A 144,179-nucleotide genomic window follows, 5' to 3' on the forward strand; every position below is an offset into this window, starting at 1 on the left:
ACATAGCAAGAGCAATGGGGGATGATGTAATCCATCTATCCCAGAATCTGACTAAAATCTGATATGATATCATTGAAACGGTTCAAGCAGGTGCATTGTCTCCCTATTGATGGCATCATTCTAACAAGATTTGCAGTTGCCAGGAGCAATCTGTCTAACGGCAAATGTTTGATAAGAGAATGACGGCACAAACAGCACAAACCATCATTCTGTTATCCAACTTTGCACCTGCACTGTTTATCAAGTAAATGTGTTTCTGTAAAATTTCTGTGGAAATTGTTTGATGCACTCATTGTGCATAGAGTTGTGTGGTTTGTTTACCTTTGCAGTCATTGGTTTTTGTTTGACATACATTTTAAAGTGAAAGATCTGAGTGTGTCTGTGAACTGGCGTTGTTAGCATCCCTTAGTTTCATATGGATGGATCTGAGTTCAGCCAGCAAGTTGGTTCAGCCAGCAAGCAGACACTAGCTAGCTAGCAAATTTTCGTGCACATTACGATTTTCATAAACACACCTTAGATAGATGTATAATTAGGAAAAAAATGTCAATATTAGCTACAGATTTATCGTTTTTGGTAAGACTAACTCGGACTCTTTTGAGGATGAAAGGGGGTTCAGTGGACGATGTCACCTTGGTAACATTTTCTACTGTTAGGACAGCATATTGTAGCCTAACACTTTGGTAGCTATCCCTGATTGTTTGCGAGTTATCACACAAGGCCTTGATTCCCCAGAGCCTTTGTAGCATTGAATCAATTGAGTTGTATTTTGCGGCTAGTCTACTGTTTCTGTGACAGCATGTGCGTAATGATGCGCCCTATCTGTAATTTAGTGCATTATTATTGGGTAAACATAATAAGCAGCCTCAATTGCCTATTTGCAGCCATAGGAGGTAAAATCTCTCTAGGAGCTGATCTGTCGTCAGTATTGTGGAATAATTCTAATGCCAATGTATTGAATGGAGAAAGCTGATACAAGAGCAGTGCTGCTTTTATTTGGATCCTATCAGTATCGACACATGGTCTAACAACGCACTTAGAGAACGCCCTCTCTGCGTGTTTGTTTGGAAAACACTAAACAGGTTTTAAAGAAAGGTTCATCTGGTACGATCGTCGTAATGCTTAAAGGCCCAGTGCAGTCAAAAACATGATTTGTATATATTTCCACACCATGAAGTTGGAATAATACTCTGAAATTATTCTGGTACCCTTTAATGTTAGTGCTGTTTGAAAAGATTGCCTGAAGTGTCTGTCTATTTGGGTGGGATGGAGTTTTGGTCTGCCTGGTGACATCACCAGGCGGTGACCACTCCCGGACAGTCCTTGCAGAATTCTTGCTTGAGACATTGCTCTTTGCTAAGAAGCTATGTTTTTGTTTCTTTTTGACCATTTTAACTGAAAACAATCACATTAGGATACTTAATTGATACCCAGAAATGATTTAATATTGAGATTTTAAAAAAAATGGCTGCATTGGACCTTTAAGTTACATCACAGCTGGGAAACAAGGCCCTGATCTGAGACATTAACGTTAAGTTCATTTCTGCGTCATGTTTTGCTCTTCATCTCCAGATTGAGGACTTGCCAATGTTTTGACAAACTCAGCAGTTATTTGTGTCCATATGAAAGACACGTTTGAAACTTGCCTCTCTGCTGCTAATGTAGGAGTGAGAAGCTTCTACAAAACTGTCTATTACTGAAGCTTTTCTATGAAATAATGTGTTTTCCTTTGGAGGAACAATATTTGTTAAGTAAATCGTGCAAAAGCTAATACAATATGTTATGTTGCAATACATAGATATTGTGTTTCACAGTAGATGTATAGATCTACATCATGTTCTTAAACTTTAATCAAGTGTATTTTGAAAACAAGAACAATTGTAGTATTCGTCATGTTTTAGGTGTTAAGTGTTTTGTAACAATGTAAATATAAATCAAGACATAATCTTCATATAACCTTTTATAGCCGCAATATAACATTTTATATACTTTGGTGTTTCTCCTCCTATATTGCAGACCATTGTAAAAGTTTGTAAAAAAGCAAAAGTTTGTTCTTTTTATTAGAAAATTGCACTTCTTGAATATTATTTATACTGTTTCTGAACATTTTTAAGTAAACATTTGAAGTAAAATGTCTCATTTCAGTTTCATTATTGAAGTGGATGTCTGTACATATGTATCTTTCTATTACTGGTGAGGAGTTTCACACTAAAAGGGAAACACATAAAACAGCACCAAAAAAAGCATTCCTGCACTAATACTCTGTCAGATTTTTTAGTTGGCACTCTTTCGTGAGATGGAAAAAACTCTGTTAGTGTCACAAATGATCTTACATCTCTGAACGTGCAGATGAAAGTGTGTTTAAGAGCTGTGTCAACAGAAAAGGTTCCGGTAAGCTTGTGGTTTGGAACTTTTCTCATTTTCGTTTTCGCTGACAAAGAATACATACAACGGTTAGGTCTAGGTCTTCCCAGGCCTTCATTTTGGTTGTCACATTTATGTAAACAAAGTTCATTAAGGTGGACAGATTTAATTCAATGGTTAATGATACTGCGTGTATGAATTACTATATGTGGTTTCGCTGTTGGTAGAAGTCGGAAGTTTACCTTCACTTAGGTTGGAGTCATTAACTCGTTTTTCAACCACTCCACAAATGTCTTGTTAAACTATAGTTTTGGCAAGTCGGTTCGGACATCTACTTTGTGCATGTCACAAGTCATTTTTCGAACAATTGTTTACAGACAGATTATTTCACTTATAATTCACTATATCATAATTCCAGTTGGTCAGAAGTTTACATACACTAAGTTGACTGTGCCTTTAAACAGCTTGGAAAATTCCAGAATATTATGTCATGGCTTTAGATGCTTCTGATAGGCTAATTGACATCATTTGAGCCAATTGGAGGTGTACTTGTGGATTTATTTCAAGGCCTAGCTTCAAACCTAGTGCCTCTTTGCTTGACATCATGGAAAAATCTAAATAAATCAGCCAAGACCTCATAAAAACAATTGTAGACCTCCACAAGTCTGGTTCAGCCGCCTGAAAGTACCACGTTCACCTGTACAAACAATAGTACGCAAGTATAAACACCATGGGACCATGCTCAGGAAGGAGGCGCGTTCTGTCTCCTAGAGATGAACATACTTTTGTGCGAAAAGTGCAAATCAATCCCAGAACTCCAGCAAAGGACCTTGTGAAGATGCTGGAGGAAACAGGTACAAAAGTATATATATCCACAGTAAAAGAAGTCCTGAAACATATGACCTGAAAGGCCACTGCTCCAAAACCGCCATCAAAATGTCAGACTACGGTTTGCCACTGCACATGGGGACAAAGATCGTACATTTGGAGAAATGTCCTCTGATCTGATGAAACAAAAATAGAACTGTTTGGCCATAATGACCATCGTTATGTTTGGAGGAAAAAGGGGGATGCTTGCAAGCCGAAGAACACCATTCCAACCGTGAAGCACGGGGGTAGCAGCATCATGTTGTGGGGGTGCTTTGCTGCAGGAGCGACTGGTGCACTTCACAAAATAGATGGCATCATGAGGAGGACAATTATGTGGATATGTTGAAGCAACATCTCAAGACATCAGTTAAATCTTGGTCGCAAACGGGTCTTCCAAATGGACAATGACTCCAAGCATACTTCCAAAGATGTGGCAAAATGGCTGAAGGACAACAAAGTCAAGGTATTGGAGTGACCATCACAAAGCCCTGACCTCAATCCCATAGAACATTTGTCAGCAAGGAGGCCTAAAAACCTGACTCAGTTACACCTGCTCTGTCAGGAGGAATGGGACAAAATTCACCCAGCTTATTGTGGGAAGCTTGTGGAAGGCTACCCAAAACATTTGACCCAAGTTAAACAATTTAAAAGGCAATGCTACCAAATACTAATTGAGTGTATGTAAACTTCTGACCCACTGAGATTGTGATGAATGAAATAAAAGCTGAAAAAATCATTCTTTCTACTGTTATTCTGACATTTTCACATTCTTAAAATAAATTGGTGATCCCAACTGACCTAAGACAGGGAATTTTTACTAGGATTAAATGTCAGGAATTGTGAAAAACTGAGTACAAATGTAGTTGGCTAAGGTGTATGTAAACTTCCGACTTCAACTGTTTTTGACAGTTCATCAAAAGTAAAGAAGAAATCCCAGCAGAGATTGTTCCACATCTAGGGAGGATATCATGAATAATTACAACAGCAACATGCTTGAAGTGTCTTTTCATTTTGTTTCAAAAACAGAGTCAACCAAGATTTCACTGCAACTGTGTTTCTCACGGGAAACGTGTCTATACTAAATAATGGCTAAATAAACTTCCAACGTGAAAGAAAAGTATCCACAATGGCAGCTCTGTGTACAATCTCCTCAAAGGAATAGGCACACGCATAAAAAAAGGATTAATGCTTAATATAATTATGTTTAATAGAACTCTTTCTCTCTCACTTGCCAATCATCTTCATGCCCTGCCTGTGTCATCACGCACACAGTGCATAACACAAGCGCAGTCACTCAGTTTACGTGCTTCATTCGACTGATATTTCCGACCCTCACCATGTCAGAGCCTCGCCTCTCACACTAGCATAACACCTGTGTATCCCAGTTACAACTCAGCCCTATTGATATAGCTTACTGCCGTTCCATCCCGGATTACAATACTTCACTATGATTTGATTTTGACAGAATGTGTGCTGTATTTGAAGGACTGACAGTTTTCCATGGTGGAAAAATAGGAAAGTCGTGCATTTAAGTGTGTGGACCTGTGATGTGTCTGTGAAGAGTGTTTGTGTTCCATAATGTGATGCATATTCTATTTGTGGACGTTTTCTCCCCCACCAACACCACCACTGTCTGAGCAGCATTAACAGGCCTGTTCAATTATTCTGCTGAGAGATTGATGGACTTATCAAACAGACTTTCCACCTCGTCAGCCTGATTCCAGGAAGTTCTGAATATACTGTGGTCATAAATAATAGGTTTTAAAATAGAAAGCTCTGGGATGTGTTTTTACTATGACAAGCATAATTGAACAAGGAGGCAAAAGGGCAACTCTTATGCATCTGGTCGACAGGTAATATCAATCAAATGGCTTCAGGAAAATAGAAAAGCAGTTGGTAATGCCATGAAATGTATTAGTCCGAAAAGAGTATTACATCAACATTTTAAAAAAGAAGGATTTGCTAATAACATGAGGGTTGACCATTCTTTATTTTAAACAAACACATGATCACTAACAAAGCGTGATCACATCATCATACTATAGAGAATGGCCAAGGGGATGCAAAAGGACACATACCCACCACCACCACCACAGCACTCCACTAAATCATAGTGGGATAACTACACAGGTCATACGGTCACCGGGACAGAGAAACTGTCATCTGGTGCATCCGCCCACTCCTACCACACACACCGTATGAATATTTAATCCACTAAATGACCAAGACAGCCTGCTTTATTGGACCCTGATGAATATTTAAGTACCCAGCACCGGGCAACAGCCAATAGGGCCATCCTCTGCTCAGGGGGAACACCCCAGCCCCTCCCCTTTGCCAGCCGTCTACTTGGTCCGGCTGGTGTTTGTTGTTACTGTTCCCGTCTGTCTGAGTCTGAGAGCTGGGTGGCAGTGACAGTGGCACTGGCAACTGTCTGGACAGCCTAATGGCCTACGGGGGCTTTGAGGGGTCCTCAATCTCAGCTGGTGGCCATTTATGCATCATTCACCTGACTACACTGTTCAGCCCCACCCTCTCGTAACCCCTGTCTCCAGGCAGGCTAGGCAAGGTATGGGGGTGAGAGATAAACAGAGCAGAGCTGACTGGAAAAGGGTGTGGCGTGGACTTGGGCTGAGGAAGAGTGAGGAGGGAACAGTTGTTGACAACGTTCCCCTGTCCTGTTTCTAAATAGTTTTGAGGGCTTGTCTGGTCACAACTTGCAGACTTGTTTACGTGTTACTGTGCGGTTTGTTGCCAACCTTACTTTGCTACCTGACAACTTTACGGTAATTACCGTTTATACTTTTTTTCATTTAACTTTTTCACTCTGGACGTTTTATCTGGACATGGTTCGTCAGGACCTCCAACAGCCGAAGCTAAGTAGTAACATTAACATGATGCCTCTAATTGCAGTCGCTGTACTCCTAATATACAGGAAAACTATCGCTTTATGGTGAGGATAGCTGTGCTGCAAGCCTTTGATGCGGTTGGCCTGACTGAAACATGGCTTAAGCCTGATGAATTTACTGGGTTAAATGAGGCCTCACCTCCTGGTTACACTAGTGACCATATCCCCCGTGCATCCCACAAAGGCGGAGGTGTTGCTAACATTTACGATAGCAAAATTCAATTTACAAAAAAAAGAAGAAAATTCATCTTTTGAGCTTCTCGTCATGAAATCGATGCAGCCTACTCAATCACTTTTTATAGCTACTGTTTACAGGCCTCCTGGGCCACATACAGCGTTCCTCACTGAGTTCCCTGAATTCCTATCGGACCTTGTAGTCATGGCAGATATGTTATAATTTTTGGTAATTTTAATATTCACATGGAAAAGTCCACAGACCCACTCCAAAAGGAGTGGGTTTTGTCCAACATGTCTCTGGACCTACTCACTCTCACAGTCATACTCTGGACCTAGTTTTGTCCCATGGAATAAATGTTGTGGATTTTAATGTTTTTCCTCAAAATCCTGGACTATCGGACCACCATTTTATTACATTTCCAATCACAACAAATAATCTGCTCAGACCCCAAGGACGTCAGAGTACAAAAATCGGTTAACCACCTAACTGAGGAACTCAATTTAACCTTGCCCAATACCCTAGATGCAGTCGCACCCCTAAAAACAAAAACATTTGTCATAAGAAACTAGCTCCCTGGTATACAGAAAATACCCGAGCTCTGAAGCAAGCGTCCATAAAATTGGAACGGTAATGGCGCCATACCATTCTTTTTGATACTGTCGCAAAGCTAACTAAAAAGCAGCATTCCCCAAGAGAGGATGGCTTTCACTTCAGAAGTAATAAATTCATGAACTTCTTTGAGGAAAAGATCATGACCATTTGAAAGCAAATTACGGACTCCTCTTTAAATCTGTGTATTTCTCCAAAGCTCAGTTGTCCTGAGTCTGCACAACTCTGCCAGGAACTAGGATCAAGGGAGACACACGTGTTTTAGTACTATATCTCTTGACACAATGATGAAAATAATCATGGCCTCTAAATCTTCAAGCTGCATACTGGACCCTTTTCCAACTAAACTACTGAAAGAGCTGCTTCCTGTGCTTGGCCCTCCTATGTTGAACATAATAAACGGCTCTCTATCCACCTGATGTGAACTAAACTCACTAAAAGTGGCAGTAATAAAGCCTCTCTTGAAAAAGCCAAACCTTGACCCAGAAAATATAAAAAACTAATCAGCCTATATCTCATTTTTTTTTTTAAAGCTGTTGCATAGCAACTCACTGCCTTCCTGAAGACAAACAATGTATAGGAAATACTTCAGTCTGGGTTTAGACCCCATCATAGCACTGAGACTGCACTTGTGAAGGTGGTAAATTACCTTTTTAATGGCATCAGACCGAGGCTCTGCATCTGTCCTCATGCTCCTAGACCTTAGTGTTGGTTTTGATACCATTGATCACCCACACATTCTTTTGGAAACCCAAATTGGTCTACACGGACAAGTTCTGGCCTGGTTTAGATCTTATCTGTCAGAAAGATATCAGTTTTTCTCTGTGAATGGTTTGTCCTCTGACAAATCAACTGTATATTTAGGTGTTCCTCAAGGTTCCGTTTTAGGACCACTATTGTTTTCACTATATATTTTACCTCTTGGGGATGTCATTCGAAAACATAATGTTAACTTTTACTGCTATGTGGATGACACATAGCTGTACATTTCAACAAAACATGGTGATGCCCCCAAATTGCCCTCGCTAGAAGTCTGTGTTTCAGACATAAGGAAGTGGATGGCTGCAAACTTTCTACTTTTAAACTCGGACAAAACAGAGATGCTTGTTCTAGGTCCCAAGAAACAAAGAGATCTTCTGTTGAATCTGACAATTAATCTTGATGGTTGTGCAGTCGTCTCAAAAAAAACTCTGAATGACCTCGCCGTTACTCTGGACCCTGATCTCTTTTGATTAACATTTCAAGACTGTTTCAATGACAGCTTTTTTCCATCTACGTAACATTGCAAACATCAGGAACTTTCTGTCCAAAAATGATGCAGAAAAATTAATCCATGCTTTTGTCTACTGCAGTGGTGTCAAACTCAAATACCCAGTGGGCCAAAATGTAAAACCTGAACAAAGTCACGGGCCAACATTGAACAAATTAACCTTTTAATATGGACCCAAACAAGTTTTGCTACATTGAATATGGAAAAGCACTAAATAAAAATTGTAGTTAGTGTTAATAATTTTACAAATAAAATGATAATAAATCAATCAACCATTCAAGGTAGCAAGAAAAAGTGCATAAAGAAAACGTTAATAATTGCACACTGAATCTGACTAAACCAATTTCTTTCTATCTATATGAGCTGATCCTCAGTGCTAGATGTTCATCAGTCAGACGTCCTCCATCTACACTGGCTTCCTGTTAAGTGCTGCCGAACATGGAGAGCAAGGGCTGAGGCATTGTCAAAACTGTGCGGCGCCCACAGCATCATACTTTGACTTCAGCGTGTCTGCACTGGAGTTCAATCAAAGCATTACATTTGGGATTGCATTTTCCACATCAACTGCGAAGGGATTACTAAGCAGTTCAAACTTGCATTTCTGGGCTTTCTGATTTGGTCACGGCGGTAGAGATCTGCGCATGGATTGGCAACAGGGAAAATGGCAAGGGTTTCCTTGCAGCATCTGCTCCCACAGGCACAGGTCCCTCACAGAAGTCTGTGATTGAGCATCGAGATGGCTCGAGATGTCACAGAGAATTTCTACACAGGAACTTTTGCTCCCGGAAGGAATTGACATATTTCCTCACGCAGCTCAAACATCTGTTCAGTACTTTTCCTCTGCTTAGCCATCTCACCTCTGGATACAGAAAAGATTTAAACTGGCGGTGATTTAGACCTTCGGCTCTTATAAAGTTAACTACCTGTGTTACTGTGGTCATAAAATGTTCCATCTTTAGGGCTTTGGCACACAGTCTTCCTGATGTATGATGCAGTGGTAAACAGTTAGCTCATTTCTCTTCCCGCATGAACCATGCCCACCATTCCAATGGTCTGTCCCAACGAGTTTATCCCATTTATTTCAGTGAGGAAACCTCCTCAAAGACCTTTCCTGTGGTTGTGCCACATTGATTTGAATCCTAATAGCTCCTCCGTAACCACAGATTTGAGTCCACTTCACTGAAGACTCATGAGCAGTATCAGATGCGTCAGCTCTCATCCACAGCGAGGGGAACGCCTTTTCCCTTTTCCATCAGCTGGTCATACAGATTTGGCAAGATCACATGTGCGATCAGCTAAGGCTCACGTTTGAAAATGCTTGTTTTTCTCTGGGCAGAGGTCACAAACCTTCATCATGCACTTTTTCATGAACTCTCCCTCATTAAAGGGCCGGGCTGATTTTGCGATCTCTGCTGCCACTATATAACTAGCCTTTACAGCAGCCTCTTTGTGATGTGGCTGGCCAGGTCCTTGTATTTGTCATGGTGTTTCGTTTCATAGTGTCGTCTAATGTTGTACTTTACTTACAGCCACGTTGACTCCACAAACAAGACAAACAGGTTTGTCTTTACATATGTAAACAGATATTCTGCCTCCCACTTGTCCAGAAAGCTCCTGTTTTCTGCCTTTCTTTTCGCCATTTTTGGAAAGGGTTAGCTCGCTGACAGTTGTAGCGTCTATGTTGCTACTACTGTCACAGAGGAAGAGCGTTTCTGGGTCCTGTCCTAAACAGAGCATTATGGGATTCAGTATAGTGGTGAATGCGCTGTAAATACGGCTCTGGAGCATACACCCAACTGCAATGCTTTTTCTGGCTATCATAAAGCACTAAATCTCCAGTGCCGGCTAGCCTGACCCAATCCACTGTGCTTCCCTGTTAAGGCAAGGGCTGATTTCAATGTTTTACTGCTAACCTACAAAGCATTACATGGGATTGCTCCTACCTATCTTTCTGATTTGGTCCTGCCGTACAAAACCTACACATACGCTACGGTCACAAGAAGTCACAATTGTCCCTAGAATTTCTAAGCAAACAGCTGGAGGCAGGGGTTTCTCCTATAGAGCTCCATTTTTATGGAATGGTCTGCCTACCCATGTGAGAGACGCAGACTCTGTCTCAACCTTTAAGTCTTCACTGAAGACTCATCTCTTGAGTAGGTCATTTGATTGAGTGTAGTCTGGCCCAGGAGTGTGAAGGTGAACAAAAAGGCTCTGGAGCAACAACTGCCCTTGCTGTCTCTGCCTGGCCGGTTCCCCTGTCTCCACTGGGATTCTCTGCCTCTAACCCTATTACAGGGGCTGAGTCACTGGCTTACTGGTGCTCTTCCATGCCGTCCCTAGGAGGGGTGTGTAACTTGGGTGGGTTGAGTCACTGACGTGATCTTCCTGTCTGGGTTGGCGCCCCCCCTTGAATTGTGCAGTGGTGGAGATCTTTGTGGGCTATACTCGGTCTTGTCTCAGGATGGTAAGTTGGTGGTTGAAGATATCCCTCTAGTGGTGTGGGGGCTGTGCTTTGGCAAAGTGGGCTGTTTGGCCCTGTCCGGGGGTATCATCGGATGGGGCCACAGTGTCTCCTGATCCCTCCTGTCTCAGCCTCCAGTATTTATGCTGCAGTAGTTTGTGTCGGGGGGCTAGGGTCAGTTTGTTATATCTAGAGTACTTCTCCTGTCTTATCCGGTGTCCTGTGTGAATTTAAGAATGTTCTCTCAAATTCTCTATTTCTTTCTTTCTCTCGGAGGATCTGAGCCCTAGTACCATGATTCAGGACTACCTGGCATGATGACTCCTTGCTGTCCCCAGTCCACCTGGCCATGCTGCTGCTTGAGTTTCAACTGTTCTGCCTGCGGCTATGGAACACTGACCTGTTCACGGGACATGCTACCAGTCCCAGTCCTTCTGTTTTTTAACTCTCGAGAGACAGCAGGAGTGGTAGAGATACTCTTAATGATCGGCTATGTAAAGCCAAAGGACTTTTACTCCGGAGGTGCTGTCCTGTTGCACCCTCGACAACTACTATAATTATTATTATTTGACCAGGCTGGTCATTTATGAACATTTGAACATCTTGGCCATGTTCTGTTATCTCCACCTGGCACAGCCAGAAGAGGACTGGCCACCCCTCATTGCCTGGTTCCTCTCTAGGTTTCTTCCCAGGTTCTGGCCTTTCTAGGGAGTTTTTCCTAGCCACCGTGCTTCTACACCTGCATTGCTTGCTGTTTGGGGTTTTAGGCTGGGTTTCTGTACAGAACTTTGAGATACTGTATCAGCTGATGTAAGAAGGGTTATATAAATACCTTTGACTTGACAATGTTAGATGGTTCAGAAGGGTCAGTGAAAAGGGCATGTGACCATATAACCGCTCGATACTGAGTGGGTGAGCTGAGTGATACAGGAGGCAGACAGTGGCTTTTGGGCTCTGTTCAAAAGTAGTACACTAAAAGTTGTGTACTACAATCAGATGTAGGATCTTAATTTGATCACCCTGTTGCAATGCAGAAAATATGAAATGTGTAGTGTATTTGAGGTTCAAAAATGCTTCTGAAGTTTGTAATTTCCACTTTGACAAATAGTCAACCCTTACAAAAATGTCTATTAATTATAATAATAATTGGAATTGGAATAGGGTACCATTTGGGACACAAACAGTATCTCATCAGACAGTATCTCATTCCAAAGTTTGAAAGTTGTCCCCTTGCCAAAGTCTGATAATTTACGCCCAATCACAAATCAAGCGCTAGCCTCCCTACTCCCTAGAGCCGGGGTTTTTAATCCTGACCCACATGTGTTGAATTTGAGCTTTTTCCCAGCAGTAAGTCACCTGATCCGGCAATTAAATGGTTGATGATGTCACGACTTCCACTGAAGTCGGCTCCTCTCCTTGTTCGGCAATCGACGTCACCGGCTTTCTAGCCATCGCTGCTCCATTTTTCATATGTCCATTTGTTTTGTCTTGCTCCATACACACCTGGTTTTCATTCCCCAATCAATCGTATATTTAGTCCTCTGTTCCCCATCATGTCTTTGTGTGTAATTGTTCATTGTTAATGGTGTATGTTCACGCGCGTGTGTTTGGGCACTTATATCATTATTTGTGCCTATTGTTGAACGGAATAAAAGTGCGCCTGTTTACTCTACTCTGCTCTCCTGCACCTGTTTGCCTCCCTTACACAGCCTTTACATATATATAATACTAATAATACACAGCCTGAACAGATGAGACTTGTGTAGATCTGAAATAAGCAATGTCGTTGAAGGCCCACGCACATCCTTGCCCTTTGGTTCTGTTTCCAACATTTTCCTTCTATCTATCCAATCGTTTCAGATGTGCACTACTGTCCAGGGTGTGGTTAGGGGTCTGTCTGGTACTGATCTGCCGTTATGGCTCTATGCTTAATAAAACAGGGAAGTAACACATTGTAGGTGACTGATTCTCCCAGTCAGACCATAAAAGAGAGCGGTTTAAACTAAATGATCAAGAGGAAGTGTGCAGAGGAAACGTCTATATACAGTCCTAACAGTTCTGAGGTCTGTGTATTCTGGTTGTGTCAGTGTGAGAAATTATTCTGTGGTTTGAAAAAAAGAGGAATTGAGGCAGAACAAGTTCTGTTGATGAGTTGTATGGAACTGTTACAGAATAGACATACAGTATAACCTGGCTTCTTAGTTTGAGACTTGAGTTCAAAAGGGACAATTTTATTCATCTTGACCTGTTTCAACAGTTGCACAGAACAGAGAACAGTCCATGATAAAGAGCACCATCTTGGCTTGATCGTATCATAATTAAGCAATGGTGGAATTCTTAAAGCAGGGTGTTGCCATAGGGACCCACAGGAGTGCACCTCATCCAATCCGTCATCCAATCCAGCCCTTAGACAAGTCAAGGGCTTGATGATGGTTCAAAAGACTACTATGTAGTATGACACATATGGAAAACATATTCATACACTAGAAAAATAACAGGTTTCTAAAGTAGCTATTTACAGTATATGGCGTGCTGGCAAGAGTGTTTAAACGCTTTGAGTCTCCCATGGTAACACCGGCGTCTTTTAGTGCCTCTAACCCCTTTTAAACATTGTATGTTTGAAGTACAGACTTCTGGGTTTTTGCGTTGTATTTTTCTATTTCTTCTGCATCCACCAATACCAACCATTAGCTGAACTAGAGCAGTGTTTTGATCCCGGAAATGTTTTTTCTTACAAAAACATCTTACCTCACTATGAAAAGATGAGACTCTGGAACACGCTGTTTTGCTCTATGGTGCTCACAAGCCACACAAAAGTCATTACAATGTTCTTCTACATGAAAGATAATAGGAAATCCCAGGACATGTCTATGTCACTGCAATAAGCTCATAGTGGCTCTCACAAACTCCAAACAGCACACTGTTGTCACTGACGAGCCTGATAATAATTTCCCACTGACCATTTCTGTACCACTTTTACTTGAAGCCCTGGTTTCATAATAATAAAACGGTTAAACATTTCAATGTGAGGCTAAATATGAGGGCAGAGCGAGCAAATTAATTACATTTGTGAATTACAGCTTTTTCACACTGACCCACTTCTCTGCTGTTTGAGATCAAATCTGTCAGTTTACCAAGGTAGTTTGTTTTCCATGCTCTCTCTTTTCCTCCTTCTGTCTTCCGGTCTCTAGTCTCTGAGGGTCTTTCTTTTGTTCTTTCTACTGCTTCTCGCACTCTCATGGCACTGCCCTTTATATCTTCCTTTTTCCTGAAAGACGTGAATTATTAATGCACAAATAAGGGTTGACTCCCACTGACTTTAGCCTCAGGAAACACCATCTCACACTTGGATCCTCCAGCATTCCTTCGGAAAAGCTTCTCCCTTCCCCAAAGGATGATTCCCCAAATGTACTGGATCTCAGGAAAGCCTGAAAAAAGCCTGATTCTATCAATATGTGAAATATTATGCTTCAGGTACAGTATATCATACACTATTATCCCACTTTAGATAATGCAGTCATTGCATGAGGAAACAAAAGATTGCAATCATTTTTTATATTTCTGTTGTTCAACATAAAATAAATAGCAAAAAGGCCACAGACAAAAGTGATAAAAAGTTGTTTAATAAGATAGGTGCTAGAAGGATACATAGTTAGAGGGGACCACCAGTAACTAACTTTGTGTTCTTGCTCAGTTTTGCATTTTACATCCAGAATTTTATGGGAAACAAACGCCAACGCAAATCCCAGATCTGTGGTTATGGGGCAACCTTAACCTGCAGCTGTTTTCTGCAACCTGCATGTATTGTCTGCATTTACATGAAAAACAGAGATACCAATAGTCTCTGGGAAGAGTAGAAAATTGGGTCAAACAACTGTACACGTTTTGCTGTTTTATGGACCTGTGTCTCCCCCTGCTGGCTAAATGAGGTACAAGCAGTACCAGAACGTGTTGACGATGATTTACATGGTGGTGGTCGTCCTGTGTTCTTCAAACCTGGTCCTGGAGAAGGTGTGCAGGTTTTTGTTTCTACCCAGTACTAACACACCTGACTAAACAAATCAACTAATCTTTCATCCTTAGCTCATGTGTTAATAATACTTGACTCAGCAGTGACGGCTCATAATAATGTCTGGAATGGCTCAAATGGAACGGCATCAAACACATGGAAACCATGTGTCTAATGTATTTCATACCATTCCACTTACTCCGCTCCAGCCATCACCACAAGACCGTCCTCCCCAATTACGGTGCCATCAACTTCCTGTGCTTGACTGGAACAAAAGCCCCCAAACACTATGGATCGACAGGATGGAGGTAGGAGAAGGTCACCTAACCCAAAAAAATCCTTGGCAACAGATTATGACAGACAGAAAAACAGACACAAACACACACACACATAAATGACTGGGTGGGTGGATGGATGGACAGATGGATAACGGGTGAATGGATGGGTATATATTGTAATTGTAGTTATTATAGCCAACCTGTCAGTAGAAAGTACATTCAAAACATTACTTCTGTCCAGCTGGGGTAACTGTTGATCCTTCCCCTGTTTTGAGGTCTCTAACAATTATCTATGTCTGCTGAGTTGAAGAGAATGTACATTAAGTTGTTCTATCATGCCACACAGATGGCAAATCGGAAACTCATGACGAAGTGGTTTGCTCTCATTTCAGAGTATGTGCTGTTGCTCTTCTGACACGCTACCACCACTGTTATTATAGACGGAATATATGAGTAACGTTGAAGTTGGGCTCCCCAATACATTGTTTACCTCAAATACTTTGTGCTCAAAACGGTGACATTTTCACTAATGTTTCAATCCCAACAGGGAGTGAATAGTCCCTTTGGTGCCATTCAGACATTCCATTGAGACTAATCAATCATTGGGCTACTGAAGTGGTACTAGTAGAGAATTATAGCAACTCCTGCCTTGGTAACGCTGTGTAGTAAGTAGCGCAAATGCTGACTAACTTCCTCTAGTTGGCTCATGAATCACTACTGTGAGTCTGAGGCACACATAGACAGCAAGTGCACACAAATCAACATTTAAAAAATGCATAGTTACCAACTCAAGCAAACACTTGTCAAACTTTTTCGGACATATTGCGACATGTACAGTTGATGTCGGAAGACTACAAACACCTTAGCCAAATACATTTAAACACAGTTTCTCACAATTCCTGACATTTAATCCTAGCAAAAATGATAGTAGAGAGAGAAATTTGTTTTCATTCATCACATTCCCAGTGGGTCAGAAGTTTACATACCAAATACTTGAGTGTAGCATTGCCTTTAAATTGTTTAACTTGGGCCAAACATTTCAGGTATCCTTCCACAAGCTTCCCACAATAAGTTGGGTGAATTTTGGCCCATTCCTCCTGACAGAGCTGGTGTAACTGAGTCAGGTTTGTGGGCCTCCTTGCTCACACACGCTTTCTCAGTTCTGCACACAAATTTTCTATAGGATTGAGGTCAGGGCTTTGTGATGGCTACTCCAATACCTTGACTTTGTTGTCCTTCAGCCATTTTGCCACATCTTTGGAAGAATACTTGGGGTCATTGTCCATTTGGAAGACCCATTGCGACCAAACTTTAACTTCCTGACTGATGTCAATATATCCTCATAATTGTCCTCCCTCATGATGCCATCTCTTTTGTGAAGTGCACCTGTCCCTCCTGCAGCAAAGCACCCCCTCAATATGATGCTGCCACCCCTGTGCTTCACGGTTGGGATGGTGTTCTTCGACTTGCAAGCCTCCCCCTTCTTCCTTCAAACATATCGATGGGCATTATGGCTAAACAGTTCTATTTTTTTTTCATCAGACCAGAGGAAATTTCTCCAAATAGTACGATCTTTGTCCCCATGTGCAGTTGCAAACCGGCTTTTTTTTTGCAAACCGTAGTGGCTTCTTTCTGGCTGACCTTTCAGGTTATGTCGATATAGGACTCGTTTTACTGTGGATATAGATACGGTTGTGCCTGTTTCCTCCAGCATCTTCACAAGGTCCTTTGCTGTTGTTCTGGGATTGATTTGAACTTTTCGTACCAAAGTACATTCATCTCTAGGAGACAGAACGCATCTCCTTCCTGAGCGGTATGACGGCTGGTGTCCCATGGTGTTTATACTTGCGTACTATTGTTTGTTCAGATGAACGTGGTACCTTCATGCGTTTGGAAATTGCTCCCAAGGATGAACCAGACATGTGGAGGTCTAAAGTTTTTTTGGGCTGATTTCTTTTGATTTACCCATGATGTCAAGCAAAGAGGCACTGAGTTTGAAGGTCGGCCTTGAAATACATCCACAGGTACACCCCCAATTGACTCAAAGTATGTTAATTAGCCTATCAGAAGCTTCTAAAGCCATGACATCACTATCTGGAATTTTCCAAGCTGTTTAAAGGCACAGTCAACTTAGTGTATGTAAACTTCTGACCCACTGGAATTGTGATACAGTTAATTATAAGTGAAATAATCTACTTGTAAACAATTGTTGGAAAAATGACTTGTATCATGCAAAAGGTAGATGTCCTAACCGACTTGCCAAAACTATAGTTTGTTAACAAGACATTTGTGGAGTGGTTGAAAAACAAGTTTTAATGACTCCAACCTAAGTGTATGTAAATGTCCGACTTCAACTGTATTTATTCAGCTGCTGGTATTTTTCTGGAATGCTCTTGACAAGTTGGGGCAGAAGTAGCTACTGTGAGCTCAAGTTCAGGTTTGATTTAAATACCTTGTGTTGCGTTTTTGCTGTATTGGCATTTGACAACAGTGGGTTTGTTTTACTCCTAAAGAATTATCAGACCTGTGTCTTTATTTACAATATCCCACATTTTCAATTGTTTTTTATTGAAAAGGTGTCAGATTTATATTGAAATTGGCCTTAGACCAATCATCATAGACAATGCATAAAACTCTTGACTTTCTCCAAGTTTTTCTTTCTCTATGATCCATTTAAATATTATCCTCAATGGCCACTGACGTAACATGTGTATAACCAATTAGGTTTTCAGTAAAGGGATTTTGGCAGAATGTCTACCACCAAAGCCATGTGTAGATTGGTCTCACACAAGCATAATGTATATAGACAATACAAATTGTAATGATGATAATAAACACCAACACAACTCATATGTCATAAGTAGACAACAAAAAAGCCTTTATATTTTATTTCAAATCCATATGAGAATATACATACTGACGTTTGTGTCATTCCTGATAGATGTCCTGGGCCATATTTATGGGTGAGCATAATAATGCTAATCAAAAAGGTGCTAAAAGTGCAATGCAGCTGTTTATTTTGTTATCTCAATCTCAAATCATTTCTGGGTAACAATTAAGTACCCTATACTCTTAGAAAAAAAGTGCTATCTAGAACCTAAAAGGGTTATTTGTCTCACCATAAGGGAATCCTTTGAAGAACCCTTTTTGGTTCCAAGTAGAACCCTTTTGGTTCCAGGTAGACCCCTTTTGAGTTTGATATACTCTAGAACCCTCTACGGGGAACCAAAAGGGTTCTACTTGGAACCAAAAAGGGTTCTACTTGGAACCAAAAAGGGTTCTTCAAAGTTATTCATAGAAACAAGAAAAGAGCAATTTCTCAAACAAGATTTTTGTTTAGATTGCCTGGGAGTGGTCTGAGTGGGGAGGGGAAAACTATCTATTATTGGTAGAGAGGTTTGGAACGCTCTTATTTGTCTATTAACAAATGTACCCCCTGGTCAGGCAGGCCAAAACTCCATCCCACCTAAACAGGCTGACATTTCAGGTTTCCTTTTCAAATAGCTTTGTCTGGTCAGAAAGAGCCGGATGCCTGGTCAGGACCCGGAGAAGACGAGTGGGAAAGCTGCTGTTACCGTCAGGTTGCCGCCATTCAGATCCTGGCTGAATGGCGGCTCTGGAGGATCCTGGCTGACTGGCGGCTCTGGAGGATCCTGGCTGACTGGCTGCTCTGGAGGATCCTGGCTGACTGGCAGCTCCGGAGGATCCTGGCGGATCCTGGCTGACTGGCGGCTCTGGCGGATCCTGGCTGACTGGCGGCTCTGGCGGAACCTGGCTGACTGGCGGTCTTGGAGGATCCTGGCTGACTGGCAGCTCTGGAGGATCCTGGCTGACTGGCGGCTCTGGAAGATCCTGGCTGACTGGCTGCTCTGGAAGATCCTGGCTGACTGGCTGCTCTGGAAGATCCTGGCTGACTGGCGTCTTTGGAAGATCCTGGCTGACTGGCGGCTCTGGCGGCTCCTTGCTGACTGGCGGCTCTGGTGGCTCCTTGCAGACTGGCTGCTATGGAAGATCCTGGCTGACTGGCGTCTTTGGAAGATCCTGGTTGACTGGCGGCTCTGGCGGCTCCTTGCTGACTGGCGGCTCTGGCGGCTCCTTGCAGACTGGCGGCTCTGGCAGCTCTGGACAGGCGGGAGACTCTAGCAGCTCTGGACAGGCGGGAGACTCTAGCAGCTCTGGACAGGCGAGGCGCACTGTAGGCCTGGTGCGTGGTGCCGGCACTGGTGGTACTGGGCCGAGGACACGCACCTCAGGGCGAGTGCGGGGAGGAGAAACAGGGAGTACTGGGCTCTGGACACGCACAGGAAGCCTGGTGCGGGGGGCTGCCACGGGAGGGCTGGTGCGTGTAGGTGGCACTGGATAGACCACACCGGTGGAGGACATTCTGGAGGACACACTCGGCGCACTGGAGCTCTTGAGCGCCGAGCCTGCCCAACATTACCTGGTTGAATGCTCCCGGTCGCCCTGCCAGTGCGGCGAGGTGGAATAGCTCGCACTGGGCTGTGCAGGCGAACCAGGGACACCATGCGCAAGGCTGGTGCCATGTACGCCGGCCCAAGGATACGCACTGGAGACCAGATGTGTAGAGCCGGCTTCATGGCACCTGGCTCGATGCCCACTCTAGCCCAGCCGATACGAGGAGCTGGTATGAACCGCACCGGGCTATGCACCCGCACTGGGGACACCGTGCGCTCCACAGCATAACACGGTGCCTGCCTGGTCTCTCGCCCTCCGGTATGCACAGGAAGTTGGCGCAGGTCTCCTACCTGGCTTCGCCATACTTCCTGTGTGCCCCCTCCCAAGAAATGTTTGGGGCTGCCTCTCGGGCTTCCTTGCCAGCCGTGTTCCCTCGTATCGCCGGTTCCTCTCTCCGTTCTGCCTCTGCTCTCCTAGCTGTCACCACCTGTTTCCATGGGAGGCGATCCTTTCCCGCCAGGATCTCCTCCATTGTGTAAGCAACCCTTGCCGTCCAACACATCCTCACATGTCCATTCCTCCTTGCTCTGCTCCTGCTGCCGCTGCCTGTCACCACGCTGCTTGGTCCTGTTGTGGTGGGTGGTTCTGTAACGGCTTCCTTCCTGGGAAGGAGAGGCGGACCAAAACGCAGCGTGGTTATAGTTCATGTTTTTTAATAAGAAAACTCAACATCTGAGGCACTGAGGAACCGCCCTTGCTGTCTCTGCCTGGCCGGTTCCCCTCTTTCCACTGGGATTCTCTGCCTCTAACCCTATTACAAGGGCTTGGTCACTGGCTTACTGGGGCTCTCTCATACCGTCCCTGGGAGGGGTGCGTCACCTGAGTGGGTTGAGTCACTGATGTGATCATCCTGTCTGGGTTGCTGCCCACCCCTTGGGTTGTGCCGTGGCGGAGATCTTTGTGGGCTATACTCAGCCTTGTCTCAGGATGTTAAGTCGGTGGTTGAAGATATCCCTCTAGTGGTGTGGGGGCTGTGCTTTGGCAAAGTGGGTGGGGTTATATCCTTCCTGTTTGGCCCTGTCCGGGGGTGTCCTCGGATGGGGCCACAGTGTCTCCTGACCCCTCCTGTCTCAGCCTCCAGTATTTATGCTGCAGTAGTTTATGTGTCGGGGGGCTAGGGTCAGTTTGTTATATCTGGAGTACTTCTCCTGTCCTATTCGGTGTCCTGTGTGAATTTAAGTGTGCTCTCTCTAATTCTCTCTTTCTCTCTCTCTCTCTCTCTCGGAGGACCTGAGCCCTAGGACAATGCCTCAGGATTACCTGACATGATGACTCCTTGCTGTCCCCAGTCCACCTGGCCGTGCTGCTGCTCCAGTTTCAACTGTTCTACCTTATTATTATTGGACCATGCTGTTAATTTATGAACATTTGAACATCTTGGCCATGTTCTGTTATAATCTCCACCCGGCACAGCCAGAAGAGGACTGGCCACCCCACATAGCCTGGTTCCTCTCTCAGTTTCTTCCTAGGTTTTGGACTTTCTAGGGAGTTTTTCCTAGCCACCGTGCTTCTACACCTACATTGCTTGCTGTTTGGGGTTTTATGCTGGGTTTCTGTACAGCACTTTGAGATATCAGCTGATGTACGAAGGGCTATATAAATAAATTTGATTTGATTTGAACATGAACATAATACAAAACAATAACGTGGCAAAACCGAAACAGTCCTAACTTGCGCAGAAAACACTAAGACAGGAAACAACCACCCACAAAACCCAACACAAAACAGGCTACCTAAATATGGTTCCCAATCAGAGACAATGACTAACACCTGCCTCTGACTGAGAACCATATCAGGCCAAATATAGAAATAGACAAACCAGACACACAACATAGAATGCCCACCCAGCTCACATCCTGACCAACACTAAAACAAGGAAAACACAAAAGAACTATGGTCAGAATGTGACAGTACCCCCCCCCAAGGTGCGGACTCTGACCGCACAACCTAAACCTATAGGGGAGGGTCTGGTTGAGCATCTGTCCGCGGTGGCGTCTCTGGCGCTGGACGTGGACCCCACTCCATCATAGTCTTTGTCCACCTCCTTAGCGTCCCTTGAGTGGCGACCCTCACCGCCGACCTTGGCCTAGTAACACTAACAAAGGGCCCCACTGGACTGAGGGGTGCCTTATTACTGAGGAAGCTCAGGACTGAGAGATAGCTCAGGCAGGTTGACGGCTCTGGCAGATCCTGGCTGAATGACGGCTCTGGCGGATCCTGGCTGAATGGCGGCTCTGGCGGATCCTGGCTGACTGGCGGCTCTGGTAGATCCTGGCTGACTGGCGGCTCTGGCAGATCCTGGCTGACTGGCGGCTCTGGCGGATCCTGGCTGAATGGCGGCTCTGGCGGATCCTGGCTGAATGGCGGCTCTGGCGGCTCCTGGCTGACTGGCGGCTCTGGCGGATCCTGGCTGAATGACGGCTCTGGCGGATCCTGGCTAAATGGCGGCTCTGGCAGATCCTGGCTGACTGGCGGCTCTGGCAGATCCTGGCTGACTGGCGGCTCTGGTAGATCATGGCTGACTGGCGGCTCTGGCGGATCCTGGCTGAATGACGGCTCTGGCGGATCCTGGCTGAATGACGGCTCTGGCGGATCCTGGCTGAATGACGGCTCTGGAGGATCCTGGCTGACTGGCGGCTCTGGTGGATCCTGGCTGACTGGCGGCTCTGGCGGATCCTGGCTGACTGGCGGCTCTGGCAGCTCCTTGCAGACTGGCGGCTCTGGCGGCCAGTCTGCAAGGAGCAGCTCAAGGAGCAGCGCAGGAGCAGCGCAAGGAGCAGCGCAAGGAGGAATGGACATGGGAGGACGTGTTGGATGACAAGGGTTGCTACACATGGGAGGAGATCCTGGCGGGAAAGGATCGCCTCCCTTGGGAACAGGTGGAGGCAGCTATGAGAGCAGAGACTGGTGGCTCTGGTGGCTCCTTGCAGACTGGCGGCTCTGGCAGCTCCTTGCAGACTGGCGGCTCTGGCAGCTCTGGACAGACGGGAGACTCTAGCAGCTCTGGACGGGCGGGAGACTCTAGCAGCTCTGGACAGGCGGGAGACTCTAGCAGCTCTGGACAGGCGAGGCACACTGTAGGCCTGGTGCGTGTTGCCGGCACTAGTGGTACTGGGCTGAGGACACGCATCTCAGGGCGAGTGCAGGGAGGAGAACCATAAATATGGTTCCCAATCAGAGACAATGACTAACACCTGCCTCTGATTGAGAACCATATCATATCAAACATAGAAATAGACAAACCAGACACACAACATAGAATGCCCACCCAGCTCACGTCCTGACCAACACTAAAACAAGTAAAACACAAAAGAACTATGGTCAGAACGTGACACCTTCCTAGAGAGTTTTCAGCAATGCTTTTCGTGGCTGTTTATTTACCACCACATACAGATGCTGGCACTAAGACCACACTCAGTCAGCTGTTTAAGGAAATAAGCGGCAATGAGGAGAAGATAGAAGCGACAATGAATACAAAGTGGCTGCTATGACAGTGAACTGTGTTTATGCGTGATCAGGTATTCTGCCCTTGAGTTGCGTTCCCATGCAAAACTAGACAGATAGCTAACAACTAAGTCTTCAATAAAACTCCCAAGGCGTGACTTTTCTTGAATGAATATATTGAAAATGTTTATGTTGTGAAACTGCAAAATACAGAAAAGAATATACTTTAGTATTCAATTCACACCGACATACTGTAGCTGTACATTAAACATTTGAAGTTGCATAAATACAAAGCACGCGCTAAGGTACCATGCATCTGGCATGATGCCAAACCATATAGCTAATTGTTAACCATATGATAATTGGCTCCTTTCATTACTCTAATAATGTATATCCATCTATGTAGAATAACAAAGCATATTACACTAGAAACAGTAACAAAACTACAGTATTGTATATTTTACAATTCGTTTGCATGACGCATGAGCAAAGTAATACAGCTAACGACATACATTAAAGGCATTGCAATTTGTGAGTAAATGCAACCAACATTGATATGTAAGCAACTCTATCAATAACAAGATTATCATCAATAGCTAAATGCTTGAATCGAACTTACGAACAAATATTTTTCCAAGGCTGAAGCGTGACAAGCAATAACTACATTGAAAGACCTGCACCGTAGCGTTGTTTGTAGCTGCTTCTATGCGTGCAAAACAAATTCTGTACTTCCTGTTTGCGTCGTCTTTCTAAGTACCAGAAAGCGCCACTAGGGGGCAAATAACACCATTGAACACGATGAAAATCCAATTGAGCCATTGTAATAAAATAATCTGTTACTAATAATAATCTGTTTCTAACAGGATGGCAGCACATTCCCTCCCCGCCTGGTATAATGAAATTGTGCCACTATGAAATAAAACATATCAAGAAACAAATAATGTCCTTTCTATTTTTATCTTTTGTCTCTAGGTTGCTTCAGAAAGAAGAACAACAATCTCTGAGATTGGTCTCAGAAACACCTTAGCAGCTCCTTGCTTGACAATTTTTAGTTCTACTTTCCTAACCTTTTTGTCAGTACTGGGAAAGGTTTTTACCACAAGCCCGACTGGCCAGTAATTTATGTGTTCCTGACTGTCTATCAATAAGACAACATCTCCCACTTTTACATTTGGCTTTTCTGCTGTCCATTTTCTGCGTCTCTGCAGCGCTGTCAGGTACTCCTGTCTCCACCATTTCCAAAAGCTGTCAGCGAGAAACTGGACTTGCTTCCATTGTTGTTCATGCTGAAGTATCCAGAAGGGGCTGAGGTAGCGCTGGTCTGTTGTGTAAGTAACATTGAGGGTGTGAGAATGGTAGGCATGTCAGGGTCGGTTGATACTGACACTAAGCATTGATTATTGCCATAACTTCAGACATAAGAGTGCTCAAGAACTCATGTGTGAGACGAGTGGAGCCCGTCTGAAACAGCATAGCATCAAGAATACGTCTGGCAACCCCAATGAGTCTCTCCCAAGAACCACCCATATGAGACGAGTGTGGAGGATTAAATATCCAGTACATCCCTTATGTGAGAGGTATTTAGTCAGTTCAGAGTCATTTGTGTCGATATCCAGTTCCCTGCAGGCAGCTATAAAGTTTGTACCTCGAGCAGACCGTAGCAATGGACCACGGATAGCGAAAAAACGCCTCAGCGCGTTGATGAAGCTGGATGTGGACATGGATTCGATAAGCTCGATATGGACTGCTCTAGTAGACATACATGTAAAGAGCACCGCCCAGCGCTTGGAGTCTGCACTACCACCTCTCGTGCGACGAGTTATGACATTCCATGGTCCAAACACATCAAGTCCCACGCAGGTGAATGGTGGTTCAGATGTGAGTCTGTCTGCAGGCAAGTCAGCCATTGTTTGGTCAACTAACCTCCCTCTAACCTTGCGGCAGGTGACACACTTGTGAATGATACCAGAGACCAGACGTTTGCTCCCAATAATCCAGAAGCCTGCTGCTCGAATAGCTCCAGCTGAAAAATGACGGCCTTGGTGAGCCACTTGCTGGTGATAATGTCTTACCAGCAGAGTGGCAACATGATGTGTCCGTGGGATGATGAGAGGATGTTTTTGGTCTTGTAACATGTCGGTGGAGGATAAGCGGCCTCACACCCTCAGCAACCCATCCTCATCAATCACTGGGTTCAGCTTTTTGAGTGTACTTTGCTTTGGGAACTCTTTTCCTTTTTCAATGCATTTGAATTCCTCTCTGAAGGCTTCATGTTGCACACAGTGAATGATTGTTGTTTTGGCTTGTGACAACTCACTTGTACCGCATGGTTTATTACAGTCATGCCAGCCTCTGCAGCTGGTGTTGTCTGCACCTTCATGGAAGGATCTTGTAACATGAATGAGTCGTGCTGTGGCTCGATTGAGAGCTTTCCAGCTTGAGAACCTCTCAAAGCGATGAGAGCCGAGTTGAGCTCCAGAAACTTTAGAGGCAAAGACAGTGACGTCTTGTCGAATCTCTGCATCTGTGTGAGGCTCTACAAGGTCAAAATTGATATTCTCAGGCTTACTCGAGTTTGTTTGGGTCAGAAACGGTGGACCTGAGAACCACCTAGTGTGTTTTAAGAGCGCAGCAAGTATGGGCCTGGTTGCATGGTCTGCTGGATTGCTGTCAGTGTTCACAGTTGTGATTGGATCTCTCGAGTGCACTGTAGACGGAGAGATGTGTTTCTGAGCTACGCTGTTGTAGTTCTCTTTTACCTGGATGATGTCAAGGCAAGGGCTCAGATAGGATGTGCGAACATTTTGAAGTATGTTTGTCCTGAACACGTTAACATTGGCTGGTCGGTGAGCCGTTCCCAGACAGACCTCACCCACAATGACCCACCCGAGGTCGAGTCGCTGTGCATAAGGAGTCTCGTGGGGCCCATTGATTTGCTCTCGTACCTTGTGTACCCTTAAGATGTCTTGTCCTAAGAGCAGGAGGATGGGAGCGTCTGGGTCCACAGCTGGAAATCTGTCCATAACTTGTTGCAGATGGGGATGATGATACGCAATGTCGGGAGAGGGAATCTCCATCCTATCGTCTGGCATCATATCACACTCAGAGTAGGGAGAGTGAGCTGCATGTGTCCATCTATAGACTCCACCATGAAGTTGACGGCTCTCCTGCCTGAAGTCTCTTTTGCCCCAGAACACGTCTTCATGGTGTATGGAGCAGAGTTGTCATTGATGTTGAAGAGACTGAAAAACTCTGTCTTGCCCAGAAATTTGTTACTCTGTTCATCAAGCACTACATACATTTTGACAGCTTTCTCTCTTTTCCCAGCCGGATAAGCTTTGACTAGGCATATTTTTGAAAATGATCTTGGATTGACTGCCTCACCACAGATCTCTGTACACTTTGAGGTGACAGATAGAAGAGCATCGTCACCTTGCTTCCCGCCATGCTCTGTCTCTGCTGTAGCGGTGTCTGTATTTGTAAGGGCTGGGCCTGGATGCAGAGGAGCAAGATGCCTGTCGCTGTCGCACTCAGAGCACTTGATTGAAACCTTACAGTCTTTAGCTCTGTGCTGAGTTGACCCACAACATCGGAAACAAATGCCATTGTCTTTGAGATATGATTTGCGCTCATCTAGAGTTTTGTATCTAAACCCACAACACTTTTTAAGAGGATGAGGCTTGTTATGTATTGGGCAGTGATGGTCAGGGTTTTCAACCTTTGTCTTACTGGGTTTGGTTTGGTGGTCTGAGGCCTCAGTTGACGCATCTGTCTTGTATACAGTCACAGGTGTCTTGCTGCTGTACCTGGCAGGTTTCTCACTTTTCATGGACAACTGGTTAGTTGAGGTGTAGAGGGTGAAGCTGGGGTCATTTCTAATTTTCGCCTGGTTCCTGATGAATCTCGAGAAGAACGAGAATGGTGGGAATGCTACCAGATAGTCCTCCTCATATTTGGATCCCTGTGCTATCCATTTTTCTTGTAAACTGAATGGAAGTTTCTCTACAATAGGGTTTACCCCCCGAGATGTGTCCAGATAAGCGAGGCCTGGAAGGTACCCTTCTACTTTAGCACACTCCAGTTCGAGAAGAATGTCACCTAGTTCTCTTAGTTTGTGATTGTCTTTGTTAGCCAGTTTTGGAAAATCATAAATTTTCTTCAACAGTGCATTCTCGATCACTTCGGGTGTACCATAGCACTCTTCTAGTCGTTGCCAGACCATGTTAAGCCCTGCTGTTGCGTTGAAAATATGGACAGATCTAATTCTGTTTGCTTGCTCAGACGACTCTGCCCCTAGCCACTTGGTAATTAGATCTAACTCTTCCCTGGCTGATAAATTCAAGTCCCTGGTCGCATTGAGAAAGGATGCTTTCCAAGCCCAATAATTTTGTGTGTGTGACTGGAAGTGGGCTTGCTTTCCATTTCCACCATGCTGCTGTTCATTTCTTTTGAACGGAGAGACTCTGCTCATGTTCTGTTGTTTGCTACTTTCTGGATTATGGCATGTAGCTGGGTCAACACTAAGCTCTTGTTTCTCCACTTCAAATGGAAGTTCAGCAAAGTAGGGCCTAGCATGTTGTTGCACATACTCACATGTACGTTGGACTGGACTTAACTTCTTGCGTCGAGCAATCCCGGATCCGGGATCCTATTTATAGCCTCAAGCTCATTAGCATAACGCAACGTTAACTATTCATGAAAATCACAAATTAAATGAAATAAATATATTTGCTCTCAAGCTTAGACTTTTGTTAACAACACTGTCATCTCAGATTTTCTAAATATGCTTTTCAACCATAGCTAAACAAGCATTTGTGTAAGAGTATTGATAGTTAGCATAGCTATAAGCCTAGAATTCAGCCAGCAACATTTTCACAAAAACAAGAAAAGCATTCAAATAAAATAATTTACCTTTGAAGAACTTCAGATGTTTTCAATGAGGAGACTCTTAGTTAGATAGCAAATGTTCAGTTTTTCAAAAAATATTATTTGTGTAGGACAAATCGCTCCGTTTTGTTCACGTTTGGCTATGAAAAAAACCTGTATCCAGTTATAGCCTCAAGCTCATTAGCATAACGTAACGCTAACTATTTATGAAAATCGCAAATGAAATGAAATAAATATGCTATCTCTCAAGCTTAGCCTTTTCTTAACAACACTGTCATCTCAGATTTTCAAAATATGCTTTTCAACCATAGCAAAACAAGCATTTGTGTAAGAGTATTGATAGCTAGCGTAGCATTTAGCGTAGCATTTAGCGGGCAACATTTTCACAAAAACCAGAAAAGCATTCAAATAAAATAATTTACCTTTGAAGAACTTTGGATGTTTTCAATGAGGAGACTCTCAGTTAGATAGCAAATGTTCAGTTTTTCCTGAAAGATTCTTTGTATAGGAGAAAAATGCTCCGTTTTGTACATCACTTTTGGCTACCAAAAAAAACGAAAATTCAGTCACCAAAACGGCGAACTTTTTTCCAAATTAACTCCATAATATCGACTGAAACATGGCAAACGTTGTTTAGAATCAATCCTCAAGGTGTTTTTCACATATCTCTTCATTGATATATCGTTCGTGGAAGTCTGCTTTCTTCTCTGAATTAAATGGAAAAATACTTGCAGCTGAGGTTTACGCACCAATTTCGACGCAGGACACCTGGTAAATGTGGTCTCTTATGGTCAATCTTCCAATGATATGCCTACAAATACATCACAATGCTGCAGACACCTTGGGGAAACGGCAGAAATTGTGGGCTCTCTCCTTGCGCATTCACAGCCATATAAGGAGACATTGGAAAACAGCGCTTCAAAAATTTTGCTCATTTCCTGTTTGAAGTTTCATCTTGGTTTCGCCTGTAGCATCAGTTCTGTGATACTCACAGATAATATCTTTGCAGTTTTGGAAACGTCAGAGTGTTTTCTTTCCAAAGCTGTCAATTATATGCATAGTCGAGCATCTTTTCGTGACAAAATATCTTGTTTAAAACGGGAACGTTTTTTTATCCAAAAATTAAATACTGCCCCTAGAGTTCAAAGAGGTTAACGTACAAAACAATTGGCGATTCAACCGAAAGAACGCAACTCTTCTCAGACGAGCTGGAACAATGAATGCCCTGTGTACAATTGCGCCAGGACGCGCAGCTAAATTCTCGTGACACTTCAGTATTTTGCCCGCCAACGGGCCAAAGCTCGCAGGATTTTCTCCATTACTCACCCTATTAAAAGAACACATCACGCTGAAGACACAGAAACTGTTCCCAGATCCGTAGCTGGTTGGGAAGGGTGGGGGCGATGACGTCAAAGTTGGGACAACTTTCCTGATGAGAGAGAGAGAGTTTGGGAGAATGGCTGCCCTGTGAGTTCTGCTTTACATACAGACATAATTCGAACGGTTTTAGAAGCTTTAGAGTGCTTTCTATTCAATAATTATTATTATATGCATATATTAGCAATTTTGGACAGATTTATTTTCTGTTTACTATGGGCACGCAATTCCTCCAAAGGGGGCAGTATTGTGCATAGCCTTAACAGGTTTTTAAGTCCATGCTCATGAAATAAATATATAATTCAGTATGTTTTATGTCATATTGTACAACAGCTGACGAGACTAAAACATGTGATCAGTGTTATTCCCTGATAGTTGCTGGTTGAAGGAGTTTCAGCTTGCCTGGGGACATCACCAGGCAGTAAAATGGTTAATAGACCACTAACAAAGCGAGTTCCAAACCTCTCTGCCAATAACAACTAGTTTTATGTTTCTCCCTCTCCACTCCTAGACAGTCCTAGCAAAATTATAGCTTGAGAATTCAATATTATGAAGGTGTTCTTAAAAAAAAAATTACACTCAGTGTACGAAACAGCAGTGTAACGTAGACGCTGGGAGTCGAGAAGCAGGTGGTAAGTTTAATATAACAAAATTCAAAAGGCACTCGCACATCAAGGCAATCTTTTTTGCAGGTGCATAGTAACAGTTGAACAAGATGAAGGAAAAAGAAACTTTGACGAAGGCCAATACGTAAGCTTATTAAAGATCAGTGATACTATCAAGAGCAGTGTGCGGTTTCCTTTTTCCTTCAAGTTGAACATAACAAGAAACATGGATCGATACAACGTAGGAGTAGCGTTGAGACATGAACAACAGAAAACAAGTGCCAGATAAAGGGGAGGTAACGGAGTCCAGGTGTGTCTAATGATGAAGCACAGTAGTACCAGGTGCGCGTGATGATGGTTGACGTCGAACGCCGGAGGGGAGGAATGGGAGTAACGTGACAGCACCCTCCCTCTGACGTGCGGCTCCTGCCACAGGACGACGCGGGCCAGTCCAGGAGGCAAAGATCGACATCACCGATGTTGGGATCCAGAATGTCCTCCACCGGTAACTAACACCGCTCCTCTGGGCCTTACCCCTCCCAGTCCACCAGGTTCTGGAGCCGACCCGATGCCCGGAGTCCGGTAGGGATCTGACGGCATAGGCGGGAGCTCCCGCGACATCCAGGGGGGGCTGAGGGGTGTTGTGGGTGACAGCATCAGCCAGGGGACCAGGAATCACCGGCCTGAGAAGGGAGACATGAAAAGAAGGTGAGATGCGGTAGTCACAGGGAAGCTGTAACCTATATCTCACCTTGTTGACCCTACGGAGAATCTTTAACGGCCCCACAAACCAGGGGCTCAGCTTCTTGCAGGGCAGGCAGAGTGGGAGGTTCCTGGTAGAGAGCCAGACACGATCCCCTGGATGGAACACGGGGGTCTCTCTCCGGTGGCGGTCTGCCTGCTCCGTCTGATGGTGAATGGCGCACTGTGTGGAGTCTCATGTGAGCCTCGCTCTACACCTCTTCTGCGCGCCTGAAACACTCATCAACCGCAGGAGCTTCAATCTGTCCCGGGGTCCACACAGCCGGCTGAAAACCCAGAACTCACCGGAAGGGAGTCAGCCCGGTGGAGGAGTGAAGTAATGAATTATGGGCGTACTCCGCCAATGGAAGGAATCGGGCCTACTCTCCACTCTCCCTGCTTGGTCCTGGCAGTGACTCCTCAGGAACCTCCCCAGCTCCTGGTTCATCCTCTCCACCCGCTCGTTGGACTGAGGCCTATACCTGGAAGTGAGGCTGATCGTGACCCCGAGCTTCTCCATAAAGGCTCTCCATATCCGTGATGTGAATTTATATTTTGGAGCCCACGGTCAGAGACAATCTTCTCCGGAAGGCCATAATGCCGGAAAACCTGCTGGAAAAGTGCCTCAGCAACCTGGAGAGCAGTAGGGAGACCTGAGAGAGGGATGAAATTGAATTAAATTTAGAAAATCTATCCACAACTACCAAAATGGTGGTGAAACCGTCAGAGGGGGGGGGGGGATCAGTGACAAAGTCAATGGATAGATGAGACCAGGGACGCTGAGGCACGGGAAGGAGTTGGTTGGTTTGAGCACAAACGGAACAGGAGATGATGTAGCGACTAATGTTCTGTGCCAAGGTTGGCCACCAAAACATCTCAGAGATAGATTGGGTAGTACAAGAAATACCTGGATGTCCAGTGACGACAGCTGTGTGCGCCCAGGTCAGCATCTGATCCCTTATTCCTGTGGGAACGTAGACGCACTCAGGAGGATGTCCACATCTACGTCCCAGACCACAGGGGCTCTGACTCGAGAAGGAAAGGATTATAGGTGCATACCTGACAGGACCCTCACCCAAATCGTAGAGACAGGACAGGGCATCGGCTTTGGTGTTTTTTTAACCTGGGCGATATGACAAGGTGAAGTCAAATCTTGTGAAGAAAAGAGCCCACCTTGTTTGGCGCTGGTTCAGCCGCCTCGCTGTCCGTATGTACTCCAGGTTCCGATGGTCGGTGAGGATGAGAAATGGGTCCTTGGCGCCCTCCAGCCAGTGTCTCCACTCCTCTAATGCCAACTTCACCGCCAGGAGCATTCGATCATGGACGTCATAATTCCTCTCTGCAGGGGACAGTTTCTTAGGAGTAATATGCACACGGATACAATTTCTGTGGATTACCTCGTCATTGAGACAGAACTGCCCCCACACCCACCACTAAATCGCCCACCTCCACCACAAAGGATATGGTGGGATCTGGGTGTTTGAGCATTGGGGCGGAGGTGAAACATCCCTTGAGTAGACAGAAGGCCTTGTCGGCTGCTGGACTCCAACCTCTCCTTGAGGAGAGAGGTGAGAGGAGCGGCGATGGAGCTAAAGATCCTGATGAAATGGCAGTAGAAGTTGGTAAACACTAAAAAAAATAGTAACCCCTTTATGGTGGTTGGGACTGGCCATGACCTGACCGCGTCTTCCATTTTGACGTCCATCTTCACTCCTTCAGGGCTGATTTGGCAGCCTAAGAAGGAGACAGCCTCCTGGTGAAACTGCCACTTATAAGCCATGACAAACAGGTGGTAAGCCAGGAGGCCTTCCAGGACTACTCGGACGTGAGCGATGTGATCCTCCAAGGTAACCAAGTAGACCAGGATGTCATCAATATACACGACCACCTGGCGTCAGAGCATTTCCCAGAACACCTCGTTGACGAATGCCTGCAACACAGAGAGCATTGGCTAAGACAAATAGCATCACCAAGTACTCACAATACTCACACCTGCCCCAGGAGGTGGAAGATCACGTGATCCCTCTGCTCTCGTGGATCCCGAGTTGGGACGTATCTGCCACTGCTGGAACTGGTGCCCTCCTTGACCACAAGGAATCCCGTCTGCGTCGCTATGTCCGCTAGGAGTCATGTAACCCCTACCTTCATGGGTTCTGACTCTGATCCAAAGTGTTCACGGAGGGAGGGAGAGAAGCGATGAGAGTGCCGATGCTCCCGAAGAAGGTTATCAAAACGAATGACCATAGTCATGTGTGCGTTCAAGGAGAGGTTGTCATCTCGACAGACCAGTTCCTTCGGAACCTCCTCGCACAATCGTCTTATGAATAGCGTATGAAGCGCCGGCTCATTCCATCCGCTGGATGCTGCTACTGTCCAGAAGGTGAGAGCGTACTCGGCAGCAGTCTGGTCCTCCTGCTGCAGTTGGAGTAGGCGCTAACCCCCCTCTCTGCCATCCAGTGGATGATAGAAGATACCTCTGAACCGAGCCACCGCAAAAAAACAAAAAACATTTGTCACAAGAAACTAGCTCCCTGATATATAGAAAATAACCGAGCCCTGAAACAAGCTTCCAAAAATTTGGAACGGAAAGCTCCTCACCAAATTGGAAGTCTTCCTACTAGCTTGGACAGAACAGTGCATTATTGAAAAGCACTCACTGCTGCTTAATCAGCCTACTTTTCCAAACTAATTGAGGAAAATAAAAACAATCCAAGATTTATTTTTGATAACGTCGCAAAGCAACATCCCCCAATTGAGCATGGCCGTCACATCAGCAGTGATGAATTTGATGAACTTCTTTGATGAAAAGATCATGATCGTTAGAAAGCAGATTAGAAACCTCTTTGAGTATGCCTATTTCTCCAAAACGCAGTTGTCCTGAGTCTACATAGAACTGTCAGGTCATCAGATCAAATCTAATCGTATTAGTCACATGTGCCCGAATACAACAGGTGACCTTACAGTGAAACGCTTACTTACGAGCCCCTAACCAACAATGCAGTTTAAAAAAATACAGATAAGAATAAGAAATAGAAGTATGAAAAGTGCAAATCAATCCCAGAACAACATTTACATTACATTACATTTAAGTCATTTAGCAGACGCTCTTATCCAGAGCGACTTACAAGTTGGTGAATTCACCTTCTGACATCAGTGGAACAGCCACTTTACAATAGTGCATCTAAATCATTTAAGGGGGGGGGTGAGAAGGATTACTTTATCCTATCCTAGGTATTCAACAGCAAAGGACCTTGTGAAGATGCTGGAGGAAACAGGTACAATAGTATCTATATCCACAGTAAAATTAGTCCTATATCGACATAACCTGAAATGTCCTCAGCAAGGAAGAAGCCACTGCTCCAAAACCGCGGTTTGCAACTGCACATGGGGACAAAGATCGTACTTTTTGGAGAAATGTTCTCTGGTCTAATGAAACAAAAATAGAACTGTTTAGCAATAATGACCATTGTTATGTTTGGAGGAAAAAGGGGAAGGCTTGCAAGCCGAAGAACACCATCCAAACCGTGATGCACGGGGGTGGCAGCATCATATTGTGGGGGTGCTTTGCTGCAGGAGGGACTGGTGCACTTCACAAAATAGATGGCATCATTAGCAAGGGAAATTATGTGGATATATTGAAGCAACATCTCAAGACATCAGTCAGGAAGTTAAAGCTTGGTCGCAAATGGGTCTTCCAAATGGACAATGACCCCCAAGCATCCCTCCAAAGTTGTAGCAAAATGGCTTAAGGACAACAAAGTCAAGGTATTGGAGTGGCCATCACAAAGCCCTGACCTCAATCCCATAGGAAATTTGTGGGCAGAACTAAGAAAGCGTGTGTGAGCAAGGAGTCTGACAAACCTGACACAGTTACACCAGCTCTGTCAGGAGGAATGGGCCAAAATTCACCCAACATCTTGTGGGAAGCTTGTGGAAGGCTACCTGAAACATTTGACCCAAGTTAAACAATTTGAAGGCAATGCTATCAAATACTAATTGAGTGTATGTAAACTTCTGACCCACTGGGAATGTGATGAGAAATAAAAGCTGATATAAATCATTCTCTACTATTATTCTGACATTTCACATTCTTCAAATAAAGTGGTGACAGGGAATTTTTACTTGGATTAAATGTCAGGAATTGTGAAAAATGTATATGGCAGAGGTGTATTTAAACTTCCGACTTCAACTGTATATCTGGAGTATTTCTCCTGTCTCATCATGGAGATTGCGTTAGGTGAGCTCAAAGGGAAGATCTGTTTCGTCTACCTGAACGATATAATTATCTACTCCCAGACCAGAGAACAACACTTTCAAGATCTTCAAGCAGTGTTGGATAAGCTAAGAGAAGCTGGTCTGACATTGAATATGAAGAAGAGCAACTTCTGCCAAACCTCCCTGAAGTTCCTTGGCCATATTGTGTCTTTTGACGGCATTCATGTGGATCCTGAAAGACCAAGGCTGTACAAGACTTCCCTGTGCCAACCACACTCAAAGCCCTTCAACGGTTCCTTGGGATGGCTGGATGGTACCATCTGTGTCGAACTTCTTCTAGGTGGCAGAACCACTCAACGCATTGAAGAGAAAGGGAGCAAAATTCCGATGGATGGCAGTGCCAGACCTTTGAAACCCTGAAACGACACGTCGTCACACCTCCCATTTTGGGTCATCCCAACTTATATGTGTAAGGGTTTTCCTCTGGTGAAGGAGAAGCGGACCAAAATGCAGCGTGGTGGTTATTCATGTTCTTTAATAAAAGGAACTCGACATGAAATAACTAACAAAACAATAAATGTGTGAAAACCTAAACAGTCCTATCTGGTGAAAACACAGAGACAGGAACAATCACCCACAAACACACAGTGAAACCCAGGCTACCTAAATATGGTTCCCAATCAGAGACAATGACTAACACCTGCCTCTGATTGAGAACCATATCAGGCCAGACATAGAAATAGACAAACAAGACATCCAACATAGAATGCCCACTCAGATCACACCCTGACCAACCAAAACATAAAAACATACAAAGCAAACTACGGTCAGGGTGTGACAATATGAGTGGGCATTCTACGTTGCATGCCTAGTTAGTCTGTTTCTATGTGTTTTGGCCTGATATGGTTCTCAATCAGTGGCAGGTGTTTGTCGTTGTCTCTGATTGGGAACCATATTTAGGTAGCCGGTTTTGTATTGTGGTTCGTGGGTTATTGTCTATGTGATGTTGCATGTTAGCACTCAGTTTCTATAGCGGTCATGGTTGTCTGGTCAGTTTGTTTTGTTTGTTTAGTGTACTTCGTGTTTTTTTCATCGATAATTAAAAGTATGTATTCACACCACGCTGCGCTTTGGTCTCCTCAATACAACGATCGTGACACTGTTCCAATGTTTGTGTTGCTTCACAGTCTCCTCTGTACAATAAGGTGTTTTTTTAAATCTTTTTTTTTAAATCTAATTTTCTGATGGCATGAGTTGTGAAGATGCACAGCTCACATAATCTAACAGAAGAGGGGCAGCGTGGGAAGGAGAGGGTCAGAGGAGAACATCCGGGGGTCCTGGATCAGAGAGAGATGGTGGGGGATATATTGAATATGCCCTTTTATGTGTGCAGAGATGAAGAGAGCTTTAGCTAAAGCTGGGGTAACATCTCCTGGGAAGGATGAGATGTGTTACATCATGATGGCTCATCTCAGTGACACTGCAATGGGGAAAGTATTGGGCCTTAAGAATAAGGTGTGGCAGGAAGAGAAACTGTCTGGAGGGAGGGTGGAAGCAGGCGGTAGTGGTGCCGGTATGGAAACCAGGGAAAGACTCTACTAGTCCATCAAGCTATAAGCCAATAGCGTTGACATCTCACGTATGTAAATTTATGGAAAGGATGATAGCAGAAAGACTGACATACATCCTGGAGAGTAGAGCGTCACCAGATCAAAGTGGGTTCAGGAAAGGCAGGGGAATGATGGATCCTGTACTGTGCCTTGAGTCAGTCATACGGAAGGAACAGGCAAATAAGGGGGTGGTGGTAGACATTTTATTTGATGTAGAGATGGCTTATGATGATGTGGAATGAAGGCTTATCAAGATGGATAACATGGGGGTTGGAGGAAGGGTTTTTAACTGGATAAAGGATTTTCTTTTTTGGTGATCAATACAAGTGAGGGTGGGGAGCTCTATGTCAGAAAGCTACAAAAAACAGCTTCTATCTCAAGGCCATCAGACTGTTAAACAGCCATCCCTAACATTGAGTGGTTGCTGCCAACACACTGACTCAACTCAAGCCACTTTAATAATGGGAATTGATGTAAAATATATCACTAGCCACTTTAAACAATGCTACCTAATATAATGTTTACATACCCTACATCATTCATCTCATCAAACCTGGGACCGAGAGACTGAAAAACAGCTTCTATCTCAAGGCCATCAGACTGTTAAACAGCCATCCCTAACATAGAGTCAAATCTCTTGCCACTTTAATAAATTTAATACATGGATTTAATAAAGGTATCACTAGTCACTTTAAATAACACCACTTTAATAATGTCTACATATGTCTACATATCCTCACCACATTACTCACCTCATATGTATATACTGTATCCTATACCATCTAGGAGTTTTTCCTAGCCACCGTGCATCTACACCTGCATTGCTTGCTGTTTGGGGTTTTAGGCTGGGTTTCTGTACAGCACTTTGAGATATCAGCTGATGTAAGAAGGGCTATATAAATACACACAGCCATCACTCATCCATATATGTATATGTGCATATTCTTATTCATCCCTTTACATTTGTGTGTATGAGGTAGTTGTTGTGAATTTGTTAGATTACTTGAACTAGAAGCACAAGCATTTCATTACACTTGCATTAACATCTGCTAACCATGTGTATGTGACCAATACAATTTGAGGTAGATAATTGTATCCCCCAAGACCGGTGAAACAGATCAGGGTGTGACATTATGATTGACAATGTATTCTCCCAAGTGAGGCCTGATACTGGGAGGTCATTGTTTGCGGATGATGGGGCATTGGGGGAGAAAGGGAGAAGTATTACCCATACAGCCAGAAGAGTTCAAGAAGCGATTAGTGAAGTTGAGCTATAAGTTTTCAGTTGAGAAAACACCGTGTTTTTTCCCCCTAGAAGTAAGGTCAGGAAAAAATACACTTGAGGTTTTATGGAATAAATCTGGGCATGGGTGGAGCATGTTCGCAGAGTAGCTGTCAAAAGAAAGAAAATGTTGAATGTGATGTGTTGCTTGTCTGGAATGGAGTGGTGGTAAGATAGCATGGCATCAAAATGCTATATATAGGTCATCACTGGATTATGGAAGTGTAGCACATGGATCAGCAGCTCAGACATCTTTAAAAAAAGCTAGATGTAATCGAGCACTCAATACCTCCCTGTTGGCAGTGATACAGGTAGAGAAGAAGACAATAGTTAGCATGACATATTGGGTAAATGTACAAGACCATAAGGTTATACATCCTACAAAAAGGTACTCCTATAGTGCTGGGGAAATGAATGAAATCTGAGTACAAGCTTTGGGTGGATAGGCAATGACATGGTGAGCAAGATGGGGTTGTTTGGGAGGGAGTTTAGCCCCTCTGTGGTTCTTCCTGGCATTCCACCTTGGTTTCTCCCTCAGCCAGTGATAGATCTAGGGATGTTTGAGATGGTAAGAGATGTTGAGGAAGGAGTAGATTCAATTGTAAGTGAACATGATTTAGACCTTCACTGTCTCTGGTCCACACTCCAATCCAGTTGGTGGCGGTAATGCAACTTAAAGTTGGTTGCCAACTGCCATAAAAAAAATCTACAGACGAAGAAGGAACTCTGCTGCTGCATTTTGTGTGTGTGTGTGTGTGTGTGTGTGTATATATGCGTCACTTCCGTCTGTAGCTGTACACCACCTTCATATGGTAATGGCGAAAGCTCCTTGCATGTCAAAACGACTTTTCTAGAAAGACCAGGGTCATAAACCAAGAGGAAAACCGTCGCTCAGGAACGTAGTTACGGCCATAACGCAATTTTAGATAATAGTCGACTTATTTACTTAATCGGTTTAGCTTGCTAACGTTAGCTAGCTAATCATCACGTTCGTTCCTTTCGGTGCCGGCATTTGCGATTAATTTAGCTAGCTAGTTAGCTGGCGTTAGCAAGCTTCGGGGACGCAATTGTACAGCTTGTTTGATAGTAAGTTACTACTGTCGTCATGGCTAAATGGGGAGAAGGGGATCCACGCTGGATCGTGGAGGAGAGAGCCGATGCAACAAACGTCAACAACTGGCATTGGTGAGTAACGTTAGCCTAGTTGAAGAAAGCACACTGCCTTTCGAGATGCAGTTGGAAAGGCCTGCTCACTTGCAAGCTATTATCAGACCAAGGCAAGTGTTCCGGAAGTAGCAACACGGTTTAGGCTCCCACAACAGTTTTGCTTTGGTACTGCACTGCAGTTTAAATAACGCCCGGCCCAGACTCCCACATAGAGAAGTCAGTGGAAAATGCCTAAAAATACACGTTAGTCATCACCTTTGGGCGGTGGTGGAAAAAGTACTCAATTCTCATATTTGAGGAAAAGTAAATATACCTAATAAAAAAATGTTTTTAAATATACCTAAGTATCAAAAGTAAATGTAGTTGCTAAAATATACTTAAGTATCAAAAGGAAAAGTGTGGATAATTAAAAGCATGATAGTTTTTTCAAATTTACGGATAGCCAGGGTCACACTCCAATGCTCAGTCATCATTTAAAAACAAAACATTTGTGTTTAGTAAGTCTGCCAGGTCAGAGGCAGTAGGGATGACTAGGGATGTTCTCTTGATAAGTGTGCGAAGTGGACCATTTTCTGTCTTGCTAAGCTTTGGGCTTCTGAGTGGCGCAGCGATCTAAGGCACTACATGTCAGTGCTAGAGGTGTCACTACAGACCCTGGTTCGACTCCAGGCTGTATCACAACAGGCCGTTGGGAGTCCCATAGGGCGGAGCACAATTGGCCCAGCGTTGTCCAGGTTATGGGTGTGGCCGGGGTAGGCCATCATTGTAAATAAGAATTTGTTCTTAACTGAGTTGCCTAGTTAAATAAAACATCTAAATATAATCTACTTTTGGGTGTCAGGGAAAATGTATGAAGTAAAAAGTACATAATTTTCTTTAGGAATATAGTGAAAGTTGTCAAATATAAAGAAGGTACTGATACCCCAAAAAACTACTTAAGTAGTACTTTAATGTACACTTAAGTACTTAACATAACTGCCTTGGTATAAAACATTCATTGTGCGTGTGATGTTGGTCCATATAAACCAGGCCCCCAGTGTCTGGTCTGGAGCGTGAAGTCACGAGCTCTGCTGCTGCATAGCAACCTAGCGCTGCCAAAATGCCAGGTCTGTCTGAGGAAGCCTATGTAAATTACGATCTTCAGAACCTCCAAACTAAAACGTTTTAGACGCCCGTTTTGGGCTCTAGAATGTGTTTATGGTGATCAAGTTCCGTCCCCACAGTGAATTATTTGAACGTTCGCTACAAATCCAGATATTTAATTAAATAGTGACCCATTCTGAGGACTACATTTGTCGTCATACAGGACCGTGCTGACAGACCAATCACGATGGGATTGGTCGATGAATCGGTAAGCATATAGGAACCGGACGATATTAGCTATAAATGCCAACATCTGCATTGGCCCGATGTCTAGTTTAACGCCAATGTGCAAAACCGATGTCAAAGCTGACGTACATACCTATAATGTAGGTAGATGACGAATGGCGCCACGGAGAATCCAACGCTGCACATGCAACACAGCATTCCCAACCTAGCCCACAATGTCTGCTGTGTGGATCTATTTTTCAGTTTAAAAGGAAGATAACAAAAAGACCACATGCAACGTTGTTGCTGCTATTTCCTGAGGAGGTGAGAAAGTGAAATCTTTCAATACCACAAAACTAAAAGAGAAAATTTCAGTGAAACAACTCAAAGGCGAAATCCATTAACACCAAGATAATGGAATTCATTGCCCTTGACTGGTTGAGCACCTCGAGCCCCAGTACACATTACCAAGTATGTTGCCCTACCGGAGTTACACAGTATTGTTGAAACAAACATCCATGAGCTACTTGCTATGGGCGTCACTGCTATTAGCTTCACGACTGACATTTGGATCAGTGATGTCAGCCCCCATGAGCATTATGAGTCTGACAGCACAGTGGGTCGACAAGGATTTCATACTGAGGAAAGCCGTATTGCTCATTAATGTGCTGGTTCTCATACCGCTGCTGCCATTTCAATGGTATTTGAGAACATGTTTGAAGCACGAACACTCCTAGCTCCATTCAGCAACTGACTCAATAGAAGAGGAGAAATAAGCTCAACTGCGTTTGCAGCAGACGTGATACCCTGTCATGGCATTGAAATGCCTGCTCAACAAAAAAACGCCAACACAGACTGTTGGGTTAACTTGGAAAAGTACTAGAGGCTGTGATCAAGCTATTCAGTGGCATTCTCTCTAAGCCTCTTTACTGCTACTTCGATGCAGACTAGAAACCGGGTTTACGTCAAATGTTAGACACAGCTGGACAAGATGGAAAGGGACTCAGTGACAGTGGCCCCCGAGGAGGAAGACCCACGACAGAAGAGGCCACGGACAGACAGTGCTGAAAGCTGCTTGACATGTATGATGAAATCCTGGTTGAGAATGAAACAATTGAACAACGAAACAGCACAGCAAGTAAGTGAAAGAAATAGGTTTTGATTATGTTTTACTGGTAATGGGGACATACGTAAATGACCACAAAATAACTTCTTGGTCAGTGTGTGTGTGTGTGTGTGTGAACTATTTAACTACTAGAATGCTTAAGGACAAAATATTTTTAATCGGGTATTGGTATCAGATTTTTGGGCAAGGAAAATATCGGTATTGCCCAAAAATGTGAAGTCAGTGGATCCCTATGCCATAGACATTAAGGTTGTATCTCTCAGGCAGGGTGTTAATGACCACATTGAGCATGATCTTTTGCTAGTTACTGCCACTTACATCATGATCCTTAGCGATTTATATATATTTTTTTGGTGCCATTCAGCAATATGCATTGATGCAAACTAGTTGCCTATTGGTGAAATTTGCCGTTAAAAAAATCCCAAATAGGTAAACTACGTAATTTGTGTAGATTTTTATTTGGCGGGCGGGGCTTGTCTAATATGTGTGTTTGGGTCAATAATGGCTGTAAGCGAACCAGTGATGTGCGTTTGGAGCAAGACTGTCTTTATCCAAGGCTTGAGACCAGTCGTTCCCATAACAGAATGCTGCATGCGACTGAAGAGAAGAGGCAACCAACTTGCTCGTTCCAGCATCAGCGCGTGCTCTGGAAAGAGAGTGGAAAGGCAGTTTGCCAGTTCCAACACTAGCATTGTTAAGTATCTTGCTACAGTAGCTGGATCGAATTCTCTGTTAGCTAGCCAGAAAAATGTTGAGTAACATTTACGCTAACTTAGCTGATCAAATAATTTAGTTTATGGTGTGAAAATTAGGTTAAAAAAAACGTTTCAACATCAGATGAGTTAACGTTAGCTCGAGGAAACAATTGGCTATATTATTAACTGGTTATACGACTCCTTGCCGCTCCTTAAGCTATAACGTTAGTTGCTCACTGGACCCTGGCATTCTGTGTGACATGTTAGCTAGCTAATGAACTAATGTTTTCCCTCTTGGTTAATTTTCAGAATGGGAGAATTGGGTGGAAATTAGATGTCGCTTGTTCAACAAGTGGATTCAGGGATCAAGTGGAGCTGGGCCTGGCTTTAAGCTGGATGCCAATAGAGGTGATAAGGAACACCACACACTTCCCTCTTTCAATAAGGAGTACGTACTCTGTCCGAAAGAGATCAATTATGCCAACAAAGGGTCTCATGTTCTGCTGCTGGCACATTGTAGAACAGGTGTCCACAGGCAGAACGTGTAATGTGCAGTGTAACCCAAAGATATTGCTTTTGCTGTGTTGAACTTGACCGTACTGTAACACTTTCGTGTGAGTGAGGGGGGATTATTAAATGTTTTACTCCGTGAATGTTGCTTTTGCACACATGTAACCTTGTGCACTTAATCCATGTCTACTATAGTGGCCACAATAATAGAGTATAAATAGAATGCCTGTTTGTTTCATTCTAGTGCAATATTTAGTGTGTGTGGTCACAAGTGTTCTATTATAAAGGCTGTCATCTTTCTCTGGATTTGAGTGTCATTTGCAGTAAAGTCTAGGCAACAAATAACATTGGATTGTGTTCCTTAATTTTTTAGCTAGGAGTTTAGTTCACATTAACCACTTGTTATTTTACACACTGAGACTGATCATGTTCTTTGTTGTTTAGTTAGTACAGTTAACCTGCATTTCAAGAAGGGATTCCAGACTAAAAGTCACTAGAAAATTAAAGCAACAAAAGAGGATCCCCGTGTTTGCGTGTCGGTGAAAAAAATAAAATCACCTTTTTGGGCCCTCAGCCGTTTGCATCTCTGAATATTACATGCTTCATATTCAAATATTTCCATTTGTTCATTGTATTCACAGAAATGTCCTTGTATTGATGTGTAATATTGTTATTGTTTCAATAAATACTTCCGGCTTCATGTAACATCGGGAGTTTTCCATAGCGCGGACATTCCAAGTATTCTTATCTACTGGTTTTAATGTCTATGGTATAAACTGTATGCAACCCGGATATAGACGGACCATGAATCGGCGTATGCGAACGTGAGTATATTACTCTGTATAGCATTATCGCTGCTGGAAGGTGAACCTTTGCCCCAGTCTGAGGCCCTGAGCGCTCTGGAGCAGGTTTTCATCAAAGATCTCTGTACTTTTCTCCGTTCATCTTTGCCCCGATCCTGACTAGTCTCCCAGGACCTGCCGCTGCAGAACATCCACATTTTTTTTATTTTACCTTTATTTAACTAGGAAAGTCAGTTAAGAACAAATTCTTATTTTCAATGACGGCCTAGGAACAGTGGGTTAACTGCCTGTTCAGGGGCAGAACGACAGATTTGTACCTTGTCAGCTCGGGGGTTTGAACTTGTAACCTTCCGGTTACTAGTCCAACGCTCTAACCACTAGGCTACCCTGCCGCCCATAGCATGATGCCGCCACCATGCTTCACCGTATGGTTTCCTCCAGACTTTGATGTACCTGTACTGTCTCCTCCTCCGAGATGTTAGCAGGGTGAACAGGCTGTGGTTCGGTGGCTGAGGTCCTTGATGTCCTGGGGAGCAGGCTGTGTGCCCCCAATGATGTGTTGGGCTGGCTGGTCCACCTTCTGGAGAGCCCTGCATTTGTAGACAGTGCAATTGTCGTACCAGTCGGTGATGCAGACCGACAGGATGCTCTCAATGGTGCATCTGTAGAAGTTTGAGAGGGTCATAGAGGCCAAGCCAAATGTCTTCAGCCTCCTACACCATACTCTCTGTGTGAGGGGACCATTTCAGGTCGTCAGTGATGTACACACTGAGGAACTTGAAGGTTTTTACCCTCTCCACTGTGGCATAGTACACCACATGCACTGGGGTTAGAGAATAATCAATCGTGTTGCTGTGGACACAGGATATTCTCACACACACACACACACACACACACACACACACACACACACACACACACACACAACCTGTTTGACCTCGCTGTGATACTGTAGGCCTACTTATGTTACTTAGCTGAGAAATACTATAGCTGTAAATGAATGACATTCACTGCCATAAACCTGTCTCCAATACATTTGTATTAGCTTACACAGACCCACCATGGACCTTTTTGGCAAATAAATATGTGAAAAAGCGTCCCGTGGTTTGATTTGTCAACGAGCTCAATGTATTCAACACTGGCGATAACCAGGTGATCCTAGTAAATGATGCCCCTCTGGTATGTTCTTTTGTGAACTGTCTTGGACTCATTGTTTCCCAGTTTACTACTCAGATAATTTAGTCTGACTTAATAAGTAAAATAACTGTAAATACAGTGCCTTCAGAAAGTATTCATACCCCTTGATTTATTCCACATTTTGTTACAGCCTCAATACAAAATGGATTTAATAGATTTTTCCACTCATCTACACACAATACGCCTAAATAACTAAGGGAAAACATGGTTTTAGAAATGTTTGCAGATTTATTGAAAAATGAAATACCGAATCTCTCTCTTCTGGGTCTCTAAGAGCTTTCCACGCCTGGATTGCGCAACATTTGTCCATTTTTGTTAAATTATTTTCTAAATTCTTCAAGCTTTGTCAAAGTGGTAGTTGCTTGTTGCTAGACAGACATTTTCAGGTTTTGCCAGAGATTTTCAAGTAGATTTCAAGTCGGAACTGTAACTTGGCCACTCAGGAACGTTCACTGTCTTCTTGGTAAGCAACTCTAGTGTAGATTTGGCCTTGTGTTTTAAGTTGTCTTGCTGAAAGGTGAATTCATCTCCCAGTGTCTTGTGGAAAGCAGACTGAACCAGGTTTTCCACATTGTGTTTGTGCTTAGCTCTGCTCCGTTGCTTTAAAGAAATGTTAATCTTGACCGGTCAATAACACACAGGCACCACTCTGCTTGAAACAATGGAGAGTGAAACTACGTAATGTGTTGGATTTGAACACTTTGTATTCAGTACAAAAAGAAAGTGAATTGCTTTGCCACATTTTGTTGCAGTATTACTTAGTCATTAAAAACTCATGTTAAACTCTTATTGCACACAGAGTCCATGCATTTTAGTATGTGGCTGTTAATCAAGATTTAGGCTTGACATAAAAGGGATTGAATACTTTTTTAATTTATTCATTAGTTGTTGGTTTTTAATCCACTTTGTGGGGTATTATGGGGTATCGTGTGTGTGTGTAGGCCAGTGACAAAAGCACGTCAATTGAATCCATTTTAAATTCAGGCTGTAGCTGAACAACATCTGGAATAGGTCCAGGGGTGTGATTGTCTTCAGAAAGTAATGTATATTTATTATTATGTAAATAAACCCAATTGAACTATATTTCTGAAGGAAAAATTAACTTGCCTAAGGATAGGTTATTGAAATGGATTACTTACTTTTGAGCCCATCTAGGGCTATGCACACACTGCTACAATGGAGCTTTGCTGGCATGGTGCCAGCAACACCTGGGTTGTGGGTTTGACACCCGCACGGGCCTACTTACTGAACATGTCACTGTTTTACTAGTTCATTACACAAGGCACAAAATATGAGCGGTCTGATACGGAGAAGTTCTCCAGTAACAAATGCTTGTTTCTGTTACAGAATGCTTTGTTGGGTGACTGTGTGCCCTAATGAACACAACCCAGTTGAATATATGAATTCATTGCGTGTCCCTACAGGACGGAGCGTGATGTGACAGGCTGGTCGACAGACAAGCTGAAGGAGCTCCTGTTGGGGCTGCGCGTGGAGGGCCCCGAGGGGAGCTGCGAGGTCACCGACGTCCCGAAGCTGGACGGCGAGGCGTCCATCAACAACCGCAAGGGAAAGCTCATCTACTTCTATGAGTGGAATGTCAAGGCGACGTGGACCGGTGAGTGCAGCACACTCTCACACACCACTCTGTATGGAACTCATGTTGAACATATAGTAAGATGTTGTCTGCAAAAAGTATCCCACATTTTGATTGAAACACAGAGGGTTTTGAGCCAAACTAAGTGCAGTTTAGCACTTGTTTCCATGGTGATAAGACTAACTTTTATTTATTTTATTTAATCAGGTAGTCCAGTTGAGAACAATTTCTCATTTACAACTGCGACCCGACCAAGATAACGCAAAGCAGTGCGACAAAAACAACAGAGTTACACATGGAATAAATGAACATACAGTCAATAGCGCAATAGAGAAAAAAATATATATATATATTACAGTGTGTGCAAATGTAGAAAGATTAGGGAGGTAAGGTAATAAATAGGCCATAGTGGTGAAATAATTACAATTTAGCATTAACACTGTAGTGATAGATGTGCAAGTAGAGATACTGGGGTGCAAAATAAATAACAATATGGGGATGAGGTAGTTGGGTGTGCTATTTATAGATGGGCTGTGTACAGTGATCGGTAAGCTGCTCTGACAGCTAATGCTTAAAGTTAGTGAGGGAGATATGTCTCCAGCTTCTGTGATTTTTGCAATTAGTTCCAGTCATTGGCAGCAGAGAACTGGAAGGAAAGGCGGTAAGAGTTGGCTTTGGGGATGACCAGTGAAATATACCTGCTGGAGCGCGTGCTACGATTGTGTGTTGCTATGGTGACCAGTGAGCTGAGATAAGGCGGGGCTTTACCTAGCAATGACTTATAGATGGCCTGGAGTCAGTGGGTTTGGTGGCAAATATGAAGCGAGAGCCAGCCAAAGAGAGCATACAGGTCGCAGTGGTGGGTAGTATGTGGGGCTTTGGTGACAAAACGGATGACACTGTGATAGACTACATCCAGTTTGCTGAGTAGAATGTTGGAGGCTATTTTGTAAATGACATAGCCAAAGTCGAGGATCGGTAGGATAGTCAGTTTTACGAAGGTATGTTTAGCAGCAGCATAAGTGAAGGAGGCTTTGTTGCGAAATAGGAAGCCGATTCTAGATTTAACTTTGGATTGAAGATGCTTAATGTCAATCTGGAAGGAGAGTTTACAGTCTTACCAGACACTTAGGTATTTGTAGTTATACACATATTCTAAGTCAGAACCGTCCAGAGTAGTGATGCTAGTCGGGCGGGTGGGTGCGGGCAGCGACCGGTTGAAGAGCATGCATTTAGTTTTACTTGCATTCATGCATTTGGGTCCCAAGGTTTTTATATGACCAATCATATCGAGTGGTTAAGAGCAGTTGGAGGCCACGGAAGGAGAGTTGTATGGCATTGAAGCTCGTCTGGAGGTTAGTTAAGTGTTCAAAGAAGGGCCAGAAGTTTACAGAATGGTGTCGTCTACGTAGAGATGGATCAGAGAATCACCAGCAGCAAGAGCAACATCATTGATATATACAGAGAAGAGAGTCGGCCCAAGAATTGAACCCTGTGGCACCCTCATAGACTGCCAGAGGTCCGGACAACAGGCCCTCCAATTTGACACACGGAACTCTATCTGAGAAGTTGTTGGTGAACCAGACGAGGCAGTCGTTTGAGAAGCCAAGGCAATTGAGTCTGCCTATAAGAATGCAGTGATTCAGAGTCGAACGCCTTGCCAAGGTCAATGAAGAAGGCTGCACAGCACAGTCTTTTTATTGATTGCGGTTATGTTTAGGACCTTGAGCGTGGCTGATGTGCACCCATGACCAGCTTGGAAACCAGATAGTGGTTAGTGGAGAAGGTACGGTGGGATTCTAAATAGTCTGTGATTTGTTAACTTGGCTTTCAAAGACTTTAGTAAGGTTGGGTAGGATAGATATAGGTCTGTAACAGTATGGGTCTAAAACAGAGTGTAACAGAGTGTCCCCCCATTTGAAGAGGGGGATGACCGTGGCAGTTTTCCAATGTTTGGGGATCTCGGACGATACGAAAGAGGTTGAACAGACTAGTAAAAGGGGTGGCAACAATTGTTGTGAAATTGTTAGGTTAGATTTCTCGTTGGTTACTACTGCATTGTCGGAACGAGAAGGACAAGCATTTCGCTACACTCGCATTAACATCTGCTAACCATGTGTATGTAACAAATAACATTTGATTCGATTTTTTTTCAATTTGGGTGGATAATTTTAGAAAGAGAGGGTCCAGATTGTCTAGCCCAGCTGATTTGTCGGGGTCCAGATTTTGCAGCTCTTTTAGAACATTGGCTATCTGGATTTGGGTAGAGGAGAAGCGGGGCTTGGGCAAGTTGCTGTGGGGGGTGCAGAGCTGTTGGCCGGGGTTGGGGTAGCCAGGTGGAAAGCATAGCCAGCCGTAGGAAAATGCTTATTGAAATTCTCGATTATCTTAGATTTATCGGTGGTGACAACTTTATTCTCCCGTACACAAAGACCCAGGGGTTCAGTGAGATGTGGGTGGGTTGTCATAGTATCTGTCTTCAAAGTAGGCTTCATGACATCTCCTGATCTTTCTTTCTCCCCCAGGAACATCAAAAACCGGAATCAAGTACAAAGGGAACATTGACGTTCCCAACCTCTCTGATGAAAATGACATGGACGACCTAGATGTAGGTTATGACAGAATGCCATTCAGGATCATGCTCTTTCAGGCTAATCGACAGCTGCTAACTGTTGGTTGTAATTTTAGTTACTCTTGAAAAAAGTTACATTTGTTTCTTTTCTACTTTATTTAACAATTTTCAGATATGAGAACAGAGAGACATTGAAAACAGTACAACATCCCTAGTCCCTTTCCCCCCCCATCCATCCCTCCCTCTCACCCCACCAAGGCTTCATACAAGGACATCACAAAAAAGTAAATAAAATAAGTAAATAAAAATGAACAATGGAAAGAAAAACTAAACATTCAAGAAATTGTAATGATAGTAATTGGTAATGGCAACATCACTGCTAACTTCCAACTGTAGCACCAACACCATTCTCCAATAGGAGCACCAACAACATCTAGTCTATATCCGTGGGCCCAAAGGGAGTTAAGTGTATTTCTTTCCTTTATATGGGTAGAACAAGACCACACCTAACATAACAATATGTTTTGTCTTTGCTCTCTTTTTTGGGGGGGGCACAGATCAGTGTGGTTCTTTGCAAGGATGAACCCAATACACCTCTCACCGAACTCATGAGGAAGGAGGGAGCAAAGAAAGTGCGAGCTGCCCTGGGGAGCTATGTTGGCCACCTGAAATCAGGTGAGGCCATTATTCAAATCTAGCTAACTCTATTGCCTGTTCATAGCCATATTTCTATAGGCGATAGTTCAGCTTGATACGAGTTGAATTTGAACGTTTCCGATAATTGCAGAGTTCACTCAGGGCATGATCCTGCCCACGGCGAATGGGGCGGCGAGAAAGCCACAGCCATCGCAGACAAAGGTCAAAGTTGACAAAACCCAGGTGGGTAGCAGTTTCCTTCTTACCTTACGCCTTGATTCTCAAACCTCAATCTCTTCCGTTATGGATTTAACAATGGTGGAGACTTCCAGCTAATGTTTACATCAATCCAATACAAACATAAGAACGGAGAAGAATTGGGATGCAACCAATGTATCAAGGGGGTAATGATATAAAACCCAACTAGCAATAACAGTGTAAGGAATGTTCCATACATGTTGTGTTCAAGAAGAGGCCAATTAGCAAAACAAAATAAAGACATTTGTGCTTTTTTTTTTTATCTGCAAAAATGTAACTGAAGTTCATCCCCACCACCCTTCATAGAATGTAAAGCCCCACAATCCATTCCAAAATTAATTTACTCAACTTCCAATTTTTGGATATCTAGTATTCAGGCTTAGAGTATTACGTAAGCTTCACCTGAAGTACAAATACTGGGACTTCATGATCATGCTTGTCTGTTGTATGTCCCCAGATTGGTCCCTCTTCTTCTGCTCCACCATCCAGCACAGGGGTCAAGATTTCAACCTGCAAGTTTAGTCTCAAGGAGACCTTCCTCACCTCACCTGATGAGCTGTACAGAACCTTCATCAACCAAAACGTGAGTGATCAAGTAGTCTTTTCCTTGTTAACAAGCTCAGTTACCCTAATAATGTAGACTAAGAATATAATTGAGTGCATGTGCTAGTTTGCCTTCTAAAGAAAGGGTTTTGATATCATTTTTTCCCCTGTGGTATTTCACCAGTGTAAACATTTTTGATTAACTCTTATATTCAATGTTGGATTTTACTGTTGCTTTCAATTGGGAATGAGGAGCAACCTCCGTGAACTAGACTTAAACTCTGTAGATTACTTCCGGTTCAGAAATGTTGCCTATTGTAAGATAATGTCCACCTACTTTTAAATTGGTGGCCCATAACTCTTTTGAATCATGACGACAATTGGCTGACAGCTTGTAGGAATCATTGATTCGACTCCACTCTGGTAATGCAGATGGTCCAGGCGTTCACACATGCTGCAGCTGTGGTCGACGGAGAAAAAGGAGGGAAGTTTCAGCTGCTAGAGGGGAGTGTCAACGGAGAGTTTACAGAGCTGGTGAGGACATGTCTTCTTGAGATCATGTTTGTTATCCGTCAATCGTAACCCATTGTGGAAGAATGTCCAAATCTAACTGTAGTCTTTGTTTCCACTTCTTAGGTCCCAGATGAGAAGATTGTTATGAAATGGAGGTTCAAGACCTGGCCATGTGGTAGGTTTCACCACCTTGCCCAGTTGTCCTCTTGATTTTGTGTGCTCCTTTTCACCTCAGTAACTTTCAATATCAACTTTTAATTTCAGCATGTCTCCACTTAGGTGTTTCTCATACAGGTAATCTCTACAACACTAACTGCTTTCTCAACTCGTTGCTGGGGACCCACAGGTTTTGCAGGCTTTTGTTTCATCCTAGAACTAAGGATAACATTCATAGAGCAAACTGGAAACCACATTTATTGTTGCTGAGGACTTTAACAAAGGAAATCTGAGGAGAAGTCTCCCGAAATTCCACGGGGAGAGAAAGGACACTTGATCATTGTTATTCTCCCTTCCGAGACTGTTAATCCAGAGAATCAGAGCCATCTGTTAGCTAAATTTAGTCATGAATAAATTGGCTACATTTCTTTTAAATGGACAATTCTGTGAACTGTCTTGTGCAAGTTTTAAATTGACACTACCTGTTAGCAAAGGTGCCAGCTAGAGATGACATGAAGGAGCTTGCAGGGATTTGTAGTCTTGCGTGATGTCTACTTTGACGTTAATTAGCATTTTAGAATCTAAGAGTAAAAAGAGGTGAAAATATTGATAAGTCAGCTGGTCCGAGAGAGATTTACATGGTTATCAAAATGTCACGCCAGGGCCTCAATTTAAAATGTCAGTTGAATTATGTTTACAAATTAATTAAAAATGAAACGCTGAAAGTATTCAACCCCTTTGTTATGGCAAGTAAAAATGTGCATAAGCTGCCTGGACTCACTGTGTGCAAAAAGTGTTAAAAGATGATTTTTTGAATGACTACCTCAAACCCATGTGCTGGACTCCACACATATAATTATCTATAAGGTCCCTCAGTCGAGCAGTGATTTCAAACACTGATTCAACCACAAAGACCGGGGAGGTTTTCCAATGCCTTTTAAAGAAGGGCACCTATGGGTAGAATCAGAAAAAATATGGACATTGAATATCCCTTTGACCATGTTGAAGTAATTAATTACACTTTAGATTGTATCAATACACCCAGTCACTACAAAGATGCAGGCGTCTTTCCTAACTCAGTTGTTGGAGAGGAAGGAAACCGCTCAGGGATTTCAACATGAGGCCAATGGCAACTTTAAAACAGTTAGAGTTTAATGGCTGTGATGGGAGGAAACATTGTAGTTACTCCACAATACCAACCTAATTGGCAGAGTGAAAAGAAGGAAGCCTGTACAGAATACAAATGTTTGCAATAAGGCACTAAAGTAAAACTGTAAAAATTGTGGCAAAGAATGAACTTGGTCCTGAATAGAAAGTGTTTTGTTTGGGTCAAATCCAAAACATATTTTCAAGCATGATGGTGGCTCCATGTTATGGGTATGTTTGTCATCGACAAAGACTAGGCAGTTTTTTTAAGGATAAATTAAACAGAATAAAGCTAAGCACAGGCAAAATCCTAGAGGAAAACCTGGTTCAGTCTGCTTTCCACCAGACACTGGGAGACATTCACCTTTCAGCAGACAATCTAAAACATACACTGGAATTGCTTACCAAGATGACATTGAATGTTCCTGAGTAGCCTAGTTACAGTTTTGATGTAAATTGTCTTGAAAAATCTATGGCAAGACTTGAAAATGGCTGTCTAGCAATGATCAACAACCAACTTGACAGTGCTTGAAGATTTTTTTTAAAGAATAACAAATATTGTATAATCAGGTGTGCAAAATGTATAGACTCACCCAGAATGATTTAAAGCTGTAATCGCTGCCAAAGGTGATTCTAACATGCATTGACTCAGGAGGATGAAATCTTATTTAATCAAGATCCAGTATATTAGTGTTTTAAAAAAAATGTATTACAAATTGTATAATTTTTCCTCCACTTTGACAGAGTATTTTGTTTAGATCGGTGACAAAAAATGACAAATCCATTGTAATCCCACTTTGTAACAACAACAATGTGGAAAAAGTCAAGGGGTGTGAATACTTTCTAAAGCATTGTATTTATATTCTGACATTGCTCCCATGATATATCCACTTTGGATTTGTTAATTGGGCACGTTCTGACATTTCTTGTTTTGATTATCTGTGTATTTGTTTGGTATTTGCTAGACATTCTACCACTGATAGACCGATATCTCACTGGATGTATAAATGTGTAGCATCCTGTTGGCGTTTCCACTCACAACCAAATATTGTATGGAAGAGATAGCAAGCTCACTGGCGGGCAGTGGGAGAAGATGGATTTTGGCTGACATTTTGTAAATTCTCATCAATACAGTTTTCTGTTCCTAAAAGTAGAATCTTATGGACAGAGTTTTGTGCACTTTACCGTTCGCAAAAGTAAAAAAATATTTTTTTTTAAATGCGCTGCTTAGGAGTGCAAAAGCAAATTGAGTTATTGTACACTTCCTTAACAGAAATATGCAGTTGTATACTGGAACGCGCCAATAGGATATCGCTAGCGTGTGCTTGGCTCTGCCCGCCTCTATGCTTGTTCTGCCCACTATCACTCATTTGTTCCCTTTAGACCACAGCTTGTCGATTCCATCTTGGTTTAGTTCTAAAAATATGATTCAGCTGCATCCGTAACACCTGTAAATCTGTTGACATGACCAATACATTTTGATTTTAACATACCTGATTAAACTAATCACAGGCTTGATGATTAGTTGGATCCGGTGTGTTGAAACTGGGCAGGAACAAAAGCCTGCATACCCTGTTGGAGACTTATGACTGGACTTGAGGAACTCTGGATAGTAACATAAATGGCTTGGATATATTGTTTTTGCAACAACTCACTCTGATTTCCCTCTTCCAGAGCACTATGCGACTATCACTCTAAACATGAAGGATCGAGGCAATGAGACTGAGCTGAAGCTGGAATGTAAAGATGTCCCTACTGGAGAAGAGGATAGGACGAAGGAGGGTTGGAAGAGATACTACTTTGAAGCCATCAAACAAACTTTTGGATTCGGGGCCCGACTCTATTGAGATTGACTAAGTCATGAACAAAACAAAAAAGAGAACCTGATTATTTAATGTGAATGAATACTCTCTTTGGCACTGTCTCTTGTAGCACTAGCCATACTGTGTGCATAGACAAACGGTGCCCTTTCCACTTAGAAGACTGGCTTGCAGTGTAAGGGTCAGTGGTTCAAGGCTTCCTTTGAGGTCTGGTTACCATACTGAGTCTAAGCAAAGGAGATGTAGAAACAATCACTCGAATGACAGTATATTTACGTGCTGACAGTATTTGGAATTAATGATCAGTATTCTCTATTCAACTCTGCACATTTTGAAGTGTGTCGTGCTGAAATAAATACGATTTTTACTGAATTGTGTCTTGTGGGTTTAATGATGACTTATTGTGCATGACTACTGGTTCGTGGCTACCCGATGTCCAGTGACGTTTCTCTTGAAAAAAGGTTGCTCACGCTTGATATTCTTAAGAGATTTGACAAACAGACATCAAAACAAATTGCAGTGCAAATGAAATATGGACAACAAGATGTACATTTAATTACAAAAGGTTTTGAATTATATTTCCAATATATTATCCCAATGGTATACAGCTTACCATACCCATTATGCAGGTAGCCAAGCGGTTAAGAGCATTGTGCTAGTAATCGACGGGTTTGAATCCACGAGTCGACTGAAAAATCTGTCGATGTGCCCTTGAGCTACGAATTTAAACCTGTCAGTCGCTCTGGATAACGTCTGCTAAATTACTTAATTATGCTAAGACTAGTACTGCTTACTTTTTTTGGCGTGCCAAATGCATGTTATTCAACACAAACGTACACGAATTATGTCAAAAAGCGTTTTTTTTTTGCGACCCCCGTGCACGCAAGGAACGTAGTGTGTTTACACACCGGATTGGATGACGTCCTCTACGTTGGTCAATGTCAGCCAACGCGTGCTAGGATAGGTTTATCGGGGAGACCAGGAAGTGGCGGTCAACGGTAGTTTAGCTAGCTGTCTGATAAACTGCGAACAGTATAACAGCACATCGTTACAATTTATCAACGGGCTTCAAAGACCAGGAACGCGTACCTAGCTAACATGCTAGCTATCCTGCTAAATATCTTCCATGTCAGCAGTAAAAAAAAAGCATATCGTTAGTTAAACAGTGTACCTACCCTATGCTGCTATCAAATATGTATTTGGTGGGCTTTGTGCTTGTGAACGTTAGTTAGCAGCGTATGCAAGAGGAGAAACCTGTACGTGGATGAGTAACATTGGCCACGGAGCTAACTTCGTTAACTAAAGTAGCTGGCTAGCAGTCGTTAGTTTGTAATCATTCAAGACTTCGAGGATGGTTTTGTCATTCAAGACTTCGAGGATGGTTTTGTCCCTGGTCGTTCTCCTTGTATTTTTCTCACACGGAACAGCAGCTGGTAAGTCTTAACGTCAGCTGGGTAGATGTCATAGTTGATACAATTTGACACATTCTGTAACGCTAGCAGTAGTAAGCTAACATTTTTTCGAGGCGCTAACTATCAATACTGTGTAGGAAAGTACTTTATTTTTCTACGAAGTGGTGTTTTTTGAACGAAAAATGTTTGGATTGTCAGCTGATGCACAATACCTAATCAATTACATTTTATTTGTCTTTCTACAGATGAAGAGCTACAGGGGAATCATGCTCCTGAATTGAAGGTAGCTATAAACACATTTCACTACTGCTAGGTTCAAATGGGTACCTTGATTTAACAAGCAATATATACAGTGCATTCGGTAAGTATTCACACCCCTTGACTTTATCCACATTTTTATGTTACAGCCCTATTCTAAAATGGATTAAATAGTTTTTTCCCCCACAATCTACCCCATAATGACAATGCAAAAACAGATTTTAGCAAATGTATATACAAAAATAAGGAAATATTACATTTACATAAGTATTCTGACCCTTTACTTAGTACTTTGTTGAAGAACCTTTGGCAGCGATTGTCTTCTTTGGTATGACACTACAAACTTGGCACACCTGTATTTGGAGTTTCTCCCATTGTTTTGCTGCAGATCATCTCAAGCTCTGTCAAGTTGGATGGGGAGTCTCTGCACAGCTATTTTCAGGTCTCTCCAGAGATCGGGTTCATGTCCGGGCTCTGGCTGGGCCACTCAGACATTCAGAGACTTGTCCCGAAGCCTTGGTTGTCTTGGTTGTGTGTTTAGGGTCATTGTCCTGTTGGAAGGTCTGAGGTCCTGAGTGCTCTGGAGCAGGTTTTCATCAAGGATCTCTCTGTACTTTGCTCTGTTTATCTTTTCCTGACTAGTCTCCCAGTCCCTGCTGCAGAAAAACATCCCCACTACATGATGCTGCCACAACCATGCTTCACTGTAGGGATGGTGCCAGGTTTCCACCAGACTTGGCATTCAAAGAGTTCATTCTTAGTTTCATCAGACGAGAGAACCTTGTTTTCTCAAGCTGGCTGTCATGTTCCTTTTACTGAGGAGTGGATTCCGTCTGGCCACTCTATCATAAAGGTCTGATTGGTTATTTTTTATTGACCTTTATTTAACTAGGCAAATCAGTTAAAAATATATTCTTATTAACAATGACGGCCAAACCCAGACGACGCTGGGCCAATTGTACGCTGCCCTACGGGACTCCCAATCTCGGCCGGATATGATGCAGCCTGGATTCGAACTAGGTACTGTAGTGGCACCTCTTGCACTGAGATGCAGTGCCTTAGACTGCTGCGCCACTCGGGAGCCACTGCAGAGATGGTTGTCTTTCTGGAAGGTTCTCCCATCTCCACAGAGGAACTCTGGAGCTGTCAGAGTAACTATTGGGTTCTTGATCCAAGGCCCTTCTTAGTCCAAGGCCCTTTTCCCCTGATTGCTCAGTCTGGCTGGGCGCCTAGCTCTAGGAAGAGTCTTGGTGGTTCGAAACTTCTTCCATTTAAGATATATGGAGGCCACTGTATTCTTGGGGACCTTAAATGTGGCAGACATTTTTAGGGCACCCAATCTGTGCTTCAACACAATCCTGTCTCGGGGCTCTATGGACAATTCCTTCACCCTCATAGCTTGGTTTTTGCTCTGACATGCACTGTCAACTGTGGGACCTTATATAGACAGGTGTGTGCCTTTCCAAATCATGTCCAATCAATTGAACTTATCATAGTTGGTCTCCAATCAAGTTGTAGAAACATGTCGAGGATGAGTCTCACAGCAAAGGGTCTGAATACTTATTTCAATTATTTATTTATTTTTTAAATTATACATTTTTTAAAATGTATAAAAACCTGTTCACTTTGTCATTATGGGGTCTTGTGTGTAGATGTATGAGATTTATTTGTACTTTTTAAAATCCATTTTTCAGAGTAAGGCTGTAACGAAATGTGGAAAAAATCAAGGGGTCTAAATACTTTCAGAATGGACATGTGATATATTGATAGACTGGATAGATTCATTATGTCGTCGCAATCTTCGTTCTCTCTTTTATTCTATCATCTCTTCCTTCCACAAAATCCTTCTCCCTCCTGTCTCCTGACTCTGCATCTTCAACCCTTTCCACTCTGCATCTACTCTCTTTCCACCTACTTTCACTCCCAGTGCCCCCTTTCCTACCGGCCGGCTCAACCCTCCCCTTCTGCTCTTTGGCTGAGTGACTCACAGAACAGGGCTGCAGGCAGCTGAGCAAAACTTGAGGAAAATTAAACTTTCCAGATGACCTATCATCCTTCCACCCTCCTCTCTACCTTCTCTTGTGTATCCTTTGCTGAAGCCGCTTTCTATCACTCAACCCTGGGAAACTCTTCGACACCTCCGTCCTTAATCCTCCACCACCTCCCTCTCTGCAGATGACTTTGTAATTAAAAAAAACATCCTCATTCACTCAGCCTACTGAAGCCACTGGTCCCACTCACACAGAACTACCCTACGCCTTGACCTCTTTCTCTCCTCTCTCTCCAGATGAAATTCTGCGACTTGATGTCAAACCGCCCGACAACTGGTCCACTCAACCCCATCCCCTCTTCCCTTCTCCAGACTCTCTTCCTCACTTCCCTCATCAACTCATCCCTGACCACTCTCCGCTCTGCCAAAGCTGAATCTCTCTCTGTTCTCATCCTCCTAGATCTATCCTCTGCATTCGACACTGTGAACCACCAGATCCTCCTCTCGACCCTCTCAGAGCTGGGCGTCTCAGGCTCTCCACACACTTGGAATGCATCCTACCTGGCGTGTTGCTCCTGATCTGGTTTTAGGCCCTCTCCTCTTTTCTCTATACACCAAGTCCCTCAGCTCTGTCACATCCTCTCATGGTCTCCTGTCATTGTTATGCGGATGACACTCAACTACTTTTCTCATTCCCCCTTCTGACTCCCAGGTGGCGACACCCATCTCTCAGTGCCTGGCAGATATCTCAGCTTTGATGTCAGCCCACCACCTCAAGCTTAACCTCGACAAGACTTAGCTGCTTCCTCCCGGAGAAGGCCTGCCCTCTCCAAGACCTCTCCATTACGGTCGACAACTCCACGGTGTCCCCTTCCCAGAGTACAAAGAACCTTGATGTGACCCTGGACAACACCCTATTGTTCTCTGCAAACATCAAAGCAGTGACTCGCTCCTGCAGGTTCATGCTCTACAACATCCGTAGAGTACAACCTTGCCTCACACAGGAAGCGGCGCAGATCCTATTCCAGGCACTTGACATATCCCGTCTGGATTACTGCTTGTCTCTGTTGGCTGGGCTTCCCACTTGTTCCTTCAAATCCATTTAACTTATCCAGAACGTTGCAGCCCATCTGGTGTCAACCTTCCTAAATTCTCTCATGTCACCCCTCATGTTGCTCCTCCGTGCACTCCACTGGCTTCCAGTCAAAGCTCACATCATTACATCCGTGGTGCTTGCCTACTGAGCAGCAATGAGAACTGCTACCTTCATGCTATGCGCAAACCCTACATCCCAATTAGCCAACTCTGGTCCCTTGGTGGTCCAACCCCTACGGGATGTCAGCTCCTGCTCAGCCCAGTCAAATGGGTTAATCCTTTTGAATTCAATCTCTTTTTGACAGCATGCCTTTTGTTTTAAACAAAACTTGTTTTGCTCATAGAGGAAGAGGTCGGAATGATTTAACCTTTAACGTCTATCTAAAAACGCAAACTTCATATTTGCGTATGTTGTAGCTTAGATCCTATTTTGTCATCGAAGTTTGTTTGTGTTGTGCCTGCCGTCGGTTGAGACAACATGCTCTTGAATACAGGGTGGGTGTCATTTCAATCATAGCAACAGCATGGACCTATCCCTTTAGACCACTTCGCTCTATCAGGTACACCATTGAAATTGTAACTTCTAATTACTACCACAAAGATGGCCAACGGTCCACCCACCGTTGAATGTCAGCTCAAATTGTCATGTCTATTCGATTATCTATATTTCTATGATTTAAATAGGTTTTCTATGGAGGATTGACAGTATAATTTAAAACAACAGATATTCCCATTCGTCAAACATTCTCTAATATCTGGACCTCCAACCATCTTTACCATTTGGAAGTAGACATTTCAATTCTCTTCCCATTTTAGTACATTTATCAGTCAAAACATGGCATCCTGTATTCAAGGTCATGTCTCAACTGATGGTGGGCACAACACGAAAACCTCAGATGATGTAAGCTGCAACATCTGTGAATATGAAAATAATTTGAGTTGATGGTTAAAACGACAATTTGTATAAAAATAAAATTATTAGACAACCCTGTTTATAAGCTTTTAAATTATATCAATCTTAAGCATTTATCTTTTCCAGTGATGAAGACATTGATGTCTCATGGTATGGTTGTTTAGCAAAGAACTGACCAAAGCAGATTTGTGTAGCGTTGGTGTTACACTCACCCACTAACCATTAATCTAATGACAGTAGAATAAGTTATATTTCATCATGTAACATGACGTGACTTAGAATGCCTTTGTTTCCCCTCCACCATCTCATATTGGTTGTTTCCCCCCTCTAGTCTTACCATGACCCCAACTCTGAGGAGGAAGAGGACCCAGTAGGTTCCAGGATTGTAGCAGGAATGGTGACTTCTGCCAGGGAGGCCCCGCAGCGTGAGGGGGAGAGAAGACCTGATGGTGGGGTCCAGGAGGGTGGGCAAGAGGGGGAAGAGAAGGAGGACTTGCCCACCCAACCTCCTCCCATTGAGGAAAGGCCCAAAGAGAGTAAGGACAGCCAGGACAAACTAATTTTCACGATTTCACTAATATCATCAAAATCAATAAATCATAGCACGTTTTGGGGCTCATTCAGTCGATTCAGCAAAAAAAACTAACTTCCTCTCACTGTCAATTGCATTTATTTTCAGCAAATTTAACGTGTAAATATTTGTATGAACATAGCAAGATTCAACAACTGAGACATAAACTGAACAAGTTCCACAGACATGTGACTAACAGAAATGGAATAATGTGTCCCTGAACAAAGGGGGGGTCAAAAGTAACAGTCAGTATCTGGTGTGGCCACCAGCTGCATTAAGTACTGCAGTGCATCTCCCCCTCATGGACTGCACCAGATTTGCCAGTTCTTGCTGTGAGATGTTACCCCACTCTTCCACCGAGGCACCTGCAAGTTCTCGGACATTCGTGGGGGGAATGGCCCGAGCCCTCACCCTCCGATCCAACAGGTCCCAGACATGCTCAATGGGATTGAGCTCCAGGCTCTTCACTGGCCATGGCAGAACACTGACATTCCTGTCTTGCAGGAAATCACCCACAGAAAGAGCAGTATGGCTGGTGGCATTGTCATGCTGGAGGGTCATGTCAGGAGGAGCCAGCAGGAAGGGTACCACATGAGGGAGGAGGATGTCTTCCCTGTAACGCACAGCGTTGAGATTGCCTGCAATGACAACAAGCTCAGTCCGATGATGCTGTGACACACCGCCCCAGACCATGACGGACCCTCCACCTCCAAATCAATCCCGCTCCAGAGTACAGGCCTCGGTGTAACGCTCATTCCTTTGACGATGAACGCGAATCCGACCATCACCCCTGGTGAGACAAAACCTCGACTCGTCAGTGAAGAGCACTTTTTGCCAGTCCTGTCTGGTCTAGCGATGGTGGGTTTGTGCTGTTTCTGTCCTGCAGGTGTGATGTTCGGATGTACCGATCATGTGCAGGTGTTGTTACACGTGGTCTGCCACTGCGAGGACGATCAGCTGTCCGTCCTGTCTCCTGGTTGTGCTGTCTTCGGCATCTCACAGTACGGACATTGCAATTTATTGCACTGGCCACATCTGCAGTTCTCATGCCAACTTGCACCATGCCTAAGGCATGTTCACGCAGAGGGACCCTGGGACCCTTTCTTTTTGTGTTTTTCCAGTCAGTGGAAAGGCCTCTTTAGTGTCCTAAGTTTTCATAACTGTGACCTTAATTGCCTTACCGTTATTCTTATCGACCGTCCACAGGTGCATGTTCATTAATTGTTTATGGTTCATTGAACAAGCATGGGAAACAGTGTTTAAACCCTTTACAATGAAGATCTGTGATGTTATTTGGATTTTGATGAATTGTCTTTGAAAGACAGGTCCTGAAAAGGGGACATTTCTTTTTTTTTTTGAGTGGTTGCATAACCTATTAAGAAAGGAAAAGGGTTAGGTAGTCCACCCACTGTGCTCAGAATGACAGAAATCACATTTAGATTATGGTAAGGGTTCTTAAGTCATGTAATAAAGCAGCCAATAAAACGTAATTTCCAAGCATTTGCCAAAATGCAATTTGCAGGAAAATGCCGTTCTAAACAGCACACCTGATATCAGTCCCATATGTGACAGGTATCTCTGTTAGAAACGTAGAGATCTAAAGATACAACAACTAGCATGGGATGCTAATATTACTAGGCTTGTGCCTTTGGCTTCTGGACTACAACTAGCATGGGTTGCTAATATTACTAGGCTTGTGCCTTTGGCTCTGGACAACAACTAGCATGGGTTGCTAATATTACTAGGCTTGTGTCTTTGGCTTCTGGACAACAACTAGCATGGGTTGCTAATATTACTAGGCTTGTGCCTTTGGCTTCTGGACAACAACTAGCATGGGTTGCTAATATTACTAGGCTTGTGCCTTTGGCTTCTGGACAACAACTAGCATGGGTTGCTAATATTACTAGGCTTGTGCCTTTGGCTTCTGGACAACAACTAGCATGGGTTGCTAATATTACTAGGCTTGTGCCTTTGGCTTCTGGACAACAACTAGCATGGGTTGCTAATATTACTAGGCTTGTGCCTTTGGCTTCTGGACAACAACTAGCATGGGTTGCTAATATTACTAGGCTTGTGCCTTTGGCTTCTGGACAACAACTAGCATGGGTTGCTAATATTACTAGGCTTGTGCCTTTGGCTTCTGGACAACAACTAGCATGGGTTGCTAATATTACTAGGCTTGTGCCTTTGGCTTCTGGACAACAACTAGCATGGGTTGCTAATATTACTAGGCTTGTGCCTTTGGCTTCTGGACAACAACTAGCATGGGTTGCTAATATTACTAGGCTTGTGCCTTTGGCTTCTGGACAACAACTAGCATGGGTTGCTAATATTACTAGGCTTGTGCCTTTGGCTTCTGGACAACAACTAGCATGGGTTGCTAATATTACTAGGCTTGTGCCTTTGGCTTCTGGACAACAACTAGCATGGGTTGCTAATATTACTAGGCTTGTGCCTTTGGCTTCTGGACAACAACTAGCATGGGTTGCTAATATTACTAGGCTTGTGCCTTTGGCTTCTGGACAACAACTAGCATGGGTTGCTAATATTACTAGGCTTGTGTCTTTGGCTTCTGGACAACAACTAGCATGGGTTGCTAATATTACTAGGCTTGTGTCTTTGGCTTCTGGACAACAACTAGCATGGGTTGCTAATATTACTAGGCTTGTGCCTTTGGCTTCTGGACAACAACTAGCATGGGTTGCTAATATTACTAGGCTTGTGCCTTTGGCTTCTGGACAACAACTAGCATGGGTTGCTAATATTACTAGGCTTGTGCCTTTGGCTTCTGGACAACAAAAGAAAGTTGATATTAAAACGAGAGAAATGGCACCAGCGGTGGGTCCAATAGGGAAGTAAATGGAAATACATTTGCCAAAATGATTCAGAAATAATTCAAATCATAAATTCTTCACCAGAGAGCATGACTTAGCCACAGAGGAATGGAAGATCATTAGCTTCTTTAAAATAAATAGCTGTGGATTGTTTCAAATCACAAGCTCGTTTGGTGAAGCCCGCAGTTTGGTCAGCATGTGTGGCAATAGGCCTAGCTGATTATTGAGTTACTGCTCTCAGTGAAAAGCATCTAAAATATGTGTAAATACAATGTTACTATAGTTTAAAATGTTGAAGGGAAGTGGTGAGTCGAAGATATAGGCAAGTCTCTCCAGAATGGCTCAGCTGTCTCCCGCCAGTTCTTGCTCATTGTTTCATTGTGTGAATGGTTTGCCCTTTGATTTTGTTTCTTTAATCAATACCGTTAATCCCCATCATTTGGTTACATTAATTTCTGATTATTGCAGTTATTAGTCATTTACCTTTGTCATTCTCGGAGTGGAAACATTATTTGCAGATTTCGCAACCTGCTACGCTTGTGAGAAACAAGTTTTGGTTTATTTCATAACCATCATTTGAGATTTGTCCATTTTTTTCATTCTTTTGTTTGGAAGTGTTCCATATGAGCGTGTCTGGTTTCTCTGTCCTGAGAACGTTGAGGGAGTGCACGCATCGAAGTACCTGTCCTGCTCTGCAAACTGTAGCGAAGTGTTTTTTTAACATCCATTACAAATGCTAATATATTATAAGTATAGTTCCTCACAGTAGGCTATTTGAAAATAAAAAAATCCTCGATAATCACCAAGTTTGAAAGAGCAAGGGAAGTTATCGGCCTACTGCTGCTTTGGGCTATAGGCAATGAGTTCCATGTGCTCATTACTTTAGCCGCCAACGGTTCACGGTGTATCAATGTGTCCATATGGCAGAGGCTGGTGATCTCTCATTAGTTGACTTTTAGATTTTTTTCTTTTTAATTCATGTTTTTATGATTAACTGCATGACAATGATTTTGAGAAACAAAAACGTTATTATTGAAATGAATCTGTTCCACGAAAATGCGCAAATGAAAATAGTAACTGTACAGTGGGGCAAAAAAGTATTTAGTCAGCCACCAATTGTGCAAGTTCTCCCACTTAAAAAGATGAGAGGCCTGTAATTTTCATCGTAGGTACACTTCAACTATGACAGGCAAAATGAGAGATTTTTTCCCAGAAAATCACATTGTAGGATTTTTAATGAATTTATTTGTAAATCTGGATCATCCAAATGCTCTCTAGCAAACCTCAGACGGGCCTGGACATGTACTGGCTTAAGCAGGGTAACACATCTCGCACTGCAGGATTTGAGCCATTCGCTGAGGGCGAATTCATTAAGTAATATTTAATTGACTGCAGCAATACTTTGCCCCGACAAGAAAGAGTTGTTTGAAAATGGTTCCTTGTCAAGATGAACAGTGACACGGCGTGTTGAGGATATCGCAGAGAATATGAACAGCAGTTGAAAGACAAGGTAAAGGAGTCATAACCCCAGACTTTGAAATTACAGAGGAGCTTGCTTCTGTGCAGTCAATGAAGAGCACAACCACAGGGAAATATTTATTGGAGGAGGTTAGTAAGTGTGAGTGAGTTTTGAAAAGTTATCCAGTGTGACCACTGATCGGTGCCCAAACTTGACAGAATTTTTTTTTTTAGCCTTTTTAAAAGGATACGAGATCAAGTAGCTGAGCTGAACCCAGATCAGAATTATTTTCCTACATTGCATTATTCATCAGGAGGTGCTCTGTAAATGAGCCATGTTCTGGATACATTCACTAAAGTGATAAACTTAAGAGCATAAGAGCAGAATCTTAAAACCACAGGCAGTTTGTCTCACTGTTGAAAGAGACAGTTGGGTCATGCAGATCTCCCCTACCACACAAACGTGAGATGGCTGAGTTTGGTGAAGGTTCTTTAAAGAGTGTAGGACCTGAAGTCGGAGATTGCTGAGTTTTTACAAATGAAAGGAAAATATGTGGATTTCTCTCAACTGCAAGATAAAGAATGGTTGGCTGATTTTGCCTTCACCGTGGACATCATAGCCTTCATTAAGTAACTGAATTCCAAACTACAAGGGAAGGGCCTTTTTGCACATCAGATGTACAGCCTTGTCAAAGCCTTCAAGGGAAAATTGCTCCTCCTGACCTTCCAAGTAGAAGCCAACAACAATCTCACCCACCTTCCGGCACTACTGGCTTGTTCCCTATCAGATGACCAGCGGGAGAAGTATACATCTCTGCTGCGTGCTTTGAACCGTGAGTTTTCTTGTCGTTTTTAGTATTTCAAAGTGTTGAAATGCTGTTGGTTTCCTCTCCTTTCACCTTCAATGTGGATAATGCTCCCACTGATCTACAAATAGAGCTTATTGATCTTCAGTCTGATGCAGTGATGAGAGAACTATTCAAAACAATGTCACTGACAAGGTTCTATGCATCTCTCGATGAACAAAACTTTCCAAAGATTAGGAGTCATGCTCAGAAGATGTTTGTACTGTTTGGGTCAACCTATGTATGTGAACAGACATTTTCAGTGATGAAATATAACAAGTCAAGGCACAGATAATTTCTTACTGACTCTCAGCAATCCTGCGCATAGTGACGTCAAACTATACCTGGCTTTAATGCGCAAGTCTATGCCCATCAGAGAATTCCCTGTTGAATGTTGAGCTCTTTGTGTTTTTGTGAAACCTGTACTTTTCCCTCCGTGTAGTTCATTGCATGTTTAATAATGACCATACCTACCAAAAGGAGAACATGGATGTGGTTTATTTCTGTGTATGTTAAAAAAGTTAAATAAGTAGCTTATCTGGATGTGATTTACAGTAGATATATCTGTCAACAGTCATACACACCTATAATACACTGCTCAAAAAAATAAAGGGAACACTAAAATAACATATCCTAGATCTGAATGAATGGAATATTCTTATTAAATACTTTTTTCTTTACATAGTTGAATGTGCTGACAACAAAATCACACACAAATTATCAATGGAAATCAAATTTATCAAACCATGGAGGTCTGGATTTGGAGTCACACTCAAAAGTAAAGTGGAAAACCACACTACAGGCTGATCCAACTTTGATGTAATGTCCTTAAAACAAGTCACAATGAGGCTCAGTAGTGTGTGTGGCCTCCACGTGCCTGTATGACCTCCCTACAACGCCTGGGCATGCTCCTGTTGAGGTGGCGGATGGTCTCCTGAGGGATCTCCTCCCAGACCTGGACTAAAGCATCCGCCAACTCCTGGACAGTCTGTTGGTGGATGGAGCGAGACATGATGTCCGAGATGTGCTCAATTGGATTCAGGTCTGGGGAACGGGCGGGCCAGTCCATAGCATCAATGCCTTCCTCTTGCAGGAACTGCTGACACACTCCAGCCACATGAGGTCTAGCATTGTCTTGCATTAGGAGGAACCCAGGGCCAACCGCACCAGCATATGGTCTCACAAGGTGTCTGAGGATCTCATCTCGGTACCTAATGGCAGTCTGGCGAGCACATGGAAGGCTGTGCGGCCCCCCACCAAAGAAATGCCACCCCACACCATGACTGACCCACTGCCAAACCGGTCATGCTGGAGGATGTTGCAGGCAGCAGAACGTTCTCCACGTCGTCTCCAGACTGTCACGTCTGTCTCACGTGCTCAGTGTGAACCTGCTTTTATCTGTGAAGAGCACAGGGCGCCAGTGGCGAATTTGACAATCTTGGTGTTCTCTGGCAAATGCCAAACATCCTGCACGGTGTTGGGCTGTAAGCACAACCCCCACCTGTGGACGTCGGGCCCTCATACCACCCTCATGGAGTCTGTTTCTGACCGTTTGAGCAGACACATGCACATTTGTGGCCTGCTGGAGGTCATTTTGCAGGGCTCTGGCAGTGTTCCTCCTGCTCCTCCTTGCACAAAGGCGGAGGTAGCGGTCCTGCTGCTGGGTTGTTGCCCTCCTACGGCCTCCTCCACGTCTCCTGATGTACTGGCCTGTCTCCTGGTAGCGCCTCCATGCTCTGGACACTACACTGACAGATATACTGTGTTCAATACCAGAGGAAAACAAAGTGTAGCGTGCTTTTCAGGTCACTAGCCTCCATCAAAGAGTACACTTCCCCCTACCCTCGTTCTGAACAGTGCAACTACTTCACTTCTCAAAGGAAAAAAAATCTCAACCAATTTCGAAAGAATGTTGACATCCAGTGGAAGTGATGGGGACTGCAAGAAGGTCCCTTAGAAATCTGGATTCCCAATGAAAACCCATTGAAAAAGTGTGACCTCCAAAAAAAGAAGCGCACCAGTTTGAGTGTGTCAAGGAACCTACCAGGTACAACCTTAAATCCGTAACCATGGGCACCCTCTTAGATATCACCCGGACCAACTTGCCCTCTAAATACACCTCTGCTTTCTTCAACCAGGATCTCAGCGATCACTGCCGCATTGGCTGCGTGCATAATGGGTCAAACGCTCCCCAAAACACTTATGCGAGCAGGCCTTTCTGATGGACCTGGATCGAGTATCCCGGAAGGATGTTGACCTTATCCCGTCAGTAGAGGATCTCTGGTTGCTCTACAAGCATGCTTTCCTCTCCATCTTAAATAAGTATGCTCCATTCAAAAAAATGTTGGACTAAGAACAGATATAGCCCTTGGTTCACCCCAGACTTGACTGCCCTTGACCAGCACAAAAACATCCTGTGGTGTTCTGCATCGAATAGCCCCTGCGATATGCAACTTTTCAGGGAAGTCAGGAACCAATATACACAGTCAGTTAGGAAAGCTAAGGCTAGCTTTTTCAAACAGAAATTTTCACCCTGTAGCACTAATTCCAAAAAGTTTTGGGACACTAAAGTTCGTGGAGAATAAGAGCACCTTCTCCCAGCTGCCCACTGCACTGAAGATGGGAAACACTGTCACCACCGATAAACCTATAGACCTATATCCATCCTGCCCTGCCTTTCTAAAATCTTTGAAAGCCAAGTTAATAAACAGATCACCGACCATTTCGAATCCCACCGTACCTTCTCCCCTATGCTATCTGGTTTCCGAGCTGGTCATGGGTGCACCTTAGCCACGCTCAAGGTCCTAAACGATATCATAACCCCCATCGATAAAAGACTGTGCTGTGCAGTCGTCTTCATCGACCTGGCCAAGGCTTTCGACTCTGTCAGTCACTGCATTCTTATCGGCAGACTCAATAGCCTTGGTTTCTTAAATGACTTCCTCGCCTGGTTCACCAACTACTTCTCAGATAGAGTTCAGTGTGTAAAATCGGAGGGCTTGTTGTCCGGACCTCTGGCAGTCTCTATGGGGGTGCCACAGGGTTCAATTCTCGGGCCGACTCTTTTCTCTGTATATAATGATGTCACTCTTGCTGCTGGTGATTCTCTAATACACCTATACGCAGACGACACCATTCTGTGTACATCTGGCCCTTCTTTGGACCCTGTGCTAACAAACCTCCAAACAAGCTTCAATGCCATACAACTCTCCTTCCGTGGCCTCCAACTGCTCTTAAATGATAGTAAAGCTAAATGCATGCTCTTCAACCGATTGCTGCCCGCACCCTCCCACCCAACTAGCATCACTACTATAGACGGTTCTGACTTAGAATATGTGGACAACTACAAATACCTAGGTGTCTGTGGTTAAGACTGTAAACTCTCCTTCCAGACTCACATTAAGCATCTCCAATCCAAAATTAAATTTAGAATTGGTTTCCTATTTTGCAACAAAGCCTCCTTCACTCATGCTGCCAAACATACTCGTAAAACTGACTATCCTACCGATCCTTGAGTTCGGCGATGTCATTTACAAAATAACCCCCAACACTCTACTCAGCAAACTGGATGTAGTCTATCACAGTGCCATCTGTTTTGTCACCAAAGCCCCATATACTACCCACCACTGCGACGGGTATGCTCTCGTTGGCTGGCCCTCACTACATATTCGTCACCCAACCCACTGGCTCCAGGTCATCTATAAGTCTTTGCTAGGTAAAGCCCCGCCTTATCTCAGCTCACTGGTCACCTTATCAACACCTACCCGTAGCACACTCTCCAGCAAGTATATTTCACTGGTCATCCCCAAAGCCAACACCCCCTTTGGCCGCCTTTCCTTCCAGTTCTCTACTGTCAATGACTGGAATGAATTGCAAAAATCACTGACGCTGGAGCCATATCTCCCTCTCTAAGCATCAGCTGTTAGAGCAGCTTTCCGATTACTGTTGCTGTATACAGCCAATCTGTAAATAGCACACCCAACTACCTCACCCCCATCATATTACTTAACCTCTTGCTTTTTTCACCCCAGTATCTCTACTTTCACATCATCATCTGCACATCTATCACTCCAGCGTTAATGCTAAATTGTAATTATTTTGCCTATATGGCCTATTTATTGCCTTACATCCCTACATTTGCACACACTGTACATAGATTTGTCTATTTTTAGTTATTGACTGTAACTCTTTTGTTTTTGTCGCACTGCTTTGCTTTATCTTGGCCAGGTCGCAGTTGAAAATGAGAACTTGTCCTCAACTGGCCTACCTGGTTAAATAAAGGTGAAATAAAACAAATAAAAATGAGACGGAAGTATCGCTGATGGAGATCGGGGTGCCTTTTCAGGATCCGGTGACGAGTGGCTCATCAGCCTTTGCCATCAGTTCTATTGGCCAATGTACAATCGCTGGATAATAAAGTGTACGAACTACAAGCACGTATATCCTACCAACAGGACATTAAAAACTCTAATATCTTATGTTTCACCGAATCGTGGCTGAACGATGACATGAATAACATACAGCAGACGGGTTATACACTGTATCGGCACGATAGAACAGCCTCTGGTAAGACAAGGGGTGGCGGTGTATGTGTATTGGTAAACAACAGCTGGTGCATGACATTAAGGAAGGCGAGCAAAAAGATTTTGCTCGCCTCAGGTAGAGTATCTCATTATAAGCTGTTGAACACACTATCTACCAAGAGAGTTTTCATCTATATTCTTTGTAGCTGTCTATTGACCACCACAGACCGATGATGGCACAAAGACCGCACTCAATGAGCTGTATATGTCCGTAAGCAAACAGGAAAATGCTCATCCAGAGGCGGCGCTCCTAGTGGCTAGGGACTTTAATGCAGGGAAACTTCAATTTGTTTTACCTGATTTCTACCAGTATGTTAAATGTGCAAACAGGGGGAAATAAACTCAAGACCAATTTTACTCCACACACAGAGACACACATACAAAGCTCTCCCTCGCCCCCCATTTGGCAAATCTGACCATAATTATATCCTCCTGATTCCTGCTTACAAGCACAAATTAAAGCAGGAAGCACCAGTGACTTCGTCAATATTAAAGTGATCAGATGAAGCAGATTCTAAGCTACAGGACTGTTTTGCTAGCACAGACTGGAATATGTTCCGGGACTCTTCTGATTGAATTGAGGAGTACACCACATCAGTCACTGGCTTTATCAATAATTGCATTGATGACGTCATCCCCACAGTGACTGTACGTGTGTACAGGCAACATCCACGCCGAGGTTAAGGGTAGAGCTACCGCTTTCAATTAGCGGGACTCTAACCTGGAAGCTTATAACAAATCCCGCTATGCCCTCTGACGAACCATCAAACAGGCAAAGCATCAATACAGGACTAAGATTGAATTGTACTACACCGGCTCTGATGCTCGTCGGATGTGGCAGGGCTTGCAAACCATTAAAGACTACAAAAGGAAGCACAGCCGGGAGCTGCCCAGTGACGCGAGCCTACCAGATTAGCTAAATTACTTCTATGCTCACTTCGAGGCAAGTAACACTGAAACATACATGAGAGCATCAGCTGTTCCGGGCAACTGTGAGATCATGCTCTCCGCAGCCAATGTGAGACCTTTTAAACAGGTCAACATTCACAAGGACGCAGGACCGGATGGATTACTAGGACGTGTGCTCCGGGCATACACTGACCAACTGGCAATTGTCTTCACCAACATTTTCAACCTCTCGCTGTCTGAGTCTGTAATACCAACATGTTTCAAGCAGACCACCATAGTCCCTGTGGCCAAGAACACTAAGGTAACCTTCCTAAATGACCTAGTAACCTTCCTTCCTAGACCCACTCAAATTTGCATACCGCCTCAACAGATCCACAGATGATGCAATCTCTGTTGCACTCCTAGACAAAAGGAACACCTATGTGAGAATGCTTTTCATTGACTACAGCTCAGCATTCAACAACCTTGGTGCTCTGGGACTTAACACCTCCTCTGCAACTGGATCCTGGACTTGAATCAAATCAAATTTATTTGTCACATGCGCTGAATACAAAAGGTGTTGACCTTATAGTGAAATGCTTACTTACAAGCCCTTAATCAAGAATGCATTTTGAAGAATAATATGTGTTAAAGTATTTACAAAAATAAACCGAAGTAAAAAATAAATAAATAAAATAAAATATTAAGGAGTAACAATGAAATAACAGTAGCGAGGCTTTATACAGGGACTACCAGTACAGAGTCAATGTGGGGAGGCACAGGTTAGTTGAGGTAATATGTAGATGTAAAGTGACTATGCATGGAAATATGGGGGTGGGACAATGCAAATAGTCCGGGTAGCCATTTGATTAGCTGTTCAGGAGTCTTATGGCTTTGGTGTAGAAGCTGTTAAGAAGCCGATTGGACCGAGACTTGGCGCTCCGGTACCGCTTGCAGTGCAGTCGCAGAGAGAACAGTCTATGACTAAGGTGGCTGGATGCTTTGGCAATTTTAGGGCCTTCCTCTGACACTGCCTGGTATAGAGGTCCTGGATGGCAGGAAGCTTGGCCCCAGTGATATACTGGGCTGTATGCAGTACCCTCTGAACTGCAACACTGCTGGGTTTTTCACGCTCAACAGTTTCCCGTGTGTATGAAGAATGGTCCACCACCCAAAGGACATCCAGCCAACTTGACACAACTGTGGGAAGCATTGGATACAATATTAGGAAGGTGTATCTAATCTTTTCTACACTGTGTTTAATATATAGATGGCAGTTCGCATTCAAGTCAAGACTGGCAGCCATTGCTAATGTACCCATGAGTTTAACAGTCAAAAAACCCTTCTATGGCCACAATGCTACAAGATGTTCCACAGATAGAAGGAACGATAGGAGTGGGAAAAGGGTGCTTGTGCATTGATAAGCGCACCAAAGATGGTATGCTTTTATTTTGATTTCGGCACAAATTAAGAAGTGGCACTGACTTGCCCTTGGATTGATGTTTCAGCATTGTCTCGATAATAGTTTGGCGTTTGACTAGCAATGTACGACATGCGCACGCAGTTACAAGCCTGTTAGTTAGCGGGCAGGCGGACGAGCAATATCCACATTCGTAGTACGGATGAAGCCTGAGCTGGAATGTGAAGCTAACTTAAGTTGGCTATCTTCATGAAAGCCTGAGTAGATCTTGCTCTGTGTGATGTCTTTTTGAACTCAAGCTCAGTGTAAAAGTTGGCCTTCATTGGAAATGAAAACACATTTAACTAGGACAAAATACACATCACGACAAGAGAGACAACGCTACATAAAGAGAGACCGAAGACAACAACATAGCATGGCAGCAACACATGACAACACCATGCTGATGACACAACAGTGGTAGGCCTGATCAGTGATGAGACAGCCAATAGGGAGGTCGTCAGAGACCTGACCGTGTGGTGCAAGGACAACAACCTCTCCCTCAATGTGATCAAGACCAAGAGGAAGGCCTAAAAAAGACTCCAGCCACCCTAGCCAGACTGTTCTCTCTGCTACCACACGGCAAGCGGTACCTGAGCACCACGTCGAGGTTCAAGAGGCTTCTAAACAGCTTCTACCCCCAATCCATAAGACTCCTGAACTTCTAATCAAATGGCTCCCTAGACTAATCAAATGCCCCCCCCCCTTTTACGCTGCTGCTACTCTGTTATTATCTATGCATTGTCACTTTAATAGCTATCTGCATGTACATATTACCTCAATCACCTCGACTAACCGGTGCCCCTGCACATTGACTCTGTTCCTAGTACAACCTGTATGCCTCGCTATTGTTATTTTATTGCTGCTCTTTAATTATTTATTTATTTATTTTTTGTGTATTTTTCTTAACTGCATTGTTGGGGGCTTTTAAGTAAGCATTTCACTGTAAGCATTTCAATGTAAGCATTTCCTGCTGTGTTCTGCACATGTGACATAACTTTTGATTTAATTTGAACACAACGTGACAGCGGCACCACATGGTAGCAGGGCAAAAACAGGCACAGACAACAGCACAACGGGCAAGAAGGTAGAGACAACAATTAATCCCGTAAAGCAGCAACAACTGTCAGTAATAGTGTCCATGATTGAGTCTTTGAATGAAAAGATTGAGATAAAACTGTCCAGTTTGAGTGTTTGTTGCATTTAGTTCCAGTCGCTAGCTGCGGCGAACTGAAAAGACGGGCGACCCAAGGATGTGTGTGCTTTAGGGACCTTTTGGTGCGGCAGGTAGGCTAGTAGTTAGAGCGTTGGGCCAGTAACCGAAAGGTTGCTAGATCGAATCCCAGAGCTGACAAGGTAAAAATCTGTCATTCTGCCCCTGAACACTAAGAAAGTTTTGTTGTAGAGCATTTATCACAAAATCCGGGGAGGGGCCAGCTGAGTATGAGACTGTATCATCTGCATATAAATGGATAAGAGAGCTTCCTACTGTCTGAGCTATGTTCTTGATGTAAATTGAGAAGAGCGTAAATCAGTGGCTGAGACAGCAGTTGTTCTGACTTTATACACTGCACTATTTGAGAGAGGTAGTTGGCAAACCAGGGCAAAGACCCCTCAAGAGACACCAATAATCCTTAGCCGGTCCACAAGAATGGAATGGTCTACCAAATCAAAAGCTTTGGTCAAGTCAGTAAAAATAGCAATAAGTCATGCACCAGTGTTTTCTCTGAAAGTAGCACCGATACTCTGGTGAAGGGTATATATCATTTGGCCACTGTTCTGTAGGGTTTCTTTCATCATTCAGTGGAATTTAACAAGAATGGTTATAGCTTTTAACTTAGATGATTCGTGTTTGATCTTACTTTTATGTACTTTTGCTCATGTTTGACACACACACACACACACACGGTTATCATCATCCATCTGCTTTCTGTCTGTGTTTTTGCTTGAACATATTAACTCGCCTCCCATTTGTGATTTTTGGTTGATGCAGTTCCTGTGGTGAATGGGGGCACAGCCAATAGGGAGCCCTGTCTGTTCCCCTTTCTCTTCCTGGGGAAGGAGTACTCGGACTGTACCACTGATGGACGGGGGGACGAACGCCTGTGGTGCGCCACAACCTACGACTACGACAGGGACAAGAGATGGGGTTTCTGTGAGAGTAAGTCGGCATGGGCATTTCAGACCTTGTGGAAACTCAAAAGTGAGTTACTGTTATATTCTAATATTATTCAGTGAGTGAATATATTGGTTTAATTTGTGAGCTATTGCAAAACTTGTAAGCTAAGTGAGGAACAAATTTGGAATTGGCCTAAACTGACCAATCATTTGAGTGAACCTTAGCTGACAGCAATTATTCTGTCTCTTTTCGTTCCCTCCCTCTTACAGCATGCATATGTCAAAACAAGACACATTTTTTGTCCCTCTCCCATAAAGATAAAACTGTCCAGTTTGAATGTTTGTTGCATTTAGTTCCAGTCGCTAGCTGCGGCGAACTGAAAAGACGAGCGACCCAAGGATGTGTGTGCTTTAGGGACCTTTTGGGGCGGCAGGTAGGCTAGTAGTTAGAGCGTTGGAGAGTGACACACCCCATAGAGAGGGACACACCCACCACTTATTAGGCTGAAACAAATTGTGAATAAATCAAATTCTGTTGTATTGTAGCGGAGGAGCAGGCTGAGCAGAGGCATGTAGCGGAGGAGGCCGAAAAGGAGTACCAGACTGCCCTCCGCATGATCAACGGAACCAACCGGAAGAGCCAGAAGAAAGAGTGAGCTCTCTTCCTTGTCTCACCTACACACTAATCTCTCACATTCTCCTTTACTGTTCATAAGTGTGCCTGCTGAAAGCAAGAAAATTCTAGACATTCCACTTATTCTTATTATTATTTGCTTTAGCGCTTAAACCACTTAAGCGATCAACACCAAACACACTTTTTAAAATGCAGACAGACCGTCTTTAGGTTGCTAGGGAAAGTTAGGACCGGTTTTGGGAAACATTCAATGTCTTCTTGGTAAGCAATTCCAGTGTATATTTGGCTTTGTGTTTTAGGTTTTTGTCCTACTGATAGGTGAATTTGTCTCCCAGTGTTTGTTGGAAAGCAGATTGCACCAGGTTTTCCTCTAAGATTTTTCCTGTCTTTGTAGCTGTATTTCATGTATTTTATCCCAAACACTTCCTAGTCCTTGTTGATGACAAATATCCCCATAACATGATGCAGCCTCCACCATGCCTGAAAATATGAAAAGTGGTACTCATTGATGTGTTGTGTTGGATTTGCCCCAAACATAACACTTTGTATTCAGGACAAAAAGTTAATTTCTTTGCCACATTTTTGCAGTATTACTTAAGTGTCTTGTTGCAAACAGGATGCATGTTTAAAATATATATATATATATGAGTCTGAATAACAGACTGGAAGCCTCAAAAGGAGGGTGGTGCTTGAGATCATTGTTCTTCCTCTGTCAACCATTGTTACCTGCAAGGAAACACGTGCCGTCATCATTGCTTTGCACAAAAAGGGCTTCATAGGCAAGGATATTGCTGCCAGTAAGATTGCACCTAAATCAACCATTTATCGGATCATCAAGAACTTCAGGGAGAGCGGTTGAATTGTTGTGAAGAAAGTTTCAGGGCGCCCAAGAAATTCCAGCAAGCGCCAGGACCGTCTCCTAAAGTTGATTCAGCTGCGGGATTGGGGCACCACCAGTACAGAGCTTGCTCAGGAATGGGAGCAGGCAGGTGTTAGTGCATCTGCACGCACAGTGAGGCGAAGACTTTTGGAGGATGGCCTGGTGTCAAGAAGGGCAGCAAAGAAGCCACTTCTCTCCAGAATAACATCTAGGACAGACTGATATTCTGCAAAAGGTACAGGGATTGGACTGCTGAGGACTGGGGTAAAGTTATTTTCTCTGGTGAATCCCCTTCCCGAATATTTGGGGCATCCGGAAAAAAGCTTGTCCGGAGAAGACAAGGTGAGCGCTAAGATCAGTACTGTGTCATGCCAACAGCATCCTGAGACCATTCATGTGTGGGGTTGCTTCTCAGCCAAGGGAGTGGACTCACTCACAATTTTGCCTAAGAACACAGCCATGAATAAAGAATGGTACCAACACAACCTCCGATAGCAACTTTCCCCAACCATCCAGGAACAGTTTGGTGATGAACAATACCTTTTCCAGCATGATGGAGCACCTTGCCATAAAGCAAAGGTGATAACTAAGTGGCTTGGGGAACAAAACATCAATATTTTGGGTCCATGGCGAGGAAATTCCCCAGACTTTAATCTCATTGAGAACTTGTGGTCAATCCTCAAGGGACAGGTGGACAAACAAAAACCCACAAATTCTGACAAACTACAAGCATTGATTATTCAATAATGGGCTGCCATCAGTCAGGATGTGGCCCAGAAGTTAATTGACAGTATGCCAGGGCGAATTGCAGAGGTCTTGATGATGAAGGGTCAACACTGCAAATATTGACTCTTTACAATAACTTCATGTAATTGTCAATAAAAGCCTTTGACACTTATGAAATGCTTGTAATTATACTTCAGTACTCCATAGTAACATCTGACAAAAATATCTAAAGACACTTGAAGCAGCAAACTTTGTGGAAATTATTATTTGTGTCATTCTCAAAACTTTTGGCCACGAATGTACACACAGTTGAAGTCAGAGGTTTACATACACTTAGGTTGGAGTCATTAAAACTCGTTTTTCAACCCCTCCACAAATGTCTTGTTAACAAACTATAGTTTTGGCAAGTCGGTTAGGACATCTACTTTGTGCATGACACAAGTCATTTTTCCAATAATTGTTTACAGACAGATTATTTCACTCATAATTCATAGTATCACAATTCCAGTGTGTCAGAAGTTTACATACACTAAGTTGACTGTGCCTTTAAACAGCTTTGAAAATTCCAGAAAATGACATCATTTCAAGGCCTACCTTCAAACTTCAAACCTACCTTGCTTGACATCATGGGAAAACCAAAAGAAATCAGCCATGACCTCAGAAATTGTAGACGTCCACAAGTCTGGTTCATCCTTGGGAGCAATTTCCAAATGCCTGAAGGTACCACGTTCATCTGTACAAACAACAGTACACAAGTATAAAGACCATAGGACCACGCAGGAGTCATACCGCTCAGAAAGGAGACGCGTTCTGTCTCCTAGAGATGAATGTACTTTGGTGCGAAAAGTGCAAATCCATCCCAGAACAACAGCAAAGGACCTTGTGAAGATGCTGGAGGAAACAGGTACAAAAGTATCTATATCCACAGTAAAACGAGTCCTATATCGACATAACCTGAAAGGCCGCTCAGCAAGGAAGAAGCCACTGCTCCAAAACTGCCATAATAAAGCCAGACTACGGTTTGCAACTACACATGGAGACAAAGATCATACTTTTTGTAGAAATGTCCTCTAGTCTGATGAAACAAAAATAGAACTGTTTGGCAATCGTTATGTTTGGAGAAAGAAGGGGGAGGCTTGCAAGCCAAAGAACACCATCCCAACTGTGAAGCAACATCATGTTTTGGGTATGCTTTGCTGCAGGAGAGACTGATGCACTTCACAATGAAAATGATGTGGATATATTGAGCAACATCTCAAGACATCAGTCAGGAAGTTAAAGCTTGGTTTCAATGGGTCTTCGTAATGGACAATGAACCCAAACATACTTCCAAAGTTGTGGCAAAATGGCTTAAGGACAACAAAGTCAAGGTATGGCCATCACAATGCCCTGACCTCAAGCCTATAGAAGCCTATAGTCTGTCAGGTACTCAGCAGGAAGGTCTGATTTCTCTATTTTTAAAACAAGGCAAATATAAAGATCCAGTCTATCTAAAAAAAACTGGAGGCCCCTTACATTTCAGTTTTGTGATGCAAAAATACTAGCGAAATGTTAAAATTCTCAGAACTAAAAGGGTTTTGCCAGGTATTGTTCATCCTGCTCAGACAGATTTTTTACATGGACGATACATTGGAGATAATATGCGACAACTACTAGAAATAATAGAACATTATGAAACATCCAAGAAGCCAGGAATTTACAATGGATTTTGATGACTCAAGTTTTATATTAAGTCCTCAAGTTAGATCCCTGCAATGTCTCATTGAAGATCTAGATAACTTTTCTATTCTCTCTGGACTAAAACCTAATTATGATAAGTGTACAATATTACGTATTGGATCTTTATCTAATACCACTTCAACATTAAAATAGACAGGATCCTGCAACTATGGAGAGATTAATACCTGTCTATTTATGGAAACATTGCCTTGATTAACTCCTTAGTCATATCTCAGTTTAGTCACTTAGTTATGGCACTGCCTACTCCTGATGATTCGTTTTTCAAATCATATGAGCAAAAATATTTCGCTTTATCTGGGCCGCTATACCCAACAAAATAAAACGAGCCTATCTATATAATGAATAGGAATTGTGTGGAGCCTATTAAATATAAAAGCACTAAGCCTCACCCTAAGAACTTCACTTACCGTAATTTCTGGACTATTAAGCGCACCTGAATATAAACCGCACCAACTGATTTTTTTTTTTAATATGTATTTTGTACATAAATAAGCTGCACATGTCTATTAAGCCGCAGGTGCCTACCGGTACATTGAAACAAATTAACTTTACACAGCCTTTAAATGAAACACGGCTTGTAAACAAAAATAAATAGGCTTTAACGAAATACGGCTTGTAAGAAAAATAAATAGGCTTTAACGAAACACGGCTTGTAACAAAAATTAAACAGTAGCCTACCAATAAAGTCATTGGTCACTATCTTCCTCCTCCTGTGCACTGAAACCACTGAAGTCATCTCCTTCGGTGTCGGAGTTGAATAGCCTCAGAATTGCTTCATCCGATGTTGTATCGGTTTCATTGTCGCTCTCGTCACTTTCATCCGGAGGCAAATTCCCCGCTGAACTTCCCTCAACAACACGCAGCAGTCCAGCCTTTCGAAACCCGTTGATGATAGTGGATTTTTTGACAATGCTCCACGCTGTCAGGACCCACTGGCAGACTTGACCATAAGTGGCTCTTTGCATGCGGCCCGTTTTAGTGAAGGATTTCTCCCCACTTGTCATCCAAGCCTCCCACTGAACACGGAGCGCCACCATAAATGCACGATTTACACTGATGTCCAGTGGCTGCAAATACTTTGTTGTGCCCCCAGGAATCACAGCTGGAATTGAGTTTGTCCTCTTGATGGCTTCTTTCACAAAATCTGTTATGTGGGCCCTCATGCTGTCCAACACGAGCAATGCCTTGTTCTTGTGAATGAATCCTCCCGGTCGCTTGCCGTAACACTCCGTATGCCATTCATGCATTAGGCCTTCCGTCATCCATCCTTTCTTGTTGACTTTCATAACAATTCCTCTCGGGAATTTTTCTTTTGGCATCGTCATGCGTTTAAAAATCAGCATCGGTGGAAGCTTTTCTCCCGATGCCGTGCAGCTCAGAACACAGGTGAAGTGCGTTTTTTCATGCCCAGTTGTTTTCAGCGTGACGGATGATTCGCCTTTCCTGTTGACAGTCTGAGTGAGAGGCAGGTCAAACGCCGTCTGCTCTCTGTGTGTTGACCCAGTCTTCAAGCTCATTTTCTAGTTCAGGCCATCTGCTTTTCTTCCCTCTGAAAGCTTTTGTTGTCTTTTTGCACTGAGTCAGTTCCTCACGCGGCTGTTTCCAACGTCTTATCATCGACTCATTAAGGCCAAGCTCCCGTGCAACAGCTCTATTTCCTTTTCCAACAGCCAGATCGATCGCCTTCAACTTGAAAGCTGCATCATATGCATTTCTCCGTGTCTTTGCCATGATGAGGGTGACAAAATGACTACCGTAATCAGAATGATGGGAAGTTTGAGCGCACTCGATTTACGTCACATTATGTGACGGTGCTCAGTTTTTTGGCGGCATGAATCTTGTGAAAGCGGGAAAAACCCATAAATTAGCCGCGTCATTGTATAAACCGCGTGGTTCAAAGCGTGGGAATAAAGTAGCGGCTTATAGTCCGGAAATTACGGTATTTAAAAGTTTTACTTGAACCCTAAATGTTTCTCAAGTAGATTATTAAGAAAAGCTCATCCATCGTTTAAAAATGGCCTTTTTGCCTTTGTGCAGATTGCCATGTCTCATTTTCGATTAATAAAAAAATGATACTTTGAAAAAAGTATCTCTCTTTTTCAAAACAAGCTTTGCTGAAGATGTTAGACACCATTGTGAAGGTGGCGGTGGCAAGATGGCGGACGGAAGACAGGGTGGTGCGGCAGGTGCCGGATCAACTCAGAATACCTAAGAGTGAATTAAGCTATTTTAAAAACACAATTAAGGGAATGAACTGGAATGATCTCTTTTCCTATACAGACGTGGAAGCTGATAGTCAGGTTTTTATATCCACAATCCAGACTACAATAAATGGTTTCCTAAAGAAAATCAAATCCAAACCTGGCCAAAATAGCACTCTTCCTTGGCTAAATGGAGAAATCTGGAAATTGATGAAAGAACGAGATTATGTTTTAAAAATAGCCCTAAGATCCAAATTAGAGCATGACAGACGTAGGTTTACCATGTTGAGAAATAAGGTGATGAAAGAAATCAGACAGGCCAAGACAAACTTTTTTATTTACATAATTGGTGAGGGAAAGGGAAATTCTAAACTGATCTGGGAGAATCTAAGAAAGTTAACAGGTAAAGACCATAGTAACACTGCAAAAAGACTAGAAATCATGGTGAATAACAATCTAACACAGGATGCAGTCAAAATAGCAATAGCCTTCAATTCCTACTTTATTGACTGTCAGGGTACTGACACAGAACCCCTCCACTGGTTTCTTGGGCTCAGTGCTCGTAAATTATGCTCAACCTGTCTTCATCATAAGGGAGGTTTCTGAGTCAAAGGTGAACAAGGTAATTAGCTCACTAAAGAACTCTAAAGCCAAAGATGTGTTTGGGCTGGACTCTACCTTTCTTACAAACTACGAAGAGTCACTCATTGGCCCCATTACTAAGGTCACCAACACATCTATTGGTCTGGGGGTGTTTCCAAGGGTATGGAAGTCGGCCATAATAAGGCCATCTTTAAATCGGGCGACCATGCTGACGTGAGTGAGTAACTGCAGGCCCATTAGTATACTACCTGTGGTGTCAAAGGTTGTTGAAAAGTGTGTAGCAGAACAACTGATTGCCCACCTCAACAACAGCACCTTCATATTACACTCCATGCAGTTTGGCTTCAGAGCGAAACACTCCACAGAAACGGCCAGCTGCTTTCTTCTGGAAAATGTGAAGTCCAAGATGGACAAAGGGTGCGTTGTTGGGGCTGTGTTTCTGGACCTAAGGAAGGCTTTTGATAATGTTAACCATGAGATTCTCATCACAAAATTGTCCAAGTTCAACTTTTCCCCTGATGCCTTTAGATGGGTGAAATCGTACCTTGAAGGTAGAACTCAGTATGTCAGAGTGAGCAATGAGCTGTCGCCCACTCTTAGCTATGATGTGGGTGTGCCCCAAGGGTCAATCCTGGGGCCCCTCCTGTTCAGTCTGTACATTAATGATCTGCCTTTTGTCTGTACTGGGTTTTAAGTTCAAATGTATGCAGATGATGTGGTGATATATGTGCATGGAAAGAGCAAACAACAAGCTGCACAAGAACTCATTACTGTAATGGTCAGGTTACAAAGTGGCTCAGTGACTCATGTTTGCATCTCAATGTGAAAAAAACTGTTTGAATGTTCTTCACAAAGAGGGCAACAGATGCTACTGAGCCAGATGTCTGTCTATGTGTCAGGGGAGAAGCTACAGGTGGTATCTGATGCTACTGAGACAGATGTCAATGTGTCAGGGGAGAAGCTCCAGCTGGTATCTGATGCTACTGAGCCAGATGTCAATGTGTCAGGGGAGACGCTCCAGGTGGTATCTGATTTTAAGTACCTTGGCATCATACTTGATTCCAACCTCTCTTTTAAAAAGCATGTGAAAAAGGTAATTCAAATAACCAAATTCATCCTAGCTAATTTCCGATTTATACGAAATTGTTTGACTACAGGGGTAGCAAATCTGTACTTCAAATCTATGATACTCCCCCACTTAACATATTGCTTGACTAGTTGGGCCCAAGCTTGCTGTACAACATTAAGACCTATTCAGTCTGTCTACAAACAGGCTCTCAAAGTGCTTGACAGGAAGCCCAATAGCCATCATCACTGTTACATCCTCAGAAAGCATGAGCTCCTGAGTTGGGAAAATCTTGTGCAATACACCGATGCATGTCTTGTGTTCATGATCCTTAATGGCCTGGCTCCCCCCCACTCAGTATTTTTGTTAAACAGAAAACCCAAACATATGGCAGCAGATCCACAAGGTCTGCCATGAGAGGTGACTGTATAGTGCCCTTAAGGAAAAGCACCTTTAGTAAATCCACTTTCTCTGTGAGAGCTTCCCATGTCTGGAATACACTGCCTTCAGACACACATAACTGCACCACATATCACACTTTCACAAAAAACATGAAGACGTGGCTAAAGGTCAATCAGATTTGTGAACATAATCCCTAGCTGTGTGTTGCTGCTTTCCATGTCTTTTGTCTGTAACTTGTGAGGTGTGGAAACACTTTGTTGCTTTTATGAATTTTGTCTTGCTGCTTTTTGTTCTATGTTGCTCTGTGTGTATGCTACGTCTTGCTTGTCCTATGTTGCTCTGTCTGTATGCTATGTCTTGCTTGTCCTATGTTGCTATTGTCTATATTGTAATTGTTTTTAATAACCTGTCCAGGGACTGCGGTTGAAAATTATCCAGCTGGCTAAAACTGGCACTTTTACTGAAACGTTGATTAATGTGCACTGTCCCTGTAAAAATAAAATAAACTCAAACTCAGAGCTGTCTACAATTTCATTCCCCTGAAAAGATAGAACAAATATTATGGCTGAACTCAAATGTGCTGGTTGATAAAATACCTGTATTCATGGGAAAGATGTTTGAAAAGGGTGTTTTGTTCTTAAATGATATTGTAAATTGTAATGGTAGAGTTATGTCCTTCATGGTGTTATCAGAATTGTATGGGAAAGTCTGCTCAATCCAAGAGTATAACCAATTACAGCATTGACCCAAAAATGGAGGAGGTGGGAGGCAGTGGAAGGAGGTAGGGAACTGGTCTGTCTGCCCAATATAAAGGATCAAAACTGGTGGAGGAATAAAAATAGCATAAATAGGAAAGTATACCAGTTTCATTTGAGGACCAGGATGTTGACAACTGTGCCAAACAGATTGCAAAATAGTTGGGAAGAGATTTTTGATGTACCTATTCCATGGTACATGGTGTATGAGTTAACATATAAAACAACGCAAGATTCAAGACTTCGTGCTTTTCAGCTAAAATTATTATAGAGAATTCTTGCCACCAACAAAATGTTGAATATTTGGGGCATAAAATCATAAAAGGTCTGCAGATTTTGTTGTGAGGATACAGAATCAATAGACCATTTATTTTGGTATTGCCTTCAGGTAGCCTGTTTCTGGTCTCAGGTTCAGGAATGGCTGAAAATGCATAACATTGATCTACAATTGACCCTAGAAATAGTACTGTTATGAAATCTGGAGAGATCGGGTGAGTCAATTACTATTATGTTAATACTATTAGTAAAAGTATTTATCTTCAACACGCAATCTGTGGATTCTATTCGATTAGATAGATTGACATTGTTTGTTAAACATCATAGCATAGTTGAAAGATATGTTGCGTAGAAACACGAAGTGGGTGGCCAGAAGAGATACAGTGGGACAAAAAAGTATTTTGTCAGCCACCAATAGTGCAAGTTCTCCCACTTAAAAAGACGAGAGAGGCCTGTAATTTTCATCATAGGTACACTAAAACTATGACAGACAAAATGAGAAAACAAAATCCAGAAAATCACATTGTAGGATTTTTAATGAATTTATTTGCAAATTATGGTGGAAAATAAGTATTTGGTCACCTACAAACAAGTGAATGATCTGCAGAGTGCTGGGACCAAAGTAACAAAGCCTACCAAGTTTGCTAGAGATTATTTGGATGATCCAGAAGAAGATTGGGAGAATGTCATATGGTCAGATGAAACCAAAATATAACTTTTTGGTAAAAACTCAACTTGTTGTGTTTGGAGGACAAAGAATGCCGAGTTGCATCCAAAGAACACCATACCTACTGTGAAGCATGGGGGTTGAAACATCATGCTTTGGGGCTGTTTTTCTGCAAAGGGACCAGGACGACTGATCCGTGTAAAGGAAATAATGAATGGGGCTGTGTATCGTGAGATTTTTAGTGAAAACCTCCTTCCATCAGCAAGGGCATTGAAGATGAAACGTGGCTGGGTCTTTCAGCATGACAATGATCCCAAACACACCGTCCGGGCAACGAAGGAGTGGCTTCGTAAGAAGCATTTCAAGGTCCTGGAGTGGCCAAGCCAGTCTCCAGATCTCAACCCCTAAGAAAATCTTTGGAGGGAGTTGAAAGTCCGTGTTGCCCAGCAACAGCCCCAAAACATCACTGCTCTAGAGGAGATCTGCATGGAGGAATGGGCCAAAATACCAGCAACAGTGTGGGAAAACCTTGTGAAAACTTACAGAAAACGTTTGACCTCTGTCATTGCCAACAAAGGGTATATAACAAAGTATTGAGATAAACTTTTGTTATTGACCGAATACTTATTTCCCCCTCTAATTTGCAAAAAAATCATAAAAAATCCTACAATATGATTCTGGATTTTTTTCCTAATTTTGTAGTTGAAGTGTACCTATGATGAAATTTACAGGCCTCTCATCTTTTTAAGTGGGAGAACTTGCACAATTGGTGCCTGACTAAATACTTTCTTGCCCCACTGTTGATGGGATGGGCTGAGGGTTGGTTTATGGAATTGGAGACAAGTTTGAGTGGAGTTGTTGTGTGTGAGAGAGAATGATGGTCAAAGATAAAAGTAAAAAATAAAGTCAAAATACAACTAAGTATGTTTGAATGACACTGAGGGGCAGTGTTTTTACAGCTAATTCCGGGTTGGCTGAGGCTGATGCCATGCAGGTGTTTGTACACATGCATATACACACCCTCATTCAAATAAATGTATACAAGAACACACACACACATGTAATAGTGCCAGACAAGCACACAAACATATACCCTTGGCAATGCTGTTATGATTTTATTTTGATTGATGATTGATGTTTTTTTGCATTGTTGTTTGCTGTTTGCTGTTTTCTTCTTTCTTTTTTCTCTTTCGTTCATTCTCTTGGTTGTTGGTGCATTGGGGGGTTCTTGGGGGTGGGGTTCATTCTCTTGGTTGTTGGTGCATTGGGGGGTTCTTGGGGGTGGGAATTCATTGTATTTATTTTTATTCTTGGAGGGAACTGTGGGAGGAGTCTTGAATGGTTGACGGACAGCTATTGGGGAACTGTGGGGGGATCTTGGAGGGTTCGGGTTCACGTTTTTTGGCCTGGTGGGAGATCGGTCAGCAGGGCAATGACCCTGGATGCTTCTGTGTGTCACTCTGAATGGGAATCTGTTGGATGACTTGAATGGTGTAGTTGTTAAACGGCTTCACTGCAAGTATATTGTATGTTTTGGATATTCAATTTTTAAAAAACATGATGGGGTATTATGTGTAGATCACTGACACAAAATGTACTTTTAAGCAGTTTTAAATTCAGGCTGTAAAGGGGTGTGAAATCCTTTCTGAAAGCTTTGTGTGTCTTGCACAGCTGCGTGTGTCTTGTCACTAATCTGGTCACCTTCTTCCCGATTCGGGGCAGTCCTACTCCTTTCTTATTTTCTATCTTTATCTATCTTGGACAGGATCGACAGAGAGAAAGGAAGGAGGAAAGATATTGCAGTGGGTTGGATTGGAACACTTGCTTGCAGCAGTACTTAGTACACGTGTTCTAGAGGAGAGGCTTAGACCTCTAGACCAGCCCAGGCTACATCCACACACCTTTAACTTCTCAATCTTCATCTTTTTCCTCACCAGGTTGTATGAGAAGCTATTGAAGGTGGCCTGGAAAGGCCACCACAAGGCCATGGAGAAGGTGGCCTACGCCATGCTGTTTGGAGACTATATGACCCAGAACATCCCCAAGGCCAAGGAGCTGTTTGAGAAGCTGTCCCTGGAGGGCTCCCCCAAAGCTCAGATGGTAATGGAACATCATGCATCCGGGGTAGACATTTTAAACATGCTCTGTTGATGCTTAGGGCTTCAGCCAGACAGCTTTTGTCTTAAAATGGCGGATTGAGTTGATGGTTTTTCAATGGGAGTCGTCCGTTGATGAACAGAGATGAATGTCCTTCAAAATAAGCACAGTATGTCCGTGGTCTTACGTATAACACTTGCTTTAAAGTATATGACTTGAATAGAAATGTTGACTGACGAAAACTAACAGTTGATGTATGCATATACTATTTAATCTATGTTCATGCATCTCTGTGTGGTATTCTAACGCTCCACCCGGTATCTTCCAACAGGCACTTGGTTTCTTGTACGCTGCTGGGTTAGGAGTGAACTCCAGTCAAGCAAAGGTACCAACATTCAGCCTCTCCTTCTTTCCATGTACCCTATATACTGATGAAAAGCTGTATTTGTTTTGAGGTAGCTTTCTTAGATAATATGGAGTTACCTCCTAAACCAGGAATGTAAAGCATAACTCTGTTCCAGGCACTGGTTTACTACACCTTTGGGGCTTTGGGCGGAAACCTGGTGGCTCATATGATTCTGGTGAGCTACTTCTGCTTTTTGAAGATTTGAATAGAGAAGCCTTATAATGTGTATTGTTTCTCTCTTATGGATATATACTGTATGATGATTGACCTTTTCTCCCTTTGCTACCATTCTCTCTTTAGGGATACCGATACTGGGGTGGGGTGGGTGTGCCCCAGAGCTGTGAATCAGCACTGACGCACTACAGACTGGTGGCCAATCATGGTAAGAAGCCACCTGCTGCCAACCAATTGAACACTTTCACTATCTCAGATGACAGTTTGTCAGTGTTTTGAATGGAGAACACCTGTATCTGAACGAGCATGTGCAGTAGAGTTTGAAAAGTAGATGTTCTTGTTGCGAAGTGTCTATTGCATATTTGTAGGTGCTGACCTTTTTATAGAAAAATCCGTAGATTCTACGCAAACTGATAAAACAAAAGCAAAGGCTGCAACTCAACTGTGTTCAAAAAAATCTATTTTATTCACAGAGCAATTTATGGCAGAAACATTGTCTTTCTGTCACCCACTCTCCAGTGGCCAGTGACGTGTCCCTGACGGGAGGCAGTGCGGTGCAGAGGGTACGTCTGCTGGACGAAGTGGAGAACCCAGGCTCTACCAGCGGCATGCTGGAGGAAGACCTGATCCAGTACTACCAGTTCCTGGCTGAGAAGGGAGATGTCCAGGCCCAGGTTAGGGTTCAGATGGGGCACACTGCTCTTAGTGATCTTCTTTGAATAGGAAATCTTTGCGATGGAAAAAAGCAATCAGTGTGAACGTGAAGCACTAAAACTATGTTGAAAGTATGTAGAAAAGATAAAAACCTTTACGTATTTGTTTCATAATGTAATCTTTGAGAACTAACAATCATCAAAGTTAAAGCTAGACAGTCAGGGAAAGTGGAAAATTCCATAAATGATGAATTTGGGGCATTATACCAATTATACACTTCCTCGCACTTGCAGGAGTTAAAGGAAGTAATCAAATCACTTTCTGAGTCTATTCGTTTTCAAGTTTCTCTGGCGCTTGCACGGCTATAGTATGATAATCAGTAAGGTGTAATGGTTGAAAGGGTGGATTCTGGTCAAAAGTAGTGTACTATATAGGGAATATGGCGCCATTTGGGACTCATTCGTCATGTTTCGTGCCATGGCCCTTTGTCCACAACAGGTGGGACTGGGCCAGCTGCATCTGCACGGTGGTCGGGGGGTGGAGCAGAACCACCAGGTAAACTTTCGCTAACCCATTTTCAAATTATTCAAACACTAGCTCTATGTCTTGCTCACTCTTGTATGCAATGTGCAGTTGTTGTGTGGAGTTGGTCACAAATGAAATGTTTGTTTGTCGACAGCGGGCGTATGATTACTTCAACCAGGCAGCGAATGCGGGGAACACACACGCCATGGCCTTCCTTGGGAAGGTAAGATTATTACATGATCTTATAGGCCTGTAGCACTGTGTAGAAATAAATAACGCAACCCTTACTCTGTGGCTGTGTTACTTTCCAGTGGTTTCTCCTCATGCTCCCTTCTCTCCTCTTCTCTTTATTCTATTTTCCTCTCTGTCCCTCATTCTGTCGCTCGCTCGCTTGCTCTCTCTGTCTCTCGCTTGCTCTCTCTGTCACTCGCTCTCTGTCACTCGCTCTCTGTCTCTCGCTCTCTCTGTCGCTCGCTCTCTCTGTCTCTCGCTCGCTCTCTCTGTCTCTCGCTCGCTCTCTCTGTCTCTCACTCATTCGCTCTGTCTCTCACTCGCTCTCTGTCTCACACTCGCTCTGTCGCTCTCTGTCTCGCTCGCTCTCTCTGTCTCTCGCTCGCTCTCTCTGTCTCTCGCTCGCTCTCTCTGTCTCTCGCTCGCTCTCTCTGTCTCTCGCTCGCTCTCTCTGTCTCTCGCTCGCTCTCTCTGTCTCTCGCTCTCTCTGTCTCTCGCTCGCTCTCTCGCTCTCTCTGTCTCTCGCTCTCTCTGTCTCTCGCTCGCTCTCTGTCTCTCGCTCGCTCTCTGTCTCTCGCTCGCTCTCTCTGTCTCTCGCTCGCTTTCTGTCTCTCGCTCGATCTCTCTGTTGCTCGCTCGCTCGCTCTCTGTCTTTCGCTCGCTCTCTGTCTCTCGCTCACTCGCTCTCTGTCTCTCGCTCACTCGCTCTCTGTCTCTCGCTCACTCTCGGTCTCTCTCTCTGTCAGATGTACTCAGATGGCAGTGAGTACTTGTCTCAGAACAATGAGACGGCACTGCAGTACTTCAAGAAGGCCTCTGACCTGGTGAGTGTCCAAATCTTAGAAATAGAATCACTAGTGTGGACATCATATTTCTATGGTCCAACCATGGATTGTTATAAATCCATAATGATATCTGTATAACTGTGTTTTCTTAATATGTCCTTTTATCAAACTATTCACTTCTTTGGGTATCTTATACATAGGCCACAGTGCCTGTACATACAGTGCCTTGCGAAAGTATTCGGCCCCTTGAACTTTGACCTTTTGCCACATTTCAGGCTTCAAACATAAAGATATAAAACTGTATTTTTTTGTGAAGAATCAACAACAAGTGGGACACAATCATGAAGTGGAACAACATTTATTGGATATTTCAAACTTTTTTAACAAATCAAAAACTGAAAAATTGGGCGTGTAAAATTATTCAGCCCCTTTACTTTCAGTACAGCAAACTCTCTCCAGAAGTTCAGTGAGGATCTCTGAATGAGCCAATGTTGACCTAAATGACTAATTATGAGAAATACAATCCACCTGTGTGTAATCAAGTCTCCGTATAAATGCACCTGCACTGTGATAGTCTCAGAGGTCCGTTAAAAGCGCAGAGAGCATCATGAAGAACAAGGAACACACCAGGCAGGTCCGAGATACTGTTGTGAAGAAGTTTAAGGCCGGATTTGGATACAAAAAGATTTCCCAAGCTTTAAACATCCCAAGGAGCACTGTGCAAGCGATAATATTGAAATGGAAGGAGTATCAGACCACTGCAAATCTACCAAGACCTGGCCGTCCCTCTAAACTTTCAGCTCATACAAGGAGAAGACTGATCAGAAATGCAGCCAAGAGGCCCATGATCACTCTGGATGAACTGCCGAGATCTACAGCTGAGGTGGGAGACTCTGTCCATAGGACAACAATCAGTCATATATTGCACAAATCTGGCCTTTATGGAAGAGTGGCAAGAAGAAAGCCATTTCTTAAAGATATCCATAAAAAGTGTCGTTTAAAGTTTGCCACAAGCCACCTGGGAGACACAGCAAACATGTGGAAGAAGGTGCTCTGGTCAGATGAAACCAAAATTGAACTTTTTGGCAACAATGCAAAACTTTATGTTTGGCGTAAAAGCAACACAGCTCATCACCCTGAACACACCATATCCACTGTCAAACATGGTGGTGGCAGTATCATGGTTTGGGCCTGCTTTTCTTCAGCAGGGACAGGGAAGATGGTTAAAATTGATGGGAAGATGGATGGAGCCAAATACAGGACCATTCTGGAAGAAAACCTGATGGAGTCTGCAAAAGACCTGAGACTGGGACGGAGATTTGTCTTCCAACAAGACAATGATCCAAAACATAAAGCAAAATCTACAATGGAATGGTTCAAAAATAAACATATCCAGGTGTTAGAATCCAAGTGTTAGAAGTCCAGACCTGAATCCAATCGAGAATCTGTGGAAAGAACTGAAAACTGCTGTTCACAAATGCTCTCCATCCAACCTCACTGAGCTTGAGCTGTTTTGCAAGGAGGAATGGGAAAAAATTTCAGTCTCTCGATGTGCAAAACTGATAGAGACATACCCCAAGCGACTTAAAGCTGTAATCGCAGCAAAAGGTGGCGCTACAAAGTATTAACTTAAGGGGGCTGAATAATTTTGCACGCCCAATTTTTGATTTGTTAAAAAAGTTTGAAATATCCAATAAATGTTGTTCCACTTCATGATTGTGTCCCACTTGTTGTTGATTCTTCACAAAAAAATACAGTTTTATATCTTTATGTTTGAAGCCTGAAATGTGGCAAAAGGTCGCAAAGTTCAAGGGGGCCGAATACTTTTGCAAGGCACTGTATGCCTGTACGAATTACCAATAAAAGAGTGTTCATAGTGGTCAAAAACTGCTGGGACAGAAACATTCCTACACATTGCTTTTCAATGACCACATGGTTTTTCAGGATCGATCAGTTACAGTTGAATTTGGAAGTTTACATACACTTTAGCCAAATACATTCAAACTCAGTTTTTCACAATTCCTGACATTTAATCCAAGTAAGAATTCCCTGTTTTAGGTCAGTTAACTTCTCTAGGGTAGGGGGCAGCATTGGGAATTTTGGATGAAAAGCTTGCCCAAATTAAACTGCTTGCTACTCAGCCATAAAAGCTAGAATATGCATATTTGGATAGAAAACACTCTGAAGTTTCTAAAACTGTTTGAATGATGTCTTTGAGTATAACAGAACTCATATGGCAGGCAAAGACCTGAGAAAAATCCAACCAGGAAGTGGGAAATCTGATGTTTGTAGTTTTTCGACTCTTGCCCTATCAAATACATAGTGTCTATGGGGTCATGTTGAACTTCATAAGGCTTCCACTAGATGCCAACAGTCTTTAGAACGTTGTTTGAGGCTTCTACTGTGAAGTGGGGCAGAATGAGAGGGGAATGAGTCAGAGGTCTGAATACCACTGTAAATAACACTTGTATCATTTATCAATGTTTATTATGAGTATTTCTGTAAATTGATGTGGCACTCTGCAAAATCACCGCATGTTTTGGAACTGCTGAAATTAACGCGCCAATGTAAACTCAGATTTTTGGATATAAATATGAACTTTACCAAACAAAACATACATGTATTGTGTAACATGAAGTCCTATGAGTGTCATTTGATGAAGATCATTTAAGGTTAGTGATTAATTTTATCTATATTTCTGCTTTTTGTGACTCCTCTCTTTGGCTGGAAAAATGGCTGTGTTTTTCTGTGACTTGGCTCTGACCTAACATAATCGTTTGGTTTGCTTTCGTCGTAAAGCCTTTTTGAAATCGGACACTGTGGCTGGATTTACAATAAAGCGTATCTTTACAATGGTGTAAAATACATATATATTTGAGGAATTTTAATTATGGAATTTCTGTTGTTTTGAATTTGGCGCCCTGCAGTTTCACTGGCTGTTGACATGTGGGACGCTACCATCCAACGTACCCTAGAGAGGTTAAGATCACCACTTTATTTTAAGAACGTGAAATGTCAGAATAATAGTAGAGAGAATGATTTATTTCAGCTTTTATTTCTTTCATCACATTCCGAGTGGGTCAGAAGTTTACATACACTCAATTAGTATTTAGTAACATTGCCTTTAAATTGTTTAACTTCTTGGCGCTACCCATCCCGTTAGCGGGATCATTTTCGTCGGCAACACCTGAATAGCATAGCGCCACAGTCAAATAACATTACAAAAAAATATTCATATTCATGAAATCACAAGTGCAATATTACAAAACACAGTTTAGCCTTTTGTTAATCCACCTGTCGTCTCAGATTTTGAAATTATGCTTTACAGCGAAAGCAATCCAAGCGTTTGTGTAAGTTTATCGATAGCCTAGCATAGCATTATGTACACTTAACATCAGGAAGCTTGGTCATGAAAATCAGAAAAGCAATCTAATTAACCGTTTACCTTTGATGATCTTCGGATGTTTTCACTCACGAGACTCCTAGTTACATAACAAATGTTCCTTTTGTTCCATAAATATTATTTTTATACCCAAAATACCTCCATTTGTTTGTCGCGTTATGTTTAGAAATCCACATGAAAGAGCGGTGACGACAACGCAGACGGAAATTCCAAATTTCCATAATTTCCACAGAAACATGTCAAAAGTTTTTTATAATCATTCCTCAGGTTGTTTTTAAAATACATATTCGATAATATATCAACCGGGTGTGTAGGTTTTTCAATAACACCGGGTGGAACAATGGCCGCTTTACTCTGTAGCGCAAAACTCACTCTGAGAGCCCCCACCTATCCACTTATGCAATGTGATCTTTCACGCTAATTTTTCAAAATAACAGCCTGAAACTGTCTAAAGACTGTTGACACCTTAGGGAAGCCATAGAAAAAGGAGTCTGGTTGATATCCCTTTAAATGGAGGATAGGCATGCATAGGAACAGAGGTTCCAAAATAGAGGCACTTCCTGATTGGATTTTCCTCAGATTTTTGCCTGCAATATCAGTTCTGTTATACTCACAGACAATATTTTTACAGTTTTGGAAACTTTAGAGTGTTTTCTATCCTAATCTGACAATTATATGCATATTCTAGTTTCTGGGGCTGAGAAATAGGCAGTTTCAAATTGGTATGTTTTTTAGCCAAAAACTAAAATACTGCCCCCCCACACACAAAAGGTTAACTTGGGTCAAATGTTTTGGGTAGCCTTCCACAAGCTTCCCAGATTAACTTGGGTGAATTTTGACCCATTCCTCCTTACAGAGCTGGTATAACTGAGTCAGGTTTGTAGGCTTCCTTGCTTACACACGCTTTTTCAGTTTTGCCCACACATTTTCTATAGGATTGAGGTCATGCCTTTGTGATGGCCACTCCAATACTTTGACGTTGTTGTCCTTAAGCCATTTTGTCACAAGCTTGGGGTCATTGTCCATTTGGAAGACCCATTTGCGAACAAGCTGTAACTTCCTGACTAATGTCTTGAGATGTTGCTTCAATATATCCACATAATTGTCCTCCCTCATGAAGCCATCTATTTTGTGAAGTGCACCAGTCCCTCCTCCAGAAAAGCACCCCCACAACATGATGCTGCCACACCCGTGCTTCACAGTTGGTATGGTGTTCTTTGGCTTGCAAGCCTTCCCCCTTTTCCCCCAAATATAACAGTGTTCATTATGGCCAAACAGTTCTATTTTTGTTTCATCAGACAAGAGGACATTTCTCCAAAAAGTATGATCTATCTACTATGGATATAGATACTTTTGTACCTGTTTCCTCCAGCAAGTTCACAAGTTCCTGTGCTGCTGTTCTGGGATTGATTTGCACTTTTCGCACCAAAGTACGTTAATTTCTAGGAGACAGAACGCGTCTCCTTCCTGAGCAGTATGACGGCTGCGTGGTCCCATGATGTTTATACTTGCATACTATTGCCTGTACAGATGAACGTGGTACCTTCAAGCGTTTGGAATTTGCTCCCAAGGATGAACCAGACTTGTGGAGGTCAACAATTTCTGTTCTGAGGTCTTGGCTGATTTCTTTTGATTTTCCCATGATGTCAAGCAAAGACGCAGTTTGAAGGTAGACCTTGAAATACATCCACAGGTACACCTACAATTGCCTCAAATTATGTCAATTAGCCTATCAGATGCTTCCAAAGCCATGACGTCCTTTTCTGGAATTTTCCAAGCTGTTTAACGGCACAGTCAAGTTAGTGTATGTAATCTTCTGACCCACTGGAATTGTGATACAGTGAATTATAAGTGAAATAATCTGTCTGGAAACAATACTTGGAAAAATGACTTGTGTCATGCACAAAGTAGATGTCCTAACCGACTTGCCAAAACTATAGTTTGTTAAACAAGAAATTTGTGGAGTGGTTGAAAAACAAGTTTTAATGACTCAAACCTAAGTGTATGTAAACTTCCGACTTGAACTGTATATATTATTAGTCAAATTAACCGGTATAGATGGTTTTCTCTCTTTTTGGTGTCCTTTCCAACTGTTCTTGTCCCCTAGGGTAACCCTGTTGGGCAGAGTGGACTGGGCATGGCGTACCTGTATGGGAGGGGCGTTCCAGTGGTAAGTGACTGCAAGTGTCCACCATCACCCAGTTACACTACAAGAGCTTGGCAGGTAGCCTGGCGGGTAGGAGTGTTTCGGGTGCTGGCAAATCCCAGAGCTGACAAGGTAAAAATCTGTTGCTCTGCTCCAGAGCAAGGCAGTTAACCCACTGTTCCGCAGGCACCAATGACGTGGATGTTTATTAAGGCAGCCCCTCTGATTCAAAGGGGTTGAGTTAAATGCGGAAGACACATTTCAGTTGAATGCATTCAGTCGTACAACCGAATACTTAACCCCCTTTCCCAAAACATATTTAGTTGAGATAAAGATTTATGCAATACGGTTTAGCTGCATGCCTGTATGATTCAAACGGTAGTTACATTCCAAAAGTGAGCTTTTGTAGAGATTGGCATAGGCAATTGAATCCAGCAGCTGTGTAGACTATCTGTATTTTCTGTATGATTTCCACAATAGTTATGTTTTGTGTGTGTGTCCTACAGAATTACGAGTTGGCGCTGAAATACTTCCAGAAGGCAGCAGAGCAGGGCTGGGTAGACGGACAGCTTCAGCTGGGCACAATGTACTACAGTGAGTGTGTGCGCATGCGCTGTGGGCCTGTGTGTGTAGAGACCTCCTGTTTTTTCTGTTGGTTAGTGTAAAACACCCTTGTCCCTTTTGTTTCCTGGGGAACAGTGCAATAAAAAAAGTTCAAAATTCTGCTCCCAAATCTGCAATCTCAACCATTCTTTTTTCTCTTGCACACCACCTCTCCCTCTCCTTCTCTGTGTTGGGGATCTCTCACTCACTTTTGTCTCTCCATTCCCCCTCTTCCGCCCCAGATGGGATCGGGGTGAAGCGTGACTACAAGCAGGCCCTCAAGTTCTTCAATCTAGCCTCGCAGGCGGGCCACATCCTGGCCTTCTACAACCTGGCCCAGATGCATGCCACGGGCACCGGCGTTATGCGCTCCTGCCACACCGCCGTGGAGGTGAGCTAGTTAGCCATTAGCTAGCGGATGTACATAATTGGCTAGCTACAGCATGATCTATTAATTAGTAATTAGCTATAGCTGCTGTATTGAATTGGCTATAGCTATAGCATTAGCCATCAATTAGCCGTTAACGAGCTGCTATGGAATTGTATAGCTATAGGATTAGCCATTAGCTAGCTATTAGCTAGTTCAGTATCCCAGCGCGTCACAGCTCATTAGCCTTTAATTACACACCACTGCCAAACTAGCCACCTGGGAGCTAGCCTCTAGACATTATTTTCCATTAGCCAGCAATTAGCTTTCTGTTAGCTGTGCATTAAACCATCAATAAACCATCCGTTAGCCTGAGATTAACCTTCATCCGTTAGATCTATGCATGAAAAAACAATTAGCTGTCTTCTTGCTAGGAATAAAAAATTGCCATCCGTTTAGCCATTTAGTAGCGTGTTAATTGCCATCCATTAAATGCCATTCAGCCATGTATTAGCTAAGCATTTAGCCATTTGCTACTGACTGTCAGTCATTGTTTGCCAATTCATACTTATCCATACCTTAGCCATTGATCCACAACTGGGGTCAGATATATTTTTATCCTCCCAATGGTTAAATTTAAAATCAGGGGTTGTGAAATCTGATCCAAAGCCTGTGGTTAGGGGTGACTTCTACCTCGAATTCTCTGAACAGACCCTTTTGTTCATGTTTCTGTGTATATCTGTCTGTGTCTTATTGCGTGTGTGTGTCTGTGAGCAGCTCTTCAAGAATGTGTGTGAGCGTGGGCGCTGGTCAGAGAGGCTTATGGCAGCCTACCGCAGCTTCAAGGACGGCGACATGGATGGGTCGCTGGTGCAGTACCTACTGCTGGCCGAGCAGGGCTATGAAGTGGCCCAGAGCAATGTAGCCTTCATCCTGGACCAGAGTAAGAACACATAAACAGTGCACATACAGTTGAAGTCGCAAGTTTACATACGCTTAGGTTTGAGTCATTAAAACTTGTTTTTCAACCACTCCACAAATTTCTTGTTTAACAAACTATAGTTTTGGCAAGTTGGTTAGGACATCTACTTTGTGCATGACACAAGTCATTTTTCATCCAATAATTGTTAACAGACAGATTATTTCACTTCACAATTTACTGTATCACAATTCCAGTTGATCGTGCCTTTAAACAGCTTGGAAAATTCCAGAAAATGATGTCATGGCTTTAGAAGCTTCTGGTGGCTAATTTATATAATTTGAGTCAATTGGAGGTGTACCTGTGGATGTATTTCAAGGCCTACCTTCAAACTCAGTGCCTCTTTGCTTGACATCATGGGAAAATCAAAAGAAATCAGCCAAGACCTCAGAACAGAAATTGTAGACCTCCAAAAGTCTGGTTCATCCTTGGGAGCAATTTCCAAATGCCTGACAGTAAAACGTTCATCTGTACAAATAATAATACGCAAATATAAACACCATGGGACCACGCAGCCGTCACACTACTCAGGAAGGAGACGTGTTCTGTCTTCTGGAGATTAATGTACTTTGGTGCGAATAGTGCAAATCAATCCCAGAACAACAGCAAAAGACCTTGTGAAGATGCAGGAAGAAACAGGTACAAAAGTATCTATATCTACAGTAAAACGAGTCCTATATCGACATAACCTGAGAGGCCGGTCAGCAAGGACGAAGACACTGCTCCAAAACCGCCAAAAAAGCCAGACTACAGTTTGCAACTGCACATGGGGACAAAGATCGTACTTTTTGGAGAAATGTCCTCTGGTCTGATGAAATTAAAATAGAACTGTTTGGCCATAATGACCATTGTTATGTTTGGAGGAAAAAGGGGAAGGCTTGCAAGCCGAAGAACACCCATCCCAACCGTGAAGCACGGGGAGGCAGCATCATGTTGTGGGGGTGCTTTGCTGCAGGAGGGACTGGTGCACTTCATAAAATAGATGACATCATGAGAAAATAAAATTATGTGGATATATTGAAACAACATCTCAAGACATCAGTCGGGAAGTTAAAGCTTGGTTGCAAATGGACAATGACCCCAAGCATACTTCTAAAGTTGTGACAAAATGGCTTAAGGACAACAAAGTCAAGGTATTGGAGTAGCCATCACAAAGCCCTGACCTCAATTCTATAGAAAATTTGTGGGCAGAACTGAAAAAGCGTGTGCGAGCAAAGAGGCCTACAAACCTGAGTCAGTTATATCAGCTCTGTCAGGAGGAATGGGCCAGAATTCACCCAACTTATTGTGGGAAGCTTGTGGAAGGCTACCCGAACGGTTTGACCCAAGTTAATCAATTGAAAGGCAATGCTACCAAATCCTAATTGAGTGTATGTAAATTTATGACCCACTGGTAATGTGATGAAAGCAATCAAAGCTGAAATAACCCTAACCCTAACCCTCTCTGCTATTATTCTGACATTTCACGTTCTTAAAATAAAGTGGTGATCCTAACTGACCTAAGACAGGGAATTTTAACTAGGATTAAATGTCAGGAATTGTGAAAATCTGAGTTTAAATGTATTTGGATAGGGTGTATGTAAACTTCCGACTTCAACTGAATATAAACCCAGCAAAAAAAGAAACGTCCTCTCACTGTCAACTGCGCTTATTTTCATCAAACTTAACATGTGTAAATATTTGTATGAACATAACAAGATTCAAAAACTGAGACATAAACTGAACAAGTTCCACAGACATGTGACTAACAGAAATTGAATAATGTGTCCCTGAACAAAGGGGTGGTCAAATCAAAAGTAACAGTCAGTATCTGGTGTGGCCACCAGCTGGGTTAAGTACTGCAGTGCATCTCCCCCTCATAGACTGCATAAGATATGCCAGTTCTTGCTGTGAGATGTTACCCACTCTTCCACCAAGGTACTTGCAAGGTCCTGGACATTTCTGGGGGGAATGGCCCTAGCCCTCACCCTCCGATCCAACAGGTCCCAGATGTGCACAATGGGATTGAGATCCGGACTCTTCGCTGGCCATGGCAAAACACTGACATTCCTGTCTTGCAAGAAATCACCCACAGAACGAGCAGTATGGCTGGTGGCATTGTCATGCTGGAGGGTCATGTCAGGATGAGCCTGCAGGAAGGGTACCACATGGAGGAGAATGTCTTCCCTGTAACGCACAGCGTTGACATTGCCTGCAATGACAACAAGCTCAGTCTGATGATGCTGTGACACACCGCCCCAGACCATGACGGAACCTCCACCTCCAAATCGATCCCGCTCCAGAGTACAGGCCTTGGTGTAACGACGATAAACGCAAATCCGACCATCACCCCTGGTGAGATAAAACCGCGATTTGTCAGTGAAGAGCACTTTTTGCCAGTCCTGTCTGGTCCAGCGACGGTGGGTTTGTGCCCAATGACAATGTTGTTGCCTGCCTTACAACAGCACTGATGGAGGGATTGTGCATCCCTGGTGTAACTCGGGCAGTTGTTGTTGCCATCCTGTACCTGTCCCGTAGGTGTGCTGTTCGGATTTACCAATCCTGTGCAGGTGTTGTTACACGTGGTCTGTCACTGTGAAGACAATCAGCTGTCCGTCCTGTCTCCCTGTAGTGCTGTCTTAGGCGTCTCACAGTACGGACATTGCAATTTATTGCCCTGACCACATCTGCAGTCCTCATGCCACCTTGCAGCATGCCTAAGGCACGTTCACGCAGATGAGCAGGGACCCTGGGAATTTTTATTTTGGTGTTTTTTAGAGTCAGTAGAAAGGCCTCTTTAGCGTCCTAAGTTTTCATAACTGTGATTTTTATTGCCTACAGGTCTATAAGCTGTTAGGGTCAAAACGACCGTTCCACAGGTGCATGTTCATTAATTGTTTATGGTTCATTGAAAAAGCATGGGAAACCGTGTTTAAACCCTTTACAACGAAGATCTGTGAAGTTGTTTGGATTTTTACGAATTATCTTTGGAAGACAGGGTCCTGAAAAAGCGTTGTTTATTTTTTTTGCTGAGTTTATATTGTCATGGTTATTTCTTTATTATCGAATGAGGAGACAAACAAAGCCAGAGTTATACTTAAACTAAATCTTTATTCACTTTTTAATAAGGAAAGCATGTCACACCACACACAAAAGTGAATGATGTGTGGTCTGCAATAACGATGGCCGGCCGACGAACCACCCTTAGATGATTCGTTGAGAGCCCCCACACAAAGGATACCAAGATATTTTATAGCAAAGATACACCCCCGTAGTCCACATGACAAACAACAGATGTGTGGAATGGGTCACAAGGTTAGGAGTCGTATGAAATAAATTAATAATTCACAGCAGACAGTATCTGCTGTAAAGACTGTTCTCAATGTGTGGAAACTAGGGTCTAGCCCCCAAAGCAAGCTTCCTCTCATAATTATCCATAACCGAGCCATCTCCACCCTGGTCCCTCCCAGTACACAAACACCAACTCATGCTATGGAATGCGTTCTTTAGATTTTATCATCGTAAATCCACTGACAGCAGTAAGCTCCCACAGGCCCAACTCAGAAGACTACGCATAGAGGAGTGTTCTATGAACCCTATTCCATTCCATTAAACAACCATTTGATGCAGTAACAGTATTATAACATAATCTTGTAATTTCGCTCTCACATTCCCCCATTTTAAGAATTCTCTCAACTTAAAAGAAAATTACAAGATTTTAAAACATTAATTCACACGTAGAAAACAAATAAGGCATCAACAACTTATAGAAAAACATGTAGAAAAAAAACTTCCTTGCACTCGTATACCACTATTGTAAATGACCATCCGTAGGTTCATTAAACCTTTAACCTTAACATAAAATGATCATTGGGAAATAATATAAACATTAAAATATCGTTAAGAAATTAAATCTAAATCAGAGTACATTTTTCATAAGTTTGAAAAAAATCATCATGGTGATACTGATCATAATCCCTGTCACTTAGTATTTTAGTATTGTCCTTGTCTATGTGTTACTTTGCACCAGTATAGGCTTTTTCGGTTTTCGTGTTACGTTTTGTAGTGTTTGTGTTTAGTTGTTTTTTTTATTAAACATGAATCTAAATAGCCACGCCGCATTTTGGTCCGACTCTCATTCGCATAAAGAAAACCGTTACAGAGTCACCCACCACAACAGGACCAAGCGGCGTGACAACAAGCAGCAGCAGCAGCAAAATAAAGACTTCTGGACTTGGGAAGAAATCCTTGACGGGAGAGGACCCTGGGCTAAACCAGGGGAGTGTAGCCGCCCCAAGGTGCAGCAGGAGAAGAGGCAACAGGAGCAGCTCACAGAGGAGCTGGAGGCAGCGAAGGCAGAGAGGCGCTGGTATGAGGAGGCAGCACGGCGGCGTGGATGGAAGCCCGAGAGTCAGCCCCAAAAATTTATTGGGGGGGCTCACAGGAAGTATGGCGAAGCCAGGTAGAAGATCTGCATCAACTTCCTGTGGTTACCGGGGGGCTAGAGAGACCGGGCAGGCACCATGTTATACTGTGGAGCGCACGGTGTCCCCAGTGCGGGTGCATAGCCCGGTGCGGTACATTCCAGCTCCGCGTATCGGCCGGGGTAGAGTGAGCTGGTCCCCAGTGCGTCTCCTTGGGCCGGCTTACATGGCACCAGCCTTGCTCACGGTGTCCCCGGTTCGCCTGCATAGCCCAGTGTGGGCTATTCTACCTCGCCGCACTGGCAGGGCGACCGGGAGTATTCAACCAGGTAAGGTTGGGCATGCTCGGTGCTCAAGAGCTCCAGTGCGCCTGCACGGTCCGGTCTACCCAGTACCACCTCCACGCAACAGCCCTCCGGTGGCAGCTCCCCGCAGCAGGCTTCCTGTGCGTGTCCTCGGCCCAGTACCACCAGTGCCAGCTCCACGCATCAGGCCTACAGTGCGCCTCGCCTCTCCAGCGCTGCCAGAGCCTTCCTCCTCTCCAGCGCTGCCGGAGCCTTCCTCCTCTCCAGCGCTGCCGGAGTCTCCCGCCTGTTTAGCGCTGCCAGAGCCTTCCTCCTCTCCAGCACTGCCGGAGTCTCCCACCTGTTCAGCGCAGTCAGAGCCTTCCTCCTCTCCAGCGCTGCCGGAGTCTCCCACCTGTTCAGCACTGCCAGTCTGCAAGGAGCAGCCAGAGCTGCCAGTCTGCAAGGAGCAGCCAGAGCTGCCAGTCTGCAAGGAGCAGCCAGAGTTGCCAGTCTGCAAGGAGCTGCCAGTCTGCAAGGAGCAGCCAGAGCTGCCAGTCTGCAAGGAGCAGCCAGAGCTGCCAGTCTGCATGGAGCAGCCAGAGCTGCCAGTCTGCATGAAGCAGCCAGAGCTGCCAGTCTGCATGGAGCAGCCAGAGCTGCCAGTCTGCAAGATCCGCCAGTCAGCCAGGATCTTCCAGACCCGCCAGTCAGCCAGGATCCGCCAGTCAGCCAGACTCTTCCAGGCCGGGAGTCCGCACCTTGGGGGGGGGATTCTGTCACGCCCTGGTCTTAGTATTTTGTGTTTTATTTATTTATTTGGTCAGGCCAGGGTGTGACATGGGTTTTGGTATGCGGTGTGTTTTGTCTTGGGGTTTTTCACAGGTATTGGGATTGTGGCTTAGTGGGGTTTTCTAGCTTAGTCTATGGCTGTCTAAAGTGGTTCTCAATCAGAGGCAGGTGTTTGTTGTTGTCGTTGTCTCTGATTGGGAACCATATTTAGGCAGCCATATTCTTTGAGTGTGTCGTAGGTGATTGTCCTCGTTTCTGTCCGACTCTCCTTCGCATAAAGAAAACCGTTACAATCCCATTGGTCAGCATGGTGGAGATGACCATTTCCATCCACATAACACCGTCTGTAGAAACTAAAATTAGCATATCATGTTGGATAAATCCAGGTAGTGACTCCTGGTTTAAGTAAAATGTATTCTTTGGTGCCTAATGAACATGACCCAGGACAAGCATCATGATTCCACTATTTATAAGGCAACTCCTATAGTCTCTATGTGCCATTAGCACCATACTTTCTATACTTTCTATATTATCATCAAAAATGTAATTTGGTAATGGATAAAAGTCAAATATATTAAAAAAATAAAATAAATTGAACCTTTATTTAACTCAGTTAAGAACAATTTCTTATTTACTATGACAGCCTACCCCGGCCAAACCTGGGCCAATTGTGCCCGGCCCTATGGGACTCCCAATCACGGCCGGATGTGATGCAACCTGGATTCGAACCAGGGACTGCAGTGACGCCTCTTGCACTCAGATGCAGTGCCTTAGACCGCTGCGCCACTCAGGAGCCCAAGTGGATCAACATTAAGTTGCTCCACTCATATGGTTTTTAACATACCAAACTTACTCAAATCAATTACCGGTATTTTTTTAAATCATATACTGTTGTATCGTGCCATGGCTGTGCCAGAGCTGAGTGCAAGCCAAACCCGGGCACTCCTTTATGGGAAGGCATACCCAAGTTCAACTCACAATCGACTCCGACACAGGCACGACAGCCAAGAACACATGCAGTACTGACAATCCAGAGTAAACCTGTAAAACCAACCCTCTCTCCTCTCTACACATTTTGTTTTTTATTCCAGGGTCGTTGCTCTAAAGCCATTTATTGTAGTTGTTCTACCGTTAAGTTTAATCACATTATCCCAGTGTTAACCAGCCCACCACACACTAGAGACAAAAACCCTGTTGACAATACCTAATCCATCCATTTGCCGGTGTGTATCGGAAGAATACCCTTACCCTCGCTTTCCCCCAAATATAAACCTGATATTACGTCCATGTAGTCCAAAGTTCCATACTGCATAAATAGAAAAAGGATACGTCCACGGTTCCATACTGCATAATAAGTTTGGGTAAAAACAAATTAATCCATAATTGTACTGTGTAATGCGGTGCAAATATGTATCGAGGACTTCGACATTGTAATCTTTGAGTCCTTGAACATTTGGTTGTTTTCATATTATTTATGGACCACTAGATGAGCATTCTGCTTCTCTGCTCGGAGCCTTTTGAAAGTGGGGTACAGGGCACGTCATCTCTACACTATTTCATGGTGAAATTGTTCACTAATAGAGAATGGGGTGTTATTAAATTCCACACCCTGTTGTAACAAGGCAATTTTCATATTGTTGTGGGTTAGCATAGCTACAATCGGACAGGGCCTTCCCTCTACTCTGCCACCAGAACGGTGAGCTCTTTGAAAATCAATTGTTTCTACCTGTTCGTCTGTCATTTTGAGATTACATTTCATGAACACCTTGACTTTTTCCTCTGTTGACTGATGGTTTTCGTCCTTTATTCCCATTATAACAATATTATTTTTCATACTTCTGCACTTTAGAGCAAGTCATTTGGCTTTCATTGTTTTATCATACCGTAGTTTTAGTTTTAGTTTCCATGTTAGTTTTCGTTATCTTATTTTCCGCTCGTATTTCTTCCATCATTTTATTACTGTAATCCATTCCTGTTTTTAAGTCCTCAACCTCCCCAGTAGACCAGGCAATATATCTTTTTTTTTAACTGCTCGCTAATGCTTGTAAGCAATACTCTATCCTCTGGAGACATAGTTATAAAAACATCCCCCTCCAATATTAAATTTGGAATTTTAGACAGCTGCTTCCCTCCCGTTTCGCTCGCAGAGCTTGAGGAAAGGTCTTCTCTTGTTCGCTTCGATGTATGCGTTTATTTTTCGAGCATATCAAAATGCTGATCAATAAATAGTTCCAGATTCTCTATATCAGTGGTTCCCAAACTTTTTATAGTCCCGTACCCCTTCAAACATTCAACCTCCAGCTGCATTCCCCCCTCTAGCACCAGGGTCAGCGCATTCTCAAATGTATTTTTTTTTTACATCATTGTAAGCCTGCCACACACACACACTATACGATACATTTATTAAACATAAGAATGAGCATGAGTTTTTGTAAGAACCCGGCTCGTGGGAAGTGACAAAGAACTCTTATAGGACCAGGGCACAAATAATAATATAATAATAACCAATAATTATTCTCTTTCTTTAGCAATCTTACATATAAGATGGCTCAATAACAATAACTCACCACAGGTTAATGAGAAAGGTGTGCTTGAAAGGATGCACATAACTCAATGTTGGGTTGTATTGAAGAGAGTCTATCTTAAATAATTTTCCACACACAGTCTGTGCCTGTATTTAGTTTTCATTCTAGTGAGGGCCAAGAATCCACTCTCACATAGGTACGTGGTTGCAAAGGGCATCAGTGTCTTAACAGAGCGATTTGCCAAGGCAAGAAACTCTGAGCGCAGACCTATCCAGAAGTCTGGCAGTGGCTTCTGATTAAATAAAATGTTCACAGAAAAGCTTGTTGCAATTTTGACGAGGCTCGCTTGTTCATATATCGTTAAGTGGACTGGAGGCAGGGCATGAAAGGGATAACGAATCCAGTTGTTTGTGTCGTCCATTTCGGGAAAGTACCTGCGTAATTGCGCACCGAGCTCATTCAGATGCTTTGCTATCACATTTGACATTGTCTGCAAGCTTGAGTTCATTTGCGCACAAAGAAATCATACAATGATGGAAAATACCTGTGTGTTGTCCTTGTTAATACAGACAGAGAAGAGCTCCAACTTCTTAATCATAGCCTCAATTTTGTCCCACACATTGAGTATAGTTGCGGAGAGTCCCTGTAATCCTAGATTCAGATCATTCAGGCAAGGAAAAACATCACTCAGATAGGCCAATCGTGTGAAAAACTCGTCATCATGCAAGTGGTCAGACAAGTGAAAATTACGGTCAGTAAAAAAAACCTTTAAGCTCGTCTCTCAATTCAAAAAAATGTGTCAATACCTTTCCCCTTGATAACCAGCGCACTTCTGTATGTTGTGAAAGCGTTACATGGTCGCTGCCCATATAATGCAGAAAAGACACGAGAGTTCAGGGGCCTTGCTTTAACAAAGTTAACCATTTTCACTGCAGTGTCCATAAAGTCTTTCAATTTGTCAGGCATTCCCTTGGCAGCAAGAGCCTCTCAGTGGATGCTGCAGTGTACCCAAGTGGTGTCGGGAGCAACTGCTTGCTCGTGCGTTACCACTCCACTATGTCTCCCTGTCAGGGCTTTTGCGCCATCAGTACAGATACCAACACATCTTGACCACCAAAGTCCATTTGATGTCACAAAGCTGTCCAGTACTTTAAAAATATCCTCTCATGTTGTCAATGTTTCCAGTGGTTTGCAGAAGAGGATGTCGTCTTCCTTAATTGACCCTCCCCCCATAAACGTAACAGACATATACCAGGAGCTGTGCCAGGCCCTGGATTGTATGCGAAGCAGTAATTGTTTCAAAACATCTTCTGCCATGTCACTGATGCGTCGTGAAACAGTGTTGTTTGATGAAGGCATTGTCTGTATAGTTTTTTGTGGCCTTTCCCCCCAGCATTGCCTACCTGTATTTGACATTGTGGTGTTATTTCACTGAACACTAGATGTTTTAATTTAATTTTTGGCAGTGAAATGAAGCTACTCAGGTGAGAAAATACCCTCACCCAATTGTATAGCCCCATTTTTAAAAATGTGAATCACATTTTTATTTGGCGTACCCCCTTGGAGTTGTTTATTAACCATTATTTTACCATGTATATATATTTTACCATGTATATGAAAAGTGCACTATTGGAACAAAAAAATATTGAGGTTCTGTTCGGAATGAAACAATTGGATAATCATTTGGTGTGTGTGTGTGTGTGTGTGTGTGTGCGTGCATGCGTGCGTGCGTTTCTATTTCTCACTTTAAGCAGAGGCCCGGATCTTCAGTGAGAACGAGACGTACCCTCGAGCCCTCCTCCATTGGACCAGAGCAGCAGCACAGGGTTGGTCTAGCCTCCTTCATAAATCACCCTCCCCTCTTATTGCTGTGCTGAGCAACCATCTTGTTTTTGTACCCTTAAGTTATTGTTGGCAAGGATAGGTAAGATAAAGCTGGGGTATTAAAACGTATGGTAATGACATGTGTACTGTGTGTTCAAATGTGGTTAAACAATGACTAGGATAAAGCTGGGGGACAACCACTTCTACGGTTACGGGACTGACGTGTGTACTGTGTTACCCAGGGCCCAGTTAAAAAACAAACATTTTAATCCACATTAAAATGATCATGTGACAAAATGGAAGAAAATCTCCAACATATCACATTATATGCTACAATAAATATAATATAAAATCAAATAAAATTGTATTAGTCACATGCGCCGAATACAACAGGTGTAGACCTTACAGTGAAATGCTTACTTACAAGCCCCTAACCAGCAGTGCAGTTTTAAAAAATCATGTTGTGGGGGGTGCTTTGCTGCAGGAGGGACTTGTGAGCTTCACAAAATAGATGGCATCATGAGGATGGAATATTATGTCAAGGTATTAGAGTTGCCATCACAAGGCCCTGACCTCAATCCTATAGAAAATTTGCGGGCAGATCTGAAAAAGCACGTGTGAGCAAGGAGGCCTACAAACCTGACATTTCACATTCTTAAAATAAAGGGGTGATCTTAACTGACCTAAGACAGGGAATTTTTTACTGGGATTAAATGTCAGGAATTGTGAAAAGCTGAATTTGAATGTATTTGGATGAGGTGTATGTAAACTTCCGACTTCAACTGTAGGTAGAGTTATTAAAGTGACTATGCATAGATGATAACAACAGAGAGTAGCAGCGGTGTAAAAGAGGAGGGGGGACAATGCAATTAGTCTGGGTAGCCATTTGATTAGATGTTCTGGAGTCTTATGGCTTGGGGGTAGAAGCTCTTTAGAAGCCTCTTGGACCAAGACTTGGCACTCCGGTACCGCTTGCCGTGCGGTAGCAGAGAGAACATGTTGTATAAAAAGATCATCAAGGACAACAACTACCAACTGCCTGTTCACCTCTATCATCCAGAGGACGAGGTCAGTACAGGTGCATCAAAGCTGGGACCGAGAGACTGAAAAACAGCTTCTATCTCAAGGCCATCAGACTGTTAAACAGCCATCACTAACATTGAGAGGTTGCTGCCTACATTCAGACTTGAAATCATTGGCCACTTTAATAAATGGATCACTAGTCACTTTAATAATGTTTACATATCTTGCGTTACTCATTTCATATGAGCTCTGTCACTGCTCATCCATATATTTATATGTATATATTCGTATTCCTTTACTTAGATTTGTGTGTATTAGGTAGTTGTTGTGGAATTGTTAGATTACTTGTTAGATATTGCTGCATTGTTGGAACTAGAAGCACAAGCATTTCACTACACTCACAATAACATTTGCTAACCGTGTGTATGTGTCCAATAAAATGTGATTTGATATATGATCCCATGACATTTGGTTTGAAAAACTGGGCCTAGTTTATACAGTGGCTAGGATAAAGCTGGGGGACTTCTACGGTTATGATATTGATGTGTGTACGGTTACGGCACTGACATGGGTACTATATGTCTAACTGTGTTACCCAGGTTATACTGTGGCTAGAATAAAGCTTGGGGACTACCATTTCTACGGTTATGGTACTGATGTGGACTACGAGACTGCTGTCATCCACTATAGGCTGGCCTCGGAGCAGCAGCACAGTGCTCAGGCCATGTTCAACTTGGGCTACATGCATGAGAAAGGCCTGGGCATCAAACAGGTGGGCAAACACACACATACACACACATTAATATACGCACACAACCATGTAACCCTCTATCTTTCTGCCTGGTGTAGGACATCCACCTGGCCAAGCGTTTCTATGACATGGCTGCCGAGGCCAGTCCCGACGCCCAGGTGCCCGTCTTCCTGGCTCTGTGTAAACTGGGCCTGGTCTACACCCTGCAGTACATGCACGACCTCAACGTGAGTGTACAGTACAGAGCGCTTCCTGGACCCGGGGGACTCTGGGAGATTCAGTTTCCTCAGTCGTTTCTATTTCAACTCGTGGAGACCAGGCTCAATGTTTGAGGCAAACTTAGGCTAGTTGTAGTTTACTACATTTGTACAGGATTCATGGGATTGTACTGTTTGTTAAATGTAATCAATGTTCTCTCTTTCTGCTCCCTCTCCCTCTGACCTCCCTCTTCATTTCTCCCCCTCCTTCCTCGCTCCATCCCCCCTCCACCAGATGACTGAGCTGGTCAGTCAGGTGGACCTTGACCAGCTCCTGGGCCCCGAGTGGGACCTCTACCTCATGACGGTCATCGCCCTGCTTCTGGGCACTGTCATCGCATACCGCCAGAGACAGCATCAGGCTGTGCCCCCGCGGCCCCCTCCTATCCCGGCCCCAGCCTGGCCCCCCCAGGAGCAGCCCCAACCTGAGGACCAGGTTCAGCCCGAGGTCCCACCCCAGGCCGAAGAGGAGCAGCAGTGAGCAATTGCTACTAGCATTAGAGCAATGACTGGATGTCTATGGGAACAGCTAATAAGCTAGCTGTTCCTGTAGACTTCCAATTATTGCGCTAATGCTAATTAGCCTTGGCTCCCAAAATGACCTCTAACTTCCTGCATACTGGAAGTTAGACATAAAAATGGTGTCCACAAGTTCATCTGACTGAGGAAGTAGATAAAGGACTTCATTGCCAAAATCCCGAACTATCCCTTTAATTATCATCCAATCTGTAAATTAAACAGTCTTGTTTTGTGTGCTCTGGTAGTGGTTACCAGATATTTTTTTCTGATTTTTCTTTGCGGATTTTATGTAGGTGTTTAAAGGTTACAACTTTCCTTATCAGCAAATACGATACCAGAAACAATACACACACCTTGCAAAACCAACAGATTTGAGATTGGCAGCAATTGGAACTCGACACGCTAAGTTAGCTTCATCTCCTTGTCTGTAGGAAGTGATTTGTTAGGGAACACGTTCTGTAAGCAAACATTCTTTATCAAGCAAGTTTTTGTTCCGGCGTGCTTTTTTTGTGCAAATATTTTTTTAGCAAACAGGAACTTGCTTTGTTAGCATATTATGTTGAATTAATGAAGGAAACATAAACTTGCTAATTTATTTGACATCCAGTTCAAAACAGAGCTGAGCTTTGGGCAGCCTTCTTGTTTGAGTGGAACAAGTAATGAACGGTATTGTTGTCACCTGTCAGTCATTTGAGCTCTGCCATGGTATGGTCGGGCAAAAAGTTGGATTCTTGAGCTCTTATCTATATAATAAGGAAAATATTATGGGGATATTGCTGAATGCCGATCCCCACCATAGATGCTCTCTTACAGCCCAAATCCTGAAAAAGTGCTAGGTTGAAGAAACCCTTCAGTCTCTACACTGTATGTGCCTGGTAGTGGTGCACACAGCTGAAGAATTAAAGGTACACTCAGCAGATTACAACAGAAGGACATTATGCAACAGCAGAATTCAAATCTGCCGCCAAGATGACCATTATTAAACAAACGTAACAATTTGCATCCTCTCCTGTGGTACACACACATTGGGAATAGCCAATAATGTCAGTCTTGGCAGATTTGTAATTCTCTCTGTTGTCTGTAAGTGGGAGGTTGCCCCATTTTGTATGATGATGTCATCTTTCTGAGTGTTCCTTTAACCCTTTGTGCCTTTTTTATTTATTTTTACGGCAAACATAGAGAAGAAATGTATATTTTTTTGTCCACTGCTCTCTGCACAATATATTACCGTAAAGAGTAGCATATCTTAAGAATTTGACTATTCTCTGTGTTTGTTTGTAGTCGGTCTACATTGACACATGATTATCTTATTGTAGGTACATAGTAATTGGTAGTACATTTGTGGCACCATTGTTAATTTAATTTTCTCCTGTTTAAACTGTTTGGCTTGATAAGTCAAACAGAGGTTTAACTGCGACAGGAACAGAGATGGAGGCTCTCGTAATCTCCGGTGACTGTGTAATGTTTTTGTTATCATTTTAGGACCCTTCGTGTCATGTGAAGACTCAATAGGAGAAAGCATTGCCTTTTTCTATTGACTTTGTTATATACATGGATCCACTCTCATGGCCTGTATGTATAATTCTTTTGGAGTAGGAGTGCTGATCTAGGATCAGTTTCGAGTTTTAGATCATAATTAATAAGACTATATTATGAACAGGAGGGACCTAATCCTAGATCTGCTCTCCTACTCTAACACACTTGACACATTTGGCCCCAGATCTTCATATTTGAGTGTAAGGTGGCAATGGGAAACGCTGTGTGCCAAGGTAAAACATAATTACAGTACTTTAAGCAAGATGGGGTGGGGTATAATACCACTGATGTAAAAAGAGAACATTCACGCCCTTTATATGCTATTTCCTGGGCTGTGTTCATTGGAGCACGCACTGGAAAACGTTTTTAAAATATCTAAAAATGTGTAATATGACAAGTCCCTCTCTGTGTCAGTATGTTTTGTTCCATTTGGTGCCCAATTGAATTTGCCAACGGAGGATGTACCCTTTGCATAATGTAAAGAGGAATACACGTGTTTATATAGCAATACACTAACGTTCAATGTATGAACCAATATATTAAGAACAAAATGGGATGTTAAGAGAATGATTCAGATTTTTCATGAGAAGTTTCAAATAAGACTTATCACTCACCAAAACACAACAATGATGTCCTCTGTACTCACTTTGGTTTGAATATGATATCAACACAAGTAATAAAATAACAGGCTACATACTATTTCGCTCTGTCTGCAATATAATACTGGTCCAGGTCGATGAAAAATGTGCATTTTACCATCAATGTTTATAGTTTATGAATAATGATCTATAGAGATTCACTACCATTCAGAAGTTTGGGGTCACTCAGAAATGTCCTTGTTTTTGAAAGAAAAGCACAATTTTTGTCCATTTAAAATAACATCAAATTGTTCAGAAATACAGTGTAGACATTGTTAATGTTGTAAATGACTAGCTGGAAACGGCTAATACTTAAACTTTTCACATTTCCTGACATTTAATCCCATTAAAAATGTCCTGTTTTAGGTCAGTTAGGATCACGACTTTATTTTAAGAATGTAAAATGTCAGAATAATAATTATTTATTTTAGTTTTTATTTATTTCACATTCCCAGTGGGTCAGAAGTTTACATACACTCAATTAGCATTCGGTAGAATTGCCTTTAAATTGTTTAACTTGGGTCAAACGTTTCAGGTCACCTTTCACAAGCTTCCCACAATAAGTTGGGTGAATTTTGGCCCATTCCTCAAATCAAATCAAATGTATTTGTCACATACACATGGTTAGCAGATGTTAATGCAAGTGTAGCGAAATGCTTGTGCTTCTAGTTCCGACAATGCAGTAATAACCAACAAGTAATCTAGCTAACAATTCCACAACTACTACCTTATAGACACAAGTGTAAGGGGATAAAGAATATGTCCATAAAGATATATGAATGAGTGATGGTACAGAGCGGCATAGGCAAGATACAGTAGATGGTATTGAGTACAGTATATACATATGAGATGAGTATGTAAACAAAGTGGCATAGTTAGTGGCTAGTGATACATGTATTACATAAAGATGCAGTAGATGATAGAGTACAGTATATACGTATACATATGAGATGAATGATGTAGGGTATGTAAACATTATATTAGGTAGCATTGTTTAAAGTGGCTAGTGATATATTTTACATAATTTCCCATCAATTCCCATTATTAAAGTGGCTGGAGTTGAGTCAGTGTGTTGGCAGCAGCCACTCAATATTAGTGGTGGCCTTGAGATAGGATCAGCGGGGTGGAGATGTTGTTGCCTACCCTCACCACCTGGGGGCAGGCCCGTCAGGAAGTCCAGTACCCAGTTGCACAGGGCGGGGTCGAGACCCATGGTCTCGAGCTTGATGACGAGCTTGGAGGGTACTATGGTGTTAAATGCCGAGCTGTAGTCGATGAACAGCATTCTCACATAGGTATTCCTCTTGTCCAGATGGGTTAGCTTGTTTGATTGCCTTGCGGAGGGAATAGCTACACTGTTTGTATTCGGTCATGTTTCCGGTCACCTTTCCCTGATTAAAAGCAGTGGTTTGCGCTTTCAGTTTCACGCGAATGCTGCCATCAATCCACGGTTTCTGGTTTGGGAATGTTTTAATCGTTGCTATGGGAACGACATCTTCAACGCACGTTCTAATGAACTCGCACACCGAATCAGCGTATTCGTCAATGTTGTTATTTGACGCAATACGAAACATATCCCAGTCCACGTGATGGAAGAAGTCTTGGAGTGTGGAATCAGATTGGTCGGACCAGCGTTGAACAGACCTCAGCGCGGGAGCTTCTTGTTTTAGTTTCTGTCTGTACGCAGGGAGCAACAAAATGGAGTCGTGGTCAGCTTTTCCGAAAGGGGAGTGGGGCAGGGCTTTATATGCGTCGCGGAAGTTAGAATAGCAATGATCCAAGGTTTTACCAGCCCTGGTTGCGCAATCGATATGCTGATACAATTTAGGGAGTCTTGTTTTCAGATTAGCCTTGTTAAAATCCCCAGCTACAATGAATGCAGCCTCAGGATATGTGGATTCCAGTTTGCAAAGTGTCAAATAAAGTTCATATATACGGCTGAGATTATAATCGAAGAGAATTCCCTTGGTAGATAATGCGGTCGACATTTGATTGTGAGGAATTCTAACTCAGGTGAACAGAAGGACTTGAGTTCCTGTATGAGTTCCTGTATGTTGTTGTGACCACACCACGTCTCGTCCTCCTGACAGAGCTGGTGTAACTGAGTCAGGTTTGTAGGCCTCCTTGCTCACACACGCTTTTCAGTTCTGCCCACAACGTTTCTATAGGATTGAGGTCAGGGCTTTGTGATGGCAACTCCAATACCTTGACTTTGTTGTCCTTAAGCCATTTTGCCACAACTTTGGAAGTCTGCTTGGGGTCATTGTCCGTTTCGAAGACCCATTTGCAACCAAGATTTAACTTCCTGACTGATGTCTTGAGATGTTGCTTCAATATATCCACATAATTTTCCCACCTCATGATAACATCTATTTTGTGAAGTGCACCAGTCCCTCCTGCAGCAAAGCATACCATCAACATGATGCTGCTTCACAGTTGGGATGGTATTCTTTGGCTTGCAAGCCTAACCCTTTTTACTCCAAGCATAACAATGGTCATTATGGCCAAAAAGTTGTATTTTTTGTTTCATCAGACCAGATGACATTTTTCCAAAAAGTACGATCTTTGTCCCCATGAACAGTTGCGAACTGTAGTCTGGCTTTTTTATGGCAGTTTTGGAGCAGTGGCTTCTTCCTTGCTGAGCGGTCTTTCAGGTTATGTCAATATAGGACTCGTTTTACTGTGGATATAGATACTTTTGTACCAGTTTCCTACAGCATCTTCACAAGGTCCTTTGCTGTTGTTCTGGGATTGATTCACAGTTTTCGCAACAAAATACGTTCATCTCTAGGAGACATCTCCTTCCTGATCTGTATTGTCACGTTCTGACCATAGTTCTTGTGTGTTTTCCTTGTTTTAGTGTTGGTCATGACGTGAGCTGGGTGGGCATTCTATGTGGTGTGTCTAGTTTGTCTGTTTCTGTGTTTGGCCTGATATGGTTCTCAATCAGAGGCAGGTGCTAGTCATTGTCTCTAATTGGGAACCATATTTAGGTAGCTTGTTTTGTGTTGGGGTTTGTGGGTGTTTGTTTCCGTGTTTTTCACCACACGGTACTGTTTTGGTTTTCGGTCGTGTCACGTTTTTGTATCAGTTGTGTTCATGTAGAGGATTTCTTATTAAAAGAACCATGGACACTTACCACTCCGCATATTGGTCCTCCGATCCTTCTCGCCTCTCCTCTTCAGAGGAAGAGGAGGAAAACCTTTACAGGTATGTCAGCTGCGTGGACCCATGGTGTTTATACTTGCGTACTATTGTGTGTACAGATGAACGTGGTACCTTCAGGTGTTTGGAAATTGCTCCCAAGGATGAACCAGACTTGTGGAGGTCTACAATTTTTGTTCTGAGTTCTTGGCTGATTTCTTTTGATTTTCCCATAATGTCAAGCAAAGAGGCACTCTTTTTGAAGGTAGGCCTTGAAATACATCCACAGGTACACCTCCAATTGACTCAATTATGTCAATTAGCCTGTCAGAAGCTTAATTATTGCGACTCGCAATCCCGTATCCGGGAGTGTAATCATAGCCTCAAGCGCATTACCGTAACGCAACTTTTCCTATTCATGAAAATCACAAATGAAATGAAATAAATATATTCAAACACAAGCTTAGCCTTTTGTTAACAACACTGTCATCTCAGATTTTCAAAATATGCGTTACAGCCAACGCTAGACAAGCATTTGTGTAAGTTTATCATGGCATAATGCTATGCTAGGCTCTGCTGGCAGCAGGCAACATTTTCACAAAAATAAGAAAAGCAACCAAATTAAATCATTTACCTTTGAAAAACTTTGGATGCTTTCACTCAGACTCCCAGTTAGATAGCAAATGTTCCTTTTTTCCAAAAATATTATTTTTGTAGGCGAAATAGCTCCTGTTTCTTCACCATGCTTGGCTGAGAAATCGACCGAAAAATACTTCAACTATAACGCCAAACTTTTTTCAAAATTTGCTCCATAATATCGACAGAAACACGGCAAACGTTGTTTAGGATCCATCCTCAAGGTGTTTTTAACATAAGTATTCGATAATATATCCGTCGAGGCAGTTGGTTTCTCATAAGAAACGATTGGAAAAATGGCAACCTCAGTATTTTACGCAAACGACAGGCCTTGACCTGTCGTTTGCCTGCCCCTGTTGTTACAATGAACATTGTTACTTCTACATAGTCTGCACTTGGGTCTTACATGATAGCATTGGAATAAAGGTATCTTTTAATCAAGGATGCATGGCAAACAAATGGCTAAAATGAGGAAGTACAAAGAAAACTGTCCAGAACAAACTATGGGAAATAGACAGTGTTACATAGAGCCATGACTACATGAAACTCTACTCCACATCATATAGCCTAATTCATACAGGCAGTAAAATCAGATAAAAAATAAATCGATAAAAGTATACCTTATGGAACAATGTTGTGGATTGTGTTTGAGGCTATCATATTAACTATACCACGGGTCAATATAGTCTACCAGTCTAAATGTCTATCCTGCCCTCTGACAGACTAACTATACCACGGGTCAATATAGTCTACCAGTCTGTCTATCCTCTCTAACAGACTAACTATACCACGGGTCAATATAGTCTAAGTCTGTCTATCCTGCCCTCTAACAGACTAACTATACGGGTCTACCAGTCTGTCTATCCTGCCCTCTAACAGACTAACTATACCACGGGTCAATATAGTCTACCAGTCTAACTATCTACCCTGCCCTCTAACAGACTAACTATACCACAGGTCAATATAGTCTACCAGTCTGTCTATCCTGCCCTCTAACAGACTAACTATACCACAGGTCAATATAGTCTACCAGTCTGTCTAAACAGACTAACTATACCACGGTCAATATAGTCTACCAGTCTGTCTATCCTGCCCTCTAACAGACTAACTATACCACAGGGTCAATATAGTCTACCAGTCTGTCTACCCTGCCCTCTGACAGACTAACTAACCACGGGTCAGACTAACTATGCCCTCTAACAGACTAACTATACCACGGGTCAATATAGTCTACCAGTCTGTCTACCCTGCCCTCTGACAGACTAACTATACCACGGGTCAATATAGTCTACCAGTCTAACTATCTACCCTGCCCTCTGACAGACTAACTATACCACGGGTCAATATAGTCTACCAGTCTGTCTACCCTGCCCTCTAACAGACTAACTATACCACGGGTCAATATAGTCTACCAGTCTGTCTATCCTGCCCTCTGACAGACTAACTATACCACGGGTCAATATAGTCTACCAGTCTGTCTACCCTGCCCTCTGACAGACTAACTATACCACGGGTCAATATAGTCTACCAGTCTGTCTACCCTGCCCTCTGACAGACTAACTATACCACGGGTCAATATAGTCTACCAGTCTGTCTATCCTGCCCTCTGACAGACTAACTATACCACAGGTCAATATAGTCTACCAGTCTAACTGTCTACCCTGCCCTCTAACAGACTAACTATACCACGGGTCAATATAGTCTACCAGTCTAACTATCTACCCTGCCCTCTGACAGACTAACTATACCACGGGTCAATATAGTCTACCAGTCTGTCTATCCTGCCCTCTAACAGACTAACTATACCACGGGTCAATATAGGGTCAATATAGTCTACCAGTCTAACTATCTACCCTGCCCTCTGAACAGACTAACTATACCACGGGTCAATATAGTCAATATAGTCTACCAGTCTGTCTATCCTGCCCTCTAACAGACTAACTATACCACAGGTCAATATAGTCTACCAGTCTAACTGTCTACCCTGCCCTCTGACAGACTAACTATACCACAGGTCAATATAGTCTACCAGTCTAACTGTCTACCCTGCCCTCTAACAGACTAACTATACCACGGGTCAATATAGTCTACCAGTCTGTCTACCCTGCCCTCTAACAGACTAACTATACCACGGGTCAATATAGTCTACCAGTCTAACTGTAGTATACCACGGGTCAATATAGTCTACCAGTCTGTCTATCCTGCCCTCTAACAGACTAACTATAACTGTCTACCCTGCCCTCTAACAGACTAACTATACCACGGGTCAATATAGTCTACCAGTCTGTCTATCCTGCCCTCTAACAGACTAACTATACCACTGGTCAATATAGTCTACCAGTCTAACTGTCTATCCTGCCCTCTGACAGACTAACTATACCACGGGTCAATATAGTCTACCAGTCTAACTGTCTATCCTGCCCTCTGACAGACTAACTATACCACGGGTCAATATAGTCTACCAGTCTGTCTATCCATCTACACTTCGGTCCGCAGGTAGTCCGCAGGTAGTATAACTTTTCATTACATTTCATTATAGTACAACGGTTTGATTTGTCTAATCTTAGCAATTTCTTCTTAGCTAGCTACATAGCCGTCTTTGTATCAAAGATAATTGCGTAATTATCGTATTTCGTCGTCCTAACGTAGTCTACACTGCTTTCTGCCCAGCAGCACAGCAGCTAGCTAACGTCCACTAGCACTGTAGAAACTATTTCACTCAACGACTCGATTAGTGTAGCGTTAGCTAGCTACATAGTTGTCTTTGCTGTCTTCGTATCCAAGGTAATTGTGTAGTTTAGAGTGTGTAGACTTAGAGTGATTATCTTAATTTACCGAGGTTAGCTAGCCAGCTATTTGTCATCCTTAACGTAGGAGTCACTGCTAGCTAGCTAGCCAACAGCTAGCCAACGTCTTCCGAATTGAACTTCAACAACCCGGTCAACATTCCGCCTCGCTCCACAGGTAGTATCACATTTTCATTTCACTTCATTACAGTACAACGGTTTGATTTGTTTGATCGTAGCTAGCTAGCTACATAGCCGTCTTTGTATCTAAGACAATTGTGTAGTCTGGAGCGATTTTCTAGGTTAGCTAGCCAGCTATTGTCGTTCTTTTAACGTAACGTAATCAACATTGCTAGCTAGCCAGCTAGCCCCCGAATAGCAGCACTGTAGAAACTATTACACTCGACGGAACGACTTGATTAGTGATTAGTGTAGTGTCAACAACGTAGCTACTGCCAGCTAGCCTACTCCAGCAGTACTGTATCATTTCAATTCATTTTAGTCAATAAGATTCTTGCTACGTAAGCTTAACGTTCTGAACATTCGATAAGTGTAGTCCACTTGTCATTCCAATCTCCTTTGCATTAGCGTAGCCTCTTCTGTAGCCTGTCAACTATGTGTCTATCTATCCCTGTTCTCTCCTCTCTGCACAGACCATACAAACGCTCCACACCGCGTGGCCGCGGCCACCCTAATCTGGTGGTCCCAGCGCGCACGACCCACGTGGAGTTCCAGGTCTCCGGTAGCCTCTGGAACTGCCGATCTGCGGCCAACAAGGCAGAGTTCATCTCAGCCTATGCCTCCCTCCAGTCCCTCGACTTCTTGGCACTGACGGAAACATGGATCACCACAGACAACACTGCTACTCCTACTGCTCTCTCTTCGTCCGCCCACGTGTTCTCGCACACCCCGAGAGCTTCTGGTCAGCGGGGTGGTGGCACCGGGATCCTCATCTCTCCCAAGTGGTCATTCTCTCTTTCTCCCCTTACCCATCTGTCTATCGCCTCCTTTGAATTCCATGCTGTCACAGTTACCAGCCCTTTCAAGCTTAACATCCTTATCATTTATCGCCCTCCAGGTTCCCTCGGAGAGTTCATCAATGAGCTTGATGCCTTGATAAGCTCCTTTCCTGAGGACGGCTCACCTCTCACAGTCCTGGGCGACTTTAACCTCCCCACGTCTACCTTTGACTCATTCCTCTCTGCCTCCTTCTTTCCACTCCTCTCCTCTTTTGACCTCACCCACTCACCTTCCCCCCTACTCACAAGGCAGGCAATACGCTACCTCATCTTTACTAGATGCTGTTCTTCCACTAACCTCATTGCAACTCCCCTCCAAGTCTCCGACCACTACCTTGTATCCTTTTCCCTCTCGCTCTCATCCAACACTTCCCACACTGCCCCTACTCGGATGGTATCGCGCCGTCCCAACCTTCGCTCTCTCTCCCCGCTACTCTCTCCTCTTCCATCCTATCATCTCTTCCCTCTGCTCATACCTTCTCCAACCTATCTCCTGATTCTGCCTCCTCAACCCTCCTCTCTTCCCTTTCTGCATCCTTTGACTCTCTATGTCCCCTATCCTCCAGGCCGGCTCGGTCCTCCCCTCCCGCTCCGTGGCTCGGACGACTCATTGCGAGCTCACAGAACAGTGCTCCGGGCAGCCGAGCAGAAATGGAGGAAAACTCGCCTCCCTGCGGACCTGGCATCCTTTCACTCCCTCCTCTCTACATTTTCCTCCTCTGTCTCTGCTGCTAAAGCCACTTTCTTCCACTCTAAATTCCAAGCATCTGCCTCTAACCCTAGGAAGCTCTTTGCCACCTTCTCCTCCCTCCTGAATCCTCCTCCTCCTCCCTCTCTGCAGATGACTTCGTCAACCATTTTGAAAAGGTCGACGACATCCGATCCTCGTTTGCTAAGTCAAACGACACCGCTGGTTCTGCTCACACTGCCCTACCCTGTGCTCTGACCTCTTTCTCCCCTCTCTCTCCAGATGAAATCTCGCTTCTTGTGACGGCCGGCCGCCCAACAACCTGCCCGCTTGACCCTATCCCCTCCTCTCTTCTCCAAACCATTTCCGGAGACCTTCTCCCTTACCTCACCTCGCTCATCAACTCATCCCTGACCGCTGGCTACGTCCCTTCCGTCTTCAAGAGAGCGAGAGTTGCACCCCTTCTGAAAAAACCTACACTCGATCCCTCCGATGTCAACAACTACAGACCAGTATCCCTTCTTTCTTTTCTCTCCAAAACTATTGAACGTGCCGTCCTTGGCCAGCTCTCCCGCTATCTCTCTCAGAATGACCTTCTTGATCCAAATCAGTCAGGTTTCAAGACTAGTCATTCAACTGAGACTGCTCTTCTCTGTATCACGGAGGCGCTCCGCACTGCTAAAGCTAACTCTCTCTCCTCTGCTCTCATCCTTCTAGACCTATCGGCTGCCTTCGACACTGTGAACCATCAGATCCTCCTCTCCACCCTCTCCGAGTTGGGCATCTCCGGTGCGGCCCACGCTTGGATTGCGTCCTACCTGACAGGTCGCTCCTACCAGGTGGCGTGGCGAGAATCTGTCTCCTCGCCACGCGCTCTCACCACTGGTGTCCCCCAGGGCTCTGTTCTAGGCCCTCTCCTATTCTCGCTATACACCAAGTCACTTGGCTCTGTCATAACCTCACATGGTCTCTCCTATCATTGCTATGCAGACGACACACAATTAATCTTCTCCTTTCCCCCTTCTGATGACCAGGTGGCGAATCGCATCTCTGCATGTCTGGCAGACATATCAGTGTGGATGACGGATCACCACCTCAAGCTGAACCTCGGCAAGACGGAGCTGCTCTTCCTCCCGGGGAAGGACTGCCCGTTCCATGATCTCGCCATCACGGTTGACAACTCCATTGTTTCCTCCTCCCAGAGCGCTAAGAACCTTGGCGTGATCCTGGACAACACCCTGTCGTTCTCAACTAACATCAAGGCGGTGGCCCGTTCCTGTAGGTTCATGCTCTACAACATCCGCAGAGTACAACCCTGCCTCACACAGGAAGCGGCGCAGGTCCTAATCCAGGCACTTGTCATCTCCCGTCTGGATTACTGCAACTCGCTGTTGGCTGGGCTCCCTGCCTGTGCCATTAAACCCCTACAACTCATCCAGAACGCCGCAGCCCGTCTGGTGTTCAACCTTCCCAAGTTCTCTCACGTCACCCCGTTCCTCCGCTCTCTCCACTGGCTTCCAGTTGAAGCTCGCATCCGCTACAAGACCATGGTGCTTGCCTACGGAGCTGTGAGGGGAACGGCACCGCAGTACCTCCAGGCTCTGATCAGGCCCTACACCCAAACAAGGGCACTGCGTTCATCCACCTCTGGCCTGCTCGCCTCCCTACCACTGGGGAAGTACAGTTCCCGCTCAGCCCAGTCAAAACTGTTCGCTGCTCTGGCCCCCCAATGGTGGAACAAACTCCCGTCTGGATTACGCCAGGACAGCTGGGCAATCACCACCTTCCGGAGACACCTGAAACCCCACCTCTTCAAGGAATACCTAGGATAGGATAAAGCAATCCTTCTCACCCCCCTTAAATGATTTAGATGCACTATTGTAAAGTGGCTGTTCCACTGATGTCAGAAGGTGAATTCACCAATTTGTAAGTCGCTCTGGATAAGAGCGTCTGCTAAATGACTTAAATGTAAATGTAAATGTCTGTCTACCCTGCCCTCTAACAGACTAACTATACAACGGGTCAATATAGTCTACCAGTCTGTCTACCCTGCCCTCTAACAGACTAACTATACCACGGGTCAATATAGTCTACCAGTCTAACTGTCAATCCTGCCCTCTATCCACCCTTCATAGTGACAATAGTGGCAGGGGGATAATTTGTCCAGATCTGTAATATGCTAACTAGCAATCATACATATTTAATCTTTATTTTGACAGGGAGCCAATGCTGAGACCAAGGTCTCTTTACCAGATGAGCCCTATGTCTATAGCACCTTAATACACATATAGAAATAAAATGAACACATAAAACTGCACATTATTAAACACATCAACACACGAAAAGCACCAAAGGAGTCTCCAGAGTTAACCAACCCTATTGATAACTTGTCGTTTTAAATCTTGACAGTGATGTTCGGTATGTCGGACGTTTGTGAAGCAGGGCTGTGTAAACAAAAAGAGCATAATGATGTGATCTATGTGACTTGAAAGAGGTCCAGCCAACCTTTTGGTAAAGAGTACAGTGATGAACAATGTTCCCTCTAAGCTGGACACAGGCGTGCAGCTCCACCTGGACTGCCGCACAGAATAAATATCAGCCTGCACAGAGAAGCACACGATTGAAGTTCACTCAACTTTCTTCAGTTTTCCCCATTAGTTAACACTATCAACGTTTCCCTTTACTGTGGGAATTGTGATCGAATCAACACAACATTAGTCACTTTCAATGCAATATACCAAATCAAAACGAGCTATGCAAACTTAGTATGCAGAACTAACTATGCAAGAGATGTTGTTGTTGGCAGAACACATGTGAGTACGATTCTATTGCATTGACAGACAACTCAGGCCCCTACTCTACACAGACCATAACCAATTAGAGCTGCAGTAGGCCTATATGCAAATAGACCATTACCATATGTTGATCTGTGCCATTTACTTTCAACTGGACTGTTTTTACAGCATGAGTGGTCTGTGAGGCAGTAACCGAAGCGGCGGATTGATCTGTGAGGAGACAGACAGGATGTTTTGGTGCCCACCTTTCTTAGAGGCTTTCATTTACAATATTAACAGGTGCTGGACTAATTGGCCAATAAACTTTGTACAGAAAGCAACAAACTAGACGTTGAAAAATACTTAAATAAATCAAACATATTCTCAGTATGAACTATTCTGACAACTGTTTGCCTAAAACAAAACTTAATTATGACTCTACTCTAGCCAACCTGTTACCTGCCCAGCCTGCTCTCCCCTAGGCAAAAAGCAACTGATCACCTCGGTACTCTTTCCATGAACTACCTTCAGCTAGGAATGTTCCATCATGATAGCCCCAAAACACATTTCTACCATAAATGTGTAATTTCCCATGGACATATATCATAAACGGTTTTACATAAACACACACTCTTCAATAACTTGTGCCATAACTTCTACTTTAAGTCACACAATACACATTCATGAAGTAATTCACCCCCGCAATTTCAATTCAATGTGTTAAATGCAGGCCTGAATCACTTAACCTCTTGAAACTCTGGGGGCGCTATTTCATTTTTGGATGAAAAACGTTCCCGTTTTAAACAAGATATTTTGTCACAAAAAGATGCTCGCCTATGCATATAATTGATAGCTTTGGAAAGAAAACACTCTGAATTTTCCAGAACTGCAAAGATATTGTCTGTGGGTGCCCTAGAACGGGAGCTACAGGCAAAACCAAGATGAAACGGCAACCAGGAAATCAGCAGGATTTTTGAGGCTCTGTTTTCCATTGTCTTCTTATATGGCTGTGAATGCGAGAGGAATGAGCCTGCCCTATCTATCGTTTCCCCAAGGTGTCTGCAGCATTGTGACGTATTTGTAGGCATATCATTGGAAGATTGACCATAAGAGACTACATTTTCCAGGTGTCCGCCCGGTGTCCTCCGGCGAAATTGGTGCATCATTTTTAGCTGCTGGTATTTTTCCATGCGATTCTGAGGGGAAAGCAGGCTTCCACGAACTGCATATCAATGAAGAGATATGTGAAAAAACACCTTGAGGATTGATTCTAAACAACGTTTGCCATGTTTCGGTCAATATTATGGAGTTAATTCGGAAAAAGTTTGACGTTTTGGTGACTGAATTTTCGGTTAGTTTTGGTAGCCAAATGTGATGTACAAAACGGAGCGATTTCTCCTACACAAAGATTCTTTCAGGAAAAACTGAACATTTGCTATGTAACTGAGAGTCTCCTCATTGAAAACATCCGAAGCTCTTCAAAGGTAAATGCTTTTATTTATTTGGTTATCTGGTTTTTGTGAAAATGTTGCGTGCTAAATGCTACGCAAAATGCTAAGCTAGCTTGCAATACTCTTACACAAATGATTGATTTGCTATGGTTCAAAAGCATATTTTGAAAATCTGAGATGACAGTGTTGTTAAGAAAAGGCTAAGCTTGAGAGCAGGCATATTATTTTCATTTCATTTGCGATTTTCAGAAATCGTTAACGTTGCGTTATGCTAATGAGCCTGAGGCTTTATTCACGATCCCGGATCCGGGATGGGGAGTATCAAGAGGAATATATCTATTGTTCCCTGGACGACAGATAGATGGCAGTGTAGCGCAGCTGTTGAACAGAAAGGCCGAAATAGAACGTTTGCTGAAATAGAGCACAATCAGAAAGATGGCGACAGGGAAATGCAGCTAGCTGACGTGCCTCCGGTGGCTAAGAGAAGGATATGAAGAACACAGAAAGTTCCAAGAGAAGAAGACAGACAAGTACTTTTTTGTACTGCATGATGGGACTAGCTCACTTTATCTTATTTGCCAGAAGGCAGTAAATTGTTTTAAACGAGCAAATTTAGAGAGCAACATTTCCAGTCACACCATGCCCACTTTGACAAAACATATCTGCCACAAGGCAACTTCAGAAACAACAAAATAACGCAACTCAAAGGACCGCTCAAAGAACAACAAATGATGGACAGATCTATCACTGTTGCAGAGAGAACCACAGAGGAAACATATGAGATTGTTTGGATACGAGCGAGGAACAAGAAGGTCTTCACAGATGCAGAGATTGACAAATAATGTTATTTTGGCCTCAGTCAAAATGTTGTATGCCGATTTCACAAACAATGAAGCTATTTTAAAGCAAATTAAGGGACTGCAACTTTCAGACTCGACCATAACAAGATGCATAGAAGACATCGGTAAGGAACTGATTACTGTGGCGCCGTGTTTTAGTATTGCGCTTGACGAAAGCACCTACGCTAAGTGACAATGCCCAATTATGTGTTTGGGTCTGCTTCCCCCAAAATGAGCCGTTCAGGGAATAACTTTTATGTTTACTGCTCCTTCGGGGACAAACCGGAGCAGAGGATATTCTGAAAGCCCTTGCTCCATTTTTGACCGGTAAAATCTGGCCTCTGTGTGCACTGATGGCGCCCCAAACATGTGAGGGAAGGAGAAGGGACTCATAGGCCTGATGAGACAGAGGATATTCCCGGATTGTTCTATTGTATCATTCATCAGGAAGACTGAATTACTGAATGGGATGTAGCAAGTCGTGCGCATGGTGAACATGAATGCGAGGGCATGGAATCACCGGCAATTCCGCGAGTTGTTGGAGGAATACCAGACAGAATGTGGCGACTTGATATTTCACAACGAGGTGAGGTTGCAGAGTTTTGGAAAGATTTCTCTCTCCTCCCTCAAATCCGTGAATTTTGTTGCGAGTGTAACGGTGTGATTAAATTAAATTCCTGCATAAAATGGGTATTATGCCACCTCCTGGTGGATTAGTGTGTTTACATTGTCTAATACACTCAGTGATAAAGGTATGGGATTCTGGGTGATCCACAGCAGATTTATGGAGAATTGCTGTGGGAGAGTTGGACATTGAATGGTCCCGGGATAGAAATGTATGAAGTTGACATTACATCATAAAATCCACATTTTACATTGTACAATAGCAATTTATGTTGTTAGTAACTAATGTTGTTGGTTGGGCATCAAATAAGCCACTATTTATGTTATTTGCCGAAGTTCATTTTGCCATGTGGGTTTTATGCTAGCTAAAATTCCCTCTTTGAAGTTGGTAGCTAACTCGAGAATGCATCTTCTTTAGGAGTGCTGTTTATATCCTGTCTACTACACATCATCCATACTGTGTCCCATGATTGCAGGTAAACAAATGTGTAAAGTATATGTTTTATACATTTATGAGCACCAGCTAGCAGCATATTAGCCTGGTTTTGACAGGAAAATGTGATATGTTCTAGGTGTATTATATTTCTTCACCACAAGAGTGACATTGAGTCATTTTTCAGGTTAATTTGATATCTTTTGATACTAAAATGAATGACAGTTTATTCTGATGTTGTGAATATGAGATTACACATGGAAACAATATATTTATTACAGTAAATTAGGAATTATTAGAAATGGTTCAATCCACTATAGAATTACAATGACTTTGAAAGGCATTTCAATTGTTTTTTGTCATTATTTTATACAGCAGATTTATGGAGAATTGATGTGGGAGTGCTATTTATATCCCGTCACTACTAATCATTCATCCATACTGTGTGTGTCCCCCATGATTGCAGCTTTGGAAATAAAATAACTATCAATCTATTACTCCTTCCTGCGTTGACTCATGGACTTGAGGGACGGGACCAGGAAGGTCACACAAACAAGGGTAGAGAGGAGCCAGAGCTCAGAGCAGTCACCACATCCAACCCAGACATACTGCAACATTTTAGCTATGATGCATTTGTGCGTGTGTTGGAAGAGTTGAAGTTGAGTTGGAGCCCTCTGTCCTGGCCGTGCTGGAATAGAGAGGAATAGAGAGTGAGATAGTGGAGCTGCAGGCAAATGACACATTTCAAGGTGAACTAAGATCAGGTGTTACCCATTTCTGGAGCCTTGTGTCAGACACCGAGTATCCACTTCTGAAGCAGTGTGGACATCATTTTTTGTCAGCACTTATTCATGTGAAGCAACATTTTCAACAATTACCATTGTGAGAGAAACAGATTGGCCAATGCACACTGGATTGCCTCAAAAGGATAGCAACAACAGACAATACATTTAGAATGAATTCAGTCGAGGAGCAGAAGGGACATTTTCACTCATCCACCAGAGGTAACCCTTAATATGGGTCTTATACATGTGATGTAGCCTATTGATGTGTGTATGTATATATTTGTAATTTGCTTTCCCTTTAAATCAATTGGATGTGCTCTATTTCTCTGAATTTGCTCCCAATTGATAATTGATCACATTAGAAGAAAAAGTACAACAAATTAAAGATCTGTGCGGCCCTCTGATTATTTCAACTCAAAGTGGCCCCCTTACAAAAGATAGTGAGTAACACAGGTCTAGAGCATTGACAAGATCATGAATAACTGAAGTGGTTGCTGTAATAATGCTGTGCCAAGGCATAAACCCTGATTGATTTACATTTAAAATACATTCCAAATCATTCAAAGCTGCACAAAATGTCTATCAGTGGAGGCCAAGTGCCAAGTGAGCATGAAAGAACAGTGCATTACAACATGGGACACGCAGCTCAAAAATCTCCCCTATTGATCTTGTTTAGGGAAAACACAATTATCCTACCTAGAGTAGCCTACCGAACCACATTGCAATGAATAATTGTATCACTCTTTTCACGTGAGTACAACATTCTACTCTAGGCTTAGAGTGAAAGTGTCATTTGAATAATGGCTCAAAACCCCTGTGATTTGAATATTTAATTATATTTGGATCACTTGTGGGTCTACTCTCAACAACCTTCTGGCCCGTAGCCCTGTGTGGCATCAACTGTGCCACAAAACTATTCTGAAATGGCAAAGTCAATACCCACTTTTATAAACACTACGGTTGTTGTTTGTGGTCGCAAACATTCTTTTTCAGTTAATTCTATGAGGGCGGAGGGTGTTTTTTGAAGGGAGGGTCATTTGAAAATATTTTTTACGTTGGGGAGGGGGATGCATTTTTTAAAATTTTATGACACCTCGAGTTCGACCAGCTCCCCCCAGTAAATGTCGAACAGTACCTAATGAATGTGACAATCATAGATATGGAAAGATGGTACACCACCTATCCTTGCAATTGCGTCTTCTATGACAGGCATCAATGGCGCTGTCCATGCCATCTCCATTTTAAAGTAGTACATTTCTTATTCTTTAATTTCCATGAATGTATTGGTAGTTCATTAAAAAAAACTGAAAAGTGGAGAGTGTATAGTGTGAACCGGTATAAAGCCATGGTTGATGATTTACTGCCACCTACAGTTATGGAATGTTTGCTCAGGGGTATAATTCATTGGGTGATCCCTCCTGCTGACCTGGATGGAATTCTGTGATCCTTCCTTAACCCATAGCAATTTCAACCCAGTTGACTACTTAAAAATGGGGAAAGCTCTCAATGGCCTTGCTCAGCGATGCCCTCTCGCTGAATGAGACATTAGCTCGCCTAAATGCAACAAGTCAAACTTTGGGGTGGGGGGGGGGGTCTCTAAGTGCTAATTTAACCATTCTCCTATTCGTTTCAAATATAGTGGTTACACTTACAGTGCACTTTTCGAGATCTTCAAGATCCGTGATTTGTACAGGGTTTAAGTTCAATGTTCTAATTAAATTGTTAAATGCTTAGTAATGACAAATAACACTCATAAATGTCATTAATGTAAGGAAAGAAAGGTAGTTTTATGTCACATGATCTGTGAAGACTACATGCATTTTTATTTAACTACCCAAGTCAGTTAAGAAAAAATTCTTATTTACAATGACGGCCTACCGGGGAACAGTGGGTTAACTGCCTTGTTCAGGGGCAGAACGACAGATTTACCTTGTCAGCGTGGGGATTCAATCCAGCAACCTTTTGGTTACTGGCCCAATGCTCTATCCACTAGGCTACCGACCGCCCCAAACGCATGTAAAACCTGTTTTGATTCAACTCATGCATTATATTGAATGTAGGCTTACCTGTTCTGTGTGTAAAATTGCTTGGGCTGTGAGGGTAGGCTACCAGCAGTGGTGTAGGCCTCGTGGAGGGTAAATGCAAGTAAGCGCCTCTTATCCACCTTTTTCAGGAAAATGCACTGAAAGTATAGGGAGTGTTACTTTTTCAATATTTTTTGACACCTTTTTACCACTTCACTGTCTACTGGTAGTTCATTGAAGCCTAGTTTAGTAAGTTGACCATTTTTCCGGGTCAGTTTCAGCCCCATTTCAGGTTTCCAGACTTTTCAGGCTACAAAAAAGGTCAATTTGTCAGCAAGATGCATCAGTTAATGTTGGCCTAATCAACAGCCGTCGCTGAATGTAATTAAGCACAGTTCTCTGTGTTTTGTAACAGATGTTATTCATCAAATGGTGTGAGTGTACATGCAGTTTGGATGCTGGAATTATTTTGGAGTGGGAGAACATGCACTACTTTAGGAAGTGATTATTTGACAATCAAAAGATATGTTTTGTTGTGTGTGCCACATTAAAAGGTAGTCAATTTCTACCATTTAATTGATGTCTTTATTTCTTAAAAGTCTAAGCCGTTGGAGGGGAGTGTAAGTGACATGGAATTATTTTAAGATGGTCATACTGGATCATTTAGTTATTTAATTTGGAATTTTAGGAGCCCGTTAGGTACTACTCTAGCCCAGAAAAACACATAGATTAAAACATTCATGAATGGTAAAAAAAAAGTCAAAAAATAAATCCAAACAAGTATCTGTCCTGAATCTAGGAGATATAAGAAACCTCAGGAAATATATACAGTGCATTCGGAAAATATTCAGACCCCTTGACTTGGTCCACATTTTGTTACGTTACAGCTTTATTCTGAAATGTATTACATTGTTAATTTTTCTCTCATCAATCTACACACAATGCTCCATAATGACAGTGAAAAGTTTTTTTGAAAGTGTATAAATAAACACAACAGAAATACCTTAATTACATAAGTATTCAGACCCTTTGCTATGAGACTCGAAATTGAGATCAAGTGCACCCTGATTACATTGAACATCTTTGAGATGTTTCTATAACTTGATTGGAGTCCACCTGTGGTATATTCAATTAATTGGACATGATTTGGTAAGGCACACACCTGTCTATATAAGTTACAACAGTTGACAGTGCATGTCAGAGCAAAAACCAAACCATTGTCTGTAGAGCTCTGAGGTTGAGGCACAGATCTGGGGGATGAGTACCAAAAATTGCTGCATCATTTGTAATTATTTTATTTAACCTTTTATTAATAGGTCAGTCAGCATTAAATTGAAGAACTTTGGAAACACCATGACTATTCCTAGAGCTGTCCGCCCGGCAAAACTGAGCAATCAAGGGAGAAGGGCTTTGGTCAGTGAGGTGACTAACAACACGATGGTCACTCTGACAGAGCTCCAGAGTTCCTCTGTGGAGATGGGAGAAGCTTCCAGAAGGACAGCCATCTCTGCAGCACTCCACCAATCAGGCCTTTATGGTGGAGTGGTCAGACGGAAGCCACTCATCAGTAAAAGGCCCATGACAGACCGCTTGGAGTTTGCCAAAAGGTACCTAAAAACTCTCACCATGAGAAACAATATTCTTTGGTCTGATGAAACCAAGATTGAACTCTTTGGCCTGAATGCCAAGCGTCATGTCTGGAAGAAACTTGGCACCATCCCTACAGTGAAGCATGGTGGTGGCAGCATCATGCTGTGGGGATGTTTTCCAGTGGCAGGGACTGTGGGATCGAGGGAAAGATGAACCGAGCAAAGTACAGAGAGATCCTTGATGAAAACCTGCTCCAGAGCATTGAGGAGCTCAGACTGGCGCGAAGTTTCACCTTCCAACAGGACAACGACACTAAGCACACAGGTAAGATAACACAGGAGAGGCTTTGGGACAAGTCTCTGAATGTCCTTGAGTGTTCCTGCCAGAGCCCGGACTTGAACCCGCTCTAACATCTCCGTAGAGACCTGAAAATAGCTTTTGAGACAATCAGTTGTGTCGTGACAAGATAAGGGTGGTATAAAGAATATAGCGGCAGGTAGCCTAGTGGTTAGAGGCAGAGTTCCTCTGTCCAGTGTCTGTGTTCTTTTGCCCATCTTAAATCTTTTATTTGTGAGTGAGGATCTCTGAATGATCCAATGTTGACACACCAGGCAGGAATACACCAGGCAGGTCCGAGATACTGTTGTGAAGAAGTTTAAAGCCGGATTTGGATACAAAAAGATTTCCCAAGCTTTAAACATCCCAAGGAGCACTGTGCAAGCGATAATATTGAAATGGAAGGAGTATCAGACCACTGCAAATCTACCCAGACCTGGCCGTCCCTCTAAACTTTCAGCTCATACATGGAGAAGACTGATCAGAGATGCAGCCAAGAGGCCCATGATCACTCTGGATGAACTGCAGAGATCTACAGCTGAGGTGGGAGACTCTGTCCATAGGACAACAATCAGTCGTATATTGCACAAATCTGGCCTTTCTGAAAGTGTCAAGAAGAAAGCCATTTCTTAAAGATATCCATAAAAAGTGTCGGTTAAAGTTTGCCACAAGCCACCTGGGAGACACGCCAAACATGTGGAAGAAGGTGCTCTGGTCAGATGAAACCAAAATTGAACTTTTTGGCAACAATGCAAAACGTTATGTTTGGCGTAAAAGCAACACAGCTCATCACCCTGAACACACCATCCCTACTGTCAAACATGGTGGTGGCAGCATCATGGTTTGGGCCTGCTTTTCTTCAGCAGGGACAGGGAAGATGGTTAAAATTGATGGGAAGATGGATGGAGCCAAATACAGGACCATTCTGGAAGAACCTGATGGAGTCTGCAAAAGACCTGAGACTGGGACGGAGATTTGTCTTCCAACAAGACAATGATCCAAAACATAAAGCAAAATCTACAATGGAATGGTTCAAAAATAAACATATCCAGGTGTTAGAATGGCCAAGTCAAAGTCCAGACCTGAATCCAATCGAGAATCTGTGGAAAGAACTGAAAACTGCTGTTCACAAATGCTCTCCATCCAACCTCACTGAGCTCGAGCTGTTTTGCAAGGCGGAATGGGAAAAAATGTCAGTCTCTCGATGTGCAAAACTGATAGAGACATACCCCAAGCGACTTACAGCTGTAATCGCAGCAAAAGGTGGCGCTACAAAGTATTAACTTAAGGGGGCTGAATAATTTTGCACGCCCAATTTTTCAGTTTTTGATTTGTTAAAAAAGTTTGAAATATCCAATAAATGTCGTTCCACTTCATGATTGTGTCCCACTTGTTGATTCTTCACAAAAAAATACAGTTTTATATCTTTATGTTTGAAGCCTGAAATGTGGCAAAAGGTCGCAAAGTTCAAGGGGGCGAATACTTTCGCAAGGCACTGTATATTTAACCCCTTTTTTGGGTAGGCACAAAACCACCTTCATACTTCCATAATTTTTCTGAAACCGATACTGGTTAACTTCAGATGAGTCATTGAGCAAAATGGAGAAAATCTCCCCTTTCCATAGTGGTCACAACCATTCAGACGCTACAGACGTTTTGTGAGATCTTCTGACATCTCCCCTTTCCATAGTGGTCACAACCATTCAGACGCTACAGACGTTTTGTGAGAACTTCTGACAAACACCGCTCTAGCTCTGCCACCTTTCACCGCAGAACCACGACATCGGCGGATGCAGTGGATTGAGACGCATCCAATGCAACAACAAAAAAGATATTTAGCTTAAACTGACTGATTTTGATGGCGATATGTTTTATTATGTTACTTAGACCGGTGCAATCAACTCTAGGGTGTCTTATTATTAGGCCCATACATTTAATTTTCAGGCGCTCAGTAGAGATCCTCTCCAGAATGTCATGGTGTAATTCACACTCTGCAAAACAGACTCACTAAGTCTTTTAATGTTCTCTCACAACTCACAAAATGCTGCTAATTTTAAAAAACAGAATAACACGTGTGTGATTTAAGCCGCTTGTATATTCAATGTTTCTGGTATTCAATCAAATGTACAAATGTTCAATTCACATCATTCATACTATTGCGGAAAGAGACATTTCATTGTTGATGTCGTCAAATAATCTTGTGGGATATTTCACATTTAAGGAGGAAGGGGAAAATCTACTGAAAACATAAAATATTGGTAGACTTCGAGATTTTAGTCACGGACAGTGCTATTCGCAAACACTATCATCAGATACACTAGGCTACAATACTGTAGGCCTAATAATGGTTAAAATAATTGACTGCTGGTCTTTAATATCTGCTGCACATTTTTATATTGTATTCCATTTCCAGCAAGACTATTCAAGCCATCGACTCACTAATGGATGAAGAGCGCTTGGCAAAGGCCATCTGTAATCGGCTGGCATCACGGCACATCTACATCACAGTCAGAACACAGTTGAAGAAACTTGCCTGGACTTGAAGAAAGGAAGGGGACCGACAGACACAGATGTCAGGACATTAACCTGTGTGTTCTCGTTTTGTACTGTTCTGTAGTTTCGACCCAATGATTCATCTGATGACTACCTTCCCGTCATGCAGGCCCAGGCATGGATCAAAGCTGGCGAGAAATTCAATGACGCCATCTTCACAGATGTATCAACTGTGGCCCTTGAGCAATTTGCTCAAAATTGCTACAGAAAAAAAGGAAGATGATCAAGCAAGCAGAGTCCCAAGCATCCCATCAAACTAAATGTGAGGAAGGGGACTATTTCTCACCAGGGACCAGGCCCATACTTGATTTTTGATAGTAAGTTTAACATTTACAAAGCAAAAGGTATATAATATATTGTAGCCTACACCTCACGGACTGCTGTGTTCAACAATAATTCACAGTTGCCTCTTTTCAAGTATCATGGCTCGAGCTTTCTTTGAAGATATGATGTACCCTATGTCAGAGAGGTGTTTCTGGGACCACATTTCTTTCAAGGTAAGATTATAGCTTTGATTTGTTTTGATATGTTTAGGCCTATTTACATGTATATTTCTAGTATTGTACCTAATGTCGGCTGTTAGGCTAAATGTCTTTTCTCCAAATGCAGACAATGACCCAAAACACACCGTCGCCCAGGTTTGCATTGCAAATGAGGACATAAACTGGGTCAAGATGCCAGCAGAGTAAGTAGACATTTATGTAGTAAAATACAAAATACCTACAACACCCATGGTAGGCCTACAGTATATCTAAAAACACATTTTTGTTCCCATCTCTACATGTATTAGGTCTCCTGATTTAAACCCGATCGAACTAGTTTGGCATCAACTGAAAACATTAATCCGTAACTCTGCCAAGCCTACAAGCAAAGAAACTGATAAAGGCCATGAAGACGTTTTGGCTTGAGAAATTAACACAACAAATGCATCAAGCATCTCAGCAAGGTTTTACCCGTGGTTGTGGAGCTGGGGGGAAGTGCAACTAAAATGTAGTTTAAATAAATATTTCTCCTCATTTTATTACATGAAGGCATAAAGATGTTGATGAAGACCTGTTAGGGCCAAATTGGGGGATTTTCACACCTACAGCGGCCGGGCTATGAAGAGGATTGTCCTGGTAATAGGAAACATTGTTTGCATGATGGGCTACACCTGTGAGTACACTTGTGAAAAACCAGTTTTCAAAACGCCTCCAGCTGTCCATCACTACTGTAAATAAAAACACAATCTTGTTTACATTCTTTCTTTAACCACAATGCCACAAATCATTTGCATCTACCTTTCCAATTACTTTTAGAGTTTGGGATTTACATATGTGCACCGAGAAGATCTAATAATAATCGCTTTGTAAATAAGGATGCATTATGAAAGAAATGAAATGCACAAGAGACTGTGGGAATATTTTCCCTTTGAGACTATAAAAATCTCTTCAACTATTTGGACATCTACATGGCTCGCCGCCAATAATTACATTCAGAGTATTGGAGGATTCTACATTAATATCCAAGGGGCATTTGTTGTTAGAGCAAATCTGGAAAATGACGTGCGCAAGAGATGGGGGAATATTTTTCCTTTTAGAGAATATTAAACAGACATTCAATGACATCAGCAAGAGATATGCTGGACCCAATGTCAGAGGTGTTTCTGGGACCACATCGTGTCTATTGACCTGCTAATAGCACTTGTGAAAAACAAGTGTTTGAAAACATTAACGATATTTCAGAGCTTATTTTGTTTCCAAATAACAGAACGTTACTGGCTGTAGTAGAGAATTGAAAACCTATTTTAAATTCCTACACATAGTATACAAGATTGATTTTAAGAAATGTAGCTTAATTAATTTGATTAATATGCCAAGAAAAACGAAACCCTCAGGAAAATATACGTGACCTTTATTTAACTAGGCAAGTCAGTTAAGAACAAATTCGTATTTACAATGACAGCCTACAACGGCGTATGGGATTCCCAATCACGGCCGGTTGTGATACAGCTAACCTAACTAAGAAATGCATTTGACGATACAATTCTCCCCCTACCCTCCTTCATGGCAAGAATATATTGTCCTGCAAATAGCCCATAATGGCGCTGTACAAATGACCGGTTTGGAGTAGGCGACAGTACTACAGTAAGAACAAAATAATCCTAACATTTTGTCACAAGAATTGTCAATCCCAATGATAACAATCACTATAGCTTTGACCAATTCCCCCTAGGTTGTAAAGCTAGGGTTAATAACAATTAGGCAAAGTCTCAGATTCTGCAAAAGGTTCGTTGTAGTTTATTCATGAGAGCTCTAAAAACCATATAATGCGCATAGCCTTTTCTATAACTCCTACAAGCACAACTGTTCCTCCCTGGATGGAGGAACTTTCTCCCTGTCCTTGGTCTCACAGGACCAAAACATGTCTGTCAGTTCCTCTTTATCACACACAAACACAAATGTTTCCACTGTCTCACAATATTCTAGTATTATGTCTAAACATACTATATTGTCTAAGCTTCTGTAACTATTAGGGTGAAATACTTTAGTCATTACTCTTAATGTCATTCAGATTAGTTTATTATTACTTTAAACATATACATTCCCATTCACAGTCCCACACCCTAATTGTAGTCGAACAAACATCCACACGGAGATTCAGGGAAAATAAAAATCTCAATGATTTATCAAGACCAGTCCGCGTGCTTGTCTCGACCTGTCTTTTCCCCTCACCTCTACCATTCATTTTGAAATAGTATTTTCCAGTAAGCAACAATGTTTACATACATTAGCCTACTTTATTTCAATATTTCTGTCATTCAGAGATATTTCTTCATTATGGATCCATATGGAAAATGACATGTGCAAGAGAAGGTGGACATAGTTTTCCTTTTAGAGACTAATAATAATAATAATAATAATATGGCATCCAGGTCAGGATAACCAAAACATTTCTTTATTAAAAGACGATCAGAAAGAATGTTGGTACTTATTTATTTTGATTCAAAGCCATAAGTGAGTCACTCAGCTTGATGTAGGTGCCGAGGCTATATGACTGAGTCACTCAGCTTTATGTAGGTGCCGAGGCTATATGACTGAGTCACTCAGCTTTATGTAGGTGTTGAGGCTATATGACTGAGTCACTCAGCTTTATGTAGGTGATGAGGCTATATGACTGAGTCACTCAGCTTTATGTAGGTGATGAGGCTATATGACTGAGTCACTCAGCTTTATGTAGGTGCCGAGGCTATATGACTGAGTCACTCAGCTTTATGTAGGTGCCGAGGCTATATGACTGAGTCACTCAGCTTTATGTAGGTGCCGAGGCTATATGACTGAGTCACTCAGCTTTATGTAGGTGCCGAGGCTATATGACTGAGTCACTCAGCTTTATGTAGGTGAGGAGCTATATGACTGAGTCACTCAGCTTTATGTAGGTGCCGAGGCTATATGACTGAGTCACTCAGCTTGATGTAGGTGCCGAGGCTATATGACTGAGTCACTCAGCTTGATGTAGGTGCCGAGGCTATATGACTGAGTCACTCAGCTTGATGTAGGTGCCGAGGCTATATGACTGAGTCACTCAGCTTTATGTAGGTGAGGCTATATGACTGAGTCACTCAGCTTTATGTAGGTGCCGAGGCTATATGACTGAGTCACTCAGCTTGATGTAGGTGCCGAGGCTATATGACTGAGTCACTCAGCTTGATGTAGGTGCCGAGGCTATATGACTGAGTCACTCAGCTTTATGTAGGTGCCGAGGCTATATGACTGAGTCACTCAGCTTTATGTAGGTGCCGAGGCTATATGACTGAGTCACTCAGCTTTATGTAGGTGCCGAGGCTATATGACTGAGTCACTCAGCTTTATGTAGGTGCCGAGGCTATATGACTGAGTCACTCAGCTTTATGTAGGTGCCGAGGCTATATGACTGAGTCACTCAGCTTGATGTAGGTGCCGAGGCTATATGACTGAGTCACTCAGCTTTATGTAGGTGCCGAGGCTATATGACTGAGTCACTCAGCTTTATGTAGGTTATCGAGGCTATATGACTGAGTCACTCAGCTTTATGTAGGTGCCGAGGCTATATGACTGAGTCACTCAGCTTGATGTAGGTGCCGAGGCTATATGACTGAGTCACTCAGCTTGATGTAGGTGCCGAGGCTATATGACTGAGTCACTCAGCTTGATGTAGGTGCCGAGGCTATATGACTGAGTCACTCAGCTTGATGTAGGTGCCGAGGCTATATGACTGAGTCACTCAGCTTTATGTAGGTGCCGAGGCTATATGACTGAGTCACTCAGCTTGATGTAGGTGCCGAGGCTATATGACTGAGTCACTCAGCTTGATGTAGGTGCCGAGGCTATATGACTGAGTCACTCAGCTTGATGTAGGTGCCGAGGCTATATGACTGAGTCACTCAGCTTTATGTAGGTGCCGAGGCTATATGACTGAGTCACTCAGCTTGATGTAGGTGCCGAGGCTATATGACTGAGTCACTCAGCTTTATGTAGGTGCCGAGGCTATATGACTGAGTCACTCAGCTTGATGTAGGTGCCGAGGCTATATGACTGAGTCACTCAGCTTTATGTAGGTACAGAGGCTATATGACTGAGTCACTCAGCTTTATGTAGGTGATGAGGCTATATGACTGAGTCACTCAGCTTTATGTAGGTGATGAGGCTATATGACTGAGTCACTCAGCTTTATGTAGGTGATGAGGCTATATGACTGAGTCACTCAGCTTGATGTAGGTGCCGAGGCTATATGACTGAGTCACTCAGCTTTATGTAGGTGCCGAGGCTATATGACTGAGTCACTCAGCTTTATGTAGGTGCCGAGGCTATATGACTGAGTCACTCAGCTTTATGTAGGTGCTGAGGCTATATGACTGAGTCACTCAGCTTTATGTAGGTGAGGCTATATGACTGAGTCACTCAGCTTTATGTAGGTGACTGAGTCACTCAGCTTGATGTAGGTGCCGAGGCTATATGACTGAGTCACTCAGCTTTATGTAGGTGCTGAGGCTATATGACTGAGTCACTCAGCTTGATGTAGGTGCCGAGGCTATATGACTGAGTCACTCAGCTTTATGTAGGTGCCGAGGCTATATGACTGAGTCACTCAGCTTGATGTAGGTGCCGAGGCTATATGACTGAGTCACTCAGCTTTATGTAGGTGCCGAGGCTATATGACTGAGTCACTCAGCTTGATGTAGGTGCCGAGGCTATATGACTGAGTCACTCAGCTTGATGTAGGTGCCGAGGCTATATGACTGAGTCACTCAGCTTTATGTAGGTGATGAGGCTATATGACTGAGTCACTCAGCTTTATGTAGGTGATGAGGCTATATGACTGAGTCACTCAGCTTTATGTAGGTGCTGAGGCTATATGACTGAGTCACTCAGCTTGATGTAGGTGCCGAGTCTATATGACTGAGTCACTCAGCTTTATGTAGGTGCCGAGGCTATATGACTGAGTCACTCAGCTTTATGTAGGTGCCGAGGCTATATGACTGAGTCACTCAGCTTTATGTAGGTGCTGAGGCTATATGACTGAGTCACTCAGCTTTATGTAGGTGAGGCTATATGACTGAGTCACTCAGCTTTATGACTGAGTCACTCAGCTTGATGTAGGTGCCGAGGCTATATGACTGAGTCACTCAGCTTTATGTAGGTGCCGAGGCTATATGACTGAGTCACTCAGCTTTATGTAGGTGCTGAGGCTATATGACTGAGTCACTCAGCTTTATGTAGGTGCTGAGGCTATATGACTGAGTCACTCAGCTTTATGTAGGTGAGGCTATATGACTGAGTCACTCAGCTTTATGTAGGTGAGGTTATATGACTGAGTCACTCAGCTTGATGTAGGTGCCGAGGCTATATGACTGAGTAACTCAGCTTTTTGTAGGTGCCGAGGCTATATGACTGAGTCACTCAGCTTGATGTAGGTGCCGAGGCTATATAAGTGAGTCACTCAGCTTGATGTAGGTGCCGAGGCTATATGACTGAGTCACTCAGCTTTATGTAGGTGCCGAGGCTATATGACTGAGTCACTCAGCTTGATGTAGGTGCCGAGGCTATATGACTGAGTCACTCAGCTTGATGTAGGTGCCGAGGCTATATAAGTGAGTCACTCAGCTTGATGTAGGTGCCGAGGCTATATGACTGAGTCACTCAGCTTGATGTAGATGTAGGAGTCACTCAGCTTGATGTAGGTGCTATATGACTGAGTCACTCAGCTTGATGTAGGTGCCGGGGCTATATGACTGAGTCACTCAGCTTGATGTAGGTGCCGAGGCTATATGACTGAGTCACTCAGCTTGATGTAGGTGCCGAGGCTATAAGACTGAGTCACTCAGCTTTATGTAGGTGCCGAGGCTATATGACTGAGTCACTCAGCTTGATGTAGGTGCCGAGGCTATATGACTGAGTCACTCAGCTTTATGTAGGTGAGGTTATATGACTGAGTCACTCAGCTTGATGTAGGTGCCGAGGCTATATGACTGAGTCACTCAGCTTTATGTAGGTGATGAGGCTATATGACTGAGTCACTCAGCTTTATGTAGGTGATGAGGCTATATGACTGAGTCACTCAGCATTATGTAGGTGATGAGGCTATATGACTGAGTCACTCAGCTTTATGTAGGTGCCGAGGCTATATGACTGAGTCACTCAGCTTGATGTAGGTGCCGAGGCTATATGACTGAGTCACTCAGCTTGATGTAGGTGCCGAGGCTATATGACTGAGTCACTCAGCTTGATGTAGGTGCCGAGGCTATATGACTGAGTCACTCAGCTTTATGTAGGTGCCGAGGCTATATGACTGAGTCACTCAGCTTTATGTAGGTGCCGAGGCTATATGACTGAGTCACTCAGCTTGATGTAGGTGCCGAGGCTATATGACTGAGTCACTCAGCTTGATGTAGGTGCCGAGGCTATATGACTGAGTCACTCAGCTTTATGTAGGTGATGAGGCTATATGACTGAGTCACTCAGCTTTATGTAGGTGATGAGGCTATATGACTGAGTCACTCAGCTTGATGTAGGTGCCGAGGCTATATGACTGAGTCACTCAGCTTTATGTAGGTGCCGAGGCTATATGACTGAGTCACTCAGCTTTATGTAGGTGAGGCTATATGACTGAGTCACTCAGCTTTATGTAGGTGCCGAGGCTATATGACTGAGTCACTCAGCTTGATGTAGGTGCCGAGGCTATATGACTGAGTCACTCAGCTTGATGTAGGTGCCGAGGCTATATGACTGAGTCACTCAGCTTGATGTAGGTGATGAGGCTATATGACTGAGTCACTCAGCTTGATGTAGGTGCCGAGGCTATATGACTGAGTCACTCAGCTTTATGTAGGTGCCGAGGCTATATGACTGAGTCACTCAGCTTTATGTAGGTGCTGAGGCTATATGACTGAGTCACTCAGCTTTATGTAGGTGAGGCTATATGACTGAGTCACTCAGCTTGATGTAGGTGCCGAGGCTATATGACTGAGTCACTCAGCTTTATGTAGGTGCCGAGGCTATATGACTGAGTCACTCAGCTTTATGTAGGTGCTGAGGCTATATGACTGAGTCACTCAGCTTTATGTAGGTGAGGCTATATGACTGAGTCACTCAGCTTTATGTAGGTGAGGTTATACGACTGAGTCACTCAGCTTGATGTAGGTGCCGAGGCTATATGACTGAGTCACTCAGCTTTATGTAGGTGCTGAGGCTATATGACTGAGTCACTCAGCTTGATGTAGGTGCCGAGGCTATATGACTGAGTCACTCAGCTTTATGTAGGTGCCGAGGCTATATGACTGAGTCACTCAGCTTGATGTAGGTGCCGAGGCTATATGACTGAGTCACTCAGCTTGATGTAGGTGCCGAGGCTATATGACTGAGTCACTCAGCTTGATGTAGGTGCCGAGGCTATATGACTGAGTCACTCAGCTTGATGTAGGTGCCGAGGCTATATGACTGAGTCACTCAGCTTTATGTAGGTGATGAGGCTATATGACTGAGTCACTCAGCTTTATGTAGGTGATGAGGCTATATGACTGAGTCACTCAGCTTTATGTAGGTGATGAGGCTATATGACTGAGTCACTCAGCTTGATGTAGGTGCCGAGGCTATATGACTGAGTCACTCAGCTTTATGTAGGTGATGAGGCTATATGACTGAGTCACTCAGCTTTATGTAGGTGCCGAGGCTATATGACTGAGTCACTCAGCTTTATGTAGGTGCTGAGGCTATATGACTGAGTCACTCAGCTTTATGTAGGTGAGGCTATATGACTGAGTCACTCAGCTTGATGTAGGTGCCGAGGCTATATGACTGAGTCACTCAGCTTTATGTAGGTGCTGAGGCTATATGACTGAGTCACTCAGCTTTATGTAGGTGAGGCTATATGACTGAGTCACTCAGCTTTATGTAGGTGAGGTTATATGACTGAGTCACTCAGCTTGATGTAGGTGCCGAGGCTATATGACTGAGTCACTCAGCTTTTGTAGGTGCCGAGGCTATATGACTGAGTCACTCAGCTTTATGTAGGTGCCGAGGCTATATGACTGAGTCACTCAGCTTGATGTAGGTGCCGAGGCTATATAAGTGAGTCACTCAGCTTGATGTAGGTGCCGAGGCTATATGACTGAGTCACTCAGCTTTATGTAGGTGCCGAGGCTATATGACTGAGTCACTCAGCTTGATGTAGGTGCCGAGGCTATATGACTGAGTCACTCAGCTTGATGTAGGTGCCGAGGCTATATGACTGAGTCACTCAGCTTGATGTAGGTGCCGAGGCTATATGACTGAGTCACTCAGCTTTATGTAGGTGAGGTTATATGACTGAGTCATTTAGCTTGATGTAGGTGCCGAGGCTATATGACTGAGTCACTCAGCTTTATGTAGGTGATGAGGCTATATGACTGAGTCACTCAGCTTTATGTAGGTGATGAGGCTATTTGACTGAGTCACTCAGCATTATGTAGGTGATGAGGCTATATGACTGAGTCACTCAGCTTGATGTAGGTGCCGAGGCTATATGACTGAGTCACTCAGCTTTATGTAGGTGCCGAGGCTATATGACTGAGTCACTCAGCTTTATGTAGGTGCCGAGGCTATATGACTGAGTCACTCAGCTTTATGTAGGTGCCGAGGCTATATGACTGAGTCACTCAGCTTGATGTAGGTGCCGAGGCTATATGACTGAGTCACTCAGCTTGATGTAGGTGCCGAGGCTATATGACTGAGTCACTCAGCTTTATGTAGGTGCCGAGGCTATATGACTGAGTCACTCAGCTTGATGTAGGTGCCGAGGCTATATGACTGAGTCACTCAGCTTGATGTAGGTGCCGAGGCTATATGACTGAGTCACTCAGCTTTATGTAGGTGATGAGGCTATATGACTGAGTCACTCAGCTTTATGTAGGTGATGAGGCTATATGACTGAGTCACTCAGCTTTATGTAGGTGATGAGGCTATATGACTGAGTCACTCAGCTTGATGTAGGTGCCGAGGCTATATGACTGAGTCACTCAGCTTTATGTAGGTGCCGAGGCTATATGACTGAGTCACTCAGCTTTATGTAGGTGAGGCTATATGACTGAGTCACTCAGCTTTATGTAGGTGCCGAGGCTATATGACTGAGTCACTCAGCTTGATGTAGGTGCCGAGGCTATATGACTGAGTCACTCAGCTTGATGTAGGTGCCGAGGCTATATGACTGAGTCACTCAGCTTGATGTAGGTGATGAGGCTATATGACTGAGTCACTCAGCTTGATGTAGGTGCCGAGGCTATATGACTGAGTCACTCAGCTTTATGTAGGTGCCGAGGCTATATGACTGAGTCACTCAGCTTTATGTAGGTGCTGAGGCTATATGACTGAGTCACTCAGCTTTATGTAGGTGAGGCTATATGACTGAGTCACTCAGCTTTATGTAGGTGAGGTTATACGACTGAGTCACTCAGCTTGATGTAGGTGCCGAGGCTATATGACTGAGTCACTCAGCTTTATGTAGGTGCTGAGGCTATATGACTGAGTCACTCAGCTTTATGTAGGTGAGGCTATATGACTGAGTCACTCAGCTTTATGTAGGTGAGGTTATATGACTGAGTCACTCAGCTTGATGTAGGTGCCGAGGCTATATGACTGAGTCACTCAGCTTGATGTAGGTGCCGAGGCTATATGACTGAGTCACTCAGCTTTATGTAGGTGCCGAGGCTATATGACTGAGTCACTCAGCTTGATGTAGGTGCCGAGGCTATATGACTGAGTCACTCAGCTTTATGTAGGTGAGGCTATATGACTGAGTCACTCAGCTTTATGTAGGTGCCGAGGCTATATGACTGAGTCACTCAGCTTGATGTAGGTGCCGAGGCTATATAAGTGAGTCACTCAGCTTGATGTAGGTGCCGAGGCTATATGACTGAGTCACTCAGCTTTATGTAGGTGCCGAGGCTATATGACTGAGTCACTCAGCTTGATGTAGGTGCCGAGGCTATATGACTGAGTCACTCAGCTTGATGTAGGTGCCGAGGCTATATGACTGAGTCACTCAGCTTGATGTAGGTGCCGAGGCTATATGACTGAGTCACTCAGCTTGATGTAGGTGCCGAGGCTATATAAGTGAGTCACTCAGCTTGATGTAGGTGCCGAGGCTATATGACTGAGTCACTCAGCTTGATGTAGATGCCGAGGCTATATAAGTGAGTCACTCAGCTTGATGTAGGTGCCGGGGCTATATGACTGAGTCACTCAGCTTGATGTAGGTGCCGGGGCTATATGACTGAGTCACTCAGCTTGATGTAGGTGCCGGGGCTATATGACTGAGTCACTCAGCTTGATGTAGGTGCCGAGGCTATATGACTGAGTCACTCAGCTTTATGTAGGTGAGGTTATATGACTGAGTCACTCAGCTTTATGTAGGTGATGAGGCTATATGACTGAGTCACTCAGCTTTATGTAGGTGATGAGGCTATATGACTGAGTCACTCAGCTTGATGTAGGTGCCGAGGCTATATGACTGAGTCACTCAGCTTTATGTAGGTGCCGAGGCTATATGACTGAGTCACTCAGCTTTATGTAGGTGAGGTTATACGACTGAGTCACTCAGCTTGATGTAGGTGCCGAGGCTATATGACTGAGTCACTCAGCTTTATGTAGGTGCTGAGGCTATATGACTGAGTCACTCAGCTTTATGTAGGTGAGGCTATATGACTGAGTCACTCAGCTTTATGTAGGTGAGGTTATATGACTGAGTCACTCAGCTTGATGTAGGTGCCGAGGCTATATGACTGAGTCACTCAGCTTTATGTAGGTGCCGAGGCTATATGACTGAGTCACTCAGCTTTATGTAGGTGCCGAGGCTATATGACTGAGTCACTCAGCTTTATGTAGGTGCTGAGGCTATATGACTGAGTCACTCAGCTTTATGTAGGTGAGGCTATATGACTGAGTCACTCAGCTTTATGTAGGTGAGGTTATATGACTGAGTCACTCAGCTTGATGTAGGTGCCGAGGTTATATGACTGAGTCACTCAGCTTGATGTAGGTGCCGAGGCTATATAAGTGAGTCACTCAGCTTGATGTAGGTGCCGA

At 43.2% G+C, this 144,179-nt stretch overlaps 3 protein-coding genes and 1 long non-coding RNA gene across 4 annotated transcripts in view; all 4 read left to right on the forward strand.

The window, feature by feature from the left end:
* The window catches only part of LOC135557384 (probable G-protein coupled receptor 132), a 4,236-nt gene extending 2,110 nt beyond the window's left edge, over positions 1-2,126 (forward strand). The window contains 1 exon segment of the mRNA XM_064990608.1: positions 1-2,126. This exon segment is cut by the window's left edge and continues 1,171 nt beyond it. The gene's annotated coding sequence lies outside the window, so the exon portion shown is untranslated.
* A 36,226-nt stretch (positions 2,127-38,352) lies between these two features.
* On the forward strand, positions 38,353-53,997 carry LOC135557386 (activator of 90 kDa heat shock protein ATPase homolog 1-like). Its single transcript, XM_064990610.1, has 9 exons — positions 38,353-38,766; positions 45,812-46,002; positions 48,507-48,589; positions 49,111-49,228; positions 49,341-49,432; positions 49,905-50,030; positions 50,423-50,524; positions 50,627-50,678; positions 53,480-53,997. Exons 1-9 carry the CDS (start codon positions 38,687-38,689, stop codon positions 53,650-53,652), a joined length of 1,017 nt encoding a protein of 338 aa, XP_064846682.1. The 5' UTR covers positions 38,353-38,686; the 3' UTR covers positions 53,653-53,997.
* LOC135557387 (uncharacterized) lies at positions 38,780-43,110 on the forward strand. Its single transcript, XR_010458204.1, has 2 exons — positions 38,780-41,194; positions 42,187-43,110. It is a non-coding gene; the product is annotated as an uncharacterized LOC135557387 (long non-coding RNA).
* Positions 53,998-54,592: 595 nt separating the features above from the next.
* LOC135557385 (protein sel-1 homolog 1-like) lies at positions 54,593-110,982 on the forward strand. Its single transcript, XM_064990609.1, has 21 exons — positions 54,593-55,058; positions 55,283-55,320; positions 59,625-59,829; positions 73,925-74,092; positions 74,596-74,701; positions 85,937-86,099; positions 86,428-86,481; positions 86,618-86,677; positions 86,803-86,884; positions 87,196-87,350; positions 87,829-87,885; positions 88,010-88,078; positions 88,833-88,910; positions 94,382-94,444; positions 94,927-95,014; positions 95,266-95,414; positions 96,168-96,333; positions 106,125-106,199; positions 107,820-107,992; positions 108,070-108,198; positions 108,464-110,982. Exons 1-21 carry the CDS (start codon positions 54,977-54,979, stop codon positions 108,707-108,709), a joined length of 2,406 nt encoding a protein of 801 aa, XP_064846681.1. The 5' UTR covers positions 54,593-54,976; the 3' UTR covers positions 108,710-110,982.
* Positions 110,983-144,179: the final 33,197 nt, after the last annotated feature.

The sequence above is a fragment of the Oncorhynchus masou genome, chromosome 16 (assembly GCF_036934945.1).
Source record: "Oncorhynchus masou masou isolate Uvic2021 chromosome 16, UVic_Omas_1.1, whole genome shotgun sequence".
Lineage (NCBI taxonomy): Eukaryota > Metazoa > Chordata > Actinopteri > Salmoniformes > Salmonidae > Oncorhynchus > Oncorhynchus masou.

Bases quoted from the DNA above. Each gene is read 5' to 3' on its own strand.
- LOC135557385 (XM_064990609.1), top strand. From the start codon at position 54,977: ATGGTTTTGTCATTCAAGACTTCGAGGATGGTTTTGTCCCTGGTCGTT. The intron at 74,702-85,936 runs GTGAGCTCTCTT...TTTCCTCACCAG, and splicing joins CGGAAGAGCCAGAAGAAAGA to GTTGTATGAGAAGCTATTGA. The intron at 88,079-88,832 runs GTAAGATTATTA...TCTCTCTGTCAG, and splicing joins CCATGGCCTTCCTTGGGAAG to ATGTACTCAGATGGCAGTGA.
- LOC135557386 (XM_064990610.1), top strand. From the start codon at position 38,687: ATGGCTAAATGGGGAGAAGGGGATCCACGCTGGATCGTGGAGGAGAGA. The intron at 48,590-49,110 runs GTAGGTTATGAC...GGGGGGGCACAG, and splicing joins ATGACATGGACGACCTAGAT to ATCAGTGTGGTTCTTTGCAA. The intron at 49,229-49,340 runs GTGAGGCCATTA...CGATAATTGCAG, and splicing joins TGTTGGCCACCTGAAATCAG to AGTTCACTCAGGGCATGATC.